Raw genomic sequence first — 144,179 nt, 5'->3', positions numbered from 1 at the left:
TCTTGCACTAAGCCTTCCTTTTAATAAGCCAGTTGTGCATAATAGTAAGTGTGACATATATAAAATAAATTACCAACAGATTCCAACTCTAATTGCACAGCTGCGTTTGAATCTATCAATCTCAAAATGTTACGTACATGTAAATTATAAATCTTAGTTCAATTTACTTTCTGCCAGGAAACCATGTCTTACCCAGATCTGTAATTTGATCCTCTTGTCATTCCTGTAGATCGTCTTCACCTTGAAGTCGATGCCCACCGTACTGACAAAGGCCGGTGTGAAGGAGTCGTCGGCGTAGCGGAACAAGAAGGAGGTTTTGCCCACACTGCTGTTTCCAATGATGAGGATCTTGAACATATAGTCAAAGTTTTGGTCCGAAGACTCCTTCTGCCCGTAGGTCGCTGTTGCTGAGGCCATCTGTGGACAGAGGCGAAAACAAAACTTTAATCAGATGACCTCTGTGACCTCAACAAGTGGCAGCCATAGCTGTTGTCAGGGGTCCAACTGCACAGGGCCTCACGCCTTTTATGGGCCAACAAACCCAACATACTTCAAAGCAACTTTTTTGTCTGTGCAGTGAAAATAAAGGTCACTCAAAAAAAGAAACTATGCGATTATTCCTTCCTGGGTTAAGGTCCCAGCTTCCAGATGAATGCGCCCCAAATCCAAAGCCTAAATAAAATATTTCAACATCATAGTTGCTCAGGCTGTGACTGCTCTCTGCACCCGATTTCACAAATGTGGGAGTTTGACATTTCAAAGTTGAAAGAAATGAACTATGTGCGTACATCAGTGTCTCGGGGCAGACTGTGTGGGCTCGTTATTCAGCCCATTGAAGAGGATGTTGCATCCAAGATGAATTACACAGATGTCACTGCAGCCAAGAAAGCAAGAAAAGTGACTTTCATGTAATTCATTCAATTCATGCCTTATCTTATGTTGAGTCCATCTCATCTATTCAAATTACACAACATGACAGGATTTCCGTAGTGCTGCCATATTAACATGTGCCAACATGACTTTCTAAGAGTTGTTATTTTTTTTGGCTTTACCAGAAAGTGAGGAAATGTGACGACCGTAAATTGCTGTTGGGTGTCCGTAATGCAGTTTAAAAGTTGTGCATAATATTGTGGGTTGAATGTAGTGCAGTTTAAGTTGTGCATAATGCTGTTGGATGTGTTCAATCCTGTTCAAGGTGAGCATACCACTGTTTTACCTGTGTGTAACGCTGTTGTGGCACCGTAACAATACAAGTGTGTATGTGTAAAACACACACACTTGCATTGTTATAGATGATTATTGTAACGTTTTATCTCCATGTAAAACACTTCTATGACACACAAATGAAATGCATTTCTACAAAATTGTCCTGCACAATTTAACTTTATAAGCAGCTATGTGCATTGTCCTGTGGTTAGTGTGTATGCATGTAAGTGATGAATAGGGGGGTCTCCGGTGCCAAGTTCACAAAGGGTCTTGCACCCCTCCCCACGACAGCTCTGTTGGCAGTGCTTTAAAAATAGATGACAGTGACCTTTCCTGAGAGTACAGCGTTGGATTTTCTGTTTGATCCACACTCCTAAAACACTCTTTTAAGCAAGGCAATAAAAGTTTCAGAGATTTCATTCCATGCTGAAATCTGTGCAACACATCTGTGACATTGAAGATCAATTTGAAGGAAAAATCCTATGTACAGTATGAATATTTATGGTAAAATAACCATCTTATTAGCATAAATCATGAGAAACAGAGCAATAGAGAAGAGCATCCAATCCAGTCCCAAAAAGGGATACAAATATACTGTAGATATATAGATATAGATATTGATATAACTCAATAAGAACATCAGAGCAGATATCCGCAGCTGTCAGTCACATACATGAACAAGTTATCTATAAGAGTAGAAAGGCGAGAGTGCTGAGACAAGTTAGCTCATCTGACAAAGCTTAAGGGAAAACTATATCTATGATGTGGGTAATGAGAAAATGCAGAGTAGAGCTGCGACGATTTGTTTATTAGTCTTGATTAGTCAACTGGTTTTTCAAGCAAAAATGCTGAAAACTTGATAGTTTCCGCTTTCTAAGTATGAAGATTTGCTGCTTTTCTGTGTAATAAATGACAATAAACTGAATATATGTGGTCGAATAAAACAAGCTATTTCAATACATCTCATTGCGCTGTGGAAAATTAAGACGATTTTCATTTTATAAACCAAATCATTATCAATTAATTGAGACAATAATCGGCAAAGTGATCAAGGACTCTTGCTGATTCAGATGCAGATACGGTATGGACTGCATAGTGTGAATTGCCTGGTGATGGGGAATAGACCCGCAAACTGGGGTGCCATCTTGCAGGACTGGACAATGAACTTGTATCTGCTCCTCCTGATGCAGGCGTGGACAGAATGCAAGGCTTTCCTAGTTGTTAGCAAAGGCAGCCAGCCCTTTCTGAATTAATGACCATCTCTGTTTAAGTCATGAGCAAAACAAAAACCCAATTGAATCAAATTAAACCCAATAAGCCCTTCCAACAACATGCAGAACAGGTTGTACATTTAATGAGTGTTTAGACAAAAGATGAGATTCTGTCAGAATCTGTTAAAACTCAGCATAACAGATGATAGTGATTAACTAGTCAGGCTCTAACATTTGCACATTTGCTTTGTGGTAATTAATCAAAGCAGCGTGTTGCAACGTCAGGGGAAAACAGAAAACCCATCAGAGTTTTCTCAATTTGGCTGAATGTTGGAGGCAAATTACTCAATCAGTCACAATCAGCCGGGGATGTGTGAGGAATACGTCACTGCACAAGCAGCTGCAGGTGAAGTCCAGTGAAGTTACTCTGGAGTTAGGGTTAGTTGTTATTCACCAGCTGGACATGTGTTTTAACATCGATAGCTTAATGTCGATGCCATCAATTACTGTCAAAAGAGTGTTATTTTAAGCCAGCTATGTTCTGCCAAAGATTTATTACCCCAAAACATGATTTCAGCTGCTTCTTTGCAAGTTGGGTGATCAACGACAGTCAAAATGGTGATGCTACAATCTGATGGACGCAGACCGGTCGGTCTAAGTCCAGAGTGAGACGTGAAACCTGAAGCGCTGAGACACAGGTAGAGCTGCTAGTGCTCGTGTGGACCACTTGTTCTGTGCAGGTCTGACATGCAGTCTCATGCTTACAGCTGAAGTTACAGCCAAGGAAAGATGTAGCCTGACACCAACAGTGACACCACTAAGAAGTAAGTATATGAGAGTGGTAATTTTAAATTGAACATTTTCAGTCAGTCTCTCCTGGAAGACATTCATAGAGTTGAACTCAGTCGCTCACATGAAAAGTGAAAATCGTTGTGCAAAGAATGATAAAAGAGAGCTTGAGAGAGAAGTTCAAACACGCAGCCGGCTAATTACAACGTGGACTGGGTGTGAATGTCGGATCACAGAAATTGTCGGGCGAGGATACTCGCCAATCCAAAAAGCAGTTCTCAAGAAGACTGGAGGCTTAATTCCAGCTTCAGTAGAAAAATCAGCTACAAGCCCAGTGGGCTACAAGAATTCAGGGCTACGAGGGGTGAAAGGATTCAGGAACCCTTGTCGACTCTTGAGAGCACAATGACTTGAGCCCACAGGTCTCAGAGTCCCTGCACCCTGCTCTATATTTAGACTGTTATCTCCACTCGGCTGCAGTGGAACACGAGAACTCTCAGGGAATAAAGCACAAACAAAACAACTGCACCCTCCTCAGAGCTACAGCCTATCGGTTTACATGAAGGAGCACAGAGATGCTTGCTAAATAATGAAGAAGCGTCGACCCTTCCTCAACACATCGGTTGTTTTTTTTATGCAAGGAGGCTGAGCAGGCAGTTAAAGATGTGAGTTAAAGCTACGGCCAACATAACTGGTTGTCGAGTTCTGCTCCGCCTGTTACATCAATAGTTCTTCACAAATCTGCGGCCTGGAGCTCCTGCGTAAATTTATATATAAGACTACATGATTCACAATAAATATTAAGAGTTTTAATCCAGAATACAAAATCTGGGAAATAAGAAACTTTATCTGACAAAATGATCATGGGGGTAAAATTTACTCTTAGATTAAATTTATTGAGCATTTTATTTGGAAAAAACTTAATACAATTCTAAATTATAATAGTGTTAAAGTTAAATGTATATATTATATATTATATATATGTATGTTATACCAACTATTGACTGAATTTTCTGAAATCTGAATATATTTGCTATTTGAAGCCTAATTTCCATTCAGTCTTCAAGGGCTTGAACTGATGGATGTTGAAGTGTGCTTGAATTTAATCAATACATTTAATAATTTATCAGTGAACAAACACGTTTAGCCTTTCTGTTGTCTGAACAAATAAACATGCATTGAAATTATTAGGACAGTGATGTTTTCATTGTTTCATTGTATTTTCATCGACTGCAAAGAGTTTGAAACGTTGAAATAATCAACACGGAGACTTCATTTACATTCACGTGACATCTGACGCAAGCAACTTCAAATTAGCTATGACCTCATGGGGCTGAGCTCGTTTGGCATCGGGTCTTTCAGATGAAAATGTGAGTCCCAATGCTCCGCAGTGAAGTGAACTGCAGTGTGACTCACTGCGTAATCCACACCAACAACAGGAAATGAGAACAAACGCAGGGCTTGAAGGAGACGTACGGTATGTTGACAACTGAGCCACAGTTATCAAACATCAGGCTGAATTGTGTAAAATGTTAAGGAGGGGTGGTTCACTGATGCCTTTCTTAACACCTTTAACAAACAAGCAAAGGGAAAAACAGAAGCACACTTCTTGATACAGCTGATCTGACACCTGGTCAAAATGGCTTTATAATAATGATGTCGAGGGAAGATCTTAAATACACACAAACATTTCACAAAAATGACAAAATGCTAACGTTGAACTAAAAGACCTAAGACGTCTTTAATCTGTCATCACTGAACTACTCTATTGGTCACCAAAACAAACCAAATCCAAAAATGTGACAAAGACTGTTCCTCTGGCTCCGACTAAAGCAAAGATCACACTTGCTCACAGTCAGGGTTCGGTCTTCGGTTCCCTCTTTGGCCAGCCTTATTAAAGATGTATCTACTTGTGTTACTGTTGCACCAAAGTGTCCACTTCTCATTTCAGCGCATGTACTTTTTATTGACTGCTGACTGCCGCTGACTCAGCAGAGTTGCATTAGAAAATAACACCACCTTAGAAATAGACATTCAAGCCAAGTTCTTACAGTCAGTTCAGATTGCACTCTTTTTGATTCTCCTGCCCGTTCATAGTGTTTGTAAGTGTGAGTATAGATCTTCTATTACTGAAGCCTTTTCCTGCATTGCCGTGTCTTCCTCTCCTACTTGCTGTGGTCCAAAAGCTCTCCACCTTTGCCCTTTAAACCACTATTTCTCCTTTCTTTTCTCTGAAAGTGATTCACAACTTCAGGAATATTTGCTGCAGCTTGATCTGACCCCCCTGCCTCTTTCCTAATGGTTGGTTATCTAAAATGCAGATTTATTGAGCTTGTTCTAGGCCAAAGTGCTGGAGCAACATCTAAAAATGAAGTATGTGACAGTTATTAACAGCAGCAATTAGAGGAGGTGCTTGTCAAACACCATCTTGGACTGTTGTTGGCTTTCAGAGGAGACTGTTGAGTGTCGGCGTGGTGAGATTACTGCAGCCTTTCCTCTGCGTCTCCGAGATTAGCCGAGGAGAAGAGAGTTGTCTTAACCTTCACTAAACACTAATTTGATACAGAAGCTTACAGACTGAGGCCTCTGTGCTTAATCTCAAAGTAATTAACAAATTCTCATTATGCAAATGTGTTTCAGCCTGCAGGACGTCGCTGCTGCTTTCGTTTGGCCTCGATAGTAAACTGCCTTTGAACAAAGCTATAAGTCAGGTGTGCCGAACTGTGAGAGCTTCCATAACACATGGTTTGTTATAACTTATGATTTAAAGAAATTGCAAGCTGAACAATTGACTATACATAACATTTATTTGCCACTTTTGTTCAAGGCAACTTAGACTTTTTCTCACACTTTCAGTGTTCAGTGCTTTGCTCAAGGACACTGTTTCTTGGGCTACAACTAACAGTTTCTTTCTTTTGCTTGTGAAATCCAGTGAAAAATGCACATCACCATTTCTTACAGCCCAAGGTGACGTCTTAAGATGTTTTGTTTTGTCCGACCAACATCTGATATAAGACAGACAAAACTCACAAAATCCTCACATTGGAGAAGCTGGTGCCAGAGAACAGAGGCATTTTTGCTTATTTCTTGTTTCATATTGATTTATAATTTGAGCTAATTGTCCATTTGTCCTTTTTGCCACTGAATGTGCTGACTCATGACCCTGCTTCCCCATGGGGATCACTAAAGTCTCATCAACATTACCATCATTGTTATTAATTCAACATTTGACAGATATCTCTAAATATATCTCTAAAATCTTATTTTAACCAACAAAGTGATTCTAAATACAATTTGTCTCTCAGACCTTTTGAATCTAAATAAAGGATTCAGGACAAAAATAACAATAGAGGTGAGTTAATATTGATTAATACTGACTATTTGGGGTTTTAGATTTCCTGTAATATTTCCCATATTCTCTGACCTGTTGCTCCAGTTACTTTTAGTTTTACATGATGAGATTGGATGCTCAAATATCTACAGTCACTACATCTGATTTTATATATATGCTTGTGAGAAAATGTTGATACCACAGAAGAGTATATAACTAGTTTTTTATATAATATAAAGCATTGAAGATGTATAAAATATTTTCAGTCTTCACCAACCAAGGGAGTTCTGCTAGCTAACAGTGCAGCTCCTCATCCATCCATCTCCGCTGAAGCAGCTGGAGGTTTTCTGCTTTGCTTAAGAGCACATTGTCAGTAGTTACATCTTCACTTCTCTGCCTGGATTTTCAAACCATCCTCTCTTTTTTAATCATAATCCAATCAATCCATCAAGAGTTTCAGTGCAAGACGATGACTTCATCAAGATCTCCTCTAAACCTGTCACCTAAAGGAGATTGACGTCCAACCGGAGGTGGATTGATCCGCAGGTAAGTGCTGCTGCGGCCAGCGAGTCAGGGTCATTTAATCAGTATTGGGTGGCTTCCTGCAGACCAACAGTTAATCCTCAACCGATCCCAGATCACGCAAACACCTTCCTGCTTAAAGACAGTTTCTGGGAAACCTGCTGAGAGGACTGACAGGGGCGTCTTTAGCTACACGAGGCAACGTAAACACACCATATTGGAGACTGGGAAAGTTATGAGCTGCTTGAAGTGGTGGAAAGTAACTAAGTATATTTATTCTGCACTTAAGTACAGTTTTGAGGTACTTATACTTTACTTGAGTTTTTCCATTCTTTTTACTCCACTACATTTATTTGATAACTTTAGATGTTAGTTACTTTACAGATTCAGATTAATAATACAAAACATAAGCAACACATAAATTATGTATAATTACAGGGTAAGATAAGAAATTCAAAAGATACCCAGCAGAGTATAAAGTAATTAAGATTAGCTCCACCTTTACCAGCTGCAACATTAAAGTGATGAACACATTAATGCATCAATAATTATAATCCACTACATTTTCCACCACTGGCTGCTTGAACTTCGAGGGTCAGCTAGCCTAACAGGCTAAGCTAAATATCTTGCTTGCAGGGGCACCCAATCTATTTCACGTGCCAACAGATTAAAAGCAACAGAATCAGAGACTCCTTTACAGCATCTATTTTTGGGGTATCTACAACCAAAAGCACAGTTCCTGGTACTTTCCACCAATCAAACTCATTCAACTGACACTATAGGAGCACTTGAACGCAGCACATCAAAAAGCATTCTGACCGAAACTGACAAGGTAAAAATCCTCGAACGTGAGGGTCTGGGAGAAAGTCGACAAGCGTGAACTTCAGCATCAAGCACATATGACCGCACATGAGATGGACAAACTAGCTGGCATTAGCATTAGCAACACTAGTCTTCACCCTCCATCCTCTGTGTATCCTCACACTGCCAGTCAGTAAGCATCCCTCTTGCTCTACTGCTTGTACTCTTTAAAAAAGCAATACAATATTAGCAATCGTTCACTACTGCAAATAGGCTGCAAACTCTTGTAAATTAGTTGTTAGGAAGAAAATCTGAAATCTGTGACCAGGCTGAGAGGGTAGAAAAGGTTTTCACAGATCTAAAATGTTCTACCAAACATGAAAATTATGTTTTCACACCCAGAATCACAACCAGGACCAGAACTAGGAAGCTAAATCTAAACTAGCAAAGAGAAACCAGCAGGACTCTGAGGAATCACATATTTATCTTAGTCTAGATTAAATTAGGCATTTTTCTAACGGAATACGTGAGGATGTCGTTTCCATCTTAAGACCACCATTCCGGTCTACACTGGCCAAGAGGCTTGTAAAACTCACATCAATTTAATTTTAGGGGGTTATTGATGTTGTTTAAAAGTGAAGGCAGAAGCCATTTGACCTCTGACCCCTCCAGCAAACTGCTGGTGTTTGCATCTTTCCTCACCGTCTGCAGTGATGTTCTCTCTTTCTACGGTAAATAATTGTCAGTTATTCAGTGTTTTTGATGCCAGAATGCTAAAAATATTCAGTGTTACAGACTTGATATCTCATCAGGGTGGTAAAGTGGGACACTAAAACTGGACCACTGAAACACAAACTGGTCAAATGAATTTACAAAAATTATTATAATAAATCAAACGTCCTGTCAAGGTTTCACAGCTGAATGATATCTGATGTTTACCACATCCAACTGTCCACCTGACTTTTCATGTGTCGCTATTACCAGACAGCCTTGTGTGTGAAACAATCACCAATAATGTACTAAAACAGAGAAGACGTGTCCTCACTAACGCAGCCGTGGTTTGATGCAGCTGCTGTCCTGCTTCTTCCAGGTTGCCTGAGACGGCATTTTCCCCCTTTTCCTCCAATCACGTGCCTCCTTTTCTAGGAAGCGTGGGGATGCAGATGAGAGGAGAGGAAGCTAAAAATAGCATCTCTTCTTTTTCTCTCTCTACAGCAAACAGAAAGCAGAGAGGGGAGAGCAGCCAGGATGTGGGAGATGTTTGTTGGTGCTCGAGTCTGCAGGTGAATCCAGGACGTTTTGGATTAAAAACAGTTTGGTGTCTGCTTGTAAACCAGTCTATATGTACTTCCTAAATATTTGCCTGTTACTTGACACATTTCTTCCCCGTTTTTACATGCCTAGTGTCTCTTTTCAAAAACCTATTGTTCAAAAGCTTTGCATTAAGGTTTTTTTTGTTACTTTCCAATGGTAATGACACTTCTTGATATTCTATGTTTCCCACGTGGTGATAGTAGGCTTTGATATAGCTTTTTAAGGACCAGTTCCCATTATTAATACAGTAAAACTGCTGATAGCTTACATGTTGTGCTTATATTTGAGCATTTTTATGCTTCAAAACCTACAAGAATTCCATGTTTCCCTTTCAGAAATTTCTTGTTTATTTCTTATGAGTGTGTAAAAGCCTCTGGAGCAGCTTTAGACTGTCATGGGACAATACAAGTCTCCACTGCAGGTCTTTAAGGCATGAAATGTCTTCATTTAGAAACGAATCTGAGCTTTCAGTCTGTTTTTCTGCGACTGTGGTCAGACAAGAGAATCATAACTCTGACAGTCTAACGAATGTCTAGTCTGTAATAAAAGATGTCGACCCAGCGTATGAATCTGATCCCGGTTGGTGCTGTGGCAACATGTGTGTTTTTCCCAGGAGAAACCGGCAGATGCGTCACTCTCGCCTTCAGGTCTGAACGCCAGTGACTTTCCTGTCATCAGAGGAAATGCAGACTGCAGACTCTTGCAGCACCAGAAGACTTTAAATCTTATAGTCCATGTAGCTCTTTGTATTGTTGTGTTGTACCATTATATTGATTAATTCTAATAGCCAAACGGCTGAATCAACTATTACGGTATTACACAGTTTTTATTATACTGTACAATACTGAAAAGCTTTGAAAACAGTAGGTGAAGGTGAAACTAACACTTTCAATTGTATCAAAATTTGTTTAAAAATCGACAAATTCAGGAAAAAAAAGAGTTTCTGTAGATGCAGCCAATATCCATTCATATAGTCTACATTTATGAAACTGAGCATTCATATATTGTATATTTTCATCCAATTAACTCCCAATATAGTCAATATTTTTTACATTGTTTTAAATATGAATCAATGTGGAGCTGGTTTCTGTTTTTTGGGATGTGCTGTTGCAGCATGAAAAGCAAATACATACACACACACACACACACACACACACACACACACACCAATTCATATGAAGGCACTAACCGAGTTCTGATTGGTCCAGGACTGAATGATTTACCCTACCACAGGAACAACAGTCCTCCATATGGCCCAACGTTTAATGTATTAAATTCCAATAATATTCCAATAATCATTCAAATATTCGGACCAACACTGAGTCTATGGCACTCAGTGGTGACCTTAGGTTATTTCATGATAATAATAATTAAAATATTGTTAGAATATTATTGATAATTGTACGTATGCGCGTCAAAAATGAAATATGATGATTCTCGTCTGGTTTGCAGTGTGAATGGATGTTAGTGTTTTAATTGTATTCTGTTGTTCCTGCCTCTGACACATTAAACACATTTTCCTGATTTCAACCATCGGACGGTGTGAAACGCCTTTCCTGCAGGACAGGCCCGGAGTCCAACCACAGATCCACTAAACCAGCAGCACAGACTTCACATCCATCCACACAGATTACACGAATAAATACGCATTTTAGGCATCTATGACGGTTTTATGGTTTTCACAATGAAAACAGCTGTTCTAATGGGAGCATCTTATGTCAAAGGTTCTTTAATCTGAAATCCTTTCCTTGATATTTAAGCATAACTATATCATAAACAATAAATACAAGATAAAGTAAACAGTATATTCACATATAAGATGTATGTCAATGCAAGAGATTAATAAAGACAGAAAGCCCACCTTTATAGATTTCTATCCGGCTGCTGTCCACCGCGTCCAGAACCCGCAGATACACCACTGTCAAGTCAGAAAGGTTATACAACATAACATCCGGTTACGAATTCCAAAATAAAAGCCGTTAAAAACGAGTGGCGCTTCGTTTTAGTAGCTCGACAAAAATGCGACAATCACAATGAAAATTAAGTGATAGAAAAAAACCCCACAATGCATGTATTCACATGTCATTTTAATTGTCTGTGTTGCTTTGCAAGTGAACTGCTAGCTAATGTGAACTATAGTCAAATTTCTTATCAATATACTTGACCAATAAAATTGATTCTGATTCTGTAAAAACATTGTTCCGACTGCTGTGATTTATCAAATAAGGTTTGATTGGTATCCTTAAAAGCCTAATAAGACTACTTCACATATTTAACAATGTACTCTGATAGCACTGAGGGACTCATGGACAGTTTAAAAAGGGATCATAATCGATTTTACTCCATAGATACTTCTTCCTTCTTCCTTCCAAATCCTAGCGCCTTCTTACCCACAATGCACTTGTGACTGACTTCGGACAGTTCAGTTGTGGATTCGGGTGCGTTATCAAAGATACTCTCTGGTGTTATTGATGTGTATTAGTACGACATTATGAAACAAGCTTTATAGTAGCAGCTAATGTAGCCTGGAGCTGCTAGCCTCAAGCAGAGATGAGGAGTGGGCTACAGATGTGTGAGAAATTCCCTTCTTTCTTTTTTCATTTCCAGACTTGTAGTTTTCTGACCATAGACTGTTCCCAACCTGGCTCGAGTGGCGGTAATTAAAATCGTTGGAGGTCCCCTTTAAAGGGTTGAAGTTTTCAGTAACTAGTAGCTTGTGTTCGTCAACTGAACGCGAGCAATTCAACGACTTTATTTTGAAAGAAAAATAAATTTCCGGTCTGTCTGTAACTCCGCCATCTTTACGTAGCCAGAAACGTTGACGTTAAATGAATGACGGTGGGCGGGATATTGGAGGCCGTGAAGAAGATTGACAGTCCGTCTGGCGAATGCAGAGCAGCGCCGTAACAACTGTCCTGAAACATCCCACCTCAAATACTCACCCTGTCCTTTATTATTGATGAGCGCTGCTGGAGAGACTGAATTATTGATCAGGAGGTCAGCAGCAGCCACTGCTGCCATTTCCACCCATTAACCGACACTGGTCTTATGATGGTTATTTTAGAAATATCACTGCAAAAACACATCACTATTACTATATGAATACAATACTGGATTAAAAATGAATCACAAAGTCACAATGAACTGTAATGCAATATGACATATATTATGATAAATCTACATATTTTAATCTACACAGTTTGATCAGTCATGAGCACATTTAAGAATATTAAAATATAATCATAGTAATATTAATGTGAGTAATGTAAGTCTGCTGTAGATTTCACAGAGATTTGGTTTGTAACAATTTCTTTGCAATGATAAATCATATAACATTGGGAGAAAAACACAATCAATTACATTACCTGCAATAAGATACAGACAATTGGAATGGAACAATACTCATCTAAAAAAGATAAATGGCGATAGTTTTAGCTTTTATTCATAATTCTCAGCAGTTGCAGAGAGGGACCACAGGGAGAAACCCCTCCTACACAAAAACACACCTGTAGACTGATTCAGGGAAACACGCATTTATCAACCAGCAATGTTTTGTCAGCAGAATCAGGACAAGAGACAACACAAGTTGTACATATTGTTCTGAAGAAGTTTTACACTTTTATAAACTATTTATTGTAATATATATATGTGTGTGTGTGTGTGTGTGTGTGTGATTTGTTTTTGGTCATGAAAAGAGATTGACTAATAATAATAAGATTTGTATCTATTAGTAATAAAAAAGTCAAAAGTCAGTACATGTCCAATACGGACAATAATAAGGCAGATACAGAAATCTTTCTGTGACAGAAAAGACACAGAAAGATATAAGTATATCCTGGAATGTGAATTGTAACTAATATGGAACACATATGATGCGTTTGATGAACCATTGAAATAAAAGCAAACTGATGCTGGAAAGGAACGACATGCTGTCTTCACTCACAACTTTTCCATCATTGTCCGTTATTCGGGAGGTTTACTAGGACTTTACAAGTACTTCTTACACCACTGCTGTATTTTATGGAGCGCAGTTCTGACAGTTGTTCCTCCAGGCCAGCAGGCGGCGCTCAACATTTATCCCCCCCTCCCTCCCGTAATAACGGTGTTTCTTCGCCGGCTCAGGTTATGTTTAGTATTAGCACAGTTAGCTGGTCGGGGTCAGGTTAAGGGAAAAGGAAACACATATTGACGGGGAAACACCGGCTCAGACTCGACTCAAATCGGTTTGTTGCATGTGGCGTTAAACAGGAAGCAGAAAGATCATTGTGAAATTGAATGTATGATTTGAATGAATGTCAGCGCTTGTGTTGTGACAAATAGAAAACTGTTCACTAACCGATTGTCTCCAGCGACATAGTCAGGGCAGCTGAGCTGTAAATCCTGGTTTAAATGAGCCAGGCAGAATCTGCTAGCTAGCTAACGGCTAACTGTTAGCTACATTAGCACAGTGTCAAGGAGCCGGTCAGTGAATCTGTCTGCATGAACTTTGAACCTTAAAGTCGGTTCAACAGTTTCTGTCTGGGGAAAAAACAATTCTGTGTCAAATGCAAATCTAGCAGAAACACAAAAAGCTTTATTCATTCAGTCACAGGTGAGGCTATAAATGTAAATAACAAATAATAATAATTAGCTGTCCACAGCTAATAGCTACATCTTTTTCGGATGAATTTCTATTTTATTGGCATTAATCAGGTGGATTTGGGACCCAGATGGGATGATATTAAATTCATAAGGAAACGAAAAGATTCTTTCTGCATTTACAATCTTAAGAAGCTTACATCCAAAGGGAATGAATTAAGATTTTAGCTTTAGATTTAGAGCTTTAGTTTAGGTTAGAGTTACTGTAAGCAGTTTTAAATACTCATATATAGCCAGGTTTTCTGTTCTATTCTTATTATTGTGAAGGTATTTTGTGACTGGGAGATTTGTTTTATTTTGTTGTGTGTGTTTATTTTGAAACCTGTGTTGGAGGTGCAGCCATCTATGTCTCCAGCTCTCACTGGATAACTGATAAAGAATCAGCCTTCTTGTAGAGTGTATATATAGGCTGTGTGTTGCACACATTTGGTAGATCACCATGAAGGCCCTGTGCCAAAACGCACTGGTGAAATAATAACAGAGCTGTTTTTCTCCTGCAGATGACAGCACTCTCTCTGCGGTCCAAACATCATGCTTCCCAGGGTGGGTAAAGAGTTTCTGGTCCGGATACAGTTGTCCTGGCGGCCTCTTTTCCAGGGCCGGTACCTGCTGCTCACCAACACCCTGAGTGGAGGAGTCATGCTGGCACTGGGAGACTCCCTGCAGCAGAGCTGGGAGACCCGCAAGGAGCCAGACAGAGTCCGAGACTGGAGGAGGACAGGTGAGAGAAGAAAAGTGGAGCCAGGCGGGCGTCATAATTGCAATGTGGGAATAGCACCATCAACCTGTTGGTGCCTTGCTCCAGCCGTGACTTAATGATTGGCCTCACTCTTAATGAAATAAAAAGTGTAGAGAAGCATCATCTTAAGTCACTTTGGACAAATGAATGTAATGTAATGTCCTGGTTTTTGTAACTGACTGTGTGCAGGATACAGAGAACATATGCTGTACTTTTTGGCAACAGGGAATCCATAGCTGTGCAGTAATGATTCTGTTAGAATCAACAATTTCTGCAGTAATAAATCAAACTTTGATTGCTTGTACAGCACCTCAGATAATTTGCTAAAACAAAAGAACTTATTCCTGCACACAGGATACAGAGGAGAACATGTGCTGTCTCAACCTATTTTTTCCAAACACAGTATACGTAGTAAAGATGACTCAAAGAATGACTGACTCATTGCCATTAATTCTTTCTTTTTCCCTTGAATCTTTCCCCCTAAAGGTCGCATGTTTGTGGTGGGCTGCTCCATGGGTCCAATGCTGCACTACTGGTACCGCTGGCTGGACAAAGTTTACGTGGGCAGAGCTCTGAACACCGTGGGCAAGAAGGTCCTGGTGGACCAGCTTATCGCCTCACCGACAATCGGGATGTGGTATTTTTTAGGTGAGAAGAATTTCAGAGTTTATTGGCACTAAGCAGCCTGTCTCCTTCCTCCAAGGCTGTACTTGAAGTGCCTTTACATTTCTTATGTAGGCTATACTAAATATATCAATAAATATGACTTCCAAGGGCTACAGTCTGCCCATTCTTTCTCCATTCCTCTCCTCAAATAAAAAGTTATGATAGAAAAACTTAAGAAATTGTGGAAAGTAGATTTATTGTTTTGGAAAAATCCACTTTGTATGACCTCAGAACCTTGAACCTAAAAAGCGTCATTAGAAGCACCATTAGATTGGTAGAAAGGTTGTTTTTGTGTGTCTGTACATTTGTGCAATTAAATATGACAAATCACATCTTATATGTCCATTTAAGATGATTAATACAGTGGAATTTATGTGCAAAGTAGCCATTATTCTCTGGCTACATATCACGTAACAATAACTGCGAAAGAAAATGAAATGAATCTGCTTCAACTTCCTCAACAATCAAGAACGCACCATGTTTTATAAGAGTTTGACACTCCTTACCTGAAGTTGGTTTTGATGAAGCGCGGCGCTGACGCACATCTGACAGACAACTCTGTTTATTGCAGGTATGGGTCTCATGGAGGGACGCACTTTATCCGAAGGATGGGAGGAGTTTAGAGACAAGTTCTGGGAATTTTATAAGGCAAGTTCACCTGTCAGGGTCTGACCTGCAGACCTGGAGCAGCAGATCAGTGCACATGAACTCACAATATCGTTCACTCATCACATCACAAGTTCCTCTTTGTTCTGAAGCAGAGATGAGAAGTTTACTTTGCAGCTTTTCAGCGTTTGTAACTGTAACTTAAACTGAACATGACTGTCTTGTCTGTGTGTGTCCTTTGGTGTTCATATAAAGCACAAGAAGATGAATGTGAGCATCAGTCCAAATTTCCTTTTGGTTTTGTTAAGCTCAACACTAATAATATTTCGATCAGCCTCAGCTGTAGTCTGTGTTTTGTGCTAATTAACAAAAGCACTTAACTTTTTTAAACATAGTAAACAGTATAGCAGTTAAACATCAGCATGTTAGCCTACTGGCGTTAGCATTTGGCTCAGCCTCAGCCTCACAGAGCAGCAAGCATGACTGTAGACTCTCTGTCTTTGTTTTGTTATTTAAGACTTCATGTGCCTGCATTTGTGCAAATGTTGAGCAGATTATATTTACTCACTTTTCAGCATCAAACGGCTCTCCAATGTTTTTCTGTTTGTGTTACTACTGACCCTTTGAAATGTGATCAGTATAGCTGATGAGTAACAATCATCTGTGATCACCACATGCTAACTATATTTATTCATGACTTCTGAGACTGTGTGCTTTCTAATGTTTTGGAAAATAATGTATTTGAAGAAGCTCACTGGCTAAACCACCTGTTTCTCCTCTCAGTCAGATTTGTAAAAACAGAAATCTTGGTTGATCGCCAGCTGAAAGTGACTGATCAAATACAACCTCTGTGTCGGAGCCAGTGTTTATCACAGTTTGGCCCGTGCCCTGTGTTGATTTCCCAGCCTGCTCAGCAGACGGAGCAGACTTCCCTCCTCTTCTCACAGTTTTAACGATGTGTGCGCTGGGTAATCTGTCCAGGTTTGTTTATGCTAATCTGTGCTGTTCTTGCCTGCAGGCGGACTGGTGTGTTTGGCCTGTCGCACAGATGATCAACTTCTACTTTCTCTCTCCCAAATTCCGCGTTGTGTACATCAACTTTATCACCTTAGGGTGGGACACCTACTTGTCCTACCTCAAACACAGAGTAAGTCAGCCACACAGGAGCTTCCTGGAAACTTTTCACTTCTTTTATGAAGACAATGTGTTTTTTTTTTGTTATTATATGACCAATTAACAGCTTTTTAGGTTTCATGTGCTTTACGTTTTTAACATTGTGGTCCTTATATGTGTTTTGGATACTTCATACAAAATGCGATTAATGTAAACAGACCATTAAGAGCAGTTATAAAAATTGAGTTGGTTGATTGAGGAGTATTTACAGTGTGTATATATACATGCATATATGTATGTGTGTGTATATATAGATATCTGCTCATGTTGTTCATTGTGTCTGTCAGAGTTTTCTACTCGCTCAGTAGTTGAATGAAATGGTATTGATTATGTTGATTATGTGTATTGGTTTCTGTTGTGTTGACAGGAGGACAGCCACCCCACTGAGGTGGTATCAGACAGCAGTGCTGTGGATGTGCAGCAGGAAGCGCTGCCACCATCCAACCCTCTGCAGGAGAAAGCTTAGAGAGAGTTCATGCTCAACTGTGAAGTCGTTCATCACTTGATTTCTGCCTTTGCAAAATGTTGTGAGACTGACAGTTTGTGTTATTCTGATGGTCTTTCTCCTCAGACAAACGTTCCTCTCTCCAGTTTAAACCGACCACATGTATCTGCTTGACTGACAGTCTGAAGTCAGAGGAGTTGAGGATGTTTCAGTTGAAGTGCTGGACTACTTTACGCTTCATGTCTGAAGAGCTTTAATGCGTCTCTGTCCAGTTTATTTATTTGTCTGAATGATGTGCTCTCCTGTAGGGGCATTCAGGGATGAAAAGCTGTTTCACTGCCCGTCATGCTAAGACCTCTGATGGTGGTGACTTTCTATTTATTACAACCTAGGCATGACCATAACTGCTGCTATTAACACGACATTCAGCAAGGTTCTTAACAGACAATTCATGTCCAAAACTTCAAGTATCATCTTTGTTGTGTTGTTGCACCCAAATATTTAAACTGTCCAAAATCGAACAAAGTGGCATTCCTTTTATTTCTGTGCCGTTTTATATTTCTAGTTTGACATGAAAGAGTCGTTATTTATGTGAAACGGCGGCTCTGTTTTTATTTATAAGATATTAACCTGCATAAACTTTGCCTTAACATGTAGACCAGTGCTATGCTCTGTTTTCATGCCAAATAATTTCTTGTCTTCAGTTTATCCCTTTGAGGTATCTGTAGAAATAGCTGCATGATTGTGATTATTATTAAATATAAGCTCTTTTATATTTGTATCACATGAAACTGATTCCTCAACTGTTCGTGTAAACTTGATTCCTGATAGACTGAAGATATGAAATGAATTTATTTGCAAACTGTGCAGCAGTTTTAGTGACTGTAAATGTGATACACTGTGCTGTATATCTCCAGCAGCTAATTTATGAATGAAGTACTTTTAGTTTTGGCAGGTCAGGTGAGTAATCAGTTCATGTGATGAACAACATAAATGGTGTCAACAAATCTGTGAAGCAATATATTATATATTATATATTTTCTTGACATTTGATGCTGCTACCGTGTACATATCATAGCAGATTTACCATAATTTTGATTCAAAATGTGTCATTAGCATACTAATGTGTGTGAAGAACTTTTAAACAAGCAGACATCATAGAGGTCTTTAAAGAATTCTGAACGCCGATGAACTGTATTTTTTCTATCGTTTTTATTTTTGAGTTTTAGTATCGGTGTAATTTAAAAAAGACATGACAAAATGAAATGACGTGAACTTTTGCAAATATAATTAAATGTAACAAATTCTGTTTACAAAGTGTGTGATGACTTTCTTGTAGATCCTTTTGTTTGAAGAAAAACATACAGGGAACTGTAAATTATGAAGCAATAAAGAATTTATCAGGAAAGACACAAACCTTCCAGGAAATGTTTGGGTACTCTGCAGTTCAGAGGGTGGCGGCCTGGAAAGTGTCCCACCTAGGGACTTTATAGTTCAGCTGGGGGACTTCAACGTTCTCGTGGGCAACGATGAAGAAACACGGAGGGGGGTGATTGGGAGGAACGGCCTGCCTGATCTGAACCTGAGTGGTGCTTTGTTATTGGACTTCTGTGCCAGTCATGGATTGGCCATGACAAACACCATGGTTGAGTATAGGGTGATTCATAAGTGGAACTGGTATCAGAACACCCTAGGCCAAAGATTGATGATGGACTTTGTGATCTATGGCTGTATGTCTTGGACATTCGGGTGAAGAGAGGAGCAAAACTGTCAACTGTGGATCAGATGGCGGGGGAGGCTGCCGGACAGACCTGGTAAACCCAAACGTGTAGTGAGGGTGAACTGGGAACATCCGGCTGAGGCCTTTGTCAACGAGGTCTTCAAGCCATCCAGTCTACATGTGTTTTGTAGACCTGGAGAAGGCTTACGACGTGTCCCACGTGGGGTCCTGTGGGGGGTACTGTGGGAGTATGGGGTACTGGGGGCCATTGCAACGAGCCATCCGGTCCTTATATAACCAAAGTGAGAGCTGTGTCTTTATTCTCGGCACAAAGTCAAATGCATTTTCTTTTTTTCTCTTTGTGATATTCATGGCCAGGATCTTAAGGAGAGTTTTTATGTATGTCATATAGCAGCTCAAACCACGTTGTGTCTGAAAGGGCCATCACACGTATTAAATTACTAATGAAGCTGCTTTGACAACAGTGGCCACAAGATGCCGCTGTACGACGTGAGCGTGTGAAGTCTCACAGTAAATTAGGGGAATGAGAGAGTTATTGCCTCCAACATAGGATTGACATACATACAGAGCCATGCAATGATAACATGACAACAACCATGGTCTCTAATCTTTCCTGTTTGCGTATCAGAGGTACTTTCCTCCCACAGCTCCCATGTTTGAATATTCTTACTATTCCATGTAATAAATGTGATTTTCATAAAGATGAAGAGTACACAACAATGTACACTATATTGCCAAAAGTATTCACTCACCCATCCAAATAATTGAAATCAGGTGTTCCAATCACTTCCATGGCCACAGGTGTATAAAATCATGCACCAAGGCATGCAGACTGTTTCTACAAACATTAGTGAAAGAATGGGTCGCTCTCAGGAGCTCAGTGAATTCCAGCGTGGTACTGTGATAGGATGCCACCTGTGCAACAAGTCCAGTTGTGAAATTTCCTCACTCCTAAATATTCCACAGTCAACTGTCAGTGGTATTATAACAAAGTGGAAGCGATTGGGAACGACAGCAACTCAGCCACGAAGTGGTAGGCCACGTAAAATGAGAGAGCGGGGTCAGCGGATGCTGAGGCGCATAGTGCGCAGAGGTCGCCAACTTTCTGCAGAGTCAATCGCTACAGACCTCCAAACTTCATGTGGCCTTCAGATTAGCTCAAGAACAGTGCGTAGAGAGCTTCATGGAATGGGTTTCCATGGCCGAGCAGCTGCATCCAAGCCGTACATCACCAAGTGCAATGCAAAGCGTCGGATGCAGTGGTGTAAAGCACGCCGCCACTGGACTCCAGAGCAGTGGAGACGCGTTCTCTGGAGTGACGAATCACGCTTCACCATCTGGCGATCTGATGGACGAGTCTGGGTTTGGCGGTTGCCAGGAGAACGGTACTTGTCTGACTGCATTGTGCCAAGTGTAAAGTTTGGTGGAGGGGGGATTATTATGGTGTGGGGTTGTTTTTCAGGAGCTGGGCTTGGCCCCTTAGTTCCAGTGAAAGGAACTCTGAATGCTTCAGCATACCAAGAGATTTTGGACAATTCCATGCTCCCAACTTTGTGGGAACAGTTTGGGGATGGTCCCTTCCTGTTCCAACATGACTGTGCACCAGTGCACAAAGCAGGGGCCATAAAGACATGGATGAGAGAGTTTGGTGTGGATGAACTTGACTGGCCTGCACAGAGTCCTGACCTCAACCCGATAGAACACCTTTGGGATGAATAAGAGCGGAGACTGAGAGCCAGGCCTTCTCATCCAACATCAGTGTGTGACCTCACAAATGCGCTTCTGGAAGAATGGTCAAAAAATTCCCATAAACACACTCCTAAACCTTGTGGAAAGCCTTTCAAGAAGAGTTGAAGCTGTTATAGCTGCAAAGGGTGGACCGACGTCATATTAAACCCTATGGATTAAGAATGGGATGTCACTTAAGTTCATATGCGAGTCAAGGCAGGTGAGCCAATACTTTTGGCAATATAGTGTATTTATTATTGTTATTATTTATTATTCCAACAAAATGTATAATTACGATACCAGGCACTTCAAGAGTCATCACATACTTTGAAAACAAAATTTCTGTTAAATCTGATCTTATTTTTTTATTTCATGTCATTTCATTTTCTTATTGTCATTTCTTTTTTAAAAACTAAAACTGAGGAGAAAAACATAAGCCAATATACAGCAATATGATATCTGCTTGTTTTTAAGTTCTTTAGACACATTGGTCTGTTAATGATACATAAATATAATATATACTGCTTCACAAATGCATTAAAACTCTTCAGACATGAATTGCAAAGTGTTCCAGCACTTCAGCTGAAACATCCACAACTCCTCTCAGTCAGTCATTCAATCAGAGACATGTGGTCAGTTTAAACTTGAGAGGGGAGCAGGTTTGTCAGAGGAAAAAGACCACCGGAATAATGCAAACTGTTATAACAGTCTCACAACATTTTGCAAAGATGGAAAAGAAGAGTTCATTTGCAAAAACAAATAAATGCCATTTTTGAAATTAATAAACCAACACCAGTCTGATTGATACCATGATTGCTGAAAATAAATAAAAATGGAGATATTTACTTTTGCAAATGTTTGAACAGATAAAAACAGATTTTTGCCTCCGATGAACGACTTCACAGTTGAGCATGAACTCTCTCTAAGCTTTCTCCTGCAGAGGGTTGGATGGTGGCAGCGCTTCCTGCTGCACATCCACAGCACTGCTGTCTGATACCACCTCAGTGGGATGGCTGTCCTCCTGTCAACACAACAGAAACCAATACACATAATCAACATAATCAATACCACTTCATTCAACTACTGAGCGAGTAGAAAACTCTGACAGACACAATGAGTTTTGATATACACCGTTGATATATACTGTGTATATACAGTATAATTGTCTGTTTACATTAATTTTATTTTGTGTGAAATATCCAAAACACATATAAGGATCACAGTGTTGAAAACTAAAACATACAAAGCTGTTTAATGGTCATATAAAAAAACACATTCTCTTCATAAAAGACGTGAAAAGTATCCAGGAAGCTCCTGTGTGGCTGACTTACTCTGTGTTTGATGTAGGACAGGTAGATGTCCCACCCTAAGGTGACAAAGTTGATGTACACAATGCGGAATTTGGGAGAGAGAAAGTAGAAGTTGATCATCTGAACAGGAGGCCAAACACACCAGTCCGCCTGCAGGCAAGAACAGCACAGATTAGCATAAACAAACCTGGACAGATTACCCAGCGCACACATCGTTAAAACTGTGAGAAGAGGAGGGAAGTCTGCTCCGTCTGCTGAGCAGGCTGGGAAATCAACACAGGGCACGGGCCAAACTGTGATAAACACTGGCTCCGACACGGAGGTTGTATTTGATCAGTCACTTTCAGCTGGCGATCAACCAAGATTTCTGTTTTTACAAATCTGACTGAGAGGAGAAACAGGTGGTTTAGAGGAAACCGCCAGTGAGATTCTTCAAATACATTATTTTCCAAAACATTAGAAAGCACGCAGTCTCAGAAGTCATGAATAAATATAGTTAGCATGTTGTGATCACAGATGATTGTTACTCATCAGCTATACTGATCACATTTCAAAGGGTCAGTAGTAAGACAAACAGAAAAACATTGGAGAGCCGTTTGATGCAAAAAAGCTGCAAAGTAAACTTCTCATCTCTGCTTCAGAACAAAGAGGAACTTGTGATGTGATGAGTGAACGATATTGTGAGTTCATGTGCACTGATCTGCTGCTCCAGGTCTGCAGGTCAGACCCTGACAGGTGTACTTGCCTTATAAAATTCCAAGAACTTGTCTGTAAACTCCTCCCATGCTTCGGATAAAGTGCGTCCCTCCATGAGACCCATACCTGCAATAAACAGAGTTGTCTGTCAGATGTGTGTCAGCGCTGCTCTTCATCAAAACCAACGTCAGGTAAGGATGTGCTTCTGCTAATGTGCTAGCACCCTGACAAATGTTGATGCATACCTCATTACCTCACTATTTATTCTTAAATGTTTAAGTGCAATAGATATATAGTCATACACTTCAGTGCAACACATACATACATATACATTGTTATTGTATATATTTTCTTACCTCATTGTTCACTTAAATACTGTAAATGTGTATATTTTTTATTTTCTATTTTCTATTTCTTATTTTTATATTTTGTACATACTTTTAGTTTTTTATGCTACTTTACTCTTGAATGGGAGCACCGGTACTGTACAATTTCCCCCCGGGGATCAATAAAGTATTTCTGATTCTGATTCTGATTCTGATTCTGCATATATGTGTGCACTAAGGGAGGAAGAAAAAAATCGAAAATTAATGAATATGGTGATAAACTAAAGATTTTCTCACCTACAAAATAGCACATTGCGGTTGTTGGCGAGGCAATAAGCTGGTCCACCAGGACCTTCTTGCCCACCGTGTTCAGAGCTCTGCCCACATAGACTCTGTCCAGCCAGCGGTACCAGTAGTGCACCAGTGGACCCATGGAGCAGCCCGCCACAAACATGCGACCTTTAGGGGGGAAGGATTAAGGGAAAAAGAAAGAATTAATGGCAATGAGTCATTTAAAGCTCTCTCATTGAGCCCATCCTCACCTCCTCCATCACTTTTAACACAATTAATGGACTGTATATAAAAAGTGAAAGAAACCTCAAGACACCACCCAGATGAAGGTAAGAAAACCTTTGGGGAATAAAACATGGTAAACTGGAGAGGAGCTTTGCGACATGTTTATTTTGATAGACTTGTCACACTGGTTTGCACTTCGCTGTGTGCGCAAAGTTAGAAAGGCAGTTGGTCATTATCACAAAACAAACCCTCACAGACACAAAGCAGATCCTGTTTACTGCACAGCTTCTCACCAAAATATACAGTAAGTGTCTGACCAAATGTTGTATTGACCAATACAAGGCTCTTGACTGAATCTATGTTGAATATGAATCCAGGAAATAGTTTTGCACAGAGTGTGAGCCCCCCAGATCCTAACACAGCAATAGATATGTAGATCAAATCTTTTTCAAATAAGTTCTTTTGTTTTAGCAAATTATCTGAGGTGCTGTACAAGCAATCAAAGTTTGATTTATTACTGCAGAAATTGTTGATTCTGAATCATTACTGCACAGCTATGGATTCCCTGTTGCCAAAAAGTACAGCATATGTTCTCTGTATCCTGCACACAGTCAGTCACAAAAACCAGGACATTACATTACATTCATTTGTCCAAAGTGACTTAGATGATGCCTCTGTACATTTCATTTCATCGAGAGTGAGGCCAGTCATTCAGTCATGGCTGGAGCAAGGCACCAACAGGTTGATGGTGCTATTCCCACATTAATTAATCAATTATGACGCCCCCCTGGCTCCACTTTTCTTCTCTCACCTGTCCTCCTCCAGTCTCGGACTCTGTCTGGCTCCTTGCAGATCTCCCAGCTCTGCTGCAGGGAGTCTCCCAGCGCCAGCATGACTCCTCCACTCAGGGTGTTGGTGAGCAGCAGGTACCGGCCCTGGAAAAGCGGCCTCCAGGAGAACCGTGTCCGGATCAGAAACTCTTTACCCACCCTGGGAAGCATGATGTTAGGGCTGCAGAGAGAGTGCTGTCATTTGTGTCAGAAAAACAGCTCTCTGTCTCTCTCTGTGGGAACGTTTTTTCAAGTCTGTGTGTAACAAACAAACACACAGTTGATGTATTCTACAAGAAGGCTGAATCCAATGAGAGCTGGAGGCATAGATAGCTGCACCCCCAACACCACCACCACCACCACAAAGGTGAGGATGACCAGTGCAAGAGTTTTGGGGGTGATGAGGGACTCTCGTCACAAATAGAACTAATTCACCAAAAGTTTACAGGAAAGACATTCAGGGTTGGTCACTATACTCTCTCAACAAGTTATGCAGTAATTATCCTACAGGTATTAAATTACTAAAGAAGCTGCTTTGACGGCCGTGGCCACAAGATGTCGCTGTACAACGCAAGCATGTCAACTCAAAGAGTCACTTAGGGGAACAAGTTATTGCCTCCTCTTATACTATTCGGAGTGGATCACAGGATAATCGTGTAAACTCCCATACTTAAAAACATATCAGTGAGGACAGGAAATTATTTCACCGGTGGGATTTAAAATCTTGCACACTGTAAGGAACGCAGGACAATTAATGTGCACTTGATCACGCCTATGTTCGTACCAGACTACAGTGTGTCTGTCATCAAATTCCTTAAAATGAATTTAATTATTAATGTCAAAAATACTTTACAAATGTTACAAATGAAGAGAAAAAACGGGCGGAGTACAGATAAGAAGTGATCTATCTACATCGATTTGCTCTTTTTCCTTACAAGAGCTGTTCTGACATTAGCTAGCTAACGTTAGGAGGGCTAGCTACCGTACAATACAATGCTACTACAGTGCTACCTAGTGTTAAAGCTACAGTAGGTAATATTATTGAATTATGATTTTGGTTGAAATAACTAATTTTGATCATTGCATGTCACTAACTATAATTAAGTTCCTTAAAAAATGTGTGTCTGTGAGCACCCGCCCCCTTTTATTTAGTTTTTTTACCCGGCCTGAATCAAACAACCAATCAGGGTTAGCTAGCACAGGCCAAACATTCATTAATGGATTTTTCTTTTAATGTTATTGATCAAGTGGATTTGGGACCCAGATATGGTGATATTAACTTTATAAGAAAACGAAAAGAGGCTTAGCATTTTTAGTCGTTTTTACAATTATTTAAAAAGGTTTAAAAAGGTTTTGAAGGATTTAACTGTAAGCAGCTTTAAATACTCACTCGGTTTTTATATTCTATTCTTATCTATGTGGAAAGTATTTTGTGATGGGGAGATGTGTTTTGTTGTTTGTTTTTCTTGTTGTTGTGTACTTTTATTTTGAAACCTGTGTTGGAGGTGGAGCCATCTATGTCTCCAGCTCTCACTGATAAAGTTTCAGCCTTCTTGTAGAGTGTATACAAGCTGTGTGTTTATTTGTTACACATTTGGTAGATCACCCTGAAGGCCCTGTGCTGAAGCGTGCTGGTGAAATAAAGAAGATTCCTGTTTTTGTAAAATAACATTTCCACAGAGAGACAGACATCATGCTTCCTCGGGTGGGTAAAGAGTTTCTGGTCCGGACACGGTTCTCCTGGAGGCCGCTTTTCCAGGGCCGGTACCTGCTGCTCACCAACACCCTGAGTGGAGGAGTCATTCTGGCGCTGGGAGACTCCCTGCGGCAGAGCTGGGAGATCCGCAAGAAGCCAGACAGAGTCCGAGACTGGAGGAGGACAGGTGAGAGAAGAAAAGTGGAGCCAGGGGGGCGTCATAATTGCAATGTGGGAATAGCACCATCAACCTGTTGGTGCCTTGCTCCAGCCATGACTGAATGACTGGCCTCACTCTTGATGAAATGAAATGTACAGAGGCATCATCTTAAGTCACTTTGGACAAATGAATGTAATATAATGTACTGTTTTTTGTGACTGACTGTGGAGGAGGATCTGGGGGGCTCACAATCTGTGCAAAACTATTTCCTGGATTCATATTCAACATAATTTGAACAAAGTGTGTGGCTTGTTGCGAATAGATTCAGTCAAGAGCCTTGTATTGGTCAATACAGCATTTGGTCAGATACTTACTGTATATTTTGGTGAGAAGCTGTGCAGTAAACAGGATCTGCTTTGTGTCTGTGAGGGTTTGTTTTGTGATAATGACCAACTGCCTTTCTAACTTTGCGCACACAGCGAAGTGCAAACCAGTGTGACAAGTCTATCAAAATAAAAATGTCGCAAAGCTATATTGTATCATACTGTATTATATGCAGTTCATTAATTAGTCATGCAACACATAAATCACCATAAATAGAAGGTATCTAAAACAAAACAAACATTTCAATAATCTTTTCAAAATAGTTGTTGCTCAATTTACTCTTGTGTGTTGTTAATTATTATTGGGGGGGGTTTAAATCAAATTTTAGTTGTCATTGTTCTTTTTCTCTTTTTAATCTCGTTTTTGCTGAAATCTAATGGTTTAGCTTCATCCTCGCTGCAGTGATGTACAGGTGTACTCTAGGACTATGTGACATCACTATTGGGTGTGGTTAAAGGTGCAACAGAGCACATTTCTGACCACAATCAAACTTTCACTTTTAGAAAACTGCTTTTCAGCACTATGACAAATGTAATGCCTTTTGGCCAATAGGTGGTGCTGCAGCAGCATTATCTAACTATATAGGAAGGAATCTCTGTCTGTATGCATGTATGTCTATATGTATGTATGTATGTATGTATGTATGCATGTATGCATGTATGTATGTCTGTCTGTATGCATGTATGCATGTATGTATGTCTGTATGTATGTATGTACGTATGTATGTCTGTATGTATGTATGTATGTATGTATGTCCTTTGCATATCTTGAGAACCGTTCATCCGATCGGCGTCACACTTGGCAGGTGCATTGTTGAGGACTCAAGGGAGCACAGTGTTGAGTGTGAAGTTGACTGGATGAGTGGTTTTCAATCACTGCAAGCAGCATTTCCGAGGGCTAAGCAATCAGCCTGATCTGAATGGGGCCGCGCTCCAAGCGACCATGCCCCGAAAGGGCACTGCACATGTGTTAAATTTTGAATGACCGACTTATTGCCATTAATGCTTTCTTTCTGCCTTAATCCTTTCCCCCTAAAGGTCGCATGTTTGTGGTGGGCTGCTCCATGGGTCCAATGCTGCACTACTGGTACCGCTGGCTGGACAGAGTGTATGTGGGCAGAGCTCTGAACACGGTGGGCAAGAAGGTCCTGCTGGACCAGCTTATCGTCTCACCGGCATCCGGGTTGTGGTATTTTTTAGGTGAGAAGGATTTAAGAGTTTATTGGCACTAAGCAGCCTGTTTCCTCCCTCCCTTAGTGCACACATGCACGCCTCAACATTTGTCAGGGCACATAAGCAGTTTCTCTATGACATACACACACACACACACACACACACACACACACACACACACACACAGGTAAGACAGAGTGTACAGAGTCAAAGGTTATACTTGAAGGCGTGGGTGAGGTAAAACAAAAGACGGCATATGTCAATATCAGAGGTGGATGGAGTTCAAAGGTCGTCTGTGATAAACAGTTTGGATTTGACTGACGTGTTGTTTGTGATCGTCTGTCCTTATCTGAAGTTGGTTTTGATGACGCACATCTGACAGACAACTCTTATTGCAGGTATGGGTCTCATGGAGGGACACACGTTATCCGAAGGATGGGAGGAGTTTAGAGACAAGTTCTGGGAATTTTATAAGGCAAGTACACCTGTCAGGGTCTGACCTGCAGACCTGGAGCAGCAGATCAGTGCACATGAACGCACAATATCGTTCACTCATCACATCACAAGTTCCTCTTTGTTCTGAAGCAGAGATGAGAAGTTTACTTTGCAGCTTTTCAGCGTTTGTGACTGTAACTTAAACTGAACATGACATGACAATTTCCTTTTGGTTTTGTTAAGCTCAACACTAATAATATTTCGATCAGCCTCAGCTGTACTCTGTGTTTTGTGTTAATTAACAAAAGCACTTAACTTTTTTAAACACAGTAAACAGTATAGCAGTTAAACATCAGCATGTTAGCCTACTGGCGTTAGCATTTGGCTCAGCCTCAGCCTCACAGAGCAGCAAGCATGACTGTAGACTCTCTGTCTTTGTTTTGTTATTTAAGACTTCATGTGCCTGCATTTGTGCAAATGTTGAGCAGATTATATTTACTCACTTTTCAGCATCAAACGGCTCTCCAATGTTTTTCTGTTTGTGTTACTACTGACCCTTTGAAATGTGATCAGTATAGCTGATGAGTAACAATCATCTGTGATCACAACATGCTAACTATATTTATTCATGACTTCTGAGACTGCGTGCTTTCTAATGTTTTGGAAAATAATGTATTTGAAGAATCTCACTGGCGGTTTCCTCTAAACCACCTGTTTCTCCTCTCAGTCAGATTTGTAAAAACAGAAATCTTGGTTGATCGCCAGCTGAAAGTGACTGATCAAATACAACCTCCGTGTCGGAGCCAGTGTTTATCACAGTTTGGCCCGTGCCCTGTGTTGATTTCCCAGCCTGCTCAGCAGACGGAGCAGACTTCCCTCCTCTTCTCACAGTTTTAACGATGTGTGCGCTGGGTAATCTGTCCAGGTTTGTTTATGCTAATCTGTGCTGTTCTTGCCTGCAGGCGGACTGGTGTGTTTGGCCTCCTGTTCAGATGATCAACTTCTACTTTCTCTCTCCCAAATTCCGCATTGTGTACATCAACTTTGTCACCTTAGGGTGGGACATCTACCTGTCCTACATCAAACACAGAGTAAGTCAGCCACACAGGAGCTTCCTGGATACTTTTCACGTCTTTTATGAAGAGAATGTGTTTTTTTATATGACCATTAAACAGCTTTGTATGTTTTAGTTTTCAACACTGTGATCCTTATATGTGTTTTGGATATTTCACACAAAATAAAATTAATGTAAACAGACAATTATACTGTATATACACAGTATATATCAACGGTGTATATCAAAACTCATTGTGTCTGTCAGAGTTTTCTACTCGCTCAGTAGTTGAATGAAGTGGTATTGATTATGTTGATTATGTGTATTGGTTTCTGTTGTGTTGACAGGAGGACAGCCATCCCACTGAGGTGGTATCAGACAGCAGTGCTGTGGATGTGCAGCAGGAAGCGCTGCCACCATCCAACCCTCTGCAGGAGAAAGCTTAGAGAGAGTTCATGCTCAACTGTGAAGTCGTTCATCGGAGGCAAAAAAACATTTTTCTGTTTTTATCTGTTCAAACATTTGCAAAAACAGATATCTCCATTTTTATTTATATTCTGAAATCACGTTTTATTTGTGCACTCCAAGGAATATCAATCAAACTGGTGTTGATTTATTCATTTTAAGAATGACATTTATTTGTTTTTGCAAATGAACTCTTCCTCTCTCCAGTTTAAACCGACCTCATGTATCTGCTGTCTGAAGAGCTTTAATGCGTCTCTGTCCAGTTTATTTATTTGTCTGAATGATGTGCTCTCCTGTAGGGGCATTCAGGGATGAAAAGCTGTTTTACTGACCGTCATGCTAAGACCTCTGATGGTGGTGACTTTCTTTTTATTACAACCTAGGCATGACCATAACTGCTGCTATTAACACGACGTTCAGCAAGGTTCTTAATGGACGGTTCATTGAATCCTCAACTGTTCGTGTAAACTTGATTCCTGATAGACTGAAGATATGAAATGAATTTATTTGCAAACTGTGCAGCAGTTTTAGTGACTGTAAATGTGATACACTGTGCTGTATATCTCCAAGTACTTTTAGTTTTGGCAGGTCAGGTGAGTAATCAGTTCATGTGATGAACAACATAAATGGTGTCAACAAATCTGCGAAGCAATATATTATTAAATGTTATATATTTTCTGGACATATTTGATGCTGCTACTGTGTTCATATCATAGCAGATTTACCATAAATTTGATCCAAAATGTATCATTAGCATACTAATGTGTGTGAAGAACATCATAGAGGTCTTTAAAGAATTCTGAATGCCGATGAACTGTATTTATTTCATTGTTTTTATTCTGATTTAGTCTCAGTGTATTTTTAAAAAATACATAAGAACAATAAGAAAACAAAATTACCAAAATCCAAAACATAAGATCAAATGTTAAATATACGTTTTGTTTGTCTTCAATTTTTCCTCATAATAAAGTTCGGACAAGCAGAGAATAAATACATTATTGTGTACTCTTCATCTTTATGAAAATCTAATTTATTATATAGAATAGACAGAATATTTAATCATCAGAGCTGTTATACGCTTCAATTAATGTTCAAAAATAATCATAATTTTTTACTCTTTAAATGAGGAGGATGTTCAGTTCTTTTCCTCAGATGTAAAATTCTAGTGATAATGACATTTATTGCTCTTTCATGACATTATCATTGCAAGTGTTTATTTGAATCCAATGTAGCAAGAAAAAAATATTTTGTATTGTTTGAAATAATGATTCCATGTTGATTCCAACTAACTAGTATAAGCTTAATCAGTTTATTTGTGTAGCACCTCTCAACAACATGGCAATTCAATTAATCCTCATTGTTATTGTGCTTGTTTACAGCAAAATGTAGTCTTGTCATAACAAGGTAGTGCAACCTGATACAAGATACAAAAATAAGTGAAATTTAACTGCTGTACAATTGAAAGTGCTGCGCATAAGATGCTTTAAGAAAATATGTCACACAAGACACACAAGAGACAAAAATAGGAGTTTAAAAGTTAAACAGGGAAGTGTGCAGCAGGAAAGAGCTTCAGTACTCGTTAGTGAGTATCTAGAACTGCTAAAGTAAAAGTTTCCATGAGCTGGGATTACTTGGATTATTATAGGTTGGAGCACTCAGCAGCAGAAAGCAAGGAAACAGACATAAATGTCACTTTAATTCATTGAAGTCAGTTTAGAAATAAACCTGTAAGTTGCAGCTGTCTGCTTAATAACAGCAAACACAGGGCCGTGTTCAAACATTGACTAACCAGTATGATTTGATAGCATTTAGAGCACTCCTCCTCAGGCATTCAACACATCCTGCTGTCAAGGATGTAGTCTGTGTGTGTGTGTGTGTGTGGGTGTTTGAATGTTGTCGATATGACCGCGAGCCTTTTCCTCTCGCAACATGCCTGCAGCGATGCAGCTCACCGTATTTCTGTCTCTGTTTGCAGTGACGGTTTGTGCAGGTAAGTCACCATTTCACATTTTTACCTGTTACACTGATGTGTTTCATTTGTTTGAGAATTTGCCTTACAAGTCTTATAAAGATGCAAAGTTATGCAAACAGGAAACTTGCTGCAGTGAGAGGGAGGCTCAGCAGGTTTGTCTGAGGTAGTTTTGTGCAGGTTTTTTGTCAATATGCAGCAAATCATTGTATTTACTACAATCTTTGAGCCTACAGCAGCAATATCTGAGGCCAGGATTGCATTAAATGTTAGGCTACGTGCAGCCCTGTAGCAACACAGAAACAAGCAATATATTCATGTGTGTTGCTGTAAAATACAAGTCATAGTTTGTATTTTTGCATTTTGTATGATACAGATGATTAAAGTGAAGCATGGACTGCCATTAGTGAGTCATAAAAGGAAGTTAAAGTAAATGGAAAGGTCACGTTTGGGTGGAAACTGAAGCAAATATTTAATCAGCGAAGGTGATCCTGAGTTAAACCTACTGTGGTGTCTGCTACTTCTGCAAACACTTCTATGCACACGTACACAATGCCATCTGTTCGTCTGCATCACCAGTAAACACAAATCATTACCTGACAGACTTTTAAGTCTGCTTATTAAACACGGTGCAGCCTCACCTGAACCTCAAACTGAGCGCTGCCTTAATGACACGAAAAAGAGATTCATTAGTCGACCAAACAATCTCACCTCAAGGTCCATTAAGCAACTGTTATGGAGCTTTTGATCACATCACACAGTCTTCATCAGCAGATGGAGTTTGTTCAGTTGTCGTGGAAATGTAGATAGTCACATTTGGTTTTTTCCTGGGGACATTTAAGCACTTAAAAGTCTGAGATTCAAAGTTAATTCCTGTCCCTGAAACAGCAGCAGTCTCACCTCAAGGTCCATTTAGTACAGGAGCTGTGCTGGAGCTTTGATCATATCACAGCATAACAGTATATGTATATTCAATATTAATGATATGATTTAAAGCCCTACAGTCGCTACTAAATGGACTTGAGGTGTCAAATGCTGTTTCCAAGGTCAAGAGTGAACTTTAAACATTAACACTACTGCAAGTAGCAACTGGCTGCTGTGTTAAACAGGGCCCCAACCTGAAGGAGGGCCCTTGAGTTATCTAGACTACAAGTACCTTTTAGTTTATGCTTTGATTCCATACTGCTCTGCTTTTACAACATGCTTTGGATAAAATTTCGACAAAACCGTATCAACAAGACCAACAAGATAAAGCTCAAATTTAATTGTGGATTTAAAGGCTTCCTTTTTGCTCTCGTTTACTGTATTAGATGGAGACGGGAGCAGGGGGAGGGTGTGTTCAATTAGTGTGTATTGCATGGCTGCGACGGCACCCTTTAGAAAAGACAATACAAAGTAGACACATTTTTGCTGTTAATTTCATACCGCATATCTTCATTTGAAGTCATATTAAAATGCTTAAAAAGATCATTTGAAATATTTGATTATAATTTATTTGTGGCCGGTGGGGCGTGGTGCAGATTGCCTGAGCCCAGTATATATATGTAGGAAAATAGGATGCTTAGCTTTGTGACTCAAATGTGATACATGAGAGGGAAAAACTGGGGAGTGTCCAAGTGCAGTACTGTGTATGTGCATGCTGTAGCATCAAATGAAGCTAATCTAAAGTGGAAGTGGGCCCATAGTCACCTTCTGTGCATAGGACACATAATTCCCAGCTTTGCCTCTGCTGTTAGTTTAAAATATCTGCTTTGTTGTCAACACTCTCCACTATCCTTATCTTGATCAGGAGTCAATGCAGTGCATCATCCGTTTTTCATGCAGTTTGTTCCTTTGCAGACGCTACAACTTCGTCTCCAGCTAAACAGACATCAGAGATGAACCCAAGTGTTACAAACCACACCACTTTGGCTGAGATAAATGTCACTGTATCCATGGTGAAAACCACCAGCAACACACAGCAGAGTACAACAGCAGTCACTTCAGAAAAAGTGTCATCGTTACCTTCGCCCTCGACTTCCCCACAAACACCACACACAAACGGGACAGGAGAAACACATCCCAGCCCTCCTCCTCAGACTGCTACAACCAACCAGATGTCCAATGAGACGGTTTCCCAAGGAACGACACTCCCACCAGCATCAGAATCACCAAATGTCACTGCAACCACCACTGTAAACACAACCGGCCTAGGTCAGATTACTGTCAGAGCTGAGGGTTGGAGGGTTTATTCTGTATTCTGAATCAGAGGACAGTCTAGACCTAAAGAGTCTACACCTCTAAGAACAGGACAAAATTAAAAACTCAGCTATGCAACGAGATAACAAACTTGAGATGATGAGATACCACAAACAAGGTGCCAAGGTGATGTAAAAAAAAAAGAAAAAAGGAAAAAAAGAAAGTTAGTACTCTAACAAGGAAACTGGATTCAATGTATAGACTGTCAAATTAGTTACATTGTCACTCATGCAAGGAAGAAACAAAAAAAATTACTTGTAAAGATCAACATTAAGTCCTAAACAATACAAGTAAAAAGAGTCAAATACACAGAAGTCAGCCCGGCTTTAAATGAACATTTATGTTGTATTAGCAACACATTAGCCTCAGACAGCTAGTAGAGTGGCTAGTCTGGTTAGCAGTAAACTGATTGCAGGGAACTAAATCCTACTAAATGATTCACTAAACAGCTGTAATAAACCCACAACAAGGGTATTGGGGAGAATATAAAAGATGCTTGTCAGTAGTCTCAGATCCGACAAAATGGTGGATGTAACAATGTCAGTTGCTATGGAACACTGTCAGTAGTGGTTACCATAGCAACCGAATGTTCAATCGAACACTGCTGGTGGCAGGATAGCACGTACTGTATTGATCACATTTTGCCCTTTGAGTGCCCTCTACTGGTGTGTTTGAAGTTGTAATTCTTTCCTTTTCAACACCCTTTTTTACAGTAGCAGTTTGTAGAGTAGTTTTGAAGGTAACTCTTTTGTTTGTTTCACCCTCAGGTCTTTCACACAACTGGGGAAAAGGTGACTTTGCAGCAAATCCCGGCCTGGTGGCCATCCTTTGCATCTTCTGTATCGTCCTCGTCCTCGTGCTGGTGGTTGCCACCGTGAAATGTATCCGATCACCGAGGTCCAACTTTGAGAGGCTTGAAGATGTGCCGATGGTCAGTTAGAAAAGAAGAACCTGAAGTTTAAACTGATTTTAAACAGATTTTTACATTTTTAAACTGATTTTTTTCTATTCCACTTTTAAACTGGTAAATCTAGTCTTTACCAAATTGGGTAAATAACACATTTGGATGAGACTGAAAAAGGTTATTCATTTGTTTTTAGCAATTTTAGCAGTGTATCAACTGCTAAATATCAGCACTTTAGCATTGCCGTTGTGAGCATGTTAGCATTCTGACGTTTGCATGTAGGTCAACGTACCACTGTGCTGAAGTACAACCTCACAGAGCGCCTAACGAGGCTGTAGAGTATTGTTTTATATTCAAAGTGAAATTCTTGTACACATGACATTCTGACGTGACACAAGGTTCTATAAACTCTTGGACATTTTGAGCCATTGTAACCTCATTTACATGAGGTATGCACATGCACATGCTGGCACTCTCCAAGCAAAGATGGAAGCTAACACATAGGTTGAATGAGAATAACAGCCAAGAAGAATACACAGTAAACACTGTTGATATGACAAGAATATAGTGAGGTTCTGGCTGGTGTGTGCCACCAGCAGGGGGCAACACTTGCTGACAATTATGTATAATATGATTCAAACAAGGTGTGTGTGGCAGCGGTACACCGTCCTGTTCCACAGGGAATTGAACTGTCAACCATGGCAGTGTTTAAGGGCTAGCATGTAAAACATTCACAACTACTATGTGTCATTTTCTCCCTCTTCACCTCAGTAGTGAGCACAGTGGTTAGCTGCTCTCTCTTTTGTGCAAACAGGAAGCCTGACTGGATGTCAGTGTGTGAAAAAGTCTCAAAAACAGTGTGTGGTGAGCATGTGATGAATAAGCCCTTTCTTCAGAAGTGAAAGCTTATCATTAGCTTTCCATCAGTGTGTCAGCAAGTATTCAGACACTCTCAGCATCCTGGAGTCATCCAGGTGTCATTTTACGAGAAAATGCAGCCAAGCTGGTCAGGTCTCAACCGTGTGAAAAACAGGGAGATTTCTCTCCAGAGACGAAAGCGAAATACTCTGTACAATATAGCTACTGTCACCAGCTATAAATCTTTTTTGCAACAGGACTGTGGCCTCTGTAAAAAGCTTCCAGGACGTTGTGTTGCGTTAGGACAGCGTGTACTGCATATGAACATACTCAGCAGCATGTATAATACGTGGCCAACAACATATGGGTCCCAACACAAAAACAGCTGATTTCGCAAACTGAGCACTGAACTTGCAGGTTTAATAAGTGACAGTATTATCTGTATTTTAAAAGGCAACTGTTATTAATTAGTAATTATTATAATTAGTAATGTTATTATATAACAACTGTATATAAGTGTTATTTAGTTAAAATCTTTATTTTTCTTGCTTGTGGAGCTTCCAGACAGAATCAAACACATCTCTGTTTTAAACATTCACCAAATTAACATTTGCATGGGCACAGACACTTGATTTTAAGTCAGTTGGTTGTCAAACTAAAGAGGCTCTATGGTGCAAAACACAACATTTCATGAAACATATTAACAAAACTGAAAACACAACCTTTAACAAAAGGGAAAAGGTAGGGGCAACAATTTGTTTTTGGGATTGGACAGAACCCAAGTCAATTCAGAGCTCTTGGAAAATCAAAGTTTGGTCAGAGTTAGTATTAAGTATTTTTATATTTATATATTTAACTAGCTCCTTCTTGTTTCTTTCTCGTCATGAGCATAGTTAGTTACTTAGTTAAAATAAAACACTGTAGAGAAGTAAGAAAGCAGAAAATAAATCAGGAAACAGGAAATGATATTGACCGTTGGTAAAGACGGTCAAGACAAAGGGGTAAAAGACCGGCCCAGTCAGTGCCATATTGCTGACCAAACCTTGATTTTCTAAGAACTCTTATTGACCTTGGTTCTGTCCAATCATAAACCAGAATTTGTTAGTCCAGTGCATGATGGGATATATAAATAAAAATGCCTTATTGCTGAATCACTTTTGAATTTTAACTGGTTGCAGATTATTATGCATATGTTTTGTTCCTTTTAACCCCTTTGCTGTTTCCTTTCATCTCTCCAGGGCAAAGTGAACGAGGAGTCTCCGTTCGCGCAGTACTCAAAATGACAGAGGAGACTTCATCGGACACTGAAGTCCAGGAGGAGTTCGATCTGCTGTACAACTCTGATGTTTCTGGACAGAAAAACACACACGAGTAAAGAAAAAGACAAGTTTTGTGTTTTTCTCTCAGGCCCTAACTTCTTTACGAAGCACTTTTGTCAATGACAGTGGAGTATTTGTGCCTCAGCTTTGACCATTGACCTACTTATTTGGCTGCTTTTAATTCTGCTGATTTACACTCTGAAGCTTCATCAACTGTTGCATTAACTCTTTCTCCATAGTTTCTTTTGAAAAGAGAATAAGCCTAAAAGGTACAAATGTAAATGCAATGTTTCCCAAATTGGTGATGTATATCCTCATAAGCTCTTACAATGCATAATTGCACTCTTACATGTAACAAGATTACAGTGCATTTGAAGTTTCCATGATGATTTGGGGATTTGTGTCATCAGCAGTGCACAGAAAGATGTATTTCCAGTGTTGAAAGTATTATCTGCATGTGCAAATGCCTTTTTGGCCAGTTGGAATGTATGTGGCACTTGTGTAAGTATGTATGTGAAATATAATTTGTATAATGTTATTTATTGCCATATATGATGTATAAATAATCTCTTCCCTGGCCTCAAGTGCAGATTGTAGTCCAGTTTTCAGATGCAGAAATAAACTTTGGTTGAGTTAAATTTCAGCAGGAACAGTGAAAAAACACAATTTGATAGAAACATTAAGAGCCATCTAACCAAGGAAAGAGATCAAAACCAAAAAATTGGAAGGTAACATATGAAGACTTCGTTGTACCTTGAAATAATGCCAACAAATGCAGCTCAAAGACAAAACAGTTTTCACTCTGGATGTCTCTTTACATACAAAGTTGACACATAATCCTCCGAATTTCATCTGTGTGGCAAAGCTGCTCTCGTTCATTAATTTTAATGATCTTATTAATGATCTTAACCTCAACCTTACAGCTCTCTCTGGTGATGACTGAGGCACAAAGCCTTCTTCCAGTCAAGAATTACATTTTCAGACTGCTTTCATACTATTTCGACAAAAGTAATTTTGATGTAGTGCGACATGTTTATGCTCAGGGATCGCAGTAAATCCATAAAAATCTGTGTGATTATCATATAACTCAGTGTCGTTTGTGTGCATTATACGCTTATTGTCAGGCAGATGTAAAGTGCAATATGGTGATGTCTTCTCTGAAATAAAACGGATATTCCCATAACACATTGTTCTTAAATTTGTTATTTTGCCTTTCCATGTCACTGATTTTTGTGATCCCTGACTCAGACTGATGTTATGCTCAGAACAACCGCCTAGCACCCTTCCCCCAAAACCTGCTGTCTGTTGTCTTCTCACCCACACTTAAACATGTCAAGTTTCCCCAGAGAGATGACTCAGCCTCCAGAGATAAAGAGTATTGTGTGCAGGGTTTGATGAGTGAGGATTACCCAAAAAGGTCAGAATGAATGCGTTTCTGGCTAAAAGGTGTGGCCTTGCTGTCCTTGCGTCTGTGAGTGTACTGAGACACTTTGCCGGTGGAAACATACGCAGAAGTCTGACGTACTGACCCAACCTGTTTGCTTAATATCTGTAAATCCAATTAACAGAATAACATCTGTGAGTGTGAGGGAACCTTTTCTTCAGAATCAAATCCATCTGTTCAAGTGAGACACATAAGCAGAGATTTGGTGTCGGCATCCTGGATAGTTGCAAAGAATGTATTCACATAAGACCCGATGGCTGACTTTGGTTGATACGTCTTTTTTTAATATCGTTTCCTCTTTTTCCTACTCTTTCTAACCCTTTTTTTTTTAGACCCACTTTCAATTGTAATGTTCATAAAATCACTTGGCCTGTTTGTGCTGAATGAAAAAGTGGTTTTACTGTTTTGTAACCTTTTGGAAATTAAATGAAAATCAAAGTTCCTGGCAGGAGCAGTGTGAAGTAGAAAATAATAACAATATGAATTCCTTATATTATGAATAAATTGAGAATGAGAAGCCAACAAACGACATAGCTAGATAGACAGATATTAAAGGGAGCCACTGGGCAGAGTGTCATTTTACGCCTGTAACAGCCAGGCCAATGTTGAGCAGTAAAAGTAGGCAGAAAGCCGCTTCAGCAGAACTCGTGGTTAGTGTAGTGAAATTGTTTACGTCTCAGAGCTACATTTCCTGTCATGTGACCCGGTCGTCGACGTCACGGTGACGGCCGGGCACGCAGCGCTGCATGTTGCAGAGTTTGAAGTCTAACTAACTATCTAACTAACCCGCTGCAATAAAAATGGAAATCAGCCATAACTGTAGCAGCATTACCTGACTGACACTTTGAACAGGGCCAGCGGCATTTGCCTGCAAGAAAAAAAACACGCCACGAGAGAGGACGGCCCGGTCGCTGAGGTGAGTGAAAATGAGTCTTTAAAGTTTACCCCTGTGATGATGGCTGGTGAGCTCAGATAGACAGCTGATCTATTTGATATGTACATGTTTCTCATAAAAAAAAAAAGTAAGTTAGAAAACTGAGGGGCTGACAGTTTGCTCCTGGAAAAAGAAAATTCTCTGTGGGAGTCTTGTACTATCCTTGTAGAATACACATAGGGATATAGCGCTTGTTTGTGATACTCAACAGCGATCTGATTGATTATTGTAATATCTCATCCCTATAATACACTCATTGGATTTAATAGTGTGTTTGTGTTACATTACAGTATGTTTTCTTTAATATTCCCACGATGTGCCTGTAAAAACATGAAATATTTCTATGGAAGTTTGTCATAGTATGCATGTATCATTGTAATACTCCCACCTGGACTTGCTTTGCTGTGATATTTGTATGATATCCTCTTTTTTATTGTAAGATCAGTGCAGCACATGTTCAATAGTTTCAGTAGTTTCCAGTCACAGTTGTGGTGTATTGTATTGTAATGTAAGCAGCACTGTGTCTGTTGAGCTGTTGGAATAATTCAGTTTCATGAGCAAACCAACATGGAATGTATTTCCCCAAAATATTTACGCGTTCCCTCCTCCTGTCTTTATCTCCTTCCTTCCTCCATATCTGCTTCCTTCATTCTGTCTCTATATAAACCCCCCACGCGCGCACACACACACACACACACACACACACACACACACACACACACACACACACACACAGTGAGTCTCTTCACTGTTTGACATTGTTGAATCCTTTTCTGTCTTTCATTATATCTCTCCTTCTTCAGTTGACTTATTCAGTGGAAGAGACGGAAGCTTTAGCTAAAACTTATCTCATTTAATCATCATTTATTTTATCTCTATTTTTTCTGGAAAATATTCATGATTATATATTTCATCAGTTTTAGCCTTCTTTAAGTTTATATATTTTAATCTAAACATTGCACATAGTTGGTTTTCCTGTGCTGCTGCTGCTGCTGTGACGGACTGGTGGCGTCTGTCGCTCTTGTTTGGTGCCTGGCTCAAAATGTGATCCTTTAAGTTTAAGTTATGCAGTGAGATAAATTATAAGACTGACTTTTCACTGTACCTGCTGTGCTTTCCTTCACACTTACAGTGCAGTTACATGACCCCGCACAGAACCTCTAGCAGGCTCCTCAGGGTTTAAGTCGTTCTGTCAGAGCTGTTTCTCTGACATGGGAAACTTTGGGAATCCTTCAGCGTCATCAATTCAACAAGAGAAAACACAGAGAAAACCAGGCATGACAGTCCTCTCTGTGTCCTTTAGATGGCGTGCTGCTCCAGCACTGAGCTGCCGCCTCCTGCTCTTATCATCCATCACCATTTGAAGCTGTTTGATCTGCAAACATTTGCAGAGCCAATACCTAAATCTGCTTTTGTCTGTCTGCGTGACTCACTGGTAATTTGATAGAAACGTGGCATTTGTCTTGTCACTTCCTCAGAAATCACTGGTGAGAAGAAGAAGCAGAAAAAAATTTAATCATAATCATAAAAAGAAGAAGACTGGGCAGGAGAGATGAAACTCAACTAGAAATTAGAAATTAGTCTGCAGCAGAGAGCTAAACAGAATAGAAAAGATAGAAGTAGAGTGGAAACACACCTGTAAGTAGATTGATTATGACTATGACTTGCTCTTGTCCCTCAAACCCCAAAGGCATTGACATCTCGTGCTCTGCAGTTTATTCAGAAGTTCACAGTGTGTGTAGTGTGAGTTGAACCCCTCCTGCACTGGCACAGTAATGATTAACTATCTCAGCAGCGCCGTCCTTGTCTTAAATTCTACAATCAGCCATCATAAAGTGAACACCCAAGGCGTCTTATGATGCCGTTGTGGTAATGACGCACGGCAGACAGGTTTGTTAAAATTCAAGCTGATAAGCGCGTGTGCAACATTCAAGAGCTTCATTACGAAACGCAGTGTTTTGAAAATGGTTAAATTTTCACGGCCACTGCTCTAAAAATGTGAAATATTTGCCACTGTAAACAGCTATAGCAGACAACATGCTGTGAGCACTGTTTGCATGTTTTATTATACAGACTCAAGTGGTTGACCTTCCTAATGCACCTGCCTTTAATGAGTCACTAATTAGGAGACTCATTAGTGTCTGAGAGGTTGCAAATTAGGCCCTCAAATAGACCTTTCTCACAGCAGATGTTATAAATTGGCATTGCAGAAAAAAGTACACATCTAACTAATAACATTAATGATGACTCTGTGGTTGAACAAGAAACCCTTCATCCTTGGAACCAAATGTCAGCTCACGACGGAGAAAAGGCAGCCTGTCATTGTTCTGAGAAGTGAAAAATTGCCTTAGAAAAGAAACTGACCAAAATTTCAAAGTACTGTTGCTGCACTGTGGCTGACACTGTCAAAAGGCATCGTGAAACTGAGAAGAGATGTGATCAAAGAACGTAGTGGTGCGTCAATATCAGGGGGCAGAGGGTTTCCAGGGCCTCTGGAAAGCCTGAAAGCTGAGCCTTCTTTTTCTTAGAGGTAAAAGATCTAAAGAATACAGCATATGGAAGGATTCATACACTATAGTTGTAACTAGAAAGCTCTCAGTGCATACTTCTGTCAAGGCTGCACATTCCTCTAAATCTGATATTTCAATAGGCCTTTTTCACGGCAGATATTCTAACTTGTCACATAGTTGCGAAGTAGGAGCCTCTGGTTCTGAAGTAAAAGTCCCATTCATTTTTCCCATAGACAATGTTACGTGACTCACAGTTGCAGCATTTCTATGGCCTCTGTCAGCATGAAACTCTCTCCAGTTAAATCATCAGTCCAAAAAATGAACAGCTACGTTAGAAAATATCTGGTTCTTTGATAAAAAGTTGGGAGAATATAACTATGACTCCCAAGGTGCATTTTGGCAAGAAACGTTCAATCACAGAGCTTAAAAAGGGTTTGTAGAAAATGTTTTATTGTGTATTAAAATACAATACAGGTTGGGATAGACAATAAGGAGATACATGTGCAGTAGCTCAAAAGAGAAAATCTGAAATAATTTCTAAAATGCCCATTGTGGTAATGTTAAGAAATACTGGGATCTGCACCTGGATCCTGTTCCTTTGTCCTTTTGTTCCTTGTTTTTTTAGCCATGGCCTGAATTTCCGCTACGTTTCATTGAAACCTGTTCTGAAAGCAAGAACCTGAGCTATTGTGCTAACTAGCAAACAGAAAAGCTAACGTGAGTGAACACATAAATTCCTTGGCGGAGGTAGAAACATGCTGGTATAGCCAATAAAGCCCAGAGGCAGATCGTGTGTTTCCGCTTGTTAAATATACATCAAATCTTGGATATAACTTCAATCAATTATCATGCTCTCATTTGTGCAAACACAAAACTGTGATTCTGTTGTAGATAGTCACAAAAGAGTTTCCTGTTGACAGTTATGATTGATCGGCAGCTTGTTTTTACTCTCCTGTTACTTTCATTTATACGTTAGAGCACGTAAACACTGCATCCTTTTTATATTTCATGGGTAATTCCACATTTCAAATATGAAAAGAATGAATGTGCAGGCTGGGATCTGCTTCCAGCATGTGAACAGCAGGTCCTGTTTACTGTTGGATTTGGTGAGCAGCACAGGCTGCTTTTCCATGGAGACGTGCATGTTTGGTTAAAGCAGCAGTAGGAAAGTGATGAGCAGCACGTGACAGGACTGGTCGTGTTGTCAGGGAACAACGGAAATGTCACACTGTCTTTAATAAGAACGAAAAGCCTGCGAATATATACAACATGATATTCATTTTGTTTGCGAGGATGAAGGCATCAAGCATATTCGAGATGAGGGCATCTTAGGGCTGGGTGATGCTAGAAAAGAACAAGTTTGTACGACGTGCTGTCCGACCACGTCATGAATGACAAATGTTTATAGGTGTTCCAAACGGCCACACTTGGAAAGTGGGTGAAAAGCCAGCCAGTTTTCGAAGCTACTCGACCATCTGATAAGCAGTTCTGATGAAACATACTGGCAACTTAAAGGTTGGCAGGGGCTAGAAAATGGCAAGAGATTTACAGAAACAGCTCATTTGAAGATATCAGATGAGGTTAGACAGATTTTGTCGATTGTCAGAAAATTAACGGGAAACTATTTTGATAATCAGATAATTGGGTTTTGTTTTTAAAGCAAAAATGCCAAACATTTTCTAGTTTGAGCGTCATACATGATTAAAATCATAACCCTTAATAGAAACATGAAGATGTGTTTGTTTTGCAATGAACGTCTGACAACTTGATATACTTGACAGTTTGGGATATATGAATAAAACATTTTATTGTGAAGGTTTCCATATTCTTGTGTTGTATTATGTTTGTACAAAATAAAACTGAATGGTAGATTGAACGGACTATTATGGCCTAAAGGGAAGTTCAATAATCCATGACCTTCATTGACTATTGACTAACATCAGGAAATATGACTGATAGAACTGACTCCTTGTACACAAAGCTCTGGTTCAGCTCCTGTTTTTATGTCCCCTTGAGCTACTGGAGCTTGTAATTGACAAATAAAGTTACATTTTGACAGCAGAGTGGAATAATCATATTAGAGCTGTAAACAGAAATATCCAGCAGTGTTAATATATCAACACAGTGAATACTGGAGGAGGAGATGATTGGTTTGTAAGCAGTAACTCTGGTGGGACATCAAAGGAGCAATCCACCAGTTTTACACATGAAGTTTTGTTTACTCATCAAGACTCCTGTGAAAAGTTGTATGATGTCTTCGGTGACTCAGGAGGAGATTTGTCAAGTCTGAGAAAATGACTTTATTTTAACAGAAAGCCTGCGTTACAAACTGGAGGTGTGGAGTTTTAGAGAAGTTGGCATTTTGTTGGCAGGTGGCGTCTAATGAAAGATGGTAGCAATTCAGTGTTTTTGGAGCTTGACTCAGACTACAATAGGGACTAAAAGTGCGGATATATTGATCTCTGCCTTATTTAGCCTAAGAAGTAGAATTAACTTACCTTGTGAAGGGACAAAAATTCACAGATTGACCACTTTGGACATACATAGTTTTAACTGGACATCGAATTAAAACATCAACTCCCCCTCCTACCTGACTCCTGAATACCAGGAATAAAATCCTGGTGGGGGCATAAGGATTTTCTTATTTATTTATTGGCCTAAAATTAATCAAAATTTAATATCGAGTCTAAAAATGATTGAAATCAACCTAAAAATGTAAACTCTCGCCAGGTTTGTCAGTGTCCTTTATCTTGATTTATATCTTGGATTTTATTCATTTTTGATGTTTTGTTTTTATTATAAAGCACTTTGTAACTTGAAAGATGCTATATATTGTTATTATTATTAATGGTGCCTACGGGCCTGAATATAAGGTGTTGTGAACCACTTTGTACTGATGTCAGGTTGAAAGCAGTCCATTTATCATTGTGTGATTTATTGTTCCTCATATGAAGCACTTAAGAATGTCCATGTCTTCTAATTTGACTTAAAGACGAGACAACACATTTTGTCCCTGCTGTTGAGTTTGTTTAATAATTTCGGTTTATTGTATTAAATTTTGTTTTACCGCTGCATCCTCTGAGCCAGTGTTGGTTGAGCACTGTCAGTTGAATAAAAAACGCTTCATCGTGTACTTTTCTGGCTGAATAGAAAGGCTTTTTAGCCTTTGTGATGCCTCTGGCACGCTCATAGATCCACCCGTCATCACTGAGCACATGGTAATGCCAGGTGGTGTTGATGAGTCATATGAATACGTCTTCATCAATGTTTAGTTTTTATAGGCCACATTTTTCTTCTTTACATTCTCACTTCCTATTCTACTTGTTTTGTATTTTTTTATGTTTAATTTACGAGTGCAAAAGTTGAAGTGATTCTGGTTTTCAGGAAAAATGTTTTTTGAATGCCAGAAATCTCTGCAGATAGTGAAGTGATGGATGATTCATTTGCTAGAGAACAATAAGACAAAGTTTCTGTTCATCCTGTCATATGAGACAGTACCAGTGTCTCTTACTTCTCCTTAAAGCGGAACATATTCTAATAGTATGTATAATGAGTGACTTGTAGTTTTGACCAAACTGGATTACTAAGAGTGATGGCATTTTAAAACCACCTCTCTTTGTTTTTTCTTTCAGCTGCTGTCTCACTGCTGCAACAACAAACCAGCATCAATGTCTTGGCGTGAGGTAAATAAGATTCATGGTATCCCTTCTTACACACACACACACACACACACACACACACATCCCTCCTACCCGCCTTATCAAGTCCGTAATTTACTTTAATGATAAGACCTCCATAAGATCCAAACCTCAGTGAGACTCTGCAGCTGTGCGTCACATTGTGTCTTTCTGTCTGATCATGATTGGGTTTGAACTTGGATCACCTCACATCCATAAAAGTTTTATCTTCACTTCAGGGCTTTGTTCGCAATTAATAAAGACACAGGACACACACACATACGCATACACAATGAGTAACTGATCATGAAATAGTCATAGTCACATCAGTTGTTGTAAAATGGCTTTTTATTATTCACCCAAACAGAAGGGTGATCTTGCTTCAAAGACTGTTTTGATGAAAATGCCAGATAGATGTGGTAACTAAGACATGAATGGATTTACTTATGTATCAAGGGCATATTGGTGATTCTGAATTTAATCTTTATCTTAAATAACAGAAGGTCCAAAAGTTACAGTGGTGTGTACAACTTCCTTCACGCGCAAAATTCACAACTTTACAAAATGAAAGTTGACTTAACAAAAGTGACATTTATTTTAGGTCGCTCTAATAGTAACTAAGGAGAAAATGAGTTGAGCTGTTACTGAAATAAGATTAAGCCTATGGATGTTTTTTATATATTTAAAACTCCACACAGAAGTGCTTCCAAAAAGTTAATATATGCATTAAATGCAAAGTCTGTTAAATGAAGTCAGTGTTTTGAAAAAGTTACATTTTCACAGTCCCAATAAATAAAAAAATACGCTCCTGGAGGGTTGGTTTTTTTTTTAAATGGCCTCAGCGTTAGTGTCTTGTTGTTTCTGAGCTGCAGAGCAAAATCAACAGGGCAACAAAGGACCAGTGTGTAGGATTTAGGGGTATCTATTGGCAGAACAGGAATATAATATAGTATGCAGTAAGTATGTTTTCATTACTGCATAATCACCTGGGGGAAAAAAAGAATCGTTGTGTTTTCGTTACCTTAGAATGAGCCCTTTATATCTACAGAGGGAGCGAGTCCTCTTCCACAACACCCGTCATGTTGCTACAGTAGCCCAGAACGGACAACCAAACACTGGCTCTAGAGAGGGCCTTTTGCGAGTTTCACGGTCTCCGTAGGTTCTCCTATATGCCTGGAAGGGGAGGTTGAGCAGAATGGTTGTCAACCTGCAACCTCACCACTAGATGCCACTAAATCCTGCACACTGGTCCTTTAACTCATGTTCCTTCATTAGAGAACTACTGCACAACATCCTTCTAAATCCCACTTCATCCATACTTTATCAAAATAACAATTATAAAATTGTACAATAAATGTTGGAATGATTATAAATAAAATGCTTCTGACTAAGTCTGACAAGTGGTGCTTTACTCTTGATTTCTGACTGATGAATAGTGCCTCAGTGTTACTGTCTCAGCCTTATATTTATATGTATTATATTAACACAGACAAGTTTGGGAAACACAGCTGACAAATGTAACCATAACCCCCCACAGCTTTACCCCTCTATAAGTTAACTTTTTTTGTGTACTGAAAGCAGTCTGTTTCTGTCTGCCTGCAGAGTTAATCATGGCGCACACACACCTACAGAGAGAGGTAGAGGGGGGTTGAGAAGCAGAGGGTTGATTGGAGACTGGCTCTATTTATGGAGCAATGCTAATCATACTCTTTGCACCCCCGGGTGTCATTATATATACAGGTGAATGTTTTCAGCTCTGCATCAGAAGGCAACAGGCTTCTTCTGGCTGTCTGCTGTGAAACACTCACACAGATTACACATCAGTGGCACAGCTCTGCTCCTCTCACCGTTTTGATGAATTAATATTCATTTCCCCAATTAGGAAAACTGCAGCGGCTTTGATTGCTCTCATGAGTTCATGACGGATCATCGTGTCCTAATGAAATGCTCTTATCATCTCTGATTATATCACCACGCTGTCGGAGCTTGTGTGTGTGTGTGTGTGTGTGTGTGTGTGTGTGTGTGTGTGTGTGTGTGTGTGTGTGTGTGTGTGTGTGTGTGTGTGTGTGTGTGTGTGTGTGAAGGGTTTATGTGTGTGTAGTGGAGCAATACTGTACTGTATGTGTGCAATGTCTTTATGTGTATGCATTTGTACACCTGTGCTCTGTGGAATAGAGTGTATAGATGAGCGTGTGAATGCTATGCGGGGCAGATGGGAGCCCAGTGGATTGTGGGATACCTGTGGCGTTAAACTTTGGATGCATGTTGGACCCTCGGATGGCATGAATGCTCCACAGGGATATTAGTCGATATTAGGTTCCTTTGTTATTTTGACCATGACGTCTGATTCTAGAGGGAAAAAATACCCAAATGGGGAGCAGGCAGGCTTCAGCTCTTAGCCCTGTTGGTAACAGACAACATACAGATCCTGTATATTAAGCACTCCGCTCCCCTGATGAGGTGAAACACGCTCTGACACCCATCAGGTTGTTTATTCTGAGCACAAAAGGCTGAATAATGAAAAGCCATTTTCTGTGTTTATCTGTAAGAAAATGATGAGGACTGGTGGAAGGTGTCAAGGATCTGTTTCGTGACAGAAGAGCTTTGATTAACTGCAGTTGAGGGAAATCACATTAATCAACAGGATAATCAACTGATTTTGCAAAAATGAGAGGAAGAGAGCGAGAGTGGCCGAGAGACAGTATCAGCAGAGAAAAAGATTTATCAGAATCCAAAATGAAAAATACAACAAACTGTCGTAATGGAAATACAATTCAGAAGGAGACCTGCGAGAGAAGTTACAGCTGAACTGAAACTGTATTGGCAGCCACATTTTGAAGACATTCTGTTGGATTGTTCCACTTTTTGCCAACCCCATCATACTAATATTGTACTAATAATACACTATAAAGAAAAACCTAACTGGCCCAGCTCAGACAGAAAATTTGCCTTGGTATTCTAGTGTCAAATGTACAATCCGTCGGGATATGTGTGTAGTAGAGTGCAGGACCTGTAATGATGTAATGGCAGCAGTGTGTTTCCATACGATGATACAACAGTGCAGAGGTGATCATCTTGATCATCATGTTTCTTTATACCTTAAAGTTTAACTTAATGCCCCCTGAAAGTCTTGTCTTTGCTGACCTCCAGCAGTTTAAGTTGTCAGTACACCGTGACATCACTGTCGCGTGTGGTTACAGGTGCAATAAAGGCACACTTCTGACCACACCCAGCATCGTGTGGGTCCCATCAGGAGGTTTGTCCAGACTGCAATAAGAACTGCAACTCTTTGTGTTACCAGTTTGCTGGATTCTTTCCTTGCAATTTAAAATTCCTCCCTAACTATTTGAAACAGATCTGCTAACTGCATAAACTGCAATAAATGAGTAGAATATATATGTAGTATGTTGAGTAAAGAAATTAACAGTCAGTTTAAATTGTTAGCATGCTAATGTTTCATAATTAACATTAAACACAAAGTACAGCTGAAGTCAATGAGATTGTCATGAGTTTTGCAGGCATCTAGTCATAAACCAAAATAATGGACAAATGACCTGATGATGGTGCCAAAGTAAAAGTCAGGGGGTCACCAAAATCTGAGGGCTTCATCCTCTCTGCACCATGAATGTCTGCACAAAATGATATGGCTGTCCATATATCCAATAGTTATATAGTAGATATTTCACTCTGGACCAAAGTGGTGGGTTGAACGGCCGGCAGATCGACATTGGCTTCCATAGAGTCATATTGTCACCTTGTGCAGCTCATCATCCTGGAAGATGAATGAACATCTAGCTGCATACAGATTTGTTTTGAGTTTGATAGCAGAAAATCTAGAAAATCTAAAAATCTGAGGACAGCTGAGATTTTGGGTTTGATTCCCACTGTGTCCTGCCACACTGTGCTGAAAATATGACAACCACTTTGGAGAGAGAGTGTGAGTCCTAAGCATTGACACAGCGCTGTACTCTTGATTAATGGAGAAGCGAGGTGAGGACGGGTCCCGTCAGCTCATTGGTTCTTAGAGGCAGAGCACCCGCCGTCCCATCTGATCGCACACCAGCCGTACTGCCTCCATCTCATTCTCACTCCCTGTGTGTTGCATGGTAGGAGATCAGGCAGGTGATAACACAACCAGCTGCTTCCTCTCTGCTGCTGATTGGCTGGAGGAAAATGTGTCATTCAGCTAAAAAAAAGAAAGAAAAAAACCCAACATGTTGAAGCAAACCAGTAAGGTGCTGCTGTAAATGAAGTTGTCAGTTGACTGTTGTCAGGTGAAAATGTCATACCTGCAAAGTGTCAAGGGGAAATATCAGATCAGCAAGAGAAACAGCGATAGAGGGGAAACCAGTTTTGGTCCAGTAGTGATGATATTACTGCCTTTGTTTTGACACAAATATTCTATAAATGAGGCAGATAATAAAAAAACTAAATGAAAGATCTTCCTGTGCCACAGTAACCAGTTTAGTATGAAAGAGTAAATTGGTTACCTCATCCAGGTCGAGATGTTTAAATGTGTCAACCAAAAACCAGCAGTGGGTTTACATGCACCTAAGTAACCGGGTTACAGTCAGCTACTCCAGAAATCAGACTTTTTGAAAAACATCATATAAACAAGAAACCTGGAAACCTGGAGAAACTTGATTGCCCCAGCTTTATCAAAGTAGAAATCTAAATAAGTGAATTTCCACTGCTGAACATTTGACTATTTGTTAAAGTCAGCCACATTCTTGTTGTGAGTAAAAACTGTGTGATCTCACTACAGAGTCTGTCCTCTCCAACACGTAAAAGAAAACTAAGTAATGCCTCCAAAATAAGGTTGAGGTTGGAGAGAAATCTGATTACTGAGTGGGTGCATGTGTACGCAGGTTTGCATGACCTGATTTCTCAAAGTAAACTTGTTTCTGCGGTGCTTGTGAACTTACTGCAGTGTAGGAAGTGAGTTCTGTGTGAAAACGATTCTGTGGGCACCACACATCACATCCAAATAGCTAAGTCGTTACAGTTCGTTCTTGACCACAACTCAATGTCCATTTGTTCTGGAGCTTTTGCCCTTATCACACAGCCTTCATCAGCAGATGGAACTGTAGATGTTCAAACTTTCCATTATTCTGAGCACACGCCGGCTTAAAAGATGAGCTTCATTTTTGAAACAGCTCATCTCAAGGTCCACTTACTTGCTTGTTCAACAAGCACAAGTATAAATCCTGCTGGACTGAGGTCAAATACATAGTAAATCTGTACACTCAACTTTCAGAGAGCACATTTTAGATGCAGCACCAGGTCCACTTCCTCCCCCCACACCTTTCTGACGTAGGATCAGGGGGGACTGTGTCCAACAGTTTCTGTCACTTTTTCTAAATCGACAAATTGACATTCACACCCACTTCAACTGTGGCTGTTCAGATCAGGTATAAACACTTTTGATTTCCAGTGAGGTCGGACAACACATCGTATGAAGTACTTGTTTTCTAGCATAACCCGACCCTTAGATGCATCAATTCAAAGTGTGTGGAGCTTTATATTCAATACAAAAATCCTTTGTTTGTATTTACTGGGAGAAAATAACCAAAGGTGAAACAGGTGGAGAAAACGGGAAAATGGTCGGATCAATATCCAATAGCAGACAGAGACTGTCTGAAATGATGGTTGTCTATCAGTCATGTTTGGTTTTTTGATGCTTGACTGCACCAAACAGGGAAGATGAGACTTGCTGCTGCAGCTGCTAGGACGGCAGATCAATATCTGTCACCTCTCTGAACCTCGAGGTGACGATTCCGCGAACTCTGCTGAGGCACAAATTACATAGAAACAGAGGCCCATGGGCCAAAATGGGCATGGATTTTTAGGTTTATGTGTTTTCTTGGCTACCTTGATCTCATGTGACACTTTTTAATGGGGAGAGGTCATCTTGGCAGAATCATCACACACTGGATTTGCCATACTGTTGTTTGTCAACAAGATGAAGCTGCAGTCTCTCCGCCTGACGTCTGTCACCGCTGCAATCCATTACAGTGCATCAACAGATATTAAATGGATTAGCAGGGAGAACATGCAAAACAAAAAAGCCAGGGAAGAAGACAAACAAACTACTTACTTAGTGTCAGATGTGAAAAGTGTTTGTGCTACGCCTGCAATACCCACAGGGCAGATTGGGCAGATGCCACATGTCCCCGGACTAATATGTGTAGATTCATTATTGATTCAGTAAGTTATTTGTTGAACTTTTTCTAGCAAAATAATTTCAGCATTTAGTTTGTTATGGCAGGAATGTTATGATTCTCATTTGTACTATTAAATTATATGTATACATAATATATTCATGCATCAACAGTGATGTTTGCAAACATATGGTAATTGTAACTGATTAGATGATATTTCATAATTTCTGGGGGACATTAAAGTCCCATCTCTAATGTTTTATTAATGTGTTAATGTTTTGAGTCATCCGTGTTATTGTTCACTTAATTGAAATGATAAAGTGCACAAGATACTTGTTTGGGTACATTGTGCGTCCATATGAAACACATCTATAATGATAAAATGGTCAAATTAATATACATCGTGTAAGATTGAAGTGGTGAAATTTTGACATCATGGTGGGACTAGAGTAAAAGTCAGGGGATGATCACAGTCATTAGGATTCATCATCCATGAATGTCTGTATAAAATATTGTGCCAATCGACGACCAGCAAACACGAGAGCCATTCTGCTAGACACTGTTGTAAAGAGGCGTTGACTCAACTTAGTGGTTATTTTGGAGGCTGCAGTTTGTTTGTTATGCTGTTGAATTGTATTTGATTATACTGAGAGGTGTTTCTAATATTTAGTGTACCACATTGATGGAAATCAGGTTGGCAAAGTAGTGGAAACACCAACAACAAACTGTAGCCTCTGAAATGGCCATGAAGTTCAATCATCACTTGTCTAAAACAGTTTCAACAAAAACTGAAGATTTCTAGCAGGACTTTTGTATTAGAATGCGTCAGGTATAGTTTGGTATAGCCAAGAAACTGTCAACTGAGTGTATATTCTGTATCAGGGTTTCATTGAAGCTATGTCTTTACTCATGTTTCTTCTCCCTCTCTGCCCTCGAGGTGCAGGGTCGTCGGGAGTCTCTGCCTGTGGTCCACCAGGCGGTGCGGCGGCGTTTCTCTGGGCCGCTGCTGCTGCCTCCTCTGTGGAGAAGACACTCCTGCCAGGAGCGCTCATGTGACACCCGGCGGCTGTCGGCAGCACAAGGTCTGCCGCTGGACCGACTGGAAGTACTATATAGCCAAGCACTGGCCAGTTATGATGAACACCGGTCAGTGACACACATGCACTATACTTCTTTCCGCTCTTGTTGGTTCTTATGCTTTCATAATGCTGGTGACTATTGGTGCCACTCCTACAATATTTGAGAGTGCAACCCATTACAGTAAAGGTCTCTGTTGAAGTGTCTAGTCGAACGTTAAACTAGAGAAATATGCTTTTTAAATGCTGCCTCTTGAAGTTCATATTTTTTTCTGAAAAGGATGGCTGTTTTTTTGTTGTTGTTGTTGTTGTAATTAATCTTGGGAGTTGTTGTTTTGGTGTGTTTGGTTTTGATTTGGGGTATCGTGCCTGGGTATTTGGTTTGTCAATCAGTGTGTTTTGAAAATAAGTGAGAATTCTGGTTGAAAAGCCACGAAAATCCAGTAATTACACTTGTTTCTGACTACAAAAGCCCTCTTAATTTAGCTCTCTGAGGTCAGTGGGCAGAGTTACCTCAGCTGATTTGCTCTGAGTCTCTTTCTTGTAAGTGAACACACACACACACACACACACACACACTGGTTTCAGGTGATAATGGAGGCCCTCTTCCCTTTAAGAAATGCCTGGTAATTGCAGCCACAGGAAGTGGCCTGTCACTAAAAGGCCATAGATGTGTGTGTGTGTGTGTGTGTGTGTGTGTGTGTGTGTGTGTGTGTGTGTGTCTATCTCTTATAGATCTACATTACTGTATCTCCTCTTTCTCAGTTTACAAGCTTAAACATTTAGAAACATCATGTATGTGTGTGCTGTCCAGACAATAATGATAGAGGGGTGAACTCTATAACATATTAATGATATATTTCTTAATGACAGCCATTATTTTTCCTTCAGGCTGATGAACACAAGTGGGTTTGATGACACCCAGTAATTTGAACTAGCCGCCCAGCATGTATGTTGCTTTCCTGTCATGGTAATTAAGTTGAATTTATTTGAATGTATGGCATTCAGCCAAATCTTCCAGCAAGTAATGAAAGAACTATGGGCTACCCGTTAAATGAAGCCTACTGTAGCCTATTAAAGCAAGTGGACATTAAACTACGCAAACACAAATGTTGGCATAATCTTTTTTTTTATCCGGTTAAATACCAATTTGCCAACAGTCTGTCCTTCAATGCATGACAGACATTGCCTCCATTATAAGCCTCTAATGGTTGCACAAAGTCAGCATGACTTTTGAGAGGTGGGATCTACAAGTGCTACATTCAAGAGCAGCCTTCAGTATTATATGGTGCCACTATCTGAAATCAATTAGACAGGTTTATAGGGCAATAAACAGGCTTTTAAATATAAAACTGAAATCTCCACACTAGTAGGCTACACTTGATTATTAATTGTTTGTTTTTTGTATATTTACTTTGGACTCCCTGGAAAGTATTGATACTAAGTGAATTAAACTGGTGACAAATATATTCGTGTACGTTTTCCCTGATAACTGACTTGAAAGATTAAAAGTTGTTGTCCATTGATTGTACGTCAGTTGACTAACTGATTAACCTGCCAATGTTTCACCACTTACATTTGTACATTTTGTTTGTAGCCTTTTGCTTTTTCTGAATACTGATGATTGGCAATTAGAAAGAGACAGAGAGAGAGAAACACATGGAAAGAGCAGGAAGGAAATCAGGAGAGGAGACATAGCGAGCAATAAAAGGAGCAATAAACTGAGACAAAAATAAACAGCAGAAGAGTAAGAGAGAGAGAGAGAGAGAGAGAGAGAGAGGTATTAACTGGGAGGCTGAGAGTCGTTTCAGCACTCCGGCTTGTGGACAGCAGCGCACTACCATGCAGCGCGCGCAACTCTCTGTTCGTTAACGGTTTGATGCTCGGGGTTTCTCACAGACGGCTCGTTCAACACGCTCTCGTTTTTGACATTCAAAACTCGATTTTTAAAAACAAGGAAACAAGTAAAGTAGAAAAATGGAGTGTGCTACGCTGAGCAGAGAGGGAGCAGGGCTCGCCAAGCCGCCCAAACACCTGTGGCGGCAACCCAGGACTCACATACGGATCAAACAGCGCTTCAACTCGGACACCGAGCGCTACCTGTGCCGCAACCGGACCCTGGAGAAGCTACGACCCGGGCTGAAAAAGCCACGCATGTCCTGGCCCTCCCCGCTGAAACGGTAAAATCTTTCTCCTCTAAAACGTCTAAACTCGCCACATCTTAAATCGGCTTAATTGTTCACTTAAGTTAGTTTTCTGAAGATTCGGATAGTATAGATAACTGACATGTCTGGAGAAAAAGTTCAAACGGACTAACGGACCAATTGGAGCAATGATTGATGACTGACACCTCGTTATTCGGTACAATTCGATGAATTAGCTCTAAGATGTAGCTCACCGTGACTGCTCCTCCATTTATTTTTCTGTCCTGACATGTTGACTGTGAAGGTAGGGTATAATCCAAGGCTATGGCAAGTGTGGCAAGATATCTATATTTAAGAGATAAACCACAAAAGCATATTAAACAGTATGTTTTATTCATGACTGTAAAAATGAGGTTTATACTTTGCACCAGTCCCCACACATAAAACTGTATAAATTATCTCCAATCTAGCACTCAAGCTATGATTGATGACTGTCTAAGGTCAGATGTTATTATTTTCATAGTAAGATGTAGCCTAGGTTGTCAATCTCTGCTGGCTGTTGTAATGACATGGCAAAAAGTCTCTGCCTCCTCTCTGTTGCTTACCACCAAAATCTCCAACTCTGCTGACACAAATAGATGATGAATGTCTGGGGGTTAGTGAAGCACTGACTGTTAAGATAAGTTGATTATTAGAAAGGCTGTAACAACTGAGTCATACAAATATCAGCCTTCTGAATGCTCCCCTAAATGCCATTAAGTTTAGATACTAAATCACTAAATCGTTATCCGAGTTTATTAAAATCTTTCATTAACATCTTCTAGAAAATCTCCTGCTTGTTTTTCTGGGTTGGATCTCTGGAAATGTAACAAATGACACCATAACAAACTAGATTTTTCCTCTATTTTAATGGAATACAATAGGAAGAACAAAATGTTTTCAGATGAAATGTTTTCAGATGGTTCAGAGGAATGTGTTTTCTTATGCATACCATTAAAATGTGTGAACCACTGTTTCACAGTGGAGTGCATTTCTCAACCTTCATGTCATCAATATTCCCCTTAAGTGTTGCTTAAAGTAACTTCCAAATCAGAGCAAACATGTTAACATCATCATATAGGCTTTATATTCTGTATCTGCCTGTGCTACTGCATGTCACAGTTATGTTGAATGTCATAATGAAATCAAAGACATTTTTTTAGTTGAACTAATGCATCCACTTTTAAATTGTAGATGCATTGTCCCTATTTGATGTCTGCAGAAACTTTACTAAAATGCGTTCAATATATTTGAAGAATGCTTGTCTGCTCAATAGGGTTTCCATTGATGGACCTGCAGAAGTGTCTGTGGTGTTGAAGAGCCATTGATTTCAAGTGACTTCTTGGGGCCTGTAAACTCAGTCAATTTGCCCACTCTCCAATTAGCCCTTAGCATTGAAAAGCATTGAGATGGTGTTGGCTGTTGAGGAAATTTTGCATAAATTGCACCCAATAACCTGTATCCTTGGGAATACATTGCAAGGTTTGTTTTGTCAACATGGCAGAAGGCTTTTTGAGAGATCAGGTTCACATGACTTTTAATTTTCATGCTGCTGTTGACCTGTTACACAGTTCTGTATAACTCAGTGAGTAGAGGAAAACACTACACTGCCATTATTGGGGTGTTTGATATTGCATTCTTGGAAAATTGGAAATAATGCAATTTTACACAATTACTTGTTATTGCAAGTTGAAAAAACATGCAATTACAGAATAATTTGTTCTCTTTATTGTTGAAATTAATCACAATCCTGACATGTAACAAAATAAAGAAGGCTGTTATTTTAATCATGGTACTGGCAGGAGTTTTGGATTAAAAGCCCATGAAATAACACACTGAGATTGAGTGGGTGTCTCCTGCAGAGGCTGCCCACCTGTCCTTCTGGCTAGGCTTTATGTTGAACTCCGTGCACTTTAAGGGATGATGGAGGAGATGTGGGTGATGGTTTAGCTAACAGTAAACTGCTCTGTAAACCTCATCAGTCAGGCTGATGAGGGGCTCTGGCTCCCTCTGCTTCAGTGTGTCATTCCTTACTTGTTGGTACCCGAGCACTACCAGTGAAAAGATTGATGGCCAGTCTTTTTGTATTATTTTACAATCTTTTGTTTGACAAAACAGCCTTGCTTTTCAGATTGATTATTTTGAAAATACAGAAAAGATAAATAAACAGAGAAAATGAGAAAGCCATAAATTAATATTTTATTACAGTGACTCAAAAATGTATTCTATTCAATGTGGGTTTTGAAAAAACTCATTTTATGTGACATTTATTGCCATGGTAGTTATTACTCTGATTCAGTCTCTTTCCATCTTAACAAGATTCTAGGGAAACACTACCCATCCTCACATTGCAAAGTCTGACCTTCCACAATTAACATGTGTCTTGTACAGTATTTGGCTTGCGTGCTGAGGTCATAGCCTGTAAATAAAAATGGACAAAGCAAAAATGACACCAAAATATCCTGGATACGGGTACTTCCATCTTGCGCTGGTGACGTCATTTGGAGCCAGAGCCTGCGCAGTGGTGATCGTCATCTTTGGGAAAAATGTATTTGACGTGTACTTTAATTTTTTAGTTTGGTCCATGTCCCATCCGCTAACGTGGAAGGAGCAGGGTTTATGACCCGTACTGCAGCCAGCCACCAGGGGGCGATCGAGATGTTTTGGCTTCACTTTTGAGGAGCTGTCATGTCGTCCATCTTTATATACAGTCTATGGTAGAGGTGCTTAAGATGGACCTAGATTGGGTTTACACCAGACAGTACATGTCTTAGCGTAACCCCAGGACATTTCTGCTTCACCTCCTCTTGTAATTTACACATGCTTTCAAACAGACAGTAAATACCTCGTCTGGCTTGTTCCCAATATCTTGACAGTCTATTATGATATGTTCTGTTAGACTTATGTGAGCTTCCTGCTTGGATCTGCAAGTCGAAGTTTATTTCCATTTAGATGGTTTCTATTAATGGATTTTGTTGTCCAATGTGTGTTTACTGTCCTCCTCTGCAACTGGTTTGGCAGATATTCAGTGCATCTTGGTGTGGTTTACACATTTTAGAGAGATATTTTCCTTTCATTGGCATTTCTGCCTTCATTTTTGACAGTCTAAAGTGTAGGGAAACAGGAAACATGTCGAGGGAGAGGCGGGTTTTACATGAAACAAAGGTTGAATTGAACCTTGGACGTTGGAGTTATGTGGTATGCGGCTTAACCATCAGGGTGCCCCTTGTTTTACGTTGGTTTTTTAAAAATCCAAATCTGATTTCTATCTGGTTATTCAGAATGCATCTTTAAGTTAGTCTTTTTTGTGTGATATTCTTGGATTTTCAAAAGGTTATGTCTTTAACAATACAGTGTGTCTTTTCTTGGCATTTTACCTTACATTTCATGCGGCTGCATGCAATGAGAACAGTTAGGGTCAGATTAGAGAAACGTTTTGTTTTTGTCAAACACCATGCTTTTGGCTCGTCTGCACTGAAGTGTCAGGATATGACACTTGCTTTTGCCCCTTTGTCACCTCTCACCCTAAATGGCTGGAACAATTGTTATCAGGCCCCAGCAGCGAAAAATCATTAATGAACACTTGCACACAATCAAGATAAAACGATCAGATCTGACCAAAACACTTAAATAGAGCATTAAGGTCTGAAATGTGAGCACAGCTTAGACCCACTTTATTCATTGTGATGAGGTAAAAAATGAGAAGGTAGAGATAGAATAAAAGCTTTTGAGTATTTACTGTTTAGACTGAAATTACAGGGTAAAAATGAATAGATGCAAGCTACATGGGTGAGACAAAGATATTCCTTAGGGTCACAGTCTCACCTAGAAGTGAAGTAAAGATCATAGATTCAATAAAAATTCAATATATACAAGATTGTAAATTCTACTGACTGTTCTCAATGCAGCCACATCAATATGATACATATCAGATGATCAGTTATTAATAATATCTATAGAGTCTTGCCATTGTGGATGCCGTCTGCGCTGCCCAACATTGAATGATGACGGTGGAAATGCAAAAAGGTTGAGCTTTAGGTAGGAGTAAAAGCAATGAGTCAGCCAGCTTTATAGCCACCAACGACAACACCACTGGCACTGCTTTTATTTTTCACTGGATACGTCTTTTTTTTTGTCCCAGAATAACTCTGATTGTGTATCATTCCAGATGACTCAGATCAGTTTTAAATATAAAACACCCTCAATACAGGTGGGATGAAAATTAATTTTTTGCTTTGTGACAAAGGACACCTTTTCTTATGTGGAGAAATCTGTTTTCTTAAACTGTAAGATATTTTCTTAAAATTAATAGTGATTTTTTTCATGAATGAGCCAAAATGTTGACATGTACTGTTAATAATAACAATGACATTAGATTAATATTTGCTATGCTATTGTCCTTTTATGGCTTTCATCGAGTAGATAGTACTCATTCTGCTAATGTATACACCTCGCAAAACTCTCTACTGTTGATAATAATGTCAAAGTTCATACTTTCAACTTTATTTCCTTAGACATAGCACAATGTAAATTCTAATGCTAACTTCCACCTCACTTTATCTGCATCCATTTCTACATGTTAATATGTGTAACCTGGGCCACGCTGACAGGCTCACAAATATCACAGAATGTGCTGGCGAAGCCAACAGGGCAGATGCACACTAGAAAATAACTACAGAATTAACTAGAGATTTACTGTCTTCAACAACACATGTTACTGTTGATGGAGGCGTGTCAGCTCTTAAAGGGAATGAACTGATGGCCTTTTGGCTACAGGATGTTCTCATGCTGTTAGGTCTACAAAGTTGTCATGCATTCCAAGTGGCTGTACTCCCCGGCCACGAGTAGTGAGCAAGGAAACTGATCTGAACCAATGGTCAACTTGAAACTGGAAGGGCCTTGCATTTCATACGCTGGGATGGTGAAAAATTACACCCATTGCTATGGAGCCCATCTGTTTTCCAGCGATAATGGCATAAAGGGTTCCCCACTAGGGTATCGGACACAGAAAAATGTTGTTATGCTGAATGTTATCTAACCAATCTCATGTTAACAAAAGACACAAAAGCATGACCGGATTGTCAGGTCGCTGAGGTAGGATTAGTGAAAGCTCATGTAGTAGTGTTTATTGCATATACCTGCATGAGCTGAACTGCAGGTGTCAGTTGTTTTGTGGATGTTGCTTTTATCAAGTTGCATTACTTAACAGAGATAATTTAACACCACTGTGACCACTGCAGGGGAGATGATTTTTCAGTGAAATTAAAGGCTGCTGATGGATTCTGCCCATTAAGTTTCTGTGTTTATAACCCTCAGACAACTGCCATTGTGTTGTGCAGGATTTTTTGTTTCTTCTTTTCGAGGAATCAGAATGGTTTTATAAAAGGAAACCAAAATATACCATGGGAATAGTTTATTACACACGCTTTTATGTCACTAATCAAATCGCTGGTTCAGAAATCAGTACAGTGGGATTTATAGAACGAAAACTATAAAGATTGCATTGGAGCTATGCGTATGTGACTTTCCCCTCCTTTGTTTCATTGCATTACGTTACATTAGCCTTCAGTTCCTGAGAAATCAGTACAGCCAATGTTTCTTTATCATGCCCACGATGACCAATTTTATAGTCAATAGTGCTTTCGCTGAGAGTTCAAGCAGTCAGGTACTCCCTTTGAGAGATCTGAAAAAGAGTTGTGATTGTAAAAAGTTAAGACGAGCGTCCAGTGGCCGGGACATTAATTTATTATCATTGTGGTTTATTGAAAAGTCGACAGAGGAAACACGAAACAGCCTGCACCTCTCCTCCACTCTGTCAGCCAAAGACAATCACAGTGGTCCAGGGAGACACTGTTCAGTCTCTGAGTTTGTTTTTCATCAGGGCTGTTAGCCAGTAACAATTAATCAGGACGCTGGAGACTGCATTCAGGAAAATGACAAGTTGAAGACAAGCTAAAAAAACTCTCAACATGTTACTGCTTTTTGGAAAGGACTCATACTGTAGCAGAGAGTAGCTTCAATAATACAATTTATGGGTCTATGAAGACTGCCACCATATTAAATGCCAATATTCAAGTTGTCTATTAATTACAAAATAAATGTTATTTTCCTTCATGGTATGAGGTTTTACATATTCATATTTAATTGTTGCCCTTTGTGTCAAAATATGTGTGTTTTCTATCTCATCACTTGTTTAATTGCACAATTGTATATACTGTACCTACACAGATAGAGTATACACATACAGTACATACATGTAGACATCTGCCAAAAATACAGGGAGAATGAAAACCAGTAGTACTCTGAATCACCAAGTCCCGATTTCAGGATGGCTGCATTAGAGGAATAACCCTGGAGAAGATTTCTTCTCTTCACATGGCAATGACAAATATGAGTTACTTAAAATGGTGCTGTTGCATTGAAATGTCTTAAAAGGTCTAGATGTATCTCTTGTTGCATTTGGTCATGAAAATGTAATAGGCCATTAAGTTCCTGTAAACAGACTCATGATGCGTAATGAATGTAATTACAGCAATACCAGAGCACAGCAGAGACTTTGTTTCTCCTCCGCTTGATTTGTCTTTGCTGATGAAGGAGAAACACAGTCAAAATGTGAATCAGATGAGATTTAATTATTTTCCTAAAAAAACAACCAGGTACCCCAGCTCACTGAAAAGCACTGTTATTTGTTTGTTGACATCTAAGAGCAGACTGATGTGACAGATACAGACAAAATTCTTAGTGGACACCGCCCCTTTGATTGTTTCTGTCATCACAACATCTTTCAGCTTTCTACTGTTGTTCATTCCTCATATAGTGATGGCATCCCAAAAGTCCCAAAAGCAAGTATTCAGCTCCACTAATCAGAGGCAACATTTTAAAAGAACTTAACTATTATCCAGAATCAGTATATAATTGAATGGAGATGGAGAGAGAAAAAAATCCAAATCAATTGAATCTTCTTTTTAACATTAAAATGAATAATTTTCATTATTTTTATGATTATTATGCTTTTAGCTTTATGCTGTGCCCTCCCTCTTACTCTTACATGCTTGCTTTTCTACTTTTCTTTCTTTCTTTTTTATTTTCTTTCTATTTTGAAAAAACAGTGTTCTTATCATTCTGGACATTCACCCTTTTTAAAAAAACAACAACTTTTGAGTCATGATTGTGCATGTAGTTTGAGACCAGACACAAAAACAGTTATTTTACTCCTTTATGAGGAGGTTTTTAAGGAATAGTCTATAGTTCCGGAAATAAAGTGAATAAGCATATTTCCCACAATACTGAACTGGAGTTAATACAAATGTTTGAGTTTGGAAGACCAAAGAGCCTTCTATGTGTATTTATGTAGAAGAACTTTCAGCCTGACATACTATACATAATGTTTGAAACTAGACACAAAGCTGTGATGTAAAAGCACATCCATTTAAAAAATGTTTGTTGCCTTCTTGCTCTTTGTGCATTAGCCTACAGCTGGTAGTAAGACTCATGCAGAATTGACAGTGTTTACTTATTTCCCAGGCAGACCAGTCGCCCATGGCAGAAACAGGTTAGGCGTTTCTTGGAAACTGCTGTTGCTGCCTGCTTGATAAACTTGTTTGTTTTTACTCAGGATGTGATGTTTAGTGCTGCTCTGATGCCCTGTTATGCTTTCATAGAATCCATTTGCCACTGCCTTCCTCCTTGCAAAAGAATAATAAATGTTGCTCTCAGACCTCAACATGGGTGTAGCTTTGATATAAATCATCAAATCGTGTTAACATTGAAAATTAAATTACCTTAAAGCTATACATTGTAAATGTGTGTAGAAACATGACTCTTACATTATTCATCCACAGATGTTGCACGCTGACTTTCACTCTAACCTTTCAATAATTACTTTTGAAGCAAAGAGAGGCAACTGTACTTCATTTTATTTGATAAATTTGGAGAAAAAAGAAAAAAAAAACAGTAAAGGAGCCAGTTCTGCGTGTGTCGGAATTTTGTTTCCGTCTCTCGCCAAGTTTAACAGATTCTACTAGGTGATCCATGATGTTGACCCATATATAAACCTGTATGAGGGATCAAACTCTGTTTGTTGTTTTGTTAGCAGGGAAGTCTATCCATCGGCAACCTGACTTAAACTGCATGGTGCATGTTTCAAAATTGAAATGCTTAATGTAAACTATGTAGTAAAATTGCTACTTACAGGCCCACAGTGGAATGCTTCACCATTCAGCCAGTAACAGTTAATTATGAAAGCCATGAATGCCAGATAAACAGGAAATTAAAAATATTAATGAGTCAACGGACACTGTCTGTGACGTGAAGAATTTCTTTTATTATCTTTCCAGTGGCATCCCACTCACAAGAGTAAAAGTGAATCGTATCCAAATGGCACAAGCAGGCGGTTCAATCTTAGCATCGCTAGCACTGTCGCCTCACAGCTAGGTCACTGTGGAGTTTGCATGTTCTCCCTGTCCCATTTCATACCAAAAGACACAAATGTTGGGTTTTAGGAGTATTCCTGTCTTTGCCCTTGACTAAGACATTGTCCTCAAACTGGAGCTGGTCCTTGGGCGCTGCATTGTGGCATTCACTGCTTCTAAATCGAAAGGATGGGTCCAAGGATTAATAAGTATAACTTGACTAATTAAACCTAGCCTGTAGTTGAGAAATTAGTGAGTCCTTAGGCAACTTTTGGTAAGGAATGGAAATTAATTTCTGTTTATGTAATGGACACAGGATAATTTCAGGAAGGGGAAGCCTCTAATCTCAACCAAGCTCATTGTTATTGTTTGGAAAAATCGAAATGCTGTTCCCTCTTTATCTCCAGTAGTGTGGGCTGACCTGCTATGTATTTCTGAGTAGCAAGCAATCACAGCAGCAAATAGGGTTTCTGATCCATCTGGCAGCAACACAGCTACAGGAGATGAGTAAAGCACTTCTTGTCCATGTGTAAACAATGCCCACTGGTTCAGTCCAGGTACAACAGATCAGAGAAACAAGTGCACTTGCTCTTGATAAACCTTGATGAATTACCAAACAATACTCAGTGAATATAATAGAGGTTTGTATCCCTGCCCTTGCACTGACCTTACTCTTGTCAGAGGCTGAAGCATGAGTCCTATTTCATTTGTTTTTTCGCTCCTTGTGTGCAGTAGGATAGAGGGAAAATTACATTTTGCCCATTTTTATCTTAATGAACTATAGAGAGCTGTCAGATGGTACACACCTGTGTAAAAACCCAGCAGTTTCAACACCCAACAATTCTAATTTGTATAAGTTGTATAATTTCCCCACGGGGATCAATAAAGTATTTCTGATTCTTTTCTGAAACAAAATTTCAGGATAAAATAGATTTCATTATCATGTAATCATCGCCTTAAAATTTCAGATCAGGTCTCTGTACCTACATACTGAATATCCCTGACAATCCCAAATATACAGTAAGTAACAATAAAGGTAACAGTATTGTATACTTTAAAGATAATTCATAGATCGCCAACTTCTCGAACAACAGACAGTATTCCTTTGACCCCACAATTAAAATGAAAAACAAATATGAAAAAAATATATATACAAAAGTACAGCACAGTAAATACGGATACTGTTAAAAACAGGACCTTGTAAACTGTGTCTAATAGGTTACAGTGCAGACTAGAGGCCTTTGTAGGTGAAAAAGTTTGAACCTATATATGCCACCAATTAAAAGGCAACCTCTGTCAAAATGAGTAGCAATACCTTTAATTTTTCCTGCACTTCATATTTTGCACTTCCAACCTCCCCTCAAAAATGTTCTGCTGCAATGATTACAGTAGAATTAGAGCTAATAGCTAGTTTGCTTGGATATACTCAGGTATGAGACATATTGACACACAGAGCTGCTGCAACAGAATGCTATCTAACCCCACCCCAGTAGACTGAATATAATTTGGACCCTGCACAACCTGGGTCCCATATTGGGTCCCATATTGGGTCTCAGTTGATAGTAGTGGACCTGGGAAGACCTCTGGTGCATATCTGTATCACTATAAACTGGGCATTATATAGACATTAACCATTTGACTGAGGGTCATGTGCAAGAGGAGACAAAGTTTAATGTTTACCCAACATAACATATTTTATAACGATATTTTACGGCTATTTCTCAAGACAAAGCAGGTAGCAGCTATGGACAACTACAAACTTTGCATTTACTTTGATTTGGGAGGTTGTATTTACATTGATTTAATGAAAACATTGTTGCCTGAAGACAGTCAACTATACAGTCTATAGTGTATAGTACCTACAGAAACGAGCACAAAAAGCAGCAACATCTGGTACTGGGAACAACATCAGTAATTTATTTAAATGCAGCTATTTTGGAGGTACTTGCTACTTCACCTGCTGATTGTTTGTTGGCAACAGCTTACTCACTTTCACCCCTCCCTGTGCCTCCCGTCTAGCCACCTCACACAAAAACAATAAATCTGTAATATCTGTAATTGCTTTAGTTTGACCGGTAATATGAGAAGCAAGGACAGCAGATCCATTGCAGGAGCAAACAGGAGGCAGTAGGCATAATGAATCTGATTCATCACATCGATGCTGGTCTGTTGGTGTGTTGAGTCAAGGGGTATCTCTGTGCTGATTACTCAGACACAAGCAGAGAATAGGATTCATCTTCCTGTTTTAAGCAGGAAGGCCTGGCCATCTTGCAGGGAAACATTGCAAACAGTCGTCTCCCTGTTGCTGGTATAACCCTGATACTGTTACAGCATGTTAATCACCTCCATACCATTGCCAAATCAACTGCTTCCATCTCACGTTGTGTTGTCTTGGTTTTCTTGTTGTCTTGTAAAACCATGATAATTTTTTATGAAATAGGTAAATTGAGTAGATTATTGAATAGTTTTGTGTAATTTTGTCAAAAAATGCAAACCTAATGGTTGGCCGTCTTATCAGAATCAAGGGGCTATGAATCAGTCCTAGTGAAATACTATAAGTAACTTGAATTTGTTTGTGTTATGACTATACTATATACTATATATAGTAAGGGAAAAACCATAAAAGTTGTTACTTTGTTAGTAGTAAGTACCTGTTACACTCGTTGTAATTGTTAGTCCATTGTGAATAAGTCACTGCTGCAAAATCTAAAAGACAAAAACAAAATGGATGGTGCTCCTCGATCTCATTTGAGGTTAAATCCTGTACACAAAAAATAAAATGGGGTTTGGAACCTTTTATCGTGTTGCTATCATACAACATTTCAAAACAATGTGAGGCTTTCACGTACCACTTTATACTAATGACTCGGTTTTAAAATGCTCAATGTAGCACAGCTAAGGGCTATGTTACATATTACACACTGTACAGCCAAAATATGTGTTATATTCACAAATTCATGTCACAGTAGGTCTGTGATGTTTGCTTTGCACTAACAGCAATCAAATGACACCCTTTGCCTCAAGAGATGGTTATAATTTGGCTGAAGTAATCATCTGTGTTTTCATTTATTCCTAACAGAATTAAAGCTGCATTAGGCAAGATTTGTATGTTAACTTATACCCACCTAAACAGCCTGAATCACAAATTGGTGCTGTTAAGAGAAGGCTGGGTCATGTTCCCTTATATGGAGAGTACTGGGAAATCTCCTGTATGCACAGAAAGAGACTTAAGAGCAAAATGCAGATACAGATTATATTAACCGAAAACAGTGTTAACTTGGTATGGAGTACAAACAACATACCCTGCAGGAATGAAGTATGACATAAAGTGCTGCAACCTCTCCCTAAAACAGCTAATCAGAGAAAGCTTGAGTCACCAAAGACGGCCGAGCTTTTTGCAGTTTTTATCCACCATCTCCACCCTTGCTTGCCACTACAAGGAAGAAATTGAGGCCTTTGAAGTCCACATTTCCTCATATAACTTTATGATTTCTGGATAAAGTGGTTTTCAGACTTACAATTTTACAGTTAGAGTACAATACAACAGACATGCAAGGTTTTGTGCGCAGCTTTAGAGGAACTTTTTCGCAGTTCAGTAGTGTAGTATCAACTACCTTTTGCAAGAAATGACAATCTCTTCACAGTGTCCACTTTTGCTTCTTACAGTATTTGAATGCAAGGCTTTTCCTTGCTTTACCTTGTTAGTTCTTATGCTTTAGGTGAGGCTTTCTGACCCATTCAATCAAATCTGTAATGTTTCTTTTGCATTGGTGAGCTTCTTTTGCTGTTGTATATGCTAGCAAAGAAGACATTTCTTGATGCTAAGTTCAATTGTATTTTCAAACTGTACATTGTTAAATTTCCAGACCAGATATATAAAAGTGAAGATTACATTGTACACTTACTGTTAGTCATACACACCATGAGCTGATGGCACTTCATTTGGTGGATGCTGAGCAATACTTAATTAATTAATTAATTAATTAATTAATTAGTGTGAGTATTTCTCCAGCCCTGTCATGCACAAGTTTATTTTTTTTTTATGGTTTCTTGGTTCTATGAGGGGATCAATAGATAATAATAATCCATGGCTGAATATCTATCACATGATGAGCAAACAGTGGCAGGTGGTGTGGCAGAAGCTGTGGTTATGCTCCTTGTGAAGGAGGAGTTGTACCGAGGAGGCCTTGTAGGCAGGAAATGTTAAATATCAGCTAGGGCATCAGCTGCAGTAAAATCATGGATTTGTTACCGAAAGGTTTTTAATTGCATTGGTGACCTTATCACCAGCGACCAGTGACCAATGCTTGTTTACAGGAACAGTTCAGAACAGAGAATTGTGACAAATTAGGAAAACGTTCAGATGTGGAGTACTGCACATCTATGGCGTGTTTGATAAACAGATTATAAATCTGCTTAGATTTAAGAGAATGGCGACGATGAACAATGCAACAAACATGTTCATTTGTCTGGATTTTCAACTTAAAACTTCCAAACTAATTGTGACTTGGCAGTGATACTGGCATTGTTACCTACATGTACTTTACTGTTACATCTTTGGGCTGAGGAATACAGTAATGTTGAATGGGTTTCTGATATAGTTGAGTGTTGGGTTGAATGTGCCAAGATGCCTCTGCCGTATATTTCAGCTCAAACATACATTTCCTGGCTATATGACTGCTCTGTTACCTTCACCTCTGTATGCTATGGGCTACGTCTGAAATCACTCCCTATTTGCTATATAGTGAACCATATTTATTGTCTGCCACTGAATGTCTGAAGTATCTGAATTCTGCGTGAAAAAATTGTCAATGTGTCAACTGTGTCAGTGAGAATGATTAGTAAGTGTCTGAAATCTCAATTTTCTGCTCACTATTGAGTGAACTGTTAAGTTTATTTTATATAGGGAGCAGTGAATGAGTGAACGGGGGAGTGGTTTCGGACGCAGCCATGGTTTGTCTGTTACCATAGCAACCATAGCCAAGTGGATTTCTGGTTGCGTGAGTACATGGTTTACGGAGTCCTGACTGTCATGGATTTCCTCCTCAGTCACCTGACCTCAACCCCATTTAACTATTTATGGGGGCACTTGAAGACTTAGAAGGCCAAATACTCTGGGACACCACAAGAAGCCCCTAGGAACATTGTCAAATCCTGCTGGGATAACATGGGTCATCAGGTTTTGCTCAAACTTGTGGAGTCCATGCCAGCTGGAGTGCATTAAAGCAAAAGGGGACATACCAAATACTAAGATTTTATTAAATTCCTGTACATTTTTCAAAGATTCAACTTTCCACTCAAATTGTCAAGCTGATGTTGTCATTTGTGATGAAAAAAATAGTATTACATTTGAAACAAATGCAAAATAGAAGTATCTTGACTAGTGGTCTCAGACTTTTGGGCCCCACTGTATATATACAAAATATATGCATGCACTTAATTAACTTCTGTGAAGAAGACAACTACATTTAAGGGTTATTTTAGTTTAAAGTTTATATGTTTATTTATTTATTATAAAGCCAGGCTGCTTGGACTATTACAACATATGTATGATAGTGAGAATAAAATAGAATCATAATACGGACATAGAATTATGTTCCTAAAGATATATGGACAAATCGTCTGACACAATGCAATATCCACAAATAGTCTATTCAGACTTTTACACAAACTTCCTGCAGGTATTACGTACGCTCAAATTAGGTTAATTGTACAGTTAACTGTTCTGTGCTGTTATGTTTTTTTATGCAATGAATATAATGAAATATACATAAAGATATTTCAAAAGAAGATGAAGGACAGTCTTTCTATCGATATCAATACCTATCAATACTACTACTACTATCAATACCCTCTAACCATTCACTGCAATGTTTCCAGTGCCTCTGTAATGATGTGAATATGGAATGCAAACAGTGCTAATAAACTGGTTTTATACCAATTAACAAGTAAGATTAATATAGAAACCTTTTCACATTAATGTTACAGATGTCAAGTGAAGAAAAATGGCACATGGCTCTAAATGTCATGGTATTTCTTTACTTTCAAGGGAGAGAAATTGCTGATGGAATGAAAATTGTTCTCCCAAAAGGCTGAGAACCCCCTAATGTTCTGACCTTTTGGTGACAGTGAGCCTCATAGTCTCACTCAGGGCCTTCATCCAGAATTGGAAACAAAAGTGTGACCTTCTGGTTGAAACATTATCAATGAACCACCACCCTTGGGACTGTCAAAAGGTTTACTCATCTATGAGTTCCCCTTTGTTTTGGATTAGCACTTTCTCCCTGTGGTGTCTTGTGAATGGATGCTTAACCTTTACTGCAGTTTATTTGTTGTGAATAATACGGACAGCATATAATACTGTTCACTAAAGATAGTGTTGGCACTGAAATTTGATGGGAAACATATGACTGAAATGAGTTAGATTAACAAGATACAAGCACAGCACACTCAAAGCCTTGTTGTTGGATACTGGCAGCTTCAGTGACACAATGTTGGGTTACATACCTTGTTTTCTTATTCACTTTCTCCACATGCAGTTTTGTTTATGTTCCCCCGGATTTAGGCTGATCCTACCTTCTGTTCTCTGTCTTCTACTTCAACATAAGGATTGGAGAAGCTCAGATAAACTGTAATTTTGAGGAAGAGATATTTTTTATGACATTTTATCCCATCCATTGTACATTTGTAAGATATATGCCATAATGCAATCCCTTGATAACTTGTAGGTTCACTACCTGTCAGTGCTGCTGATGAGCAAACAGAGCAAACATGTAGTATAAATGAAGCAGTGTAATGGGATGGTAACAGAAACAGATTGGACATGTGTAAATGAACACTCCTCAGCTTTAGTAACACATTCTGGTGCTACTTTCCTCACTCTCCGGTGTTGAAATATTCCACCTCCCAGCATTAAAGAACATATGCAGTTTCTAAATAAAGCCAATTCCCCAAAGTAATCTTAGTGCTGATACAACTACAGCAAATCCAACAATTCCTGTCCTCTGAATTGAAGTCGGCAGAAATAATGACTAAAAGTGGCTTTATCTTTACAAAGCGCAATATTTCATGGTTAACATTTGACCTGGTTCAGAGGTGTAGGGGGGAAAATGCCTTGACAATGCATTAATTCTCTTCTTTTTAATTATTTGATCTGTCTACAATAGATGTATGTTTCTGAGTATTTTGCTATAGTGATTCTTTTAGAGTTTTCTCCTCTAAATTATGCAAATTGTCAAGGCCTACAAAGAAAATCTGCTAATTGTACAAAGAGCAGCCATTGTTTGAATAATTTCTGTGTCTGACAACTGTAGGTGGTACAGGACAGGAGATGAAACACAAATTAATTATATTGTAAATATATATATATTGAAATCCATCTGTGAGTAAACACATGAAATCTCAGAAATGGCCACAGAAATGTTAAAATCTGTCTGCTGTGCTGCTGAATCTGTCCCTGTGCCAAGCTGAGGGATGAGGTAATCAAAGCGTTGTGAACATTACTGATGAAGAGGTTTTCAGTGTAGGCCGTCCTTGCCTGTCTTTTCTCACCGGGTGATGTGTTTTTGTGGAGCCACGTGTCGCTCGTCAGCTGTGGGGTCGACCTGTGAAGCTGCCTGAGGGCTTTGGGGATGCTGGTAGTTGGAAGTCAATCTCCTATCAGTGATAAGCAGATGGATATCTTGACTGCCGTGAAAAACAGAGGAGCAGCTATGTGCATTTGTGATGTAAAATGAGATCAGTTAGGAAAGCGATAGATAAGAGAAAATACACCAATTGATTTGCTTACTAAGGCAACAGAACATCACATTTACAAGTCGTATAGCTTCGTACTTTTACACTCTTAGCACTGCCTTTGTAGAGCAGAACTGCTGAGAGGCTGACAGACCATTAGGACAGGGGGTGTTAACATGGGTGTCATTTCTTATTGCAGTAATATTCAGAATTTGACTTGAGTATTAGGACTTCTATAACGCCTCTTTAACAAGGCAGGCTGACAAAGATCGCACTCTTATTGACAGGAACAAAAGTATATTGTAGCATTATAGTATAGGACAGGACAAAATTATGCTGTATATTCAGTAGTTGGTTTGTTTCTAAACATGTGGAATGGTGTGAATGTGTCAAACAAGTTGAAATCTCTTGGTTATAAAACCAATTTAACTGTTCATGATTTTCATCTTTATTCCAGGACACTCCAGGGTTGCAAAGCTATGTTGAAATATGGTCTGTCAGATTACAATTTCTCCCTTGGAAGCTCCCTAACACTAAGAAGTTGTTAGATATCATATCTCACCTCATATCTTCCATGCCATGCTCAAAGCCTCTGTGGCTATTGACTTTTTCCCCTTAGTGGTGTTAGCTGTGCTGCCTGCTGAGTGTTTGCTGATAAAACCAAAGTGGTGACAATTTCTTATGAAAACAACTCAATGTTTGCGGAACAAACAAAGTACCATATGGGCTTCTTTTCCTGTTTGTTACTTTTCCATCATCAAAGTCCCTCAGCTGTCTAGTTCTTTTTTTACTGCAGATCCTTTACAGGGGGGTTCCTCAAGGAATCCTCTTGGGTCTTATTATGATTGAACCCCTAAAACCTTTTAGAGACCTTGTCAGTATTTACAGATAATTATATAATGAATAATATCATTTAACATCATCTGAACATTATGTCCTTCATCCCCTTTTTTTCACCTGAACAATTATCTTCTGATCTGCAGTGTTTAACTACACAAGCTCTGTGGCTGCAGCCCCAGTTGCATTCAAGGTCACCAAGCACAGGTAGAGCCTTAGCAGGCGTTCTGTTTGAATAACAACATACTGTTTGCCATTGAGGAGCTCCCAGTTGCCTAGGAGATGCAGCAGACACTGACAGACAGTTAGATCGGATGCTGTGTAATGAAAGATGTGATAGTTTGGTCTTTTTCTAGCTTGACAGTCTGGACCAGGCATTCATCATCACAGTCACCTCACCTTACCCTAACTTTAAGGTCAGTTGAACCAGTAGAAGATACACTGACAGTCCTTGCTGTAATAGACAATAGTTAAGTAAAGTATACCACAGTTTGTTAGAGTAAATGTAATATAGTTTGGTATGGTAGTCTTTTTTGCTAAGTATAGTCATGACTTTAATGAACTAATGGCATGTGTTGAATCTTGTGCCAGTATATAAGATGATAACTGCGCAACCTGAACTGCACTGAGACAACAATGCTGAGAAGCTGCCAACAAGGTTGGCATTTCATAAGACATATGGACAGCCCTTGTATGTGACAGATGTGTGTCATGTTGTGGACTTTAGTGAGATGAGAAGAGCTTCAGGCTTATAGGTCAGATGAGCTGCACATGGCTGAGAGAAGTGACTGGGTGTGAGTAATTACCTGGAAATGTTTGTGATAATCATGTGCAAGACTCAAGGGAAAATATGTTTTTTTTCTAGTGTTTTTTTTTTTTTTTTTTTTTTTTACATTTTTCTTGTGTTTCAGTGTCTGTGACATAAAGCTGCAGCATATAAAAAGTGCTGCCAGACTATTTTATGGTAGTAGCATAGTATAGTAATATAATGTCAACTTGTTCGTTTATACTTTTCCTCCTAGATCCTCAGAGCACACTTCACCTTCATTAGGAAGTATTGCAAATCGGTAGAAGGGTTTTGTTTAGATCACTGCTGTACTGTACTGACACTTAACATTCAGTGTTGTGTTCTTTGTTGGTATTTTATTATCTTTAGCATCATAATTGCCTCTCAACACTGAACGTTGACTGCAAAATATGATGAATGAGTCATTTTGAATAAACAGCAACCTTAAGCAACAACTGTCCTAAATTAATGAATGACTAATCCCTAATTTAAATATATTTAGCACAATCTGTATGCTCAACAAGCACAACATTAATCTAAAAATAATAGTGCTCAGATTGAAGGTATGAAAGCCTAAAAGAACATTTTACTATTTTACCATCTTGGTCTGCTGTGAGGAAATATTTTTAGAATTAGTTAATTAACTGTTTAATGTTTAGAGTCTATTATTTTCAGTCACATCAGTTAGGGACCAAAACAAGGCTGAGTTGGTGAGACAGACAGATATAAATGGGGGGGATGTGATCTGTAGTCATTTGATCAGCAGGAACATGTTGAAAGCCTGGTGAGAGTCTCTACAACATAGGATGCTGGCTTTGATCCCAGCTCTCGGCCTTTTCCAGAGGAAGTTGTCCAGAATGAGCCTCTTCATGTTCCTGGCTCTTCTTCCCCCAGGAGTTGGCTGGGACTCCACAATTCCATCTGGACAGGCTTATCACCGCTCTGTGCATCTCCCTTCACTCTGTAACCTCATCTTATCTGTTGTTTCCCTTTTACCTTTTCATTACCCTTTTAGGCATATAACAGGCACACTTATCCTGAGTAACTTAATAGCAGTTTATCAGCATATTCATCTTAAATCCCTAGAACACGAACAGAAGAAGTGCAGTAATTACACACAGTAGATGGAACAAATAGTCCTTTTCTGTATTACTGTAAAAAGTATTTTCTGTGTAGCCAAAGCCTGACACTGCCTATTCCTCTGTGCCATAGAACTCCATTGTTATCCTAACCAAAACAAATCAATGAGCCACTGAAATAAATGTTTCTTCCTTACGATGAGTGTGGAGACTATAGTTTATTTTCCCTCAATCCCACATACACTGTTCTGCCGCTGTAAAAAAACATTAGCGGCTTAAAGTAGTCCCCAACAAAGCAATATCTACTCCAGTGCCCATCTATTTTCATAAATGACCCTTTTAGTAAAATAAAAAAAGCTATTTTGCTCATGACTGTAATAGGCTAATTGTTGACTGTGGTTAACGTGAGCAGTTAATGTTGGTGAAACCTCATATTAGTTGTTGCAGATTGTTTACAGTCACACAGAGGCAGTGAGAGAAAAACCTGAGGGTGGCAGCTGAAGGAAGTATTTTTAAAGCAGAAACAGACCAACAGTTGAATCATTATTATTTGAACACTGTACAACCAGTTCTTACTCACATTATCTCCAAGAAGTATTTTGTCTGTTATCACTTTTTTAGTTGGAAGAAAACACGTTTTAATGGACAAAAACTAGTAATTGGTTTAATAAAGTCTATTTTATAATATGTTGTGGCAATTGTATATGTGTTGTATTTTTAACATACATTAGCACTGTAAGTGGAGATTGCTAGTTAATGTGGTTATGAAAGAAATCATTTGATATTTGGAACATACTGTACATCTTCTGATCAATTTCTCGCCCCAGTGAAGTTAAAGGGAACAAGTGTGTGTGCATCTGTGTATGCTTGCTTGTACTTGTATGTAAGAGAGGAGTGAGTGTGTTTGTGTTGCCACCTGCTGTTTTATATAATGTAACTTTGCCCTTTGCTTAATTTGAGCCATAACCTCTCAAAATGCTTGTGTACATCTGTGCCTTTTAGAAACATGCTTACTAATAAATGTATTAGTTGCTCAGCCCTCCTTCCCTTTCAATTTGTCAAGTTCCCACGCCATCACTTGTCAGTCACCTCGATGAACTATCATCAGTCATAAGGCTGCCTACACACACACACACACACACACACACACACACACACACACTACTGTATTTAGTGTGAGCTGCACTTACTGCTGAGTTGAGCACAGAATCAAAGTGCCCTGCTTTTTCTTGAAAAACAATATCAATACACCTAAAAAATGTGATGGTCTCAGGAAACTTTCAATAGAGATGATTAGATGCACTTTGAAAGGCAGCAGACAGGGTCAAAGTTAAAATCATTTGAACCCTGAACACAGCAAAGAGGTGAAAAAACCATAGTGGTGCTTCCACGTGGATCAACAACTCAGCTTTTTCTTAGGAAAATCATGCTTGTGATTTGCCTAAAGCAGCCTAAAGTGCAACAAAAACCAGCTGTGTCATGTAACACTGCATCGTTTCATGGATGTCATTTTGATACCTGTAGCACACAGACCCTACAGACAGAGGAAGTAGTTTCCTTGATAACCACACCCAGCTCACCCACATGCCTCACTCATTTAAAATGGTTTACATCCTAAAATGTCCTGAGAATCAGTGAAAAGCTTCAACAATAATATGCAATTACTGTGGAAAAAGGTGCATATTGCAGGTCTAATCCTCCATCTTTTTTTTGTCTCATCTCCTTTGCCACAAAGCACCTGAAGAGTCAATCATTATGGATGCTTAGCTGCTGAAAATGCACACACTCTCCTTTTTATTAAAAACATAGCCTTGAAAGAGAGGCTCTCAATAGGAGCTGCTGCTGGCTTAGGAAGAGAGGAGTGTGAAGATTAAGTGAAATTGTATTTATGTAGTTAAGGTTGTTTCCATCCCTTTTTATTAAAAGTCCTTGGGTGAGTGTGTGAGAGGCAGTACGATGCAGTTACACCTACAGATACTGGAGCTTAATGGACAAAGCAGTATGCAGACTGTTAACTCCAGAGGCTTTTCAGGTATCTAATGCAAGTTTGTCGGTGTAATGAATTTGTTTGTGAGTGTGTGTGTGTGTGTGTGTGTGTCTCAGCTTAGCCAGCCCTGGTCGTGTGTTTGAGTGTGTTTGATCTGGTGTTGGTGGTGGGAGGAGGAAGGTGTGTGACTCAGTCAAATGAATAGTTCCACATATCCCGGCATATTAGTCACTTTAAGAAAAGGCATGGGATTCAGCTCCTCGTCTTTTCTCCCCATTGACTCATAATGGCAACCGCTTGATTGACTGGGCCCACGCTGTCTACAGTTTTTTTTTGTTTTCAACTTTCAACTTACTTTTCTCCCACTCAGCCAACCCCTCATTCAGTCACAGGCGTAATGGTAGACTGTGTTAGCAGCTGTGGACTGGTTCCAGGGTTAGAGGTTCAAAACGCACTGGGGCCTCCTATGCTGGAGATGCAGTTAAGATGCTGTAAGGTGCCTTGGATAAATGTTTCACCAAATACCAGAAAACACTGAATAAGATGAATTTCTCCGAGTCAAAACCCCATAGGATAATTTGACATTTTGTAATGCTGAGATTATGTTGTGTGGGTATTTTCATGCATTTGACTGCATCAGTGTGTGTGCTTGCTGTGTGTTTGTGCGTGGGCACCATCTGCTGGTCACATTTGGCAGCGCTTCATACAACAGCTGTGTTTTTATTAGTGAGCTCATTGCAGTGACCCCTCCTGACCCCTCCCAAGTTAAATCACTATTTTGGCAGTCGGCCCCTCAGGCTCTAGAGCCCTTCTATGTCATAACTTTGATTCTGATGTGCCATAAAGATGTTAAAGCTCCTCATATACTTTACTGGCATAACTTATATATAAGGCAATAGTTTTATGTATTAATCACCTTACTCAGCCCCCCACTCACATTGCTATTAATAACAGTGAGTTAATCTATAGCTTGTTAACAATAGCTTTAACATTTGCTGTTCTAAACACTTGGTGTGTGCAGCTCTCATCTTGCTATGATTGAACTGACAAAGGAGAGAGCACTACCCATAGAAACTCAGACTTCATCTACATAAAACATTAGCATGAAGACATTGTAGTCACACTTTTTGATTGACTGGTGATCTAGGATAATTGCAGTGTAGAGATGGTACAGCAATGAACATCTTAATAACAAAGAAGGATAAAAAGAGGTTAAAAGAAAGAAAGATGATCTTGAATAAAGTAGTTTAAACAGTTTGAATAACTGATGAGGCAGTTAAGAAGATTTGAAATTCAACATATGATTTGCAGGTCCTTTTATCTTGATCTTTTTTCTGATGTGGTAGTTTTAAAACTGAGACAGAAATATGTAGATTTAACCAGCTCTTACAAAAGCATGTGTTCTCAGATCACAATTACAGTCAAAATATTCCAGTGTATGGGTCATATTTGTTTTTGTCTGCTGCTATCTTAAGCCCCTTAGCGATAAGCATCAGTATGAATACTCCTGAACCCTGACACACAGCCAACCATTAGCAATCTTTATGAACTCTGAATGCATAAAATTTAACATAATGTGAACATGTCTATTTGATAGGAATGAGGGGAATTTACCGTAAGGTACATACGAGTATTGACTGAATGAACTGAACTGTTATGTATGTGAAGTAAGGTAGGAGCAACATGTATTTACAGAATGATACTTATCAAAAGAAATGTTTAGGTACAAGCAGATTTAGGACTTCAGTTTGTGTATTTTGGCTGAAATCGCAAGGTTTTGTTTTGGGTGGAGGAGGTTTGGGTCACTGGCTGTCTGTGGGTCAAAGATGAAACTCTGCTTGATCTCTGTTTTTCCATCACCCCTCAGCCCCGTTGGGAAAGCACTATTCACTTGAGATACGACTAAAGGTTGAAGTGACATTTCCAGGGTTCCATTTATCTTTTATCTCAAGCTGGCTCTGTTTTTAGACAGAGAGGGGCCCCCAATGACCAGCATAATGAAAATCTATCCAGGCTGCAGCCCCTCGACGCAACACAGCTCTGGCATGTATCTACACAGGCAGAGCTGTAATCATTGGTTAATGTTTGTACACTGATGGGCTGAGGAAGGAAACAGATGTAAACTGGTGTGGTTGGCAATCGCCAGTTTACTCTTGCATGAAGGGAGTGCTGGACACAGCTAGTTCACCCATGGTACGAGCTAACAACGCTATAATTCAGGCCTGGCCATATTTAGGCAGGGCTCAGTGCTATGTAAACAGAGCTTACTGCTGAGGGGAGGGCTCACTCATGCACTCGTGTCCGTGTCCATCAACAGTGCTTGCAGATAGCTCTTTTGAGAAAGGTAATGTGGATCTGAAGTGTCTCTGAGTATGAGGTGCATCATTACAAGACAGACTTGAGAGTTATTTTATGATTTCCCTTGAAGAATGCTGCTGCTTTGAAATGGAAGGCCTGGACTACCTGTCAGGACGGAGAGAGCTGCACAAGAGATCAGCGTAAGAGATCAGGTTTTGTTAAACCTTTACACGGCAGCATGAGTGAGGCACTGTGGGAAAGCTCTGGGGATGCTGGTTCCTTCCCACTCAGCAGCCCTCAGCCCATCCAGCTGACACCGCAGTCAACGTCCGTTTCGCCCTGCGGATCCCCAAGGATGTCCCCCTGTGACTCTCCTCGAAACTCCCCCCGCCACTCTCCTCTGCTATTCCGCAAGCTCCTCATGAACCGTAGCATCGCCCTGCAGAGGCGCTTCACCTTGGCACACACACCCAGGTAGTATCAATAATGAGAAGCAATTGGTGGTCAGGATTTACATGACTTTGTCTTGAGAAGATGTAGTCATACATGGATAAGATAAATTTATTTTGAAAGTTGAGATTCAGGGGTCATCTTCAGAGTCTATTGACACTGTGAATAAACTCAAGTACATGTATTGTTTTCAGTTTCAGAGGCTGATAGGTAATGGGGCATTTCCCCGTATTACAAAAGTTGCTTTTTCACATCATTAAATTGTGTGTCATGTGTTTGCTGTGGCAAAAAAGCCCCATTGTCTGATGGGAAGGTAACTGTGGGAAATCAGGATTTTGTTGACGTCGGGATGGGTGTCATCTCAATAGGCCTTGTTGTTCTTGCAATGAAAGGGAGTTTCTTGTTTTGTGCCTAAGGTGTTCAGTGCTGCATTTAGCAGGCCTGGCACAGGTCAAATAGTGAGAAGAAAGGATCCTAGCAGCAGATGGACTGCTAGTCTCTGACCTGAGGTTTCTGTTTAGCAGACACAAAGTTCAGAGGGGTTACGGCCACCTCACGCAGTAAACACAAGGCTCTCACGTAAAGCTGTACCTTCATTTTTTCACTCATTCCTCATGACTGAAAATAGGCAGCATGTGTCTCTTTTACGTCAGAACAGATCGAGCTTGGAGATTACATTTTGTCGCAACAATGCCTAGATTGGTGTTTAAAAATGTCTGCAAAACTCCAATAAGTATTGTGATCAGTGGAGATTATAAGTATTAGAGTGACTTTATGAGGTTCTTTTTCTGATTTTTGAAACAGAAACTAACCATTGCGAGAAGAAGCAGTGCTGGCGGGTAGTGACGTAGGAAATAGATTTTCCATGTACACAACCATGACCTGTAGGTCATTTGAGGAAACTCAGGGAAAGCTGCATGGAAGGAAAATGCATGCTGTCTAAAGCCCTCATTTTTCAGGCTTGTCTGTAAACAAAGTAAAAATTTAGGTATTTTTTGTATAAACACACACACAATGTTGCTTTATGATCTGGGTAATTGCTGCTCTTACAGACAGTAAGACAGTTTCATCTTAAGAGGACTTCAGCGTTTCCCACAGCTTTCTCAACCATGTTCTGATTCTTCTGATATTATTAACATGCTGTCCCCATGAGGCGGAGGAGATCTCTTTCATGCGGCTGCTGTTTGCAACAGTAGTGCTGGTGTTTTTCCTGTGGTTTTAATTTTAATCCTCCTTATTGTCAGTTTCACATACACAAACACAAGACTACAGCTAAAAGAAAAAAATAATCTAGGTCTTTATGAACCGCTGAAAACCCAGGGGAACATTGCTATTATAACATGATGTAGTGCGGCATTTGCTTTAAAATAATTTTGGTTACATGCATAGAGCCTACCGCAGACACCACACACCTTTGCTTCCTCTCATTACTCTTCATTAATTCAGTTAATGCTCAAGCCTGTTCAACCAACACATTTCTTATTAAACTCTGATGAGAAAAGCTCTCTTGCGAATCTAACTCACAGTCAGTTTTCAGAGAAAAGTAATTAAAGTTAACCAAAGTGTGTCAAAGAGTAAAATCAAGCAATTATTTTATACCTGGAAATCTCCCAGGCAAGTTGAGTGCAATAAAGAGGAGTGACTTTTAGGGTACGTCATCACAGTAAAAAAAAAAGAGCAAGACGATTTTGTGTAGGCTGAATTTTATGTCGTACAGAGAAGAAAACTCCTGCACATTGTCAACATGCTTGTCACATGTTTAGCTTCACTTTATGATGACATGAGCCTGTCGTCGGCCTATAGTGTTTGTCACATTACTTGTGTCTTGCTGTCTTAATATGAATTGGTTTGCAATTATTCTGTTGGAGCAATACTGATGTTTTGGTACTGTGTGTGGTTTTAAATGAAGCCAATTACTTCACCTGCTTTTAGTTGGCGTAGATACACTGCTCTGCCAGTGCAGCTTAAATGATGGAAAAATGCGTTGGGTATTATTATTAGTTTTGATGTTTGCATATACAGTATATATCAGATTATCTCAATGAATTATTATTATTAAATTCTTAGGATGAACTTGTGGGTTTAATTTCCTGTAAAACTCAAATGGGAGAGCAAAGCACTATCAGGCAAACTTTTTTGGTAATCTTTTGGGCATTCTTTGCAATATTTATAGAGGACAGGAGGATAGAGGACAGTATGGAGGTGACAGGAAATGAGGGTAGAGAGACTAGATCCAGGAATGTTGTTATTATATGGTCATTGTCCAAAACCCCTAGGCCACCAGGAAATCAGCCAGACTTAATTTGTGGTACACCTTTAATACACTTAAGTCATCAGTGTTGCAGTTGATATGTTTAAATGAGTATTGTAAGCAAAAAAGAAATGTACCGACCACATGAGATACAAGTTATGCCACATTTAAGATAATTGTGTCTATATTGCATCCTCTTTTTAGTTTGCAGTGTTCATGTTGTGCTTAGGGAAGTGGTAGTGGTGGCTTTGACTGTTGCCAAGCAATCTGTCCCTCTAGCAGAAGCTGAAATGTTTGAAACTTTAATTGCTAGCAGCTAGAAACACAGGCTCTGCACTCACTGCTGTCAATGGCCAGTCATCTCTACTGTAAGCAATGAGTCACTTACATGGTGGATTTAATCTATAGCTAGGTGCTGGTTCACACAGTGAAGCAAAATCTGTATCACTACTGGTGTGCCATTTATACCAGTTATACTGCCCCTCCATAATTTAATTACTCACAAAAGACACTACAGAAGTTCAAGATTTTTTCCTGAGGTTTGAATGTTGGTAAAGCGGTAAAAATGTCTAGAATGAAAACACAATTGTTCCCTCTGGGAGATGGCACATGTCATCATTTACAATAACACCATTAATTATTTCAAGACTTTATTTCAAGTGCATCATTTTAACGGCTCTGTATTGGTGAGATGTTACTGCCTTCTCCTGTAGGTTAAAACGTAATTGCTGAGAATCTGTTGTCGGGTTTCGGATGGAGGATGTGTGCGTGTATATGGCAGGAGTGTAATCTCATCTCTGAGTCAATAGTCTATTGGCTGAAGCATCATTCCATGTTTTAGCTTCTGACGTACATCGTATAATGTGTGAAAATTTAATGAGTGTAGAGAAGTTGTGAAATTTTTCTTCACACTCCTCTTCTTCTACCTTTCTCACTCTGGCCGACTCTTTAAACACTAGTTAGGTTTTTCTTCCTGATTTCTGTTTGTTACCTAAGGTTTGAAAAGTAGCAGGAACATCACCCTGTGCATCCCCCAGGATGTCACCCTGTGAGCAGGATCTTTATGAACTGTCTTGTGTGTGTACACACGTAGTTTTATAGTGTATTAGGATTGGCTATTGAGCCAATATTTAGTCTAAAGGATTCAGTTTTTCCTCCATAATTTCATTTTAACATTTAGACTGGAGCTGAGATGATTGGTCGATTAATTGAACTAACTGACAGAAAAATATTCGACAGCAAGTGTATTTTGATAATGACAACTGATTAATTGTTTCAGTCATTCTTCAAGCAAAAATAGACATTATCTAGAGGATTTGATGCTTTTCTTGTATGTATTGTTGTAAACGGAATATCTTTGGACTGTTGGTCAGACAAAACTAGACATTTAAAGATATTTGTGTGAGATTGTCTTTGTTTGGTGCAGTTTTTACTGTGCATCCTTACATACACTACATCTCCCCTCCATACCCCCCTTGCCACCCTGCCCAGCACCAACTCTAACAATATCCCCCTGTAATTATGTAGCCGCAGGGCAGCAGAAGGAGGGTGTTGGGTCAGGCGGCCCGTTGATCTCACGTGTCAACGAAGGCTGAGCCAAGCCAGCTCTGCCAGACACAAAAACACCCCCCAGCCACGCAGTGGAGTCAGATCTCTCTTTGACAAGTTGGAACACACCAAAATGTTCCTCTGTTTAAATGTAGGAATATTTTCAGGCTCTCAAAGCTCAGAAAGGGTCAGCACTGCTTTAGCTTTGCCTTGAATATCTGAAAATGTTGAGGATCAGCCTGTAACTTGATACCAAAACTTTTAACTTGAGCACTTGTGTGTTCATCTTGGTATTGGATATCCTGTACAAAACAGACTCCTTGACAGCTCCAGGGGGACATGGTGGGCTGTTCTCAGTGACCTCAAGGGACTCTGCAAGCTCTCACACTGCTGGAGGAAGAGGTTGACCCGCGCTGACGCTGCCCTGCAGAGTCATTGCACTCAGCAACAACTGAACCCTTCCCCTTTCCTGCAAACAGAGTGAGTGACTTACAGAGAAGTAGAGTAACAGAGCTACTTCAAAAGTCTTTAGATTTCTCTCCAGATCATGTTCTTTACCCTGGACAATTTGGAGCTGTGCTACTAAAGACCCTTTCAGGGATGTAGTCAATGTCACAGTTGGGATTAGTTTGGGTATTTACAACAGCAAACCAGTGAGAGAGGAGAGACAACTGTGGAAAATCCTTCAATGCAGCTGAGTCCTCAGTTACAACAGCTTCCTTTCTGCTTCTTCCTTCTGGTGAGACTAATTGAATATCACACAACAGTCAGCCTTGTAGAGGCTTGCCTAGGACCTCAGTGGAAGAACTCTGCAACATTCCTCAACGGTGTTTCCTGCGTGCTGAGGCACTGAGGATTAATCAGATCTGTCCTCCATCTGACTGCATCAGTTTTGTTTTTGTCTCTCACCTGGAAACTTCCTGTGTTTTTGGTTTATTGCAGTATAAAACCTCATGGAGTCAATCCGGAACCACCTGGTGGTTCATGGGAGAAAAATAGCAGACTGAGTTGTAAAATTCAAAAATCTCCACAAAAGGCTCGGTTCAGATGTGCAGGTTATTTTCTTTACAGCCCAGAGAGTCTCGTATGAGTCTGGAGCTCAAGGGACAATGAACAAAGACCTCCGATTGGCAAGGAAAGGGGCGCCGACTGGCTTCGGACACGGTCGGAGACACTCGTGCTTGGGGTATGTTCCTAAACTATGCATCCTACATCTATTCAGCGCTCATATTCATGAGAGGGAGTGTTCATACAAGCTGCAAGGTACAGCTACACGCATGACTCACTGGCCTGGAGGGATAGTTTCACTGTCTGCGCAACAGCAATAGACAAGGTCACATTGTACATTCAGGGATTTATGTGCCAGTTATTATAGTGTTATTGTTGATAATACATGATACTGATGGTATCTGTTACTGATTTTTGCAGGTTTATTTTTATTTATTTATTTTCATTCAGGAGTCACTTTTATGGTTCACTTTGAATAGTGACAAAATTGAGAACACATCAGCTGCAACGTGAGCACCAACTGTTATTTCCTAATGCCAATACTTTTAATAATGGTTAAAAGTATAAATAGAATGTAGGTTGATGTCTGAAAATGATCAAAAACATCAACCGTGAATATTTTGGTTTTCAAAGAGCAAGTGCTTTAATCTAAAGGTGCACTGCCGTTCACAAATGTATCCATCCAAACCAATTTCTGAACACTCAGTGGTAGGAAATGGACCAGAATACAGTGGAGCAACAGAACAGGGTGAGTTTTCAGTAAAGGTTTTAACACTTTTGTTTCCACTCACCCAGAAACCTTTGCTTTCTTGGTTCGATCACTATTGTTTATGCTCTCCATCTGCACAGCATTCTGGGAAGTTTAGGTAATCACTGATGCCATGAGGTTTAAAAATACTGTGCATTCACGAGATGGCTTCGTGTCCTTTAACTTTGGGTTGAATTACCTTGAATGAGGGACTTTGACTGATACGAGCCATTCATGTTTGTTTGGTTTTCAGGCACTTTAGTTTTAGTAAGTGCCAAGACAGATGTATTAGAGCTTTCAGGAAAAGAGTTTCCCAATTGTAATTACAACTTGGATGTTGACTTGAACGCACAGTCGGAAACTGATAATTGCCCTAACTTTGTTTTGTCGTGTGGCAGTAGCTGTATTCACTGTAGCAGAAGTAGAAAAGGCAGGTTGGGGTAAATTTGGTTTATCAATGTGTTATTGAAGCTGAATGTGTTCATCAGAGTGATGAAACCTAACAGTAGAAGATCTGATGGGGAAATGTTCCACACAGGAACTTTCATAACACGTATTGTAAAGATAATGCTAATGCAAGTCTCTGAGCTGTAGAAAGGTTGTATGCGTTCATATAGTATAGAGTGTGTGTTGCTCAGCACCCTGAGTGTTGAGGTCAGTGTTTGACTTGGTGCTACTTCTTGAGCTGCACAGTTTTTCTATTTGCTGGCATTTTACCCAACAGCTCTTGAGAGGAAGCAAGTTTTGTTTGTGGCAAGTTTCATTCAACAGATTTCCTGTTTTTGCTAAAAGTCTCCCAGAGATATTTTCAGTACGATGACCCTGAGACAAATGTTGCTGACTGAACACAGAGCGCTGAAGTGAGTGTTAGATCATCTGGAGATGTTTGTGTTCAAGCAGTTTAAAAGCAGATGCACAGTTTACATTTTTATAAGTTGCATGTGCCTCAATTTGTAACTAATGCATTTTTCTCTGACAGTGTGTGTGTATGTGTGTGTTGTCAGTCTGACATTGTTGTCAGTCAGTGAGCAGAGGGAGGGTATCGGTGAATAGATAGCCCCGCCTGTTGTTGCTGATCTACTATGAGGGGTGGACTCATGTTGCGTTGATGACAAACACACACTGCTTTCTGTGAGTCTGTGCATGTGTGTCAAGTTATAAGCACATACATGTTTTCTATACATGTTCCCATTGTGTGCATGTGTAGATATGTTTTTGTGCGTTCCAATGTGTTGTGTTTTGTGTGTATTCTCTCCTGTGTGTTCATGCCCGTTCCCTTCCTCAGTCCCGGTAAGGATTAAACTGGGCCGGGATTGGTGGGCACCGCCCAGTTCTCCACTATGCTGCTGGGTCAGTGGTTGACTCAGCCTCCCATAACGCATCCCAACACGACCACAAACACATGCCACACCTTCACTGCCATCACCCGCAGCAAGAACCATACAGTTAAAGAAGAGGGAAACTAAGAATCATAACGTAATTGTCTTCTTCGCTGAGAAAACTGACAAAGAAATATTATTGTTCTCGATGTCATAGAGGAAAAGGTTGGTTCACAGCTGCAAGCAGACTATTGTTTTAAGTACTGTCTCCTCTTGAATCTTGTCTGAACTGACACTAAGTGACAGGCAACAGCAACTACCGGACCACGACGCTAAACCTTTTTGTTTTTCTTCTTTTTCCTTTTGGGTTTCCAGGATGCTGTGGTGTGCAAATGTTATTTTATCTTATCTGGCAACTTTGCATATCTGTCAAACACGTACAGATAAACGCATCTATTGATGTTGGATTTTTGAATTGACTCAAGGGTCAGGGAAATTGGCGGAATTTGGAAATGTCACTACGTCATGATTTGGCAAGTTGTCAGAGTGACTTCCCTGAGAAAAAAGCTCCTGTTAACACATGACAGAAATATGTCAAATAGCCGGATCATCTACAGATTAAAGCTGTGTGAAACAGGCTTAAGACTCTCAAATCACCTTAACTGAGGCAGCCTGGTCAGTCCCATTGGGCCCAGCTTATCATCCAGTGCATTCCCAGTAAGATACTTGTTTCCTGACTGGGGGGGCCAGGGCGGGGGGGTGGGGGGGGGGGGCGGGGGGGTAACAACAGACAACACAACAGACCCCCAAAATAAAACCCCAGAGCTTGGAATAGTTCCCCAGCCCCGCCAGCCTGGCTGCACATAACACGTGAATGTGACATGTGTTTCTCATTTCTCGTGTACACACACACACACACACACACACACACGCACACACACACATACCCTGCCACAGCCACCCGTCCCAAAATCCATATTGATTGTTCCACCACAGAATTGCTGTAGGTGCTTTGAGGTCATGTTGCCAAATTAGGAGTTGTGTTTTACCAGCAGTGGAAAACCAGTTGAGAGAGATTCAGGCTTGAGTTTTGCTCTTGACATTGAGATGTGATATGGAAGATGTTTGTTTGTGGTTTAATGCTTGAAAAGGTGTGGTCTGTTGGCCAGAGTTACATTTTATAAGTGAAACATTTCAGCTTTCACACTATCCCCCCCTGAATTTTTCAATACCATCCTGTCAGTGTTGAAAAGTTTAAAGATAACACACAAATTTCAGAGCTATAATGATACTGACCCTTTAAAATTCTTGCAGTTTCTATTGTTAACTGTGGTAATAAGTGGCCTTGTGTCTGTGGTTGTGCTTAGAGTGTGTCTGCATGTGTGTGTTTGTTTTGCTCCTTTGTGTAAACATACTGTAGTTTTTAGGCACAGAGCGACCTCTGCTGGAAAGTTAGTCCTCCTTTAGCAGACTGAATCAGCTGCACTTTAACTGACTTTAATCTGGCTAAATATCATCTGATGTCTTAGATAAAACAAATTAACTTTTTGGGTGTTGTTATGGACACGCTGAAGCATGCTTGGTCAACTTATCTTGGACAAATACAGATTCAATCCAAAAAACAACAAAATGAACAAACACTACCCTCTGAAAAAACACATTCTGGTCAACTGCAAGTTGTGTGTTTTGTGGGAGGCGCAGGAGAAGCAGCATGACTTCAGTCCTGCAGGAGGATATAAATATGGGTATGAACTAAGCAGCAACCACCATGACTGTTGAAGCCAATGTGAAAGTAACTAAAGCTGTATTGTCACTAGATGCTGGCTTGGAAAGACTCTGAGGCTACATTAACACTGGACCTTAATTCACGACAAATGTTGCACTGGAATGAATTAAATGAAGTGAAAAATCACGTCACATCTGAGGTCACATTGCCACCAATCAGTCCCGTATCAGAATGAGGACAGCATGTAAAAGCAGAACAAATCATAATAAGAAAAGTTTGATTCAGTGAGATTGTTTCTGTTATTTTTATTGTTGACCTCACAGACGCTATGACCATGTTGTTGTACACATGTTGCTTGAATGCAGATTTTCATTCTGACCAAACACTTCCGCAGCTTTCTGATAAGCTCCCCCTGTCAGGTTAAAGGGATGTTAACCACTGAAATCAGCCACAGTAACAACCAGCTGAAACAAAAAGCTGCAGACTGGAAGTCATTGCTCTATGCACTCAATCAACCTTCAAGATTTCTCCACAAGGTGGTGCAAGTCTGCCTCTGCTCTGCTGTCAAAAACTCACTGCAGTAAATACAACACATATACAGCCACAACCACCATACCTGTTTCCAGGATAGCGTCCAGGATATATTACTGTCTTTAAATGACAGAAAACATAGTCAGTCTTTGAGAAGAATGTATAAACTGACTTTACTATGAGCTTCCTGTTTTCAAAAAGAAGATCTGTTATGCCCAGACCCTGAAGCCCTATTGCCTCATTGGACTGTTTATGCTCAATTAATTTATCAACACTGAAGCTGTCTGTGAACATGTGCAATGCAGGACTCTAAAGCATAGAAAACATTTATGTAAATATGGTCTGGGTTGAAAAGAAGTGACATCAAGATTTTCCTGAACTTCCATCATATCATTAGCAGCCTGATTGATATCTGATATTTTAATAAAAGGTTGATATAACTTTGATACTGAATATCAGTATAAAACCATAAACAGATCTGCACTTTCTCACACTCCCAAACACACTCATGCACACAGATACGTGACACTCCCCCCTCGCAGCTTATTCTCATTACCAGGGGTAATGTTGTCATAGGAGCCAGCAGCCAGCTGGACCGTAGAAGTCATTTGGCTGGTGGATTTGGTTACACAGCGGCCTCACAAACACCTCATTCTCAGCAAACCTCCACCCCTGCATCTGTTTCGAGGGCCAACATGTTTCACAAGCACGTTGCACAAGGAGGGAGGAGAGCATTAGTGGGAGGGGTATGAGGTTTTAGTTTAGTTTAACTAAGACAAAAATCAAAGCAGTGGTAAACATCTCAATGTGATATTGGAAATCTCAGCATGAAAAACGTAGTACTTGTTCCTGCCAGTGTTCCTGGTATTAAAAATGGACACAAAGAAAAAGTCGTGAACGAAAGCAGGAGGTGTGACAGGCATGTGTGTGTGTTTTTGGATGTGAGTGAAATATTGTTACTTAAAGATATACTTATAAATCAATGCTTTGTTTGTCTGTCTGTCTGTCTGTCTGTCTGTCTGTATTCAGTCCTTTGGAGATTTTGAATCAATGGTTCCAATACAAATTGAGCTATTATTATTATTATTATTATTATTATTATTATTACATATAAAATCATACATTCCTATGATTTTAAGCGTAAGTCAGCACTTGTTTGTACAAAAATTGGATCCAGGAAAGTTTACAAGAAGCATAGTTTTGCCCATGCAGTCTAAATGAGTTGTGTTGTGTTGTGTCCATTTTCTCGAAAGAAAGTCATGATTTTAAAATGGACAAAATTGGGTGATCCCGGCATTGCATCTCTACTTTTTGCAGATGATGTAGTTCTGCTGGCTTCAATGAACTGTGACTGACTGTGACTGACAGCACATGCAGGGCAGTTGACTGTGCTGACTGTGAAGTGGTTCAGATGAGGGTCAGCACCTCCAAGCACGAGGCCTAAAAACTGTATTTCTCCATTTGCGTTGGGAGCAAGTTGCTTCCCCCAAGTGAAGATGTTCAGGTGTCTCAGGATCTTGTTTATGAATGAGGGTAATGCAACGGATTGGTGCATCATTCACAGTGATGTGGGCATTATACCAGACTGTTGTGGTTAAGAGGGAACATGTGGTCTTACCCAGTTCCATCGAAGGTGAGATAGCAGCCAGTATGAGTGAAGACAGTCACACAGAATACAGAGTAATTCAGGATAATAGTTTAATAGACTGTGGGGTCTAAGGCGAAGGGTAATGTTATACTAGAAAAGACGTGATTCGCCCAATGTGTTGTCCGACCACGTAGGATATCAAAAGTGTTTATACCTGATCTAAATAGCCACACAGTAACAGAGTGAAAATCCAGCCGTCATAGGGGGATAACGGCACACATTTTCAGACAGTCTCTCCTGGAAGACATTCATAGTGTTGCACTCGGCTGTTCACATGAAAAAATACAGAAATAGTTGTGCCAAGAATGAAAAAAGAGAGCTATAGAAAGACGTGCAAATCCATGGCTCCTTTCTCACCTCCACACAGCTGGCCAATCACGGCGTGAAGTGGGTGTCAACGTCGGATCGTCAGTTTTGGAAAGTTATAGAAATGGTCGGACACAGCCCCCCCTGATCTGATGCCGGAGAAGTGTGGGGGGAGATTTCCGAAGCTATTCGACCATCCGACAAGTAGTTCTGACAGAGTATACTGGCCCCTTAATTCCATTTGTGCAAGACAGTGAGCTTCTTCTGTCTCCACAAATGCAGAGGAATCTTTGCATGATGGCCTTGAATTGTTTTCATATTTCTTAGCCGTCAGTGTCGTCCCAGGTCTGGCACTCAACCTCATTCAGTGTGGAAATTAAATAATATTAGTCCACAGCCAGTACCATCTGATATCACCCTGCTGATATAAAAATCAGCCAATAGCAGATTGCAGTTGCAATAGAGTATGCATTTTAAATCAAATTGAGGCAAGTTCATACAAGGGATGTATGGTAAAGGCCTGAATTTGGTGAAATGTAATCAAAACCTTGTGTTGGGATTAAGTAAAAAATTAATCTTACAGTATCAGTTTATAGATCTGTAGAAATGTATACAAAAGTTACATAAAAATACATACCCTTTTATTTGCCTAAATCACAACCTAGAACTCGAGCTTGAGTGGAGTATAAAGAGTTCAGACAGCAGCTCTCAGATGAACCTCTGATTCTGCCTCTGCATCCTCACCATGTCACCGCTTTTGGTAGGTCTTTAACCAACTCAGTTTTTGAAATGTCTGACACTTTAAAGCCCCCCACACTCCACCTCCTCTCCCATGTGCCTGCCAACACGTCCGACTCGGCCGCCTGCCCTGTGTCTCAAAAGACAAATATTTGCCTGCGATGTCGACAGCAGCGAGACGGTCAGTTGGTGAGATCATCAGGTCCAGTCAGTCCATCACTCCCTGTGAGACTGACTGGTGCTCCTCTGCTGGAGCAGGTTGGAGTTGTCCTGTGAATTATACAACAACACCTGCCGTTACAGGTGGAAATGTTCCGTATATGGCAGTCACCAATAAGAACATATAGATTGATGTGAAGCTGAAGGAGTATGATAGTGTTAAATTGTGGTCAAGGATTTGGTTGTGATGGTTTGAATAAACTAAACAAACATTGTAGACTGTTGTGGCGAGAAATGTTCGGACTGTTAAACATGTGTGTCCGTGTGTGTGTGTGTGTGTGTGTGGGTGCTTGCTGAGCCTGTAAACAGTTAAAATATCCACATGAGGCACGCTGCCTCAGAGAGTTTCCCTGGTCAGAGTGCTGGTCTCTCAAACACACACTGCACACATACACCACACATTTACCACATACAGTCCATATACATTAGCACACACACACACACACGGCACAAACTCACTGCACTTACACGTGATGCAACTACTACAACCACAGACACCCCGCCCCCCCACTCACACACACACACACACACACACACACATACTTTGCACACACACGTACTGCACATACACACTCAAATAGTTCATGTCTTTTTTAAAGCCTCCATGTGCTGGAGGAGACAGACAGAGAGAGCCATAGAGAGACAGAGGGAGGGAGGGAGGGAGGGAGGAGTGTATCTCCAGAGAAGAGAGAGAGCTCAGCTCTGAACTCCTCAATGTGGATTTGAAACCAACAGCTTTAGCTCTCCGTGTTCAGCTCTCCAAACCGCATGAAACAGGAGTTTGTCGCTGAGGAAATGACTCTTTAAAAGCCGCACTGCTTTGATCCCCCTTCCTTTCTTCACCCTCTACTTGTTTGGGACTGGAGGCATGATGCTGAAACACACCGAGGAGGGCTTTCCTCCGTCTGTCTGCGCGTCAATGGAAACCTGGTGTGGTGTGAAGGGAGAGGAGAGAGCGCACAAGAGCCGAGGAGTAGCGGAGTGCCTGGAGGAGGAGGAAGAGGAAGATTAGTGGAGAACAAAGCAGAAGGGAGACAAAAACAACCACAAACATGAGTTTACCAACTAACTGTGTGTATCTGGCCCCCTCGGTCCAGGATCGCTACTTCAAAGTGAGGAATGGGAATATCTGCGGGTCACCATGTGCTGTCAACCGGCCCATCGACATCGTGCAGAAACGCAGGCGGTAGGCCAGATGTGGTTTTAATCCAGATGTTGTAGTTGCACAACTCTAAACACACTGCTGTCTATTCTTTTTTTAAACAAAGTTTCACCATTTTTCCAACACTTAAATAAAATCACTAACTTTACTGTAATGATATAAAGTTCTATATAAAGTTAAAAGGGACTTTTATTGTGTTTCATTCAATAGTTTATAATACTTAATAGTCTTTATCTCCTATGGTTAAACTTCTATGCGATGGGTGGTCACAACACAAACAACAATGTGAAATCCGTCATGACATTATATATATATGTGTGTGTGTGTGTGTGTGTGTGTGTGTGTGTGTGTGTGTGTGTGTGTGTGTGTGTGTGTGTGTGTGTGGGTGGGTGGGTGTAGTATTTATTTTCACAGTGTTACTGCAGGGGTTTGTACTGTGTCAGGGCTCAGTACTTACTACTTACTAAACCGACAATTTAATCATTCATGTATTATTCAGTATGATTGCACTATTCTACTATTCTTGTAGTGACCCTCATTCCAGGTGTAGCTGGAGAGAGATTTTCATAATGTTTTGAAATTATTTCTCTAAGATATTTCTGTAATAGTCCTAATGAGATACATAATGTTTCGGTGTTGCTCAGTATGTAATTTATAGTGACCTTGCATTTGTATCTCCTAATGATATTCCTATCGTTCACACATTGACTCATAGTACAACGAGTCTGTGCTACTCAGAGATTAAAGTGTCCTCAGTGTACTGAATGGTAGTTGATGATGTTTTCATTTAATCTCCTAAAACATCAGCATAATATCCCTACAGTCATCCTTTGTCTGTCTCAGTAGTGGGTTTGTGGGGACCTATTTGATATTTTAACCATATGGTAGTAATATTTCATCAGATCTTTTTGTCACAAGCATGCAGTTCATTCATTTAATAAATTTTTGCTGACTTTCATCCAGATTGATTTACAGTAATGAGATCAGAAAGAAAAACAGTTTTAATCTAGGATGGTTCTACATGAAGATCTGAATAAGAATCTTCTGAATTTGTATGTGTGTGTGGTGAAGTTTGAAATCTTGATGATGGATTGCAATAACAATATCTACTGTTCATCTTGTTTTTTTATTGAGCTGATTGTGTTGTGGGTAACCCTCAGAGCCAAATGCAGTAGTGAAAAATGTTTTTGGAGGTACAGAGGGGCCTAAGCTGTCAAAGCTGCTGTGAAGAAGGCTGAGAGTATAGTATTTGTATAATAGAAATTAAATTAATGTAAAAGTAAAGTTGTAGATGTTAAAATAGTCTCCTTTTAAAATGACAAACACATTGTATTATCAAAACTGAACAATCAACAAGGGTAATAGTTGCCATTTAATGCTGTTTTATCAATTAAAAAGTTCTGTTAAAAAGGATTACAGGCATTTCCACAAACTACACGCACACAGACATTTCACTCTGGCCAGATGAGTATACCTGAAAGTGGCTGCTGTCTTAAGAGTCACAGAAGGAAATATGACTAATTTTGCAGCTGGCCTTTTAGAAAGTCATGACGACATCAGCCTTGTCGGGCGGGGAGGGGGATCAAAGTGTCTTTATAATGTCAACCCACCAATAAAAAACCTTCAAAGGGACATTGCTAATGAACGCAGAGTCTGACATATTTATAGGCCTGATGGATCAACCACATGTGTGTAATAACACAGTCAAAAAGCAGCGGAGAAAAGTAGAGTGCACACTGTAATCGTCCAAATCCCTTTAACCCTGCACCCTGTGTAGTTTCCATTAATTCCTAGACGGAAACATACTGCTTTCATGGTCGTCACTTTACCTCGTAAAGTTAGAGCTTTTACAGTTAGTTTTGGCAGAGAATTGCGTCCATCAGTGCAGATATTTAGCTTCTGCTTTTAGGGTTATGATGAGGTGGGAGTTTGGTGAGGTTTCAGTCACCCTTTTACTTACTTTCTGATAAAAAATGATCTCTTTGAAGCTCAGTTATCTCAAACTACTCAGTTACTCAATGTGCCATCCCCTGACCCGATCCCCCCACCCCCTGTAGTTGTCCTGTCATACAACATCCTGTCTTGTCTCATCCTGTTTGTAAAATAAGACGACATAAATTTGTCAGAGATTTTGCCACGCTATTTATATTGTTGCTTTCACTTTGATATCTCGGGGTGTATTGGGCCATTGTGTGTTGCATGAGGTGGGGGCAGGACTATAGAGCTAAAACTTTTTTCAATTAAGTGATAAGTCGATCAACAGAAAATGAATCAGCAACTGTTTGGATAGTCGATTAATTGTTTTGTTTAATTCTTCAAAAAAGCTAAACATTCTCCAGTTCCAGCTTCTCCAATGCTTTTCTCTGTTTTTTATTACTGTAAATTGAATAATTTGGACTGTTGGTTGGACGAGACATTTGAAGACATCACCTTGGACTTTGGACTCTGGGAAAGTAGGATGAACAGTTTTCACCATTTTTTGACCTTTCATAGACAATCTAAAAAAAAGAATCGATAATAAGAAATAGTCTTTACTTGTACAGTACTGCTTATGGCAATTTGGGGTTTTTCTATGATTTTTGCATTAATGTCATGGGGTATCTTGATTTGTCAGGTAATTTGTTGTATTAAAACAAAACATACTTTCCTTGCAGGTTATCAATATCATAATTGTGATGCAAAATTACATGGAGGATTTTATACATATCGGTGGCCACTTCTATCTTGTCCTCTTCATTGTTGCTCTTTTCATCAGTAGACCTGTATCTTCAGGGATGATGATGATGATGAGGACTGATGTCAGATTCTGACTTACTCAACATGCTTCCTCCCAGCGTGGTTCACTGATGTCAACTAGACATTGACTCACACTGTGAAGGGCCACTAACTGCTCAGCTTCAGTGTGTTTGAAGTTCCATGTGTAGATTGATATAATACATAAATTAGAGCTCTGGTGGTAGCAGACAGGATTTAGTTACTGAGGTCAGAGGCGTTTTGCTCTTAGCGTGTTGGTGACAGTCGTGATGAAATGTCTCGTGTATGTGCTGCCTTGTGCTCTTGGCTGCTTGTGAAACGACACACTAAACACCTCGCAGTTCATAGTACTTCCACAGGACTTCACCTAGTCTTGTGTTTAAGTGACGATCTGATCAGTGTTTGAATAGTTAACAGCACCCTTTTCTCCCATGCAAACCACAGTTTTTTAACAGTGTTTAGTTGTATGGAGGTCAGCCAGTTTGTATTTTTAAGGGTGATTTTCTTTAATTCTTCATATTGAAGCTGTTGGCTGCAGATAATTTGTGCTGCTATTTAATATCTTCACATTTAACAATTTTGTATTGAGCGCTTCAAATGTATTCTCTTTCTTAAGTTGTCACACTTGTTTCTTTCATGTTGGTGTATCAACGAGGACACAAACAATACTGATTCCATAATTCTGAAAGTTCAGTCCTTCCTACAAAAGTTTATTGTGTTGTTTTCAAGGTGGAAAAGTATCAGACAGAGACAGTTTTTGCTGCACAGGTTTTTCTTAACTCGAAGCTGTACCTTTAGGAAAAGGAAGGCTCAGGGAACAGCTCTGCTAACCCTCACTGTGTGTTGGAGGTCTGAGGTTTGGCCACAGTGAAATAAGTGCCTGCAGCTCTTCATCCAGTCTATTTGTGTAAAACGGATCCACTGACGAATCCGCAGCATAAAATGTCCAACTGCAGATTTGGACTAACTTTTAACCTGAGGCCAAACATAACTGACCTAAACAAAGTTAGTTTCTGCAGCTGCTTCATAATAAAAGCCTAATATTTTTTATTCACTGAAAGGAAGTGATGAGTAGGAAAAAGCCGTATATTAGCACTGCAAACATGGTAGTTTTAATATAAATGTTTTCAGCTTCCCCAGCTACTGCAGCTGACCGCAGTAACTTTAGCAGCTCTTTTTCTGTGTGATGCATTGTGCTCATTTTTTCATACTTTATATGCAGGGAAACTCTTGTGAAGACAATAACATTCTTTGAAACCACAAAAACTCAAAATCATACTGATGAAATTAGTTTAGGGCTAGCAGCTTTTTAAAGGCAGATTAACTTTCCACAAGTATTCAAAAATGTCTCTCTGCAACTATTAGCAAATTAAACTGTGGGATACATTTCTGCTTTTAAATGAAGAATTGATTTAAACATGATGAGCAATTAAGTGAATAAACTAAATAAGAAAAGATCATGTTCTGTCAACATTTGCTGCCTGTTTTTCTGTGGGTCTCGTCAGAAACCTTCGTCAGATCAGGATAGCAGTGACTGACTGATATTGATGAGTTATATTTAATTTAAGGCCAACATTTGAGCCAAATATCAGTTTAACTCATGTAGTCTTCACGCAGGTATCACCTGACTTATCTTGCTGTCTGCATACAGCCCGTCCCCCAACAGTTCAGAAATGAGATCTGACCATTGGTGGTGTCACAGCAGGTTGGCCAGTCCTCTGGGCCCCAGCCCGTGTCAACACACTGCGACGTGACGCACAGCTCACTCTACACAAGGTCAAAGGCCACTGTAAGCTGCCAGCATGTTGCAACATAATGTAAATGAAGAGTCACATTAGTTCTGGCAGGGCACTGAATTCGTGCTCATAGTGAGCATGAGTCAGCTATGAGTATCAGCTGACAGTATCAGTGGTCTCATTATGCCCCTGCAGCTGGCTTTACTCACCTACACCGACGGTGGTGATGGATTGCTGCCTCCACAGACTCCAGCTCCATCTGGTTTAGCTTATTTCCATATTTGTCACAGTCCCATCTCTTGCCTTGTGTATCCATATCTCAGTGTATCTGTTTGGTGCAACAGATCCAGTAGGGTGACCAATCTCATATTCTGCCATTTATGCAATAAATTGGGTTATATCCTTCGATTTTAAGTGTTTCCATTCAGCACTTGGAGATGACGTGTAGAGAAGAGTCTGACTAATAGAGTGTGCTGGAAGCAGAGAGGGGATTTCTGGCACAACGTCACCTACTTACAAAGTGCATGGAGCAGGGAAACAGTCTGAAGAGGTCAAAACACCAGGAATACTTAGTATAAAGAACAACTTTATTGTGAGTGGTCTCATGGCAGGAAATACTGAGATGATTGTTTCAAATTATCCTCATCTTTTAAAAAATCAATTAGGTTAGAAACACAGTAGATTCAGAAGTCATATAGAAAATCATGTTGTTTAGTGCCAATCAGGGTCAGTGAATTTGTCCATTTAGTGTCTGAAGCCAAAGGCTGGAACTAAGTATGAAACTTTGGTCAAGTGTGAACAGGTGGTGGTATTGATGGGGAGATCGGAACCTGTCTCTGGTCAACGATGGTCGCTGCTCTTCCCAGTCAATGCTGTGACTGGTTTTGGTCTGATGTTCGCAGACAGCTGTTGTTGTCCATATCTGGTGTTCATTCAGCCTCAGCTGTTGCATGTGATGTCATGATCATGTCATACATCTTTCCAGTTTTCTTTCTGTTCAACTAATATAGTCTAGTAGCAGGTCGGCATCATGATATTATTCACAACAAATACATTTTACCAAAGATTTTGACCCCGGGTGAGGACTGACAGGAAATATTGACGTGACAGTGGCTGTTCACTGGACTTGATCCCAAATCGTTGCCATTGGCTGACGCCTCAACCCGCTGAACCGCAGGACGCCTCTGCTCTGAGTCTCTGGAGTCACTGCTCTCCGTTCCTACAACAAACACGCCTCAACAGAAAATCCCACTGCGTCAACAAGCTCAGCCAGCTGGTTTCCGGCTTGTATCTTTTTAGCGTGTTTCATAGCATCCATTGTGTTCTAGTCTCTTATTTGGTGGAAAACCAGAACTGCAGCGAGCAGAGCGTTGGGCCGGGAATAATTGCAGGCCTGAGAGCTGGTCGATCGGCATTGCAGTGACAACCATGAAACCTCAACTGACGTCAGCAGACAAGTGTGACTGTGTTTGTGTGACTGTGTGTGTACTTGTGTAGAATATCACTGCTAGAATACTGGACTGAGTGTTGTCCTGACATCTCTGTGTCGCCAGGAATGATGATCAACTCAGGGACAGACGAACACTTTACAAAGAGCCACTGTTTCATTATTTTGTTGCAGGATTAGACAATAGAGTGCTTGATGGACTTCTACGTAATCCAAACGAATGAGCAGTTCGTCACAGGTGAACTTGATCACCTACATAGACTTCAGGGCTCTGCCTTCACAGCGGGATGCCAGGTAGGAAAGGCTGTGGGTTGGAGGGGACTTTCAACAACTTTATTTTGTCAGAGATTACAAAGACTGACAAAGTGTGTCTGTGTGTGCGTGCTTTACAGATGCTGTCACCAGTTTATGCAGAGATGTGATTGAAAAAAGAAAAATATCAGATCTGGACTCAGGGTCATATTGAAGCTCTGGTTCTTGCAGTATGTTTAGGACTAGATTTGTAAAAAACATAAAAAAAATAAATACTATTGCAAGGATCTGCAAGTTTGATCGCTATGAATACTGATATTGTCTGGTGTTGTCAAAAAATTATGTCAGGTTATTTATGCAAAAAAATATGTATGCATAATTGCTAATATGTAAAATATGGTAATGCACAATCCAACTTTTTCTCTTCCAGTACCAATTCTGATACCTCAAAGGGTATCTGATGATACCAAGTAATGATCCGATACCAGTGCTCTTTTTTTCCCAGATATACACATTTATTTGTATGCCTCACTGCGTGGAACTCATTGGGACCATTTTTATGTAAAGTAACATGAGGCAGAGATTTCTGTGGCACTAAAAACTGATTTAGCGGTCAGCAGGGACTGAATGAATTTAACTGACAGCAGAAACAATTTTGAATTATTTTTATTATGACATTGAGAAAGAAACTGTAATTGACATGGATCAGTAATGTCAAGGTGATTCAATGACTTATTCAATACTTTTTATGATGTTCAATAACATTCAAACTTCTCTTACTTATTGTTAATGATAATAATAATAAAAAACTCATGGACATGAAGTAAGCAGCCCCCCCGTTGTCTCCATCTTGTCGTGTCCTGCTGATCAGTGATGTGATTGGCTGCTCCTGGGTTGCCCTTGGCTAATTAGAGGAGGAAGTGGCACACTCCTGTCTCACCGCTGGACTCAATCACTGTATACCGAAAGGCGCCAATTAGTGCTGTATGAACAAGATTAGAGGAGCTTTCAGCATGGCCTGTTGCTGGGCAAAGACAGACAGAGTGTGTGTGTGTGTGTGTGTGTGTGTGTGTGTGTGTGTGTGTGTGTATCCGTGCCCTGAACCAGCCTGTCCAGTTGAACACCAGTGTGATATAAGGTTGTTCGATTTTCAGGTCGATTCTGGAGCCAAATCTAGATCTCTACTGCTGGGGCTATAATCACATACTGCCTGTGTGTGTGTTTGTGTGTGTTTGTGTGTGGTTCTGGGTGGTTCTGGCCCAGTGTGTTACCCTCCTAACCAGTTTCAAATGATGTTAATGCTGATCAGCCACTGTATGGATTTCTCCCTGGCTGGACGGACAGAGCTAATCACTGCACATAGACTTCACGATCAATACCCGTCTGGAGGAGTGACTCAACCTGTACTCCAAAATTTAACTACTTCAGCACTACACCAGTTACTTTGATATTTAAAGGGTCAGACTTTTGTATTTAAAGGCCACCATTTTCTTTTTGTAAGTTTTGTTTTGCACCAACATTCAACAATCAAACAAACAGAAAGGAATCAGAGGTGTTGCAAACAATGCAAAAATATTGTGGCGAATAGCTGCACAACTGCACTGGTTGCAGACACAAAACAACCATCAGCCTGTAACAATAATTATGAACAGGTTGGACACAGTATCTTATATGGATCAAGACCTTTCTTGCTTTCTTTCTTCCTTTCTCTCTTGTGACAGCAATCCAGAGGTCTGCTGTTTTCAAAGGCAAGAGTCCTTCCTCTGCCTGTAGGTCAAAGGTCACACAGAAAAATAATAAACACAGCAGCTGGCTTGACTTGGTGCAACCTTCCCCTCCCCTTGGCTATATTTAGAGAGACATGAGCTGCTCTGAGATCAGATGTTGATGTTGGACACAGAGTGTTTGCTCTGTTTGGACAGCGATCCACAGTGGCTGGTCAGGTGGACGGAAAGAGCAACTGGCTCTTCATGGAGGTGTGGCACTCACTTTCAATCCAGTATGGTTTTCTTAAAAGGAGGGTAATATTTCATGATCTTTGCGTATACTGAAATGTTCTTTTGTAATGATCTTCTCTCTACACTAAGACTACAGAATCAATCAACTGATACAAGATATGAGCTGAAATGTACCAAACTCCTTGTCTTAACAACAGTAACCAGCTGTTACAACAGTGGATGCATATTAATATAAAATACTCTCTATAACTGAATTCTTTGATGCCCCCTACACAACTGCATAATTCTTCAGGGTGCTGGGTGCAGGAAATGTGAAAAAAAAACATCCAGCAAGGAAGTTTAGGATAACCCCGCACACTTTCTTTTGTGTTGTCTTTTGCTGTCTTTCCTCTTTTTTTGTTAAGATCAGCATACATGAGGTGAGAAGTGCTGTGAGTGGATTCTACGCGAGCCTAGACAACACTTTGTCTTTTATGTTGATTGTTTCAGTGTAGTAAAACAAGCAGCTTTTATCTCTTTTCTTCAGTGTTCTCACTGGGACCAGGTAGTGTGTGTCCTTGGTATACATTTATCTTGTGAAATGTTATCTGTTTCTGTTCTGGATTGTCAATAACGTTATCTACAGCATCTTGAGGCTCTTGTGGTTGCTGTTGTTGTTAAATATTTTCTATATATTTGCTGTGTCTAACAGTTTCTCTGAATGTTATTTCCTGTATTATTGTGTGTAGTGTTTTATTATTCAGGCTGAACTAAGCTTACTTTGTCTTCGTTTATCCAGGGATCCTTTACTGAACTCGTACAGTGTACTTCCACAGATTGAGTCATTTGTGGGTACTTTTTGTCCATCCCGTCAGCTGCTGTAGAGCATTGGAAGAAGCTTTTGTTAAACAATGCGGCAATTAATCATGACATTTTCACCAATGTCACCAATGTAAAAAGTACTTTTTTGTTTGAGTGTGTCAGAAGTGGACAGCTTTGAAAGTATTTGTTCTGGATTTTTAAGCATTTAGAGAGATGACTGGAAATGAGGGAGAGAAATGCAACAAAGGTCCCCGGCTGGACTCGAACCTGGGACTTTGCAGCGTCTTAACCGTAAAGCCATAGATGCGTCTTTTTCTAAATCCGCTATAACTTATACACAAGGCTGTCAGAACAGAACAAAAAGGTGTTTTCATTTTTTATTTGGGAACCAATTTGACTAACCAATGATTTTTTAAAGCATGTATTTCATTGGCACAAGGCAATTATGTAAAGTTGAAGAAAAGGGGAAAAATACTGCTCCTTCAGTCAGAGGAGAGTGTTTGTGATTAACTCTTTGAACCAAGTGGGCTGATCTTTTCTGTCTTGCTTTGATATGCACAGATCTTGGTCTGCATAAATAACTTTCCTGCTTGTTCTTGTCTTGCTTTGCTGCCCAACATCTCCTCTCCTCCCACACACACACACACACACACACACACACACACACACACACACACACACACACACACACACACACACACACACACACACACACACAATGACAGTGAAAGGAAAGATCTGTTTGGCAGGGGGCTGGATGAGGGGGAAGCGGGTTGTTTTTCTGCCTCTTTCAGATCAAATGTACAATAGGCTTTAGGTGTAAAGCAAACAAACCCTCTTTACTCCCTGAACTCTCCCACACACACACACATACACATTCCCATACACACACATTGCTCTTCTAAAAGGCTCCTCTTTAACTGCTTTATACTTCTGCTGTTTTTCTCATCATGTAAAATCATTGGTACATTTTAGCTATTTTCTCTCCCGCTCTCTCTCTGTAACTCTCTCTCTCTCTCTCTCTCTCTCTCTCTCTCTCTCTCTCTCTCTGTGTCTCTCTCTCTTTCTCTCTCTCTCTGTCTCTCTCTCTGTCTCTCTCTCTTTCTCTCTCTCTCTCTCTCTGTCTCTCTCTCTTTCTCTCTCTCTCTCTCTCTCTGTCTCTCTCTCTTTCTCTCTCTCTCTCTCTCTCTCTCTCTCTCTCTCTGTCTCTCTCTCTTTCTCTCTCTCTCTCTCTACACACACACACACACACACACACGCATTCATAAAGTGTTCCCTGGTCTGTTTTCCTCCTCTCCTCCTCACCTCTCGCCTCCTTCCTGGTGTGATGTTTTAGGCCCCTTGGCCAATTCCCACGCTACGAGGGAAGAAAACAGGAGGGAGCATTTGTGTATATGTGTGTGGGTTGACCTTTGACCCTGGGCCTGTGTCATCCCCCATCAAATAACATCTGGCCTTGACGGTTGTTTTTCTTTATCACTCTCACATACATAACAGACAGTTCCTTAAGTCCCTCGTCCCTGGTTCCCATGAGCGCATCACAGAAAACAACTGGAACTGGTCGTACTTGGTATTTCCCATCCTAAGGCTTTAAGGAAAAATATGGCTCCCTCAACTAAATGAAGATGTGACTGTAACTCAAAATACTGTGACATCAACACAGTTCAAGAACCTGTTCATTAGGGAGCATTACTACAGTGACATTTTTAGATTAACATGTAAAAGTTAATTGTGGTTTGACTGTTAATCCCTTAAGTAGCATTTTAAGTCGAAGTGAAAACTCAGATAAAACAAACTTGTTTCCAAACTTTGGTGAAAACAATAATCTAAACAGTAACTGTTATACAGTAAGACTGTAACTAATCGATTATTTATTTATATTTTGGTCTATAAAATGTCAGAAAATAAGGACATTTGTCAATCACAATTTTCTGAAACCCAGTTGAAATTGCTTGTTTTATCCAACCAACAGTCCAAAACCCCAAAGTATTGACTTTACTGTCACATAAGATAAAGCAATGCAGCAAATCTTCACAACTGAGAAGCTGGAAATGGGGAATGTTTGGCACTTTTGCTTAAAAAGTGACTTAATACTTAGAATTAATCAAGTACCAAAATCATTTGTGATTAATTTTCTGTTGATTGACTTATCAATTAATCTGCTAATTGTTTCAGCTCTAAACTGTAATCCCAATGCAATCTCATCACAAAGCCTCCAGCAAAGGCACATGTGCAAGCACTTCTCCTGAGTGATGATGAAATGGAAACTTTGTTGATGACTGTTTTTAAACTGCACTCTTTTTTTATTTGGTTTCAAGAAAAAGGATTCCTCCTGTTCGATATGTTGATGAGGTGCAAACTAAACATCCTGGGAACAAAAGCAGAGGTTAGGATGTGGGTGTTAAGGGATGTGTGTGTGTGTGTGTGTGTGTGTGTGTGTGTGTGTGTGTGTGTGTGTGTGTGTGTGTGTGTGTGTGTGTGTGTGAGTGTGAGAAAAGTTTAGTAAAACAGAGTTAAAGAGAGAAAAGGGAGCTGTCATTTACGTCAGAGACATGGAGAACAATGCTGGAGGCAGGAGACAGACCAAGGTCAACTTGTTATGTGTGCTGCAACTGAACAAGACGCCAGCCTGCCTGTCTGTTTGTCTGTTTAAAGGGAGGATGCCTGTCTTACCCAGTCGCAGAAGCAGTGGTACAAGAAGTAGTCCCAGTGTTAGAGGTGGTACTAGTTGTAATAGTAATATAAAGAATAACCTAGTACAAGTTCTTGTATAACGGTTAGTAGTACAAATAGAAGTATTTGTAAAAGTCGGGTGTCTGCACCTTCACAGGCTCCTGATGGTCTAAATGTTACACAGGATTCTCTGTCAAAGTGAAACACCAAAAATCACACAGTACAATTGCATTATTTTACAGACAAATCATGGAATGTATGTTCCAACGTATTTTAAATATTTATTGCAGTAGCTGGTTTACAGCCCTGCTCTACTGGAAATTATTATCTTGTGTATTATACAAATTTGACTATTTTATTTAAATAGAGAGATTGTTGTTCATGACAGATGTTGCAGTACCATATTTTCCTCAATAGTGGGAGCTATCTCCCTATCAGACGCCTGCTGGCTGCTGCTACTTTTGAATGGGAATGAATGCCATTGACCAGCAGCGAGCTCTGGTGAACTGCAGCTGCTGAATGAAAGCTCAGCGGTGGTTATGAGTCTCTGGGTTGTAAAATGTTCTGAATCTATGAAGATATTCTGCCACCAAAAACCACTGTTTTTACCTGCTTTTCTCACTGCCATTAGTGGCATTACATCATATTTTGTGTTTAGTAATCTGTTGTGCAGTGATCTTCATGTGAATCCATTGTTGCAGCCTTAAAGAGCAGGGCGAGTTCATGTTTGATTAAATATCAGTATCATCCAGTCAATGTCATCCCCCTCTGATTTGATGGAGACTCTGGTGTGAACAAAGCTCAGACTTGAAAACCTAATTTCTTTATTCAATAATATATTTAAAGGTTAATTCTTAAGTTAAAGCTTGTAATGGATCCCAGTGAATAGAGGTGGTAGGTCACCTTGTTATAAAAAGCTGCTAACACCAAAATTTCTGTCGTGAGTCTGGGTTTCAGTGGAAAGTTTTAGTGTCCCATGATTGTCTAAATAGTCGTTTCCACACTGATGAGAAAAAAATCTGTGAGGTCAAATTTTACTGGTGAGTATGTAAAAACTACGGACATGAAAGATCAACAAAAATGTTAACTGACTTTGAATCTGAGAGACGGTTTAAATTCACAACTGACAACAATTACAATTGCTCCTGCTTTGTCATGTAAGCCAATGATTTGCTTTAAGGACATAACTCAGTACCAGTAGGGACCATCTGACCGTGTTCAGTCCTGGCAGTGGCCATGTAGAGTATAAGAATTGAGTGAAAATACTGTATTTCTACTTGGAGTCATCTAGAAGCACTTAAGCATCAACCAATGGAAATTCAAAAAGAAAATCCTTCATACATGAGTATTCATGAGGAGGGGAGAAATCATCTGCACCCTGCCTTGTACCTACGTAAGCTCCGTCACAAGTCTCCCAGCTCCCCTCTTTCCTGGCAGGCAGATCTATTTATAGCTTCTGACGTCACTGGTCTCCTCTGATGGAGCCTCGTCACGGCCGACTACACTGGGCCAGGGGGAGGGTGGGGTGTAAAATGGGGTTGGCTGAGGTGTGTAGTGGTGGTGGGGTGGGGGTGCTATCATTGAGGTAAGCCCTGCTGCAGCCCTGCCCCTCTCTGCCATGTCACACCAATCAGGTGTGAGATGTTGAAGCACATCACTGTGCTGGATACAGCCTTCCTGATCACCCCCACCTCCTCCTCTTCCTCCTCCTCATCTCTGTCTGTCTCTCTCTGCTTCTGTGAATTGGGCCTCTCATTCAGCATCGATTGCATAATAGCCATCTTTCATTTATCAGGCACTGCTATTGCTGGAGCGCTGGAGGCACGCTGAGCTAAAAATAGACACAGACGCAACTTTCCATTGCTCTGTTGGTACTCTGTTTGCTATTGTTATAACCAGGGGGGGGGGGTATAACAGCTAACGATGGATCTAATTGATGAAAATATTGTAAAATGAATACTCCACATAATACTGCTTCAAAATCTTTTTTTGTGGTAGAGTTAAGGTCAGAGAAGAAGTGAATAGTTTTAACCAAAACGTCTCTGGTTGCAGTCTTCTCGTTGGAGGAATGAACAGTGCGCTTTACTCCCTGAACAGTTGAGTCAGTGTGTCCTTGAGCAAGGCACAGCCCCACTGAGGGAAGGTTGACCGTGGTGAGGTGGTAAAAATGCAAAGGAGAATAATTTCCATGTAGATAAGCTTTAAGCCTCCATATCACCCCCTCTGTGTGCTCAAAGTGCTCAAAGTCAAGTCTTCCTCCGTCCCTCTTTGTTCATCATTCTGTATTTTGGCTCTTTTTCTCTTTTGTGGTTGCACAGTGTATCGCAAAGGAATCATTCAAAGCAAAGATTGGGTAAAAGGGAATTTGATGAGTTGAATGTTTGCAATACCGAACCCTGTAATTCAGACCCTGCAGACTGACCTCATCTTGATTGGAAGGATTTCAAAAGGATTAAACCAGGACCAAGTCGAGCTGTGATCCTGTTTGGTTACAGGAGTTGGATTGAATCCAAAAATTTAAGCTGATGCTCATAGACATTTAGTACATGAAGTCCTTTGTTCAGTTATAGGGGTGCATTTCAATGTGGTGGCTGTGATGGGGTGATAGTGGGAGTGGTCGGGGGGGGTATGGGTAAGTAGCTCTATTGACGTACCATGCATGATGTCAGTGTTGACGTCATACGGAGATAGCGGAGGGAAAGATGTGAGTGTGTGTTTGATTGCGAAAAGCAAGTAATCACAAGGTCACCTGTTTAAAAAGACACTCAGAGGTAGAATAGAACATTTGAATGTAACCTTTTTATCCTGCTAACAGATACCAAGTAGTACTCTGGAAGTAGTAAGTTATATATTTGTCATCATGATGCTTAAGATTTTTCACACTGTCACATGAATATTTAAACACATCCTGTTCTTGTGTTCCTTTATAATTTGAACTGTCTTGTGTGTTTGTTGTCACTGACTTCATTGTGATTGTTGGGGACTATATCGGAAAAACATTTGATATTTGGACACGCAGCCTTCTTCATGCTGTGCTTGCAGCTCCACTCACCCTGCAGAGGCTTTATCATACGTAACTTATCTTAGCCTTGTCTTATTCTTGTCTTAGCTTTCTCTTTTCTGTCTCCACGTGTACAGATGCACATCAGATTATTTGGGTGTCTCAGGGAGTGGATGCAGTGCTGATTCTTATGTACTGTTTACAAGCCTAGTTTGAACAACAAAATATGGCTGTCTCACGACAATACTTTTTATTTATTTTATCTAGTGTTTTTAATTTCTTTATGAACTTGATGGCTGATTTTGTGACACATTAACACAGTAAAGCAGTACTAGAAGTAGTAGTAATAGTAATAGTGATAGTACTAGTAACCAGAAGTAGTAGTAGCATTAGTCATCGTACTGCTAAAGTAGCCTGGTCCCAGATGACCCAAAATAATGAAATTAAAAGAATATTGAAGTGAAAGAAAATAGCAATTTAGTCCAACTGTCAGGCTAATTAGCAGGTGGAAACAACAGAAACTGTTACACTAGTATTTATGTATTTCTTCTCTCTCTCCCTCTCTCTGTAGTTTTGATGTGGAGAATGGCCTGTCGGTGGGTCGCAGTCCACTGGACTCTCAGACTAGCCCGGGTTCTGGTCTGGTACTTCAGGCCAACTTCCCCCACAGTCAGCGCCGCGAGTCCTTCCTCTACCGCTCCGACTCAGACTTCGACCTTTCGCCCAAAACCATGTCCCGCAACTCGTCCACTGCCAGTGACCTGTGAGTATTTTAAAGATACTCTCTGTATCATGTTAACACCAATAAACCAACCAGCCTTTAGTCTCTGCTTACTCTACTACACATTGTGGGGATGGAAATCTATTGGTTTGCTTCACAGCGCAAAAAAAAAATCGAAGAGGCCACTGTTCTTCCAGAATAAACAGCTACAAACTTTCTCGTAACATCAGATGAAGGAAGTCTTGAAAAAGGCCATTCATTTGACAATGATATACTGATGTTTAAAGATTTATGTGTAAGGTTATTTATTTATTTTTGGCATCTGGGTCCAGACTAGGTGCTTGATATCAACAATCACTTAATCTGCGTGTTTCCCAAGTCACTTATTATTTTCACAGTGAAAATTTGGTGTTAATAATAAATGATTTAATAAATCATTAAGTTATTGTTACAAAATGGGATACATGTAATCAGCTTTTAGAACATATTTTGAAACTATAAGCTAAACTATATTTTAAATTGTGACTGTTTCATGTGGGATCCATATATACAGTATACTGTACTGTCTATAGCATCAGATCACATGTATTGTATCACTACTGTTACAGTAGAGTTACTAGAGAAACACTAATTCATTGTCAGTATTTATTTATGTAAACCCATCCTTGGTCCTATTTACACTCTAAAAAGTGCATTTCTGGCATCTGGCTTTAAAGAGGCTTTTGGAAGCAGAGCTCATGTTTGTTGGTGTAACAGAGCAATCGAGTTAAATTGGGCCGTATAACTGAAGCCAAAACTATAATCTTAGTTCAGACATAGTTTTTCACCCAGTTTCTGCCTGTTTATACAGCTAAAGATTTCTCTGTGCAGCTAGCAGTCTCTTTGAAGCCAGAGTGTAAATGGGGCCTCGACCACCAATAGCTGTCGCTCCTTTGTTTTGAAGGGAGGAGGGATTGAAGAATTGGGAAGTCAATTGGCTACCTCGGTGAGACAAAGTGTGAAGACTGCTGTGATTGTTCTGCCTATCTTTTTTGGCTGTGCCATGTTTCATGACTCAAACCTACTACCTCTTCCACCCCACCCCCACTTCCACCCCACCCCCACTTCCACGTCACCTTCCCCTAACCACGACCTGAAGAACATGTCTTGGATGCTCAACTCTAAAATGATCAGCTTGTGTGAAACAGTCTCAGCAAGCATTTGACAGATGGTGATCTGGTATCACCCACGTTTGAAGTGTACCAAAGGGAGTACAAACATTTGTCAGTTTGATAATAAGGCACAGTAAACATCACAATACAATGGATTTTTGATATTTAGGCCTTGATTTCACAAAACAATACAGTATTACAGTTTTCAGTGCTGGCACAAGCTGTCACATCTATAGTTATTCAGTGTCAAAATGTTTGCTGGACAGGGATGTACAGGCTGTACTTGAGTCTGACTCTGATACTGGGCTTTTCACTGGCAGCATGCATTTATCCTGAAGTCTCAACGCTTATGAGGTGCATGTCATCATGCCTCTCCAAAAGTTGGCTTTCCCAGCACCCAATGCATGAACACTGTGCACCTGCACATAGCTCAAGTTATACAAATATACATCTTGTAGGCATGCCTGCTGGAAGAGCAGAATGAAATCTGCATTAGGTGATTTTTGACCCTCATAGAAACACAGGCCTGACATTGTCATGCCGAAATTATTAGCAAATATGTGCCTACTTACTCATCAAGTGGATGCAGAGCAACATTAGCATCCCATTGTCTAGCCACCTAATAAAGGTAATTTCAAAATGCACTTGCCTTTTAGCTCCACCCACTCTTGAGGCAAATGTCTGGGTCTTTAGCTGCTAAATGTTACAGTACAATTTTACCAATCACTTGGATTAATTTGTCCTTTTATGCCACTTCCTGTTGGACAGGTAGCATACACTCTGCCTGTCTGAGCTTGTTTGCTGGAAACAACTTCCAGTGGTTTTATAAGGCGATATTAATAAGGACCATGAGACCAGAGAACCAACTAGTTAATACTAAAAACATCACTTAATGCAGGTTTATTGTGGTTAAGTTAAACCTCAGTGGGTAGATGCAATATTGTTTCCACGCCAGTAACCAGTGTTACGCTTCGCCTAGAATGGTCTTCCTCATTTCTTACCTCTTGTCTTCTCCACTGGGCTTCAGTCTAACTTATTTGAAGCAGTGGTTCTGTGACTCTCCCCACTGAGGTTTAACTCTAATCTACATCTTTGCCTCTAAGGAATATTTGTAAAACTAAAACAATCTCCTCTCCTCTCCTTTTATCCAACCTCCTCCCCTAGATCAACCATGGGTCGTAGTCAAGTGTAGCCTTCCTATACACTCCTCACATTAAGTTCACAACAAACCAACTTATTTGTTGTCATTCTTTATGTGTTTGTTTGTTTTTTGAGGTTTTTTGAATCACATGGTATTTCCCCTCTGTTCCATGGCTTTTTCACCAGTTGTCTGTTTGTCTGTGTTTATCTGTGTTTTTTTCAGGCATGGAGAAGACATGATAGTGACTCCATTTGCGCAGGTTAGTAGCATTGTGTGTTGCTGGTTCTGTAAGGCCAGGAGTTTCTAAAATGTACAGGCCACTCTCATTCAATTTGACAAAATACAGAAACCAAACCCAGTGGCTATTTGACAGCATTGATTTGGTGGAAACTGACAACCTGTACAGCAGGGGTCAAAAATGTGGCAGTTTTTCCAACACGGTTTTACAGTACAGACGTGGTAGAAACACAGCACCACAATACATGTTTTTAATATTTTTGTTTGTGTTAATACTCATTCTCATTTGTGAATTAAATTAAAAACTCTTGTGGTCAGTGAAGCTTCAGTGGAATCCTGACTGGGAAAGAGGCTCATTGTAGAACTTGCTACTGCTGCAATATGCAGTGCAGATATTTGCCTACTTCTGATGAAAATGAATAATTTGATCGATTCATTAGACCAACCATTAATCTAGAATGCAAGGTGGATAATAAAAACATTATTTCAGCACCAGGTACTGACCATAGTGTGCCTCCCTCCACACGGAGAATATTGATTATTACATGGTAATATTAGGCCATTTTACTAGGATTCACATCATATGGACTTTATTTATATTGTAATATCCTTGGCCTTAAGCTCCTGTAGGCCCTGCTCTGATAAACTGAGGAAGCCCCATAGGATTGCCTTTAATGTGTTATATCCACTGAAGATTTATGAAAAATGCAATCACAAAACTTCTAATGTTGGAGAGCCAGATTTGTCTCATGTAACGTCACTTTCTGTTCTCTACTGTACTGTATTTGGTCTGTCGCAGTGGGTTTAAGTGTATTGGCTTTTAGTATCGAGCACTCGTTTCCAGGGACAGATTACATTCTAATGTACAATGTTTCCATTCAAACTAATACTCTGTCCAGACAATCCACATGGCTCCTCACTGGCCCTTACTCACCGGTTCGAGAAAAAAGTGATGGTTCATTTTTCACAGAAAACACCCACACACATTCTCTTTGTACTGAACAGCTTGTTCTGAGTCTTTATGTGTGTGTGTGTGTGTGTGTGTGTGTGTGTGTGTGTGTGTGTGTGTGCTTGTCAACATTGGCCCATTAACACAATCTGTGTACATGTTATATTTCCAAATTAATATCTGTAATTTAGTTTGGCCCACCTGCAGTTGGATTTTAAACTAATTTACTTGAATTTTATTAGATTTATTGTCAAAAATACCACACAAACTGATGCTACTCACCATGTTTTCTATGTCATATTACAAGAAAGCATCAAGTGCAGTTTGAAAGCTTGAGATCAGCCAAAGACTGTAGTCGGATATTTAGATATCATTGCCTCGAAAGTGACAGCTTTGACCCACACTGATTTATCTGGAAACAAGCAGACGGGAGCATCCAAAACCACATCAAGAACACACGTCAACTCTGAGGGATTTTGAAACTCAAGAGCATTAACGTGTCTGCTCCCTTACATCAGAAGTTTGGAAACCAGAGTGAGTTGATGATCCCACTCAAATAGCAATATAAGTGACATTGGACTAGCAGCCATTAAAGCCTTACATGAATGTTGAGGAAAAAAATCCACCACAGACTTGATTTTTTTTGCTATTCTTGCTAAAGTCCAAACGTTTGTTGATATGATATATGTACTATATGTCATAATGTTGTGGCTTATGGGCGTAAACATTCATGTTTATTTGGGAAGTGCTAAAGGCTTGTTTGGCACAAACTCATGCTGTTTCTCTGGTTTCTTCTAGGTTCTTGCGAGTCTACGAACAGTGAGAAGTAACTTTGCTGCTCTGACACATCTGCAAGATCGTGTGGGAAACAAGTAAGACCAAGAAAACAGTCTGGGTGACTAACTGCTAACTGCTAACTACTAACACCTTATCTGTTCCTTGTTCCAGGCGGCCAACAACCAGCAATCAGCCACCCATGTGTAAGCCATGTCTTACAGGTCAGTGCTAATGTCCCTGTATGGTGGGACACTGAGATTTATCACCTAAAAACTGCAAATACTTCCATGTTATTGTGTTACTGTGAAAATGGTGTAAGTTTAAGTATTATTTGAATGAGCCATTGCCAAACAAGAAAGACATGTGAAAGAGCTGTTGATTTTGATCTATGAAAATGCAAACATGGTGTTCAACACATCAGTTCCTGTTGTTAATCTGGACAAGTGCAACAATGAGCTAATCAACATTACCAGTAGCTGTCCCCCCGCTGACCTGTAACCTGTCCATGTGACCTCTGACCTTTCAGAGGAGCCCTACCAGAAGCTGGCAGTGGAGACACTGGAAGAGCTGGACTGGTGTCTGGACCAGCTGGAGACGCTGCAGACAAGACACTCAGTCAGCGAGATGGCATCCAACAAGGTGAGATGACATTTGACTCGACTTCATACAGACTCTTTAAGAACACTTAGGTGGTTGAAACGTGATCCTCCGTCACACAACAACATTTGGCTTCAAAAGATATGGGAACTTTGTCAGATGGTGCAAATCACATGTGCACTAAGGCTCCAAAAGCCCTAATTCATAAATAAATGGAGTTTATTCAATCTATTTTGATTCTCTCTCTTAAACTGTTTACATGCCATAGTTGAGGTTCTCTCATCAGACACCCACATGCATACATACGTTTTTAATTTATGTTTATTTGGATAAATGTCAAGGAGCTGGAAGCTGGATAAAGAAAAACTGTCACGTTAAAATGTTAAATTATACTGAAATTGTTCTGCACTGAAATTAAGATAAATATTCCTTTAAAACTTCAAACTCACGTCAACACTTCCATCAGCTGTAGACACAACAAGCGTTAATGTTTTAAACAGCAGAGGACAGAACCAGTGTGTCATGTGTTTTGGGAGTAATTTATACTAAAAATATATTTATTTTCTCTTTTGCATGAGCTGAGCTTAGGAATGTTTGCTTATGTCATGATAACAATAAATAATAAAAATTTTAGCTTTCAAATAGGAATCACAAGCAGGTCACATGCTTCAGGATCTGATTTTGTAGCTCCTGTCCATGTGTGCACGGCAGCATTGACAAATTGCAAGTCCTCTTCGCTTTTTCCTGTTTCTACTTGTTAGAAAACATTAGATCTGAGTCCCCTATGAGGGGAAAAATCAGATGTTATGACAGATGCAGCTGCAGTGTGAACATGGCCAAAAACCCTCATGAATGGCGTCTCCCTCCACTGAAAGAGTTAATCAGCATCTCCTCACTTCCCTCCTTCGTGCTTCTCTCCACCGTCTGGCGGCTACACTCAGCCCTCCTCCATCTCCCAGTCAGCCAATCAGATCCCTGTCCTCCACCCAGCCCCTGAAGCCAGACGAATCTGATTGGACAGAGAAGGGGGAACTGCGTGCAGGGCGGGGGAGGGGGGTTCCTCACAGCCTCTCGCTCTCCCTCTTTATGTTTCTCATTGACAGTGTGTGACAGTAGTTGGATGAGCGACTGCAGTCACACCCTTTCTCCCCTGATGGTAGACCACTTCCCCAGCCTCCCCCACCTCACCCACCCCACCCTTCCCCTCCGACCCCCTCTCACCTCCAGGACAGCACATGGGACTGTGGGAACTTTTATTTCCAAACGGACTTCTTTTCACGTTCAAAGCGTCCCCACTGAGCATGGAGCAGAACTGAGAGGGCAGATTACAGCCCGTCACTAAGCAGGCAAACTTGTCTTCTTGTCGCTTTGGATTTTAGCGACCTCTAACATCAACATGCGTGGGTTGAAATGCCTGCGTTGGCTCTCTGCGTTTGTCTGTGCTGGAGACTCAGACAGGTGAGCAATGGGGAGCGCTGGTGGCTTGCATCGTTTACATTGGGATCTATTGATCAGCAGTGCAGGCTTTGCAGGGGGCTGAATGCTGAGTGAGCCTGCCCGTTGGATCTGACTCAGGACTGGATCTACAAACGGGCTGAATGTTGAGAATGTTGTGTGTGCGTCTATGCCCGTGTGTGTGTGTGTGTGTGTGTGTGTGTGTGTGTGCGTGTGTGTGTGTGCATGTTAGAGACAGCATGTTAGAGGAACCAGCTGTCATGATTTTATAATGTAAAACAGATTCTGTTTCTTGGTTCACAGCACCTTGAATATGTTGCATGTGTAAACATTTGTAAACATGCATGTGTGTGTGTGTGTGTGTGTGTGTGTGTGTGTGTGTGAGAGAGAGAGAGAGAGTTGGTGTGAAGAAAACCTTAGTAAGCATGTTAGAGGGAGTTGTGTTGAGGAGCTATAGGAGAAGTAAACCAGATGATAAACAGACACATTTTGGTTAAAGCTACAGACTTATGTTTCTTGTCAGTATGTATGTTTTTGTGTGTGCCCATATGTGTGTCACATAGTAGCCGTGTAACCACTGCAGCATCACTCTCTCACCCAGATCCCCTCCCTCCTCCTCCCAGCCACCACATGCCAAAGCTGTTACATAATCGGTGTAGAAGCTACTGCTGCGCTAAAACTCAGGGGGAACGCTGAACACTTTTGTTTTGAAAAAACTTTTTGGCATGAATATATCACGAGTGTTTTTTTGCTACCAACAGTGCAGATTTCTCCCTGGTGTCTGAAAACAGACAACATAATAAGATGAATAACAGCTTGTCTTCTTGTATTTTTAAGCATAACAACATATTAAAAGAACATTAATGCATTTCAAAAGGGGTAAATGTGGACTGTAGGCTATATAGACAGATATACATGTGCTACGCGTGCTGTAATGCCCCTTCATGTTGTTGTTTAACTCTCAAACCACAGAGAAGATGATGGAGCATCTTGTGTTTTTATAAAGTTGTGTCAACTTGTTACTGTTACAACTTGATCAACATATTTATGCAGAGCACACATTTTTACCATAATTTCAACCTATGTCTATACTTTCTTCTTCCCATTTCATTGTGCATACATATTCTTTTATCTTATATTGCATCTAACTCTGCACCTTTCTTCCATATTTTTATGAATGAAAAAATCTTACGAATTAACAACAAAAGTAATCAAACAGAAACTATTCAGTTAAAACAAAGTAATGATTAAATGTGAATCACAACATACAATGTACGTACATTGTCTGTCGAAGTGAGTTTTGATAGCTGATTTCCACCATGTGAGGGCAAATGGTGAAAGGAGTGAAATGGAAAAGTCCCTTGCAACATAAGAGGAGGAAGGGGGACAGGAAGAACACAGGGATTTGGGGAAATGTGGTCTTAGTTTGAACACAATACCTCCACCGCGTGTATTTAGTTACATAAAAGTATCAGTTATGTTTCCTGCTATATTGATGTTTAAACATGCTGCACATGCGCCCTGTCTGTGTACATACTGATATATGTAACATGTTTATCTGCAGTCTACCTGGACTAACCACATGTTTTATTTATGGCTTTGTTGTGTCTTCACAGTTTAAGAGGATGCTGAACCGCGAGCTGACACAGCTATCAGAGACAAGCCGCTCAGGAAATCAGGTGTCAGAGTTCATCGCCAACACCTTCCTAGGTGAGTTTTAATGCCTGACGTAAACCAATCACTTTGTGGAAAGGAGAGCTGATGCACACTGAAAGCCTCAGCGTTCAAATAAAAATATTTAAACCAGGGTTTTTATGGAAACACACTCAGTTGCCTGTTTATTAGGTTTACTTAGCTAAAACTGATGCAGGCTGATACAACAACCTGAATTCTATATTCATAAAAGTTATAATGTTCAGTTTTTGTTGCGTTGTTTCAGAGAGATGTTGATTCAACTTTCTGGTCATTTTGGAGTCTGTAGTTTGTTGTTTCTCTCATTGATATGAATAGGATGGATGACATAATATCTTAAAATATCACCTTGTGTAAATTACATTTTGTACTATCCCAAACATGTCAGGGAGGTCTGTGTCTGTGGTGCTGCCAGCTCTTCTAACATGAAGAAAGGCATTTGCATAATCGCATCACCTGGCTTTATTGACTGCTCTGCTATCAGCTGTATTATATGAGCATTACACCAAACTGTTGTTCAGCATATGTGAACGTTAGCATGTGTATATGAGATGGGGGAAGAAAAGGAGGTATTTGAGTATGAGGAATAGTTTACATGTGTTTTATTGGAGCAAAGAGAGAGTCGTTTTTAGCAGAGAAATATTTAAAAGGGCAGGAAAGAGGAGAGCAGAAAAGGGAATAAAGGGCTTTTAAAAGTGAACCAAGAAGGAGAGATGGATTTTTCAAGACAAAATGAGGAGAGAAGGATTTAAAAGAGGATGAGATGGGAGAGGTAATTCAAAGGAAGTAAAGAAAAAAGAAAAGTGGATATTGAAGAAGAAGTAAAAGATATAAAATGCAAGATTTTTAGAAAAGGAGGGGGAAAGAGGTTGTTTTTGAAGGAAAGGAAGTGAAACAGGAGGATTTATAAAGAAACGGGGAGAGGAGAAATTCAGTATTTTAAAGGCAAGAAAAAAGAGAAGGAGGGAGGAATATTTAAGGAAGGAAGGTTTTTTAAAAATGAAAATATGAAGACGGCATGTTTCTAAAGGAGAGGAATGAGGAGGAGACTGTTGGTTAATCGGGATGGATGGAGAAGGTGAGGCTTTTTCCTTCCCTAAAAGAGAAGGAGGCGCGGCAGCAGACAGCATTCCCGGACACATTGTGTGGCGTTGTCGTAGCAACAGGGTGCAATATTATTAGATGGCGTGTTGCATCAATAGGAGGGGGCTCAGTCTTCAGCAGCCCTGCCGGCAGGATGGAGGTCCGGCCGAATGAGGATGGAGCTGTCAATCGGATGCCGTTTTGACATGAGTGCCTCGGCGTCAAGCCCGGCTGCGTTTGGAAATGAACACCATGGTTTTGGGTGTGAGGAAGAGGAGGCACTGTGAGAGAGGTGAGAGAGGCCAGACAGCACCTCGTGTGACGCTGCCACTCAGGTCGCTCTGCATCCTTATGGTGGCGTGTGGCTCATATCCGGATATTGCTAATACAAAAACGTGGATGTAAAATACTGAGGATGATATGTGGACATCAAGTAAAGCAGGCTGTCTGTGATGTCAAACCAGGATCATTATTTCCGTGGTTTGTACAAATACGGATGAGTCATTTTCAACACTAACGTGTCTGCTGGGACAGCACCTTTGTGTCAACAAATCAAATGGAGATTATGTTGATACTGTCGGTGGAAACCTTGTTTGGATGATTTCCGTGTTTTTGCTTAAAGGATTACAAGCTCCTCTGTGGGTAAAACAAAATAAATCTCCAAGCTGTAGACGTGAAGCCTTTTCAAACCCACATTTGGAAAAACACGAGAAGCGCTTCGTCATCAAGCTCAAGACAATGCTGAGCTCCTGAGAAGCTGACAGGTTTTACCCATCATCCTTAGCTTTCTACTACTGCTAGTCCGTTCATATACAATCATGTACACCTTGTTGTGCTCTGACAATATAGCTATATACTGCAGGTGTACTTAATCAAACCTGCATACATTCCTGTTTGTCAGTGACCTTCCATCCATGGACTATGTATATAACATGTGGCTTTAATTTAAATCCATTTATAATTCTATTTTTATGTGGCAATAAGATTTGACATACAAATTGGGTTTTTTTCTGGTTGTGATCTACAGGAGCAAGGCAAAGTGTAGTCCTTCACAAGGTCAATAACACAGATTCTGGCTGTAGTTCTGATAAGAAGCACAAATGCATGCTTACCCAAAGTGGACACATTGTTGTGTTGAAGGGAAACTCGTTTATCTACAGGTGTATTTGTGTAATATTTAGTTGAATCTATGTCTCGTTGGCGAAATCTGTATGTGACACCATCTTTACTTGTTAACAGATCTTGTAGTGTCTTACCTCAGCTGAAAGGATGTACAAATAGACTGGTTTGAGATCAGCTGTGATCAGTTAGTGTGAAATAAGTCCAGTTCCTCACTGACAGCTTGTGTTTTTATTCACACAGGCCTTCTCAATGTGTCAGTGTTTTGGAGAACACAGGTTTCATGTTATTACACACTTCATGTGATACATGTACAGTAATGCACATGTGTTTATGAGCTGCGTGTCGAACTTCAAGAAACTTGGTAGCGGTTGTAGTGACAGCGGTAGTTGAGGTAACAGTTGAGGTACAGTCGTAGCTCAACTAGTGCAGCACCACTTAAAATTGTACAACTAGTAACTGTAGTTCAGCAGCAGTATTAGTGAAGTATCAGTAGCTGTTGTAGTATTAGTTGTAGAATTTGTAATAGCTGGTGCATTCACTTGTTTTGATAATTGCTGTGTTAGTATTAGCGGTAGTAATTGTGTGTTGACAGAATAATAGTAGTAGTTGTAGCAGCAGTAAGTGATAATAATGGTGGTAGTAGTAATAGCTGAGTAGTTGATGGTAGAAGACTTGCCGTAGTAGTAGCCGCAGTAGTAGTAGAGGTAGCAGCTATAGTCAGTAGAAGTACTTATAGTAACAGTTGTAATTGTACTATATATAATAGTAGGATTAGACACATTAAAAAAGAACAATTACTACTACAGTACACAAATCAGACAGGATGCATTTTGCTCCTGCTATGTGATAGTTTAATCTACAGATTGCACATTTCCAACAATAGAAGACACCCACTCATGGGTCAAGTCAGGTCCTGTTGAAAAACTGTCATGGTTCAAGTTAAGGCAAAGATATTGAAGTCTTCAGTCACAAGATAGGAGACTCAACCTTTAAAATGTTTGTCCACCAAAGCTGGAGAACGTGACGAGAAACTGACACTATAAATGTGACTAATAACTAAAAGACACATCATATGATTTGGAAAATACTAGAGTCGGATCATATTTCCACAACATGTGTGCATGAAAACCTGCACACCTCCTTAAGAGGTGGTCATATATTTTAAACAGCAGCAGCTCTATAAGATTAAATAATAGCTAAATTAGCTGTATTTGTCTGTATTGTCTTGTCTTGAATCTGATACTATCCAAGCTGGAAGTAATCAAGTAAAATATCAAGTAAAGTCTGAATATTTGAAATTACTTGAGGACAAACATATATATATATATATATATATATATATATATGTTTGTCCTCAAGTAATTTCAAATATATATATATATATATATATATATATATAACAGTATGCGTCTATGTTTGTTTTTACACGTTGCAGAGAAACAACATGACGTGGAGATCCTGTCTCCGCCTCCTAAGGAGAAGGAGAAGAAGAAGAGGCCGATGTCACAGATCAGTGGTGTGAAAAAGGCCACACAAAGTCCCGGCTTAGCACCCGCCTGCATCCCTCGCTTTGGAGTCAGCACACCACAAGAGAGCCTACTGGCCAAGGTGGGTCCACACACACACTCACACACAGACAGAAACACACACACACAAACACAAACACACCGTGTTTTATAGATGTCCTGTTTTACTTCTCCAGGAGATCGAGGACATTAATCGTTGGGGTCTGGATATATTCAAGATAGCAGAATTTTCTGGAAACCGCCCTCTGACGGTGATCATGTACTCTGTCTTCCAGGTAGGAGGATCCCTCTGCTCGGAATCTTCTCACTTCACCAAAAAAAAGTTTTAAAGTTATGAATTCAGTTTTTCACATGACTGTGAAGTTCTACTTCTAAAGTGCATTTTACTCTGTGATCCTTAAATTGGATTATGGAAGAATCTGCTGGTTGCAGGAAAGCTTATGGCAATTTCCCGACTCATTTGAATGGACACCACAGAAGAGGAAAACTGTAATTTGTGGTAGATGTGACTCTGATTCCCTCCCCTTCCTCCTCACCCTGCCAGGAGCGAGACCTTCTGAAAACCTTTAAGATCCCGATTGACACCTTCATCACCTTCATGATGACCTTGGAGGACCACTACCATGCAGACGTAGCTTATCACAACAACATTCATGCAGCTGATGTGGTGCAGTCCACCCACGTCCTCCTGTCCACCCCCGCCTTAGAGGTGAGCTGAGAAATCTGATGGGGTTGTAGCTTCTGGTTACTTTGCAAATTATAAGTTATAAGTCATGAACAGCTCCAGAGCTCTTGCTTGGCAGCAGACCACTGATGTTCAGAGGAAATCATAGTTACAATATAACATCAGTGTATTTCTGTTCCTTGTTCATCCCAGGCGGTGTTCACAGACCTGGAGGTCATGGCTGCTCTGTTTGCTAGTGCCATTCATGATGTCGACCACCCCGGAGTCACCAACCAGTTCCTAATAAACACCAGTATGTCCCTCTCTGTCTCTGCTCACACCTACCACAACAGGCGTCAGAACAAAAATAGCAATATTTTATACACCTGAGGAATTTAACATTTAATTTAAGAAAAATGCTGATTTTTTTATTTAATTATTTTGAAATAAAGACAATATTCAAAACACAGATTACCTCAGTTAATTTTAAAGGATCTAAAAGTTTTATTTTTTAGACGTAAAAGTTAGACAAAACACGGCAACACTGTAGAAACAGGAAACATTCAGGAATTCTTTCAGACACTTGACAATAATTAATAACAGTTTGACTTGCTGTGTGCCTCGGGAATCAGATGATATGCTGACATATTGACACAATGCATGTGGGTCTCTTTTTACTTAGGCTGTACCTGAGCTGGGTCTGGATCATTTTGACAGTATGGCACTGGATCTTATTTAGACGGGGATACGATTAGCACTGATTCAGAACACTACAATAACTGGAATTATGTTAGAGGTGTCTTGTCATATGGTTTTAACAAGTTCAACCTACATCTCTGCAGGTTCAGAGCTAGCACTTATGTACAACGATGCCTCGGTGCTAGAGAATCACCACCTCGCTGTGGGCTTCAAACTGCTCCAAGAAGACAACTGTGACATCTTCCAAAACCTCAGCAAGAAACAGCGAGACTCCCTCCGCAAGATGGTGATCGACATGGTGAGACTGCTGCACTTTTTACACGACATATTGATATTCTGTAACTGAACTGTCTCTTTACAGTGTGATTTTTCATCATGTTTTGTTCATGGTTAAAGTCCATAGTAAAGTTTGCGTACAGTAATAGCCTGCTGATACAGCAGCTTTATATATCCGGACATGAGATATATAAAAATGAGAAAACATTTACAGTTACACAATCAGTTACAGCTTTTTTTTTTCGTCTTCAGCTCGATGGAACAAACAAAAGGGGGGAAGTCAGAGTGTTAAGAAAAAGGCAAAATACACAGACATACAAACAGAAAAGGAGTAGCAGAGCAGTAGTGACATAGTGTACACAAGGACTTATCACATTATGAGTTGGCAAGAACATGCAGAACAATCTTAATTCCTAAAAACAAAGACGTTGCGTTGTTAATTGTTGCTTTTGTGTTTAGTGTGTTTTTAAAGCTGTATGATTTAAACTGAAAGATGCTGCACTCTCCCCTCTTTGCAATGGTTGATACATTTACAGTGCAAAGATGTATAAACTGTCACCTCACGCTATTTCAAAGAGGCAATGCGAGAAATACAGCAGTAGAGCACAGTTGTCTTCAGAAATATAGGAAACAAGAACTCCACAGTACACAGAGGTCACAGAGGTTTTATTTCATAAAACAGAGTGACTGAACATGTGTTGAATCTCTGTGTGTGTGCGGTTGGCGTCTTCATTAGGTGCTTGCCACAGATATGTCCAAACACATGAACTTCTTGGCGGACATGAAGACGATGGTGGAGACCAAGAAGGTGACCAGTCTAGGAGTCCTGCTGCTAGACAACTACTCTGACCGCATCCAGGTGAGAGCGCCCCCTGCTGACACCGAACGTCAGAATATAACATACATACGTATGAATAACGTGTAGTACTTATATAGCACATGATGCTTTAGAAATACCATGCAGACAAAAAAAAGAAACATATAGTTAGTTATTCTGTACAGTAATTACACATTTATACGGTGTTCAATCATAATACACGTCACTGATCATTAACATATGATCGTCCATAAAGTCATTTTATACAGTATGATGAACAGCAGAGACTTTTCAAACAATTCAATCTCAATAAAAACTCATTTCCTTTTATGTTGCAGCAAAAAAATGGATCATTAATCTGTTGGCATAGTTTACTTTAGATTGTTTGAGACTAAGAATATGCAGTACATCTCAGACATTGGCAGCAGCATGTTTTCACACTAACAGCTGTTTGTATGTTCAACCAGGGATTTAGAGTGAAAGTGCTGCTGCCTGCTGGACAAATTGAGCTCATTGCACCTTTATACAGCTTAGCTATTTTAACCAGGACAGGGTTAAAAGATGTCATTATATAAAATAAAAGCAATGCTAGTTACATAATTACCACCCGTTTTTAGAGTAAACGGGGCACATCTGAAAAAGAAAACCAGCATGAGTCTGATTGAGCGTCTCCTCCAGGTTCTGCAGAACATGGTCCACTGTGCTGACCTGAGCAACCCAACCAAACCGCTGGAGCTTTACCGGCAGTGGACGGACCGCATCATGGTGGAGTTCTTCACCCAGGGAGACCGAGAGCGAGACAAGGGCATGGAGATCAGTCCCATGTGTGACAAACACAACGCCTCCATAGAGAAGAACCAGGTAACTCAGGGATGAAGAGGGAAATAGAGATATAACCTGTAGGTTAACATCAAAGAGCATGAATGCAACTAAGGAAAAATGTTTGGTCATTTAATGATTAAAAGTGAACCTTACTGTGTCCATCTTTATTTTTAATAAATTTCAATGAAGTGCCAACACAATATTTTCTCCACCTTTGCCAATCATTTACACATTAAACAGCTAGAAGTAAGCACAGATAAGCATTATCCTAAATGTATTGAATTAAGTAATTGTACTATGTTGTAACAGTAAAACAATTATTAACTAGCATGCTGGAAATCTCACACTTGTTTCTGCAGGTTATCAGTATTGGTTGCTAGTTTGCTCCAGCACCATGTTGCTACTTAATATATCAAGCATTTAATTACAGAACACATGTAGCTCGAGTCAATACAGCAAAAACACATATATTAATATTTCTATTTCTAAATTAGATGTAAAACACAAATGTGTCTCTAGAATGTCAGTTTTGACATGATCCTCTCATCACTCTCAACATGACACAAAAAGCATAAAATATAAAATAAAATAATAAAAAAAGATCATCAGAAAGTGGTTGTGGTAACAGAGACTTCACACAGTTTCGATTTGATGTGGAGAAATTCTTTGTTTTGCATGTTTTGGTCATCTGTGGACAGTTAACTCTTAAAACTGAAACATAAAGAACAAATCAGATAATTGTGCAGTCTGAATATTGTTTTATACACTGACATGTTTCCTTCCCAACACAGAATACTGACAGAAATGATAATAAGATAATAACCAGATATTTATCTCTCAGGAAACCTCCTTGCCTTTTTCATTTAGTTTTAGATATTTTAGTCCTGTCATACTTGTGTGTTATTGTTGTTATTGATATTATTTCTGTGACTAGGTGGGGTTCATCGACTACATTGTCCACCCTCTGTGGGAGACATGGGCGGACTTGGTGCACCCTGACGCCCAGGACATCCTGGACACGCTGGAGGACAACAGGGAATGGTATCAGAGCATGATCCCCCGCAGTCCGTCGCCCTCCAGCCCCGAGGAGCACCATGCCGAGGTTGGGCCAGGAGGAGAAGCTGTGGGAGCAGGAGGGGCCATCCCTTCAGGAGGAGGAGGAGGAGGAGGAGACAAGTTCCAGTTTGAACTCACTCTAGAGGAAGAAGAGGAGGATGAGGAGGAGGTGGAGTCTGACCTGGAGAGCCCCCTAGAGGAGGAGTCCCAGTCGGGTGGGGAACGGCACCAGGACTCCTCCTCTCCTTCTTTGTCCCCAGACCCCCGAAGCAGCAGCAGCAGGTACCGCCCCCCCTCGCCTCACCCGTCTCGGACCCTGAATCTGGCTGCCATGTCGGTGCGGAGCCCCCTCCCCCACAGGACACTGGCCTCCCCGGGACGGGAGGGCACTGACAGGGACAGAGAACTGAGCCAGGAGGGCGACGGGGTGGCCTGCCTACGTATGGGCACGTAACAACCAGCACAACCTGCCCCGCCTGAGAGACACGAGTGCTGGATGTAGTGAGACGGAGGCAGGGCAGGCCTTCACCAATAACGTCTGTAAAATCACTACAGTCCCTTTACACTGGAGACACCCTCTCTGGAGAGCAGAGGAATGTCCCCCTCTGTTTTATTTTATATTTTAACAAGAAGAATCGTTTCAGCCTCTCTTTGGGTGCCTGATTGGCCTTTTGTGTCCCGTCCTGCTTTGTTGTAGCTTCAGTTCGGAGTGTCCCAGACAAAGACTGCTGCATTTTAACTGGGAAGAAGAATGGAGCCAAGGCGTGATACTCTAACAAGAACAAAAGGTAAAGGAAAATGTCTTCCTCCAAAATAACTGTCTGTGACATTAAGACATGTGCAGCGAATGAGGATCGTTGTGGTTTGACAGGGTCTTGGAAATTATTTTGCACCATAGTTTTGATTTAAGTCCGGTTGGAATAAGTGAGTGTAATTTCTTTGTTTAAGAGTGAGAGATGAATCATTTTACCAAATACAGGATGTAGGTGAGCAGTGAGAAAATCGATGGACCTAAACCTCAGGGTATGAAGAGAAACATAAATCTAATGTAGCACGGATGTAGTGGGTACCCCTGACCTGACCCCGACCCCAAACTGTCTTTTCCTGTTTGATTTACCTCCAAATCAGAGACATCTGAGACTTTGTTTAACCTGCGTGTCTCTACATTTAATTGAAACCCTTTAATAGAAAATTTGGCAACTGAAGCAATCAAATAATATATATTTAAACCAGCTTGTAGCACCGCAGAGATTGAACACTGAAGAAGACTGTGCCCCAGTCTCACCTGTTGAAAATACAAAAGACACCACCTGTATAATTAGTTTATTTTTTTACCTGAGATGATTTTGAATGGTGTTTTAGGTTGTGATTTTTGAACAATTCTTTGTTGTACATTTGCTGGTCTTGTCTGTGTTTATGTGCTTGAAAAGCATTTTTTATCAGGGTGCCTCTGGTCCGCAGTAGCACTTTACCGTCTCTGCCCTTCAGCTCTTCTATTAAGTCACACAAAGGGCTTCACCCACTGTAGGCCTACTGATCACACAAACACAGGACATCTGACTTGAGGAACCAGAAGGCAGGGCAGGAAATGAACCGGGTGGTTGATGCACAATTTCACAAACTCCTCAACAGAGGATTTGACCGACTTGGCCAACGCCAACACTCACAGATAATATTGGAATAATAAGACTCCTTCTGTTTTGTGAGACGCTGAGATCCAGATTCACTAACATTGCAGTATTTACAAGTTGAAAAATTTTATTGTTATCCAAAAATATTTGTGGCACAAATAAGATCTGGAAAAGAGCTCTGTGCAAACTAACCAATGATCTGTTCCTCCTGACATCCAGCAATGATGGCAGCTTTTCATAGCTCTTTTTCATAGTCTTGATGCCTCTGTTTAAACGCTCTTTTAACCACCATTTAATGTTAGCAAACTGATGCTGTGAATGGAGGAAGTGGTCCCAGTTCTGATTAGCTTAGCTTTACCTACACTTTAACATGATGTGGGCAAAATATATTAGAATAACATTCATTTTATTTGTCTGACAGCAGCACAGAAGCTTTGAGCTGCACTGTTAAGCAGAATATGATGAAAACTACAGCTCTCTGATTCTGCTATGTTGGATAAAAGCATGCTTTCCTTACTCCAACTTTTAAGGATAATGCTGGTATATATATTTTCCTGATATATACAGTATATGTTTTTCTTGTTGTCAACAAATCCCATGAAAAGACCAAAACCAATAATGTGTTAATCTCTCAATACGTTCTGACTTCCCTGTCCCGTCTGTGTGCTCCTACTGAGGACGTAAATGTTTTAAAACGCGTCACAAATATATATTAATTAAACAGTTAAAAAAAAGGCTAAATCATTTCTTAAAGCAGCTGGGCACTGTAGTTTTAGTAAAGGTCACTCCAACAGGAGTAAATAGTGCATTTGTTGAAGACTATTTTCAGCAGCAGATTAAAATGCATTCTTTGAGCTACAGAGTATTTATTTACTGCAGCATACAGTACTAGTGGTACAGTTTAATAGTTTTAGATAGAGGTCCATGGCACTGAGGAATAAGCTACTGCACAGACAATATTTGTTAGTACGATCAGTTCATTGTGGGTTTAGGTCTTTTTTCATGAGCTTTGTTGACAGTAAGAAAAATATCGAATATCACCACATTTATCCTTTAATTGGGATGTCTCTTGATTTCCTCGACCTCAGCTACTAATGAATATGATGTTGGCTACATTCAGTTTATTTATACCCAAAGACTAACAGGAGCAAGCAACACTGTTAAGCTGATGTATAAGCAGTTTATCATGAATGGCAAACGCTCTTCAGCCGAAGGTAAAGGCCTGTTTATTTTAAATATAAGGTTTTCCTTTTTTTCCTAAAATCAGTAGGATCTTATAATTCCTGTCACCCTGGTGTTACATTCCCGCCCTGTCGACAGGTTCTGACGTAGAGATCAACACAAGGAGCACAGTTTCTAAAGTTGCTGACAGACATTAATCGCCTGTGGTTCTAACTAAACAGATTGTGTTCCAGGTTTTCAGTCTTACTTGGTAGATAGTGCTCGACTGGGATAACTGTGTGCCATAAGTGTTGAAAACACACAAACACCTGCCAGCCTACAATGCTGTACATTTTTACACTAGAGATTTTAACCTGATGATTGTATTGAAGTCATTGACTTTATAGTGTTAGTTTTTATGAATGATACATGTTAACAGTATTTAAAGCAGACAATTTATTAGATTTTGTGCAACTTATGATCGGTCTGTTCAGCCCTTTCCTAAGCAGATAGCTGAGACTTGAGAATGTGTGTAGTTTCAGGAGTTCAGGACTCTTTTCTGTACCAAGTACACGTTCAGTCTAAGCGCAGTGTTTGTCGCCGTCACTGAGGTAGAAAGACCAGGAAGCAAACAAGCACTACAACAAGATATGATGCACTTCCTGGTCAGGCAGTAGTAGAAAACACTAGTCTAACAGTATTTCATTAACTCAGCTAGTGAGCTTTATTGATCAGCCTTACATGTGATAGGAGCCTAATGTTAAAGGACCATCATGCTGTTTTTTAACATGCCGAGCCTCAGAGCGTCGTTTTATCTACCGTTCTGGTGAGAAAGTTGCTAATTTCCCAAAGAATCGGGATACATATAGAAAAACAGAAATACTCTGCTTCTGTCTTTATATACATATTCTTAGTATATTTGCTGTCATTTTGACAGAATAAATATTTGCTATGAAAACAATCAAATGATAATCTGAGAAATCAAGCTACATGTAAAAGAAATTGTCAAGTTTTCATGTTTTGCTGTATTTATCTTCCAGTGAAATCCCTCAAAACTCCACGATGAAAATGCCATGTGAACATCAGCAGCAGTATTTGGATAAAACGTCTCGTTATTCTCAGACTTGAACTCTGGCGCCATCAACAGGCCAAAGTATATACTTGCACACAGAATCTAGTGGGCAGATTGTCATGAAAGCAGATGAACGCTTTATATTTTCTGAAACGATAAACCTCACATTTTGCCAAACTACTGGTAAAGTTCTAAAAACAGCACAACCATCAGTGTTATTTTTGTTTTGTGTAGTAATGAAGATTGCAGGGGATTTTAATTTTTAGTCTTTCTGAAAAGTTGCTCCGCAGTCTGTAATCATTCCTTAAGCTTCCCCTTCCTTTCCAAGCTTTGTGTGGTGGTACCAAATGTCTCTGAATATTTCATTGTGTGCACAGTATAAACATCTCCACCCATTTCACTGTGTTGACCTAATAATTCAAACTGCTGGTGTGCAGTTACAGTACCTGCTAAACTCTGGTTAAAAAGCACATTTCTCCAAATGAGTTCAAATGTTGACTAGAATGGATAAAAGGAGTTTGACAGACAGTTAGACTTGTATAATATTTAAAAATATTAAGCCGCTGGCATAAAAAATAATTACAACCTCCGCTTCTTAAGATTCGTTTGAACCGTCAACATTTTCAGAAAGTACGTTTTTGTTATAATTTATTTCAAGTAAAATAAGTTGACATGTATCTAAATAGCTAGAACACAGCAAGAAAACGCGTCACTTCCCTTGTTCAACATGGCATTTTCATCGTGTGGGTTTACTGTGGATTTGAACATTTAACGGTTGATTTCAGATGCACCAACAGTTGTCAGTCAGCTGAATGTATAGTCTGACACACCGGCATGTTGAAATACAGCACTGTGGCTCCTCACAGGAAGACATCAGTGCCATACAGTGTTAAATGTGTTGACGAGCAGGAGAGTCGCTGCTCTCGCTCTGTTATTGTGTTGCGCTGATAACTGCCACCATTAATGTTCATGCTGTCTCGTTTTCCTCAGCCTGTGTCGTGCAAACTTCTATAAAGATATTTATTCTTCAAACGTGTCTGTCGCGACAAAGTACTGTAACATAGGACATTTGATTTTATGTTCTGGAGCCTAAAAATCAAGTATACTTTACAAGTATGTATACATCTGCCACTCCAACGTTTTGTCAAAGAAAATAACTATATTTTTGTTTCTCATTTTAAGCCAAAAGAGTCTTGGGAGTTCAGGGTGTTTTAAGTGGAAAATGCCAATAAATTATATGGAAATTTATCAAACTGGGTGTTTGTCATTTCTTTTTTCATTAGATCGACTCTATAAAACAGTTTTCTCACATGGAAATAATGTCACTCGAGAGCAACGTGTCAGACAAGACGGATTTATTCCACTTCATCAAAGCACGAGAGGCACATAAATAACCCACTGTTTGATTTCACATCCACATTATTAACTATAACTACTCCAACAAACCTAAACATGTTGGGATGATTGAGGTTAATATTTGGTACTTTATGCATGCATGTTATGACTTGCTGTTTTCCTGCAGGTAGCACACAGTTTAAAGTTGTTCAGCAGAAGCCTCTGTTCAGTCTGACCGGGGCTCCAGTGCAGGCTGGAGGCTTCACCCCCTGAAGACACAACAGTTACAGTCACATCCCACAGATGTCAAATAAAGGAAGAAACAAACACTTCATTCACAGATGCAGCGGATATTGCTGATAGACACAAGACATTTCTGTATTTTAGTAGTGAAACACGTCGTGTACCAGCACCGAGCCACAGTAACGAGAGAGAGAAACGGTCCTCACCTTGTAGAGTTGGCAAACCAAATGGAAAAGGGACGACATCGCCCTGTCCTCATTATCTTCTGTGTATTCCTGAAACAACAGTTTATGATCTTTAATCACTTACAGCTTTTAGTCAACATCACGTCAGCTGTACAGAGCTTCACCAGCAGCTCAGAGGCTGGGCAGCAACCTGAGGTGACGGCAGTCTTCTGCTACAGTATGATCCCCTAGTATTAGTACTTTTACTAGTAAAGGATCTGAATAGTTCCTCCACCACCGCAATTGTGCAGATGTGCAGATTTATAAACCTTGTGTCAAAGTATCAATTGTGTCATACAATAATTTGGTCAACATTTCATCAGATCAAACATGACAAATTCATTCAAAATTGTAATTCTGCCATTTTAAAAAGTTCAAGAAAAGCAGAAAACGTCTGTATATCCATCTATCAACATTAGTCCAGACAGCCTCCCCTGTTATACCCCGTTGAAGGTGACCCAGGGGACGTGTGTGTGGGCGGGGCTCAGCGCTCTGGTCATGGCAGCGTTGGCGTGCATCAGCTGGTATCCCAGACCTCCCTTCAAACAGGAGTCAACACTCGACCAGGAGACAGAGGGAGCGTACAGCTGCAGACACTGAGACACCGGGACAGAGCATCAGCAACAGTACAAATCCACTTAATACAGCACAGCAAGAGTCTTTAGGGATTTTATCGGTTTTTAAATCTCTGACACTGCTGGCTTTATCACCGTTTATTTAAATGTTTTGATGCACTCGTACGCCTCCGATGTTTGTTTTGATGCTTTTGATGCTCTTTTATATTTTGTCTGATGTTTTGTAAGTTTTACACTCTTGCCTCGAAGACACAGGAAATTAATCAGTTTTTTCTACATTCGTAAATAGACTTTAAAAAAGGCCTTGAAGTCTTATTTTCAAGCAACATTTGAGTCGACATGTGATGACAGGTGGTTGTTTGGTCACTACTGATCAAATCTGATTAAACAGTCCTCGCGAAGCAGATTAGCTTGGAATTTGGATTTGTATGGAATTCCTGAGATATGACTTCAGAAAAACAGCTAAAGCATCGGTCCAATCTTCAGAGTACAACCAAATCACTGACAAAAACATTTTACTATGTAGTACTATAAAAATCAGAATAAATAGTAATTAAATAAACTTCTTTTTGAGACAAAGCTTGTAACTCTACATCAAAACTAAAACAGCTGTTCCAGTTTTTGCTCATCTGTACACCAGAATATTTCATATTTCGTGGAACATTAACTCTGCTAACTCCTTATAATTTTTACAGCTCAAAAGAAAAAAGGATTCACGTTCCACTTCACATAGCTCACACAATCGGTGTTCCTTCTGAATCGAGCAGCCAGATACCGTGGATACTCACAGGCCGGGCAGCGTTGAGAACATCTGCAGCGGACTCCATGCAGTAGATGATCTGAAACGCTGAGTGTCCCGTCAGATGGACGATACAGGCCTGAGGAACAGATCCATCACTCTAAAGTCATCATGTTTGTATTAATGTAACAGAGCTCCAGTACAGGTGATGAAACATGCAAACCTCCATCATGTTTCCTCGGCACTCAGGCTCTCCGTGCTGACAGGTGAAGGGAGAGTTTGCTGATGGAAGCTCCTACAAGAGAAGGATATTTATGTTGTTACAGCACAATATTTATGTCTAAATTTGTACAAAATCTCAACAAAGACTTCCTCTGATGACATGAAATCTTCTCTTCACTTTCAGAGCCTCTCTGCATTAACAGAGGAGGACGACCAGTGCACCTTAGCGTTCCCATAGGGGACCAGAGTGACGGTCATGATGTCCTGCAGCATGGTCCAGGCGGGGAAGAGCTGCTGGGTGATGAAGACTCTGCAAGCTGGACACAGACTCTCATAGTACAGAGTGACGGACACTGGAGGAACAGCCTGGTTGGGTCTGGTGGCGTTCACCTCCATACACTGCTTCTGAACCTACAAAGACAATAACTTTTGTCAAAATATGTTCAAATAAAGATTTTTAAAAGAGCTGCAGGTTGTGAGCTAACACATGAACTCTGTATAACAATATGTCGCAAAAAGCATCATGATCTTTTAAATGTTCACACATTTTCTAGTTTAGTGAAAACAAAATGTACAAAGTTCTTTCAAGACAATAAAATTAAAATCTACTTGAACCGGGATCACTATTTGCCAGCGGTGGAAGAAGTACTTGGATGTTTTACTCAAGTAAAAGTAACAATACCACAGTGTAGAAATACTATGTTACAAGTAAAAGTTATGCATTTTAAATTTTACTTATGTGATAGTACAAAAGTATCAGCAAAATGTACTTAAAGTAGCAAAAGTACTCATTATGCAGAATGGCCCATTTCAGAATAATGTACATTACTGGATTATAATCATTGATAGATTCATGTACATATCATTTTAATGTTACGCTGGTGAGGAGTTCATTTTAATCTCTATATATACACACACTGCTGGACAGCTTAACCTATAATAATACATCATTTATTAGTTGATTATATTTTGTATTAATAATCTGAATCTACAAAGTAACTCAAGTTGTCAGTTAATGTAGTGGAGTAAAAAGTATTTTACTCTCATTCAATCAAAAGAAAGCATGATCATAAAGTCTGTAGCTCAACATTCAAAGTAATACAAACTGTACTGTTTATTTTCAGGCCTTCCTTCATCTTTAAACTGATTAAGGGTTTGTGTGATTTGACCCCGAGCTTCTCTGCCGGTCACATGAAGAACCACTGGTGTTCAATTTCTGAAGCATGACTCTCATTTAAACCCAGACCAGGGAAACGTTCAACTCCACTGAACTCCACTTCTCCTGTTTGGGACAGCGATGCTCAATGATGATGATGATGATGTTGTTAATATTATGGTGCTCATTATTTATATCAAATAACAAATCATAGTTTCCCTCACACATGAAGAAAGAACTGTTTGGTATTTCAGATATTGACAAGAACATGAGACTTATAAATTGTCACTAGAATACAACTCAAAAAGCCTGTAATAGGACCAAAAGTAAAAATAGACCGAGAACAGAGAAAGAAATGTCTGAATCTGGCTGATTTTTCACACAATGGAATAAAACACTTATATATGTCTACCTTATCAAAAACATTTTAAGCAATAATGAGTGAAGTATACATCCCAAAAAGAGATCCAGAAATCCAGAAATAATTTAGTAAACGATAGAAACGCCCATTATCATTAGCTTATATTGCATTTATTTTTCTTCCACATTATTATCTAATAACAAAAAGAATATTGTTATTGTCTTGTTGGAGCCATTCAGCTTTGTTTCTGTTCACTATTAAATGAGCATTTTCTGCTGTGACTCCATATGCTGAATAACTAACATGAAAATAGATGTCCAGTGTGTTTATTCTACTCGCCTTGCACTCTATTGCTATCTCCAGGGATCGACACCACTGAGATGGAGGGTAACGGCAGGACGGCTTGGGATGAGACTTCTCGGAGCTTCCCCGGTCCGCACACAGCAGTAAAAACACAGCCAACAGTCCCGACAACTTCATGTTGGAGTATCAGGAGGAAGGTCCACGCTGTCACCGAGGAGAGAAGGCTGCAGCTGCTCCTCCGACGGGCCGCCTAATCACCTCCGTCATCAGCTGATTAACGCCAGGTGTGATTGACTGATGCTGCCTTCAGGGATCCTCGGACAACTCCTGCTTCAGACTCCGTGAATAGGAGGAATACAACAATGAATAATACCTGGCGGTTCAAAATTGGGATTAATTAGAGCAGTATGGTCGTGGAGGAACGAAGTGTTAGTATTAGTGACACAAGAAAAAACAAGATTTACAGATGTAACTCCAACTTCTAATGTAGAGAAAGATTTAACTCGAAGTACTGGGTGGTGTCATGGTGAATGGCCTCCCTATAGTGGTATCACATGAGAAGAACAGTGTCTACAAGCATGTACACTCATTTCTTATAATAATAATAGTAGCTACAAGTAGCTATATATTCACAGCCACAGAAGTGTCTGGTGAATTTGAATAGCAAAGCCTTCTGGGAAGTGTAGTTATTGAATGGTAACAAGAAACATCTTTTTTTTTCCTTTCTTAAAATGACGAGGAGCTCAAATTTTACAAGCCAATACAATAGTAGATACCCATTTAGCTTGGACACAAAATCCAAGGAATATTTTCAGCTTTTCAGAAAAATGTACGAACGAACCTTTGCGAGAAAATCGTTTGAGGAGTTAAACTGTGAGCACAGAAGAAATGATGCCCCATCTTGGATTTTGGATTCTTCAGGTGGGTTTAACGGATTTTACCTGCACGTCTGTTCAACAAGTCGGGATTTTGTTGCTTTACAAACGTATGAAGTCGATGTGAAGGACAAAAAGCTGAGGAGCATGGTCAACAGCAGCTCCACGCGAACAAGAATGGCGGGATGGAAGCTACTACTAAAATAGTGAACTTCAACTCTATCAACTATCAACACAATTAACCTTCAGATCCCTAATTATGGGGAGCAGTTGTGGACTCATGTTCTCTTATCAACGACCTGTTGCACTGCCGCGTCCGGAACAGACTGCATCAAATGAATGGATTATTTACTCTCCATTAACGTTAGCAGTCGGGATGTGCTGCTTTACCTACATGGCGTCATCACATCCAAAAACTGAGAGATTACTACATACAGTAAATATATGTGCAGTAAATGTATTGAATCTGCTAGATGCTTGTAAAGCCACAGTATTTGGTACTGTGGTGTTTACTGTACATGGTGTTTTGAGCTTTTGTAGTGTATAAATCTTAAGTATCAGTTTTGCACTTTATGGAAATAGTTTGGCTAATTATGTAAATAGTATACTGGTTTATACTTTGTCACTCCAGGCCTATGGTTTCAAATAAAAACACCACCTCTTGCTAAAAAGTGTTAAAAGCCTCAGGTTATCAAGTGATACTCAAAACAATTAATTAAACCATCATCTCAAATTTATTTGGGGATCTGAAAGTGCGTACATGAACAATGATGACCTGAAGTGGGTAAAGTCAGGTTTACACCAACAAAAAATGTTTGAAACCATCACTTTTCTTCAGATATGACTCCTAAAGTAAACACGAGCTATTTCAAAAAAGCTGAATGTTATTGCATAATCAATACAGTAAATGAACATTTACAATAACAGTATTTTCTCACAGCAATAGACTATTAACAAAGGGCAGCTAAATGCTTTAGATGAAAGCAGAAAGACGAGTCCCAACAGCCACAATGGAAAAAATGAAAGTTACAGAAGCATCATTTTAACAAGTACTACGTTGAATGTGATGCAGAGACAAGTAGAGGTATTTGATCATATGCACAGCTCAAAGTGAAACAGAGCTTGTCTAAATATATCAAGTCACAGGATTTCAAACATATGAAACAGTCAATAAACAGATAATGATCTTCCCATCTAACTCAGAGTGAGATGGAAATAAACCAGTCTCCCAAAATGTTACGGCTAGATCCCATCTTGTTTATGGCATGGAAGAACATCGACAGAGATTGATAAGCCATTGATTGGCAGCTGAACACTGTGTGAATGCAAATAACAGTTAACTAACCAACATATCTCCTCTTAACTCTACCCATAACCACGCCAAATCTTAATAAACATATCCATTCCTATACTTACTAGACTTAATCTATCTTCAACGTAATACCACACCAAACCCACCTATACCTCTTATACTCCACCTACACAACCAGTTCCTCCACTTAACTATATCTAAGCTTGTACCTAAACATAACCACTTCAACCTATTCACCACACAACAACATTCAGTGCAAACAGTTTTTCGTTAATTATTCCTACAATATCTGTGCCAGGAAATTACAGTATGATTTAAGTTAGGCAAGTAAAACTACTTCATTAAGGTTGGGGAAAGACTGTCATCATGGTTAAATGTACCAAAAAAAAGCAAATATTAATTATTAGTCTGAGACAAGTTGCAAACCCTGGTCTTTCGTGTCAAAATCAAACCTGTTACATGCTCATACACAATCCCAGCTTTCACACTGATAGCCTCTGCTTCTTTATCTTAGTACCTGTTAATACCACTAAAACCATCACCATTTCATTACTGCACAGAACTTGCCAAACAAGGTTATCTTCTTTTTTAATACATACACCATTGCCATCATTCACTCATTCTTCATCTCACAATATCAAGCTCTTTAATCAATCTCATCAACCAAGGTAAATGGACATAATTAACAGGACCAGCCATAAACAAAGGGTTATACCTGTTATTACTACACCATACACCAGTTGGGCTGATTTTAATCTTCCATGCCATAAATCCATTGTATCTAGCTCAAAATGTCATTTCAACATTTAAAAGTTGCTCAGAAAGAAGAACAAATCTCTGATTTTAAACCTCTTTGATTGGAGGTTTTATGGAGCACATGCGCTGGTTAACTGGCAAATTCAAATAAAGAAGAATAACAAATAAAAATCTAAATGGAAATCACTTATTTTTCCTTTTAATTAAGTCATAAACATGACATTTATGATGTTGAAGGGTTGGCAGGCTAGCTAAATAGCTTACCAAGATAGCTTAGATTAATATTTATAGAAGCAAAACTTTAATCTGCTTTTAAGATTTTTTTTCTTTCAACATAACAGTATTTTCTACAGCTGTGTATAATTAATATACAACAGACAATGTATCATGGTAATGGTTGTTAAAGCGTTAGGTAGCAGGTGGTGAAGAATTAGATTCTTCTTAAACAGAGAACTACTAAACATGATTGCAGCTGATAATACACCATGACACATTTTATGATATCAGACACCAATTATTCTCCTACGAAACAGTAATCATTTTGAAATGTGTTTTCGGTATCTATTTCATTTTTGTTTGCACAATGATGAAACTTTAAAGTTACTAAAACAGAGACAGTGACAACAGAAAAAGACCAAATTGTGCACATACAATTACAAAGGTGTCTAACTTTACAGAACTAAACGCTACTAAGTGGTCAGCTCATTGAAGATAAAGATACTTTTTGAATACTCATATTAGTGCTTCGTCAGCGCTACGACATATCAATCTCATCAGCAACGTGTCCATATTTAGCACCACCACATGTCCACCTGCTTCAGTCACAGGGTGGATGTATATGAAGACAGTCATAGTATCTCCACCTCACATGAGATACTTGTGTGCAAATGCTATGCTTTAAATCTAAACTCCACAGAGCAGTGGTGTAGTCCGTTTGTGCACATGTAAGCTGTATTTCTGCTACAAAAGTAACTTTTTTAGAATTCACAATATTAAATACATTTATATTTCAAGTTATGGACTTCATTTAACACTTAATTTATCTGTGCAAAAAGTAAACAAAAACAAAAACCCCAGATATCCCAAAAGGGACAGATGCCTATGATTTGGTTTCTCATGCCAGATGTGAACACTACATGCCTTGCGTAGTAAAAGTCTTTTAGGTGCATCCATCCATGTTTACTGTATAACAGGTAAGATGAAAAAATAGCGTTCAATTAACATCCTGTGAGGCAGGATTTGACGTATAACTTAACAGTAACAGTAATCCTTTTAGACTACACCACTGTTACAGAGTCCTCTACACAAAGAGTGTAGCACTGCTTGTCCATAAGTACTGGGTATTACAAAACTGCATGAATTGCTGACCAAAATGTAAATTTTTGCTTCTTTGCTTTAGAGAGTAACTACACACAGGTTAGTAAAGTTCTGCTTGCACCGCCATCTAGTGGTTGTGGCACGCTCTGTCCACAACCTGCACAATGCAGCACTTGACATTTTACTTCTGTGCAGCACTGTATCGCAGATTCATGTGCTCACAAGTACAACAGATCACACCCAACGTGAAAGCTTTTCCACTTGCTTTGATAAAGAAGGAATCACAGTATCACTCGGACTGTATGACTGACAGGTGACCTCGGAGAAGTGCATTTAAGGAAAACTACAGCGATGAGTGCTTAGCACCAATGATGGAGACAAAGCAAAACTAAAGAAAACAACTTGAGAATTTCACAGAATACGGCAAACCCATCAAAGAAAACATATCTTTTATAGCTGGTGGTGAACTTATAGTACCAGAACCGGTATCAAACAGTACCCAGCCGTAGTGTCCATATTATAATTAGTAATACATGTAATACCTAGGTCATCCGTTACACAACGAAGGCATGCAAAATCAGACATTTACACCTTTTCACTGCCACAAAGTAGGAATTGGTTTTTCCAACTCCCTTCATGGCCATAAACTGATAACTTCAAATTTACGTACGCAACGAGCATCAGGCATGTGTTTGACTAACGACCGCTAAGAGAGAAGTGCAGTTAAGGTGACCCATTAATCAGGAAGAAATACATACAGAAAAATGAAAATATTGTAGTGAAACCAGTGACAAAATGTAAAATCAACTACTCTTATATGCTTGACATAAATGGGCAACCCAAACTGACTATGCTGTATTTAATGACTACAGTATTTTCCCCTATAAAAATACTTTTATTCACTGTGATCCAAAACATCTCCGCTAACAAAGTGCACTATCAAAGGAGTCTCTGTTACCTATCCAGAGCTGGAGGGACCTGGATAGGCCTGAAATGTAAACTATTTTCATATTAAAATGTGTTTTTTATTAAAGACGTAGCTAATTTTCAAATCACCATTTTGAATATACCTCACACTTAAGGAGAAAAAAATTATCTCAGGTATGTTCTGCTGCTGTGTACAGACATTTATGAAACAAGTGAATTTCAATATCATCATTTTATCACATTTTATGTTAATATACTCTTATTTGGTCCACCATATCCTGTTAGCTAGTAGATAATAAGCCAGAAAAGCTAGCTAATATCATTTTATAACTGTTTGAAGTAAAACTATTTTTTAAAATACTATGTATAATTTTGAGATACATGCAGGTTTCCAGCTGAACACTTCAGGTCATGGCTATAAATTTAACAATTATCCAACTTCAACACCATTAAAATGATCTTGTATTAAAAACTTCACATATATTTTAAACACTTGGTATATAAGCCTATGTCTTGTGTGCAGCTTCTCATACCAAGTGTGATATAAGTTCAATGTGGCAACTGCCAGGGGAATAACGCTCACTTTAATTAAATATAATGATTTAAATATGATGCTTAAAGTCAGTTAGAGGAAAGCAACTGCCTTCAATATTCATACTCTCCTTGAGGGTACTCCAGGGTACTTGTGCCATTTTAGCCTTGTATCCAGCTTGTTTACACCCAACATCATTCTCGTGTAGGGGACAAGACACCTGTCCTGAGAGTAACACAAAAGAAATTATGATGGCTGGAACTTAACACTTAAGGGCACTTTTCAACCAGAACCCGAAATCTGAAAGACCAGTATATTATCACTCCACATCAGGCTCCAGAGACATATCAAAGCTCCTGGATCACTGACTCCAACCAAAATCCTCAGAAAGAAAATAGAGAAATTAAAAATAAATAAATAACTGTGCTTGTTTTGTTGATATTCCTAAATTTTAACTTTAAATTTACTGCTTCACAGTAAATACGTGCTCATATATTATTACTAACACTCTAAAGTGTTAAAGCATAAAGCAACACATAGATTACACCAAACTTTACGGTGATTGTCCCATTTTCCTACGAACACAATCATCTGCCATCAGAATAATCCGAAAGATGCTATAATGACCATGCTATAAAGCATAAACACACCCAGAGGTAGAATCTATGAATTCCTATTTTTTTCCTATTTGTAATGTTCTGAAGATATAATGTGCAGAATGAAGACAGAAAAACTGTGAAAAAAGATTCACAGATGTCAGTAAGAAAATAACTTTTATATTCCTAATCACTGAAATAAAACAACTGCAACATCAATATGTGAAGTCAGTGTTACGGTGCAGGTCTTCTCTGTGCCTGTGTGTGTTCTGGTTGTCTTGTTTTGGATAAAGTGCTTGTGTGTCTCCTCAGTTTCTACACTACCCATAATGCACATGTGCTGGGTAGTGTGGAGTCCCACCCTGAGCTCGGTTTCCCAGAGCAACCTGAACACTGCGACTTCACTGGTTATATGGATTTAAGGTATTTACAACAAATTCACTTCTTTCAAAGCGTAAGATGTGAATTTGGCTTAAGAACAGCACAATACACAGCATTCATTTGGATTTCTTTTAGAAATGTTTGAGGCAAGAGTGGCCCAATCTAGAGAGTGTCTGGATTAGTGGATAGCTTCCGTTTTTGTACTAGAAAGTAGTCAAATTATATCACTCTGCTTTGATTATTCTCTTTTGTAAAAGTGATCAGTTTAGTATCAGAATTCTGAACTTTAATACCTGCCCAGATTTGGGAAACTCGCTGTTAGTACTAGTGTTTCAGTGCTACCTCAGTACTGCTGCAAAAGATTTAATTCAATGTTGAATTCTGTAAACCCTAAGTACTTAATCCCAATTGTGTTTTGCAAGCTGCATGTGCAGATGGCGAGTAAATGGGATTTTTAATATTAGGAATAATAGCTTTAAAAAAAGAAATTAGATTAGAACAGAGCAGCAGTCTGATTGATGCCAGGAGCTAAATATGCAACGATTGTGTTTTACTAACAAAGCAACATTAAAACTACTACTACAAAATCTGTTCTTACCAAAGCATTTCAGTGACTGTTGTTTGGTGTTGTTTTTTGTTTGCTGTGACATCTTAGCAGTGTAGGATTTTTAGAAATCTGAGCACTGAAACTGTTTCTGAAAATTCTCAGATGGTGACAACACTAACCGGTACTCTGTTAGAGTCTGGTAACAGTGTCCATACAGGTGCGTCCTCAGTTCGGTACAGTAATACAGTGAAGCTTTGGGAAAGCGCCATCAGGGTGGCGTGCTGGTGTGTCTCAGCTGGGCTGCTGGCTGAGAGCGGGCCAGGCCAGGGTTACATTCAGCTGCTGGTTGTGCTGGATCAGGGATGTGTGTCGATAGTGGAGGACCAGCTCTCTCAGAGATGAGTACAGGTTGTAGGGCTCGGCAAAGCCATACCCCGTGGACGTCCTGTAGATCACACAGTGCTTCACATCCCCATCCACGCTGCGTGAGAGGAAATATGTCACTTTCTATGCACATTTACAACAAAACATGTAACAATTATATGGATGTTTTTAGGATAATTTGGACCCCTAAATCCAACACAGGCAAGGTTAGGAGTTTAATTTGCACTGCACCCATTTTTGGTTAACATATAAGATCAGTTAGGATTAGAGAGGGGCAAAATGTTGAAGGTTTAAATCTGATGGTACTCACACAACAGAGCAGGCAAAGGAGCCTCTCTGAGTCTGGCTGTCTCTGATCAGGAAGGTCCCGTCCCTCTTCCCCCTCAGCAGCTCCTCTGCCTCCTTCCGTCTCATACCGCCGACGTACCAGCTCCTCTCCTCCTGGTAGGTATCGTCTGCAAGGGTGTACGGACTATGGGATGATGGGGAGTTGGTAGGGTTAGATTTGTTCATGCATCCAAAAATTCATGCTTCAGGTATCAATAATTATCCCTAATCTGATGCCTTGGCAGGTGAATGTCATGACCTGAACCTGGGTTCTTTCCCACTTTGCCCAATGCGGTGGTCATACAAACAGAAAAAATTGTCATAAAACTAGCACAGTGAGCTGTATAAGTAGTGTTGCCTGTTGTGTTCTGCGTACATCCTTCACTGTTATACTTTATCTATCTGTACATGGCACAGATGTTTGCATATGTGTTGTAGATGTTTAAAGACCTGCACACACACACACACAGGAGAAGCACGTTTCAGGTTCTAGTGAGTGGAATGTTAAATTATGTAACTAAAAACCAACAGAAATATACCTGTACATTCTATACTTTGTACTAATACTAATACTATAAGTTGACCTTGATAAATGATACTCACTCTTCTTCTTCATTCTGGATACCCAGCCAATCATTAATCTGGCTCTGTCGAGTGCCTTGCTGAGTGAGCCAGCTGAAACATGGACAAAACACAGTAAAAAGGCTGCAATATGTGGATTTTAGAAAACCATGCTGTAAAATGTACCTCATCAGTTCTTCTGTTTCATTATATTAGATGAATATGGAGCAGTCGCCAACCTTCTTTCAGCCTTTATTGTGAATGCATAATAATGTCAGCAGCTCTATCAGACCTTGAGTCTTGCTTCATTTGTTGTAAAGTAACGGCACCAGTCTGTGTAAAGACACAAGGCTGAGTGTGTAAACGTCTCATTCATAACCAATCCAAACCTGAATAGGCCACATCTGCTTATTTGAATTTACTGAAGACAGGAAAGAGCGAGAGTCATCTAGAAAGACACATTCCTCCCATCAGGGTCATGATAGAGCCACCGCACTGAGCATACTGGAGATCCACAGCTGTGGCAACATAGAGAACAGCTGATTGCTTTGTCTATGTTTACAACTCAGCTGTGTCACTGGTATGTGACGGACTAAACATTTATCAGTCATATCTCAGATGGATTTCATCTAATGTTAGCCTGTTAGCTGATTAACCAGAGTTATGTTAACTCATCTGATTTGCATGTGGCGTCATCTGATAGAGCGTGCAGGCCTTTTTTGTCCTTGAGATATATCTATATCAAACCTGTGTATAATCCATCTATAATCTGTACAGACATACCTCCACTCTTTTGAAAACAGATTATTTGGGGCCAAAAATGAAATCACAGGCCAGTAAAGTACAAGAAACCTTTTTCCACCAGTATAAAACCTAGAACATGAGGTGCTGAAGGGTTGGACTAACAGCAGGTATTGATCTCTGATCTTCCTGAGCTGCACAAGGTCGGGCTTCAGGCTGTTCATTTTCCTGTCCACCTCCATGTGAGCCAGCGCCTTCCTCCTCAGCTCCTCCTCCAACTTCTTCTTGCTGTTGTGGATCTCCTCCACCCCTGACTGCAGCTCATCTGAATTGCTTTGAATCCTGGGAGGAGGAGGAACAACTTCAGTAAACAATTCTGCTAGTGTGCTGTGTGTTGTAAAATGAAATACATGAAAAGTGACAAAATTGGAAAAAAGTGAAGCATACTTGTCAGTCTCTGTACTGCTGTCTAACGTGAGGAACATGTCAATGTATTCCTTGCTGTAGCGTTCTTGAGTTTCACACTCCTCCTCAAAGATCCGAATGATTTCACTGAAAGCCTCTATGGCTGTTCGCTTGCTCTGCAGTTCCTGGGGAGGAAAGGAAACAAACTTTACTTTTACATTCAAGGCCTTACAGTCAAGGCTGTGATGTGGTAAAGCAATCAGAAGTAAAATATTTACTTGTGCTTTTAAGCAATAAATCTATAGATTGATTTAGTGAAATGAAGTCTCAGTGATTAGGATGCTGTTGTACCTGGGACGTCTGGTTAAACTTCTCATACAGACGGTCATACTCTTTGCTCTTCTCTTTGTATTGATCCTGAAATATCCTCAGCTGCTCTCCAACTGCATCAATGTCAACCTCCATGACAACCTGCTGCTATACAGATGAGAATGTGAAAGATATTTAGGACCAGGTCCATCTGTAAAACTCTCTATATTTAGTCTGATCTAAACTAACATTTATCATGTCATTTCCACTATTACTAAAACAATTAAAACATCCTTGAAATGAACTGTTCATTATCCCAGTTACAAGTTCTGATGCAGCCAAAGCCACATATAGGCCAACAGAATATCACGTAAAACTGCACCAATGACAATAAACCTTTTACAGTAAATAAAAATGAAAAGGATTATTTTCTTATATGTAGTAATTGTACATATAAAAAGTCACCACAGACCAAAGTAATTGTTGTGATATAAGACAGCGCACATTCACAGCTCAACCTCATAGACGCACCTGCTGGTATCTGGATATGGGGTAAAGTAGGCGTGTGTCCAGTTTACAGTTGTACTGGGCCAGAGACTTGTTCTGGTAATACTGGATCAGGTCCACCATAGAGGGAAAGGCCAGTGGCTCAGAAAAGCCGTACTTCCCCCCATGATGGAAAATCTTTATCAGTCTGTTGGAGCCATCTTTTCTGCAAAAGTCAAAGCATAACTGTCGCGTAAAGTTGCCAATACTCCTAATACTCCCATTGAAAGCATGTAGCCTTTTTTAGGCTGATTCTAGTTAAAGGAAAGTCTTCATTTTCAGTAAAAGTTTTCTATTTTAAAAGGACCTCTTATCTCATCTCAACACTTGCATACTCATTCAAAGGAAAGCCCCATTAAACCAAACATCTGATGTTGTAGCAAGTAGCTGTAAGAAAGGAAAATTCCACCTCCAGAAAACAAGAGCGAATGGAGCCCAGAAAATATTCATGTTTCTTTCAAGTTCAAGTTTCACGTGCCTGGTGTGCGATCCAAAAATTTCACGGGCCCTGCAGAACTCTAGCACAAGTGTTGCTGCTGTGAGATATATTTACTCTAATGCAGACAGGAGCAGCCGGTCAGCATCATACTTGTGGGGTCAGTGTGGCATGAATTTCAGATATGGAAATATGAGAGGCGTTTCATATTGGGCTTAACCTCTGATGTAAATGCATTGTCTTCAACACCCAACCGCAGTTGCGCACAGACCTCCACCTGGATGCCAACATCCAACCAACACATTGTCATCTCAATGTAATCTGGATAATTAACACCTTTTCTACATTGACCGCAGAGCAAGTTGGCAGATTTACTCCTCTATTACTGTCTGCACTGCATCTGTTCAGCCACAGTATGTTGTGGAAGAGTTCTAACTTTCGCAGCACAATACACAGTGTGTGGACATAGCCTGCAAATCAGAAAAATACAGACTTAAAGCCTAAGAAGAGCTTTGGATCACAGTTGAGAAGGAAGACAGTGTAGACAGTATGATTTAAGTGTGAGACGGATGACTGGAAAAACGCGACTGAAAGGCATCGTCTGTAGACAGGGTGTTATGTTGCTGACCACTGGAGTCTGTGCCAAACTCTAATCAACAAAGCTTTATATCTGAAACCGAGTCTGTCCTGATTCAACTAAAATTAGACAGAAACCAGGAAATGTATAAAGTTACGTTTTAAAACCAGTAAAACTAAATTTAGAAGTTGAAACCAGAAAATATTA

At 39.9% G+C, this 144,179-nt stretch overlaps 8 protein-coding genes across 8 annotated transcripts in view; 4 read left to right on the top strand and 4 right to left on the bottom strand.

The window, feature by feature from the left end:
- rab3ab (RAB3A, member RAS oncogene family, b) overlaps nt 1–417 on the bottom strand; it is a 5,281-nt gene extending 4,864 nt beyond the window's left edge. Inside the window, exon 1 of the mRNA XM_070908229.1 lies at nt 193–417. Coding sequence (XP_070764330.1) covers nt 193–417 — 225 coding nt within the window. The remainder of the gene's footprint in view (nt 1–192) is intronic.
- Nucleotides 418–14,343: 13,926 nt separating this feature from the next.
- Nucleotides 14,344–17,947, top strand: LOC139288110 (mpv17-like protein 2). Its single transcript, XM_070909369.1, has 5 exons — nt 14,344–14,533; nt 15,038–15,199; nt 15,789–15,865; nt 16,842–16,970; nt 17,364–17,947. Exons 1-5 carry the CDS (start codon nt 14,344–14,346, stop codon nt 17,460–17,462), a joined length of 657 nt encoding a protein of 218 aa, XP_070765470.1. The 3' UTR covers nt 17,463–17,947.
- A 3,885-nt stretch (nt 17,948–21,832) lies between these two features.
- LOC139288191 (mpv17-like protein 2) lies at nt 21,833–24,759 on the bottom strand. Its single transcript, XM_070909458.1, has 5 exons — nt 24,570–24,759; nt 23,540–23,701; nt 22,966–23,042; nt 22,242–22,370; nt 21,833–21,931 (listed from the first exon to the last, which is right to left on the bottom strand). Exons 1-5 carry the CDS (start codon nt 24,757–24,759, stop codon nt 21,833–21,835), a joined length of 657 nt encoding a protein of 218 aa, XP_070765559.1.
- A 1,522-nt stretch (nt 24,760–26,281) lies between these two features.
- Nucleotides 26,282–29,935, top strand: LOC139288198 (mpv17-like protein 2). Its single transcript, XM_070909464.1, has 5 exons — nt 26,282–26,471; nt 27,866–28,027; nt 28,399–28,475; nt 29,398–29,526; nt 29,837–29,935. Exons 1-5 carry the CDS (start codon nt 26,282–26,284, stop codon nt 29,933–29,935), a joined length of 657 nt encoding a protein of 218 aa, XP_070765565.1.
- Nucleotides 29,936–31,865: 1,930 nt separating this feature from the next.
- cist1 (colon, intestine and stomach enriched 1) lies at nt 31,866–37,343 on the top strand. The gene is made up of 4 exons (XM_070909637.1): nt 31,866–31,944; nt 33,763–34,116; nt 34,929–35,092; nt 37,162–37,343. The coding sequence occupies exons 1-4, from the start codon at nt 31,884–31,886 to the stop codon at nt 37,204–37,206; spliced, it is 624 nt and encodes a 207-aa protein (XP_070765738.1). The 5' UTR covers nt 31,866–31,883; the 3' UTR covers nt 37,207–37,343.
- Nucleotides 37,344–39,514: 2,171 nt separating this feature from the next.
- pde4cb (phosphodiesterase 4C, cAMP-specific b) lies at nt 39,515–123,875 on the top strand. Its single transcript, XM_070909471.1, has 18 exons — nt 39,515–39,602; nt 45,763–45,813; nt 52,912–53,114; nt 107,208–107,399; nt 108,301–108,342; nt 109,872–109,908; nt 111,634–111,707; nt 111,784–111,833; nt 112,139–112,251; nt 115,281–115,374; nt 118,997–119,169; nt 119,264–119,362; nt 119,632–119,796; nt 119,965–120,064; nt 120,594–120,748; nt 121,463–121,585; nt 122,222–122,404; nt 123,300–123,875. Exons 2-18 carry the CDS (start codon nt 45,799–45,801, stop codon nt 123,873–123,875), a joined length of 2,394 nt encoding a protein of 797 aa, XP_070765572.1. The 5' UTR covers nt 39,515–39,602; nt 45,763–45,798.
- Nucleotides 123,876–128,829: 4,954 nt separating this feature from the next.
- On the bottom strand, nt 128,830–132,620 carry ifi30b (IFI30 lysosomal thiol reductase b). The gene is made up of 7 exons (XM_070908999.1): nt 132,480–132,620; nt 130,846–131,034; nt 130,625–130,696; nt 130,451–130,540; nt 129,531–129,683; nt 129,070–129,138; nt 128,830–128,889 (listed from the first exon to the last, which is right to left on the bottom strand). The coding sequence occupies exons 1-7, from the start codon at nt 132,618–132,620 to the stop codon at nt 128,830–128,832; spliced, it is 774 nt and encodes a 257-aa protein (XP_070765100.1).
- Nucleotides 132,621–139,977: 7,357 nt separating this feature from the next.
- The window catches only part of LOC139287461 (phosphatidylinositol 3-kinase regulatory subunit beta-like), a 4,735-nt gene continuing 533 nt past the window's right edge, over nt 139,978–144,179 (bottom strand). Inside the window, exons 3-9 of the mRNA XM_070908494.1 lie at nt 142,945–143,125; nt 142,456–142,581; nt 142,147–142,289; nt 141,865–142,041; nt 141,001–141,072; nt 140,381–140,542; nt 139,978–140,167 (exon numbers count right to left, since the gene is read on the bottom strand). Of these exons, the coding sequence (XP_070764595.1) occupies nt 139,978–140,167; nt 140,381–140,542; nt 141,001–141,072; nt 141,865–142,041; nt 142,147–142,289; nt 142,456–142,581; nt 142,945–143,125 (1,051 nt within the window). The remainder of the gene's footprint in view (nt 140,168–140,380; nt 140,543–141,000; nt 141,073–141,864; nt 142,042–142,146; nt 142,290–142,455; nt 142,582–142,944; nt 143,126–144,179) is intronic.

The sequence above is a fragment of the Enoplosus armatus genome, chromosome 7, assembly GCF_043641665.1.
Source record: "Enoplosus armatus isolate fEnoArm2 chromosome 7, fEnoArm2.hap1, whole genome shotgun sequence".
NCBI lineage: Eukaryota > Metazoa > Chordata > Actinopteri > Centrarchiformes > Enoplosidae > Enoplosus > Enoplosus armatus.
This window is presented reverse-complemented; position numbering and strand designations above follow the sequence as displayed.

What these genes read in the sequence shown, in the direction of transcription:
- LOC139288110 (XM_070909369.1), top strand. Translation starts at nt 14,344, where the DNA reads ATGCTTCCCAGGGTGGGTAAAGAGTTTCTGGTCCGGATACAGTTGTCC. An exon ending in CCGAGACTGGAGGAGGACAG is followed by an intron (nt 14,534 to 15,037) that starts GTGAGAGAAGAA and finishes TTCCCCCTAAAG; the next exon opens with GTCGCATGTTTGTGGTGGGC. An exon ending in CGGGATGTGGTATTTTTTAG is followed by an intron (nt 15,200 to 15,788) that starts GTGAGAAGAATT and finishes TGTTTATTGCAG; the next exon opens with GTATGGGTCTCATGGAGGGA.
- ifi30b (XM_070908999.1), bottom strand. Translation starts at nt 132,620, where the DNA reads ATGAAGTTGTCGGGACTGTTGGCTGTGTTTTTACTGCTGTGTGCGGAC. An exon ending in GCCGAGGAAACATGATGGAG is followed by an intron (nt 130,541 to 130,624) that starts GTTTGCATGTTT and finishes TCTGTTCCTCAG; the next exon opens with GCCTGTATCGTCCATCTGAC. An exon ending in TGGTTTGCCAACTCTACAAG is followed by an intron (nt 128,890 to 129,069) that starts GTGAGGACCGTT and finishes TTGTGTCTTCAG; the next exon opens with GGGGTGAAGCCTCCAGCCTG.
- pde4cb (XM_070909471.1), top strand. An exon ending in TAGTGACTCCATTTGCGCAG is followed by an intron (nt 109,909 to 111,633) that starts GTTAGTAGCATT and finishes GGTTTCTTCTAG; the next exon opens with GTTCTTGCGAGTCTACGAAC. An exon ending in CCAGTTCCTAATAAACACCA is followed by an intron (nt 120,065 to 120,593) that starts GTATGTCCCTCT and finishes ACATCTCTGCAG; the next exon opens with GTTCAGAGCTAGCACTTATG.
- cist1 (XM_070909637.1), top strand. Translation starts at nt 31,884, where the DNA reads ATGCCTGCAGCGATGCAGCTCACCGTATTTCTGTCTCTGTTTGCAGTG. An exon ending in TGCAGTGACGGTTTGTGCAG is followed by an intron (nt 31,945 to 33,762) that starts GTAAGTCACCAT and finishes GTTCCTTTGCAG; the next exon opens with ACGCTACAACTTCGTCTCCA. An exon ending in TGTAAACACAACCGGCCTAG is followed by an intron (nt 34,117 to 34,928) that starts GTCAGATTACTG and finishes TTTCACCCTCAG; the next exon opens with GTCTTTCACACAACTGGGGA.
- LOC139288198 (XM_070909464.1), top strand. Translation starts at nt 26,282, where the DNA reads ATGCTTCCTCGGGTGGGTAAAGAGTTTCTGGTCCGGACACGGTTCTCC. An exon ending in CCGAGACTGGAGGAGGACAG is followed by an intron (nt 26,472 to 27,865) that starts GTGAGAGAAGAA and finishes TTCCCCCTAAAG; the next exon opens with GTCGCATGTTTGTGGTGGGC. An exon ending in CGGGTTGTGGTATTTTTTAG is followed by an intron (nt 28,028 to 28,398) that starts GTGAGAAGGATT and finishes CTCTTATTGCAG; the next exon opens with GTATGGGTCTCATGGAGGGA.
- LOC139288191 (XM_070909458.1), bottom strand. Translation starts at nt 24,759, where the DNA reads ATGCTTCCCAGGGTGGGTAAAGAGTTTCTGATCCGGACACGGTTCTCC. An exon ending in CCGAGACTGGAGGAGGACAG is followed by an intron (nt 23,702 to 24,569) that starts GTGAGAGAAGAA and finishes TCCCCCCTAAAG; the next exon opens with GTCGCATGTTTGTGGCGGGC. An exon ending in TGTCCTACATCAAACACAGA is followed by an intron (nt 21,932 to 22,241) that starts GTAAGTCAGCCA and finishes TTGTGTTGACAG; the next exon opens with GAGGACAGCCATCCCACTGA.